This window comes from Vigna umbellata, chromosome 1 (assembly GCF_029865625.1).
Source record: "Vigna umbellata cultivar VRB3 chromosome 1, Vumbellata_1.0, whole genome shotgun sequence".
NCBI classification, from domain to species: Eukaryota; Viridiplantae; Streptophyta; class Magnoliopsida; order Fabales; family Fabaceae; genus Vigna; species Vigna umbellata.
This window is the reverse complement of record NC_142165.1, coordinates 87,559,361-87,663,916: the sequence shown is the minus strand read 5'-3', so window position 1 is coordinate 87,663,916 and position 104,556 is coordinate 87,559,361. Positions and strand designations below refer to the sequence as shown.

The 104,556-nt window shown below is 32.4% G+C and overlaps 8 protein-coding genes and 2 non-coding genes across 12 annotated transcripts; 7 read left to right on the top strand and 3 right to left on the bottom strand.

Moving 5' to 3' along the window:
• The first annotated feature begins 2,585 nt into the window (after window positions 1-2,585).
• TRNAM-CAU (transfer RNA methionine (anticodon CAU)) lies at window positions 2,586-2,657 on the top strand. Its single transcript has one exon. It is a non-coding gene; the product is annotated as a tRNA-Met (tRNA).
• A 5,527-nt stretch (window positions 2,658-8,184) lies between these two features.
• LOC124845783 (U-box domain-containing protein 5-like) lies at window positions 8,185-13,844 on the top strand. Of its 2 annotated transcripts, none has more exons than XM_047322945.2 (6): window positions 8,185-9,076; window positions 9,632-9,706; window positions 10,207-10,383; window positions 10,660-10,767; window positions 11,058-12,232; window positions 12,598-13,844. In XM_047322945.2, exons 2-6 carry the CDS (start codon window positions 9,650-9,652, stop codon window positions 13,358-13,360), a joined length of 2,280 nt encoding a protein of 759 aa, XP_047178901.1. In that variant the 5' UTR covers window positions 8,185-9,076; window positions 9,632-9,649; the 3' UTR covers window positions 13,361-13,844. The 2 variants fall into 2 exon arrangements, with proteins under 2 accessions (XP_047178901.1, XP_047178902.1); XM_047322946.2 differs by lacking the exon at window positions 8,185-9,076 and adding an exon at window positions 9,099-9,490.
• A 3,767-nt stretch (window positions 13,845-17,611) lies between these two features.
• Window positions 17,612-19,906, top strand: APC10 (anaphase promoting complex 10). The gene is made up of 6 exons (XM_047322960.2): window positions 17,612-17,891; window positions 17,968-18,028; window positions 18,114-18,206; window positions 18,293-18,363; window positions 19,229-19,333; window positions 19,420-19,906. The coding sequence occupies exons 1-6, from the start codon at window positions 17,713-17,715 to the stop codon at window positions 19,487-19,489; spliced, it is 579 nt and encodes a 192-aa protein (XP_047178916.1). The 5' UTR covers window positions 17,612-17,712; the 3' UTR covers window positions 19,490-19,906.
• Window positions 19,907-26,750: 6,844 nt separating this feature from the next.
• LOC124845784 (tubby-like F-box protein 2) lies at window positions 26,751-35,578 on the bottom strand. Of its 2 annotated transcripts, XM_047322956.2 has the most exons (6): window positions 35,428-35,552; window positions 31,273-31,375; window positions 28,602-28,977; window positions 28,437-28,524; window positions 27,818-27,947; window positions 26,751-27,722 (listed from the first exon to the last, which is right to left on the bottom strand). In XM_047322956.2, exons 3-6 carry the CDS (start codon window positions 28,953-28,955, stop codon window positions 27,050-27,052), a joined length of 1,245 nt encoding a protein of 414 aa, XP_047178912.1. In that variant the 5' UTR covers window positions 28,956-28,977; window positions 31,273-31,375; window positions 35,428-35,552; the 3' UTR covers window positions 26,751-27,049. The 2 variants fall into 2 exon arrangements, with proteins under 2 accessions (XP_047178912.1, XP_047178910.1); XM_047322954.2 differs by lacking the exon at window positions 31,273-31,375 and having other exon boundaries at window positions 35,428-35,578.
• A 4,097-nt stretch (window positions 35,579-39,675) lies between these two features.
• On the top strand, window positions 39,676-43,254 carry LOC124845788 (alpha/beta-Hydrolases superfamily protein). The gene is made up of 7 exons (XM_047322961.2): window positions 39,676-39,872; window positions 39,953-40,063; window positions 40,149-40,287; window positions 41,176-41,346; window positions 41,815-42,055; window positions 42,251-42,342; window positions 42,811-43,254. The coding sequence occupies exons 1-7, from the start codon at window positions 39,797-39,799 to the stop codon at window positions 43,082-43,084; spliced, it is 1,104 nt and encodes a 367-aa protein (XP_047178917.1). The 5' UTR covers window positions 39,676-39,796; the 3' UTR covers window positions 43,085-43,254.
• A 4,484-nt stretch (window positions 43,255-47,738) lies between these two features.
• On the bottom strand, window positions 47,739-47,810 carry TRNAE-UUC (transfer RNA glutamic acid (anticodon UUC)). The gene has a single exon. It is a non-coding gene; the product is annotated as a tRNA-Glu (tRNA).
• An 11,900-nt stretch (window positions 47,811-59,710) lies between these two features.
• On the top strand, window positions 59,711-60,325 carry LOC148206691 (uncharacterized). The gene has a single exon (XM_088108606.1). The coding sequence runs from the start codon at window positions 59,711-59,713 to the stop codon at window positions 60,323-60,325; it is 615 nt and encodes a 204-aa protein (XP_087964732.1).
• Window positions 60,326-67,349: 7,024 nt separating this feature from the next.
• On the top strand, window positions 67,350-73,854 carry LOC124845782 (uncharacterized). Its single transcript, XM_047322944.2, has 8 exons — window positions 67,350-67,961; window positions 68,521-72,028; window positions 72,110-72,185; window positions 72,291-72,385; window positions 72,470-72,535; window positions 72,626-72,715; window positions 72,922-73,098; window positions 73,515-73,854. Exons 1-8 carry the CDS (start codon window positions 67,552-67,554, stop codon window positions 73,548-73,550), a joined length of 4,458 nt encoding a protein of 1,485 aa, XP_047178900.1. The 5' UTR covers window positions 67,350-67,551; the 3' UTR covers window positions 73,551-73,854.
• Window positions 73,855-85,953: 12,099 nt separating this feature from the next.
• On the bottom strand, window positions 85,954-92,461 carry LOC148206690 (uncharacterized). The gene is made up of 2 exons (XM_088108575.1): window positions 91,376-92,461; window positions 85,954-87,216 (listed from the first exon to the last, which is right to left on the bottom strand). Exons 1-2 carry the CDS (start codon window positions 92,459-92,461, stop codon window positions 85,954-85,956), a joined length of 2,349 nt encoding a protein of 782 aa, XP_087964701.1.
• A 7,405-nt stretch (window positions 92,462-99,866) lies between these two features.
• Window positions 99,867-100,517, top strand: LOC124842752 (uncharacterized). Its single transcript, XM_047319310.2, has one exon. The coding sequence runs from the start codon at window positions 99,965-99,967 to the stop codon at window positions 100,325-100,327; it is 363 nt and encodes a 120-aa protein (XP_047175266.1). The 5' UTR covers window positions 99,867-99,964; the 3' UTR covers window positions 100,328-100,517.
• Window positions 100,518-104,556: the final 4,039 nt, after the last annotated feature.

Sequence of the window (104,556 nt, the reverse complement as noted above, 5' to 3'; positions counted from 1 at the left end):
ATACAGAAACTGAAAATACTTTTTTGTTTTATTTTTAATTAAAGATATTAGATCGATTGTTTCAAAATTAATATAACATATCTTTAATACATTAGAAACAATAGGAACCAATCTAATATACCTATTGTGTCCTATAAAACTCACAATATCATGCATGTTTTCTTACCTTGGCCACGTCTTTTGCTGAGACTCATTGACAATCAATTATTATGTCCAAACATGAAAGTAACGGACAGGCTATTATGAAAGTTTCAAGATTCTTCAAGTTATTTCAAACTTTCATATCTTCTCAATTTCAATCTATATCGCATAGTGAACTCAGCAACCAACAACGTCGTTTTCATTACGTAATCATTTTTCTTTTTTACATATTTTAATCAAATTAAAGATCCATGGAACACTCATACTAAAATAATGTACAAAAATTGAATGTTCTCCCAAAATGGAGACATTCACAAAACCAATACTAGTACGTTCAATTAACGCTACAAATAGTAGCTTCCCTTTTAACGAAATATATTACTTCAGTTTTTAAGAATATTAAATATTTAATATTATGGTTGTTTTAGTTTTATTCAAAATATTTATAAGATTTAGAGCAAACTATTATTATTAAGAAGAAAAAAAATTAGAATTAAAAATTAGAAATCACAAGAACTTATCCAAGTCGAATTGAACAAATTAGTTTATTAAGAAACTAAGAAATATGTAGGTGTAAATAATGTGTAAATAATTATCTTACTCCCATTAATTTTTAAGAAATAGTTTATTTTTATTTTTTCAACTATTTTTTCTTTTATATATATATATATATATATATATATATATATATAAAAGAAAAAATAAACATAAAAGATAAATGATGAAAAGTATTTAAGTCTTTATGAAAACAAGTACATTAAGAGTTAAAAGTAATAAATAATTAGATTGTGTATTTATTGTAGTTATAGATTTTTTTCAGTGTTTACTGTCACACCAATCTTTTAAACTTAGGTGAAACGGTCTTCTTAAGTTACTTAAAAAATTGAAAGGTAAATTAAATAATATTAAAAACAAAAACAAAGGCTACGTGCACAAGACTGTAGAAGAATGAAAATAAGAATTTATTGTCGTACATTTACGGTCAGATTTTTTTCAGTCTCTTGCACAACAAATACTTGGTTGTGAATACTTTAAAAAGCTATGATTAATATTGATTTATTTTCAGTTGGTTTATTTTGAGTTCCTAAAATGCAATTGATATTACCTAACAAGTTATAGAGTGTTTTGTCCTTATATGTTATGAGATATGAGTGATCTTAACAAAATATAAAATAGAAATAGTAACAGTTGATTAATATATTGTGTGAACTGGTTGTTTGGTTTGTACCTAACCTAGGCATTTCTAGGGTTCTTGTTTTTTAACCAGAAAAATTCTCAGAATCAAAGACTTTGAGTAGAAAGATCATTCTAGCAGCTAGCCGCGTACCCCACTTCTGTAGAAACAAACGAGAAAACGCGGAAACTTACAGAATGCTACATCAGAGAGGTTTCACTGATGGTGTCGTGTTCCGTAAAACAGTTTGAAATCGAAGATCATGAGATGAAAAATATACCATAAAAGTTATGCTACAAGACGTTTAAGGTTGAAAGGGTCGAATGATATTCATTCATGTTCTCAAGAAATGTGTGGTTATTATTTTTTAATTAACAATACTCATGGAAAATCACAAAGAAACATGACAGCAGATGATCTCTGTGGGACCATGTAATATACTGATACATGTGTGTGAAACCAAAATGCTTAATCTTCCTTCTATAATTACAAGTAAATTATGGAAAAAGACTTTTAAACTGAAATCTAATCAGGGACAGTAATATTTTAAATTTCTGTCTTCATGTTCTTATTATTTTTTTTATTTTAATCAGTTAAAATTTATATTTATATTTATATTAAGTTTAATATATATATATATATATATATATATATATATATATTATTTTTATTTGATGAATAATCTATAATTTGAAGAAACAATGTAACTTGCCTGAAAGAGGAAAAAATATATAATTGCATGTTAAAATAGTGATGTGTGAAGTTATTTTAAGGGAGTTAGTAATTTATATTCGTTATTTTTTACTTTATTTCATTTTTGTAGATGTAACAAAATAATACTTTTAAATTTAAAAGTATAATTAAAGATAAAAAAGTAATTGTATAGCATATTTTATAGATAATAAATTTATTAGCTTCTGCCTAACAACAAACTTAAATATACCTTAGACGTAATTAAGTTGTAAATCTCTAATAAATTTAGATATGTTTAAAGGGAATTACTGAAAAGGTTAGATACTGAGTTTGTTTTGCATTGAATCTGTCTTTCAATCAGTTAGTTTGGTTTGTCCTCACACCTGTTTAAAATCCAATAAATATATAAGCTTATATGAACCTTTTTAATATATATTCTTAGAAATTATAATCTTGCCGTTCATCCAATCTTTTCTTAATTTCTATACTTAACTTGTTCGATATACAATTTCCGTAAATTCTCTTCCCTCAAAATCTTTAGTATTATATATAAATAAAAATTAAATATAATTAATAAATCAGAGTGGCGCAGCGGAAGCGTGGTGGGCCCATAACCCACAGGTCCCAGGATCGAAACCTGGCTCTGATAGGAGTGGCTTCCGTATTGTTTTAACTTTTTTTTTATATATTATTCTACGAAATATATTTTTTGACAAAAACGGGTCCAACCTTAACCAACTTGAAATATGGCCGGAAACAAAAATGAGAAAAATAAAAGTAAATACTATGCCTGCCCACATAAGTATTTCAACAATAAATATTATATGTTCTTTCACTGTATTAGCCAATAATTAATTGTATGCCCACAGGCTTATGGTACTCAGCTATTTCTCTATGACATGTCCGAGAATGACACTTTACAACATCAAATTTATGACTGTCACTGGAGGCAAAATTGAAATATGAAAAGAAAAGAGTTTATAAAACAAGACATTGTTTTAATTAAATCAAAAACAATTAAAAATAGTATAACTTGATTATTATACACAACTTTCTTTTTTTTATCATTTTTCTTATTTTAATAAAAAAAATTATTATTACTATAAATTTTTATTATAATTATAATGTTGTTGATTAAGATATTAAATTCATTATTGTTTTCTTGAGTTAAATATGTTCTTAATCTTTGTTTTTAGTCGCTTTTTCAAATTTTGGTACATTTTGATCCTTTTCCTTAAGTAAATTATAATTTTTCGTTCTCTAAAACCAACGGCGTTGAAAATCAGCTGAGGTGGCTAACGGTGATGTGCCACGTAATTTTTTTTTCTGACACCGAATCAACTTTTCCCAGCTTTTCTCCCTCCTCTCCCTCAATCTTCTCCTTAAACTTCTTCTCAGAAATCGTCACATCCTTCAACCTCTTCACTGCCACCACCGGCCCTGCCTCAAGCACCGCCTTATATGTCGTCCTGAAAGTCCCTTTCCCCAAAACCTCCACCGAAGCCCTGAGCAAATCCTCTAAATCAAACGCCATAGGCGCATGTAAACTGTTTTTTTTTCTTCTGTTATACACGATGCAATTAAATATGTTAGAAAGTAGAAAAGATTGAAGAAGGCAAGCCAAAATTTACGAGAAATTCAGAGAAAAAAATGAAATAAAAAGAATAAAAAGATATAAGTGAATATTAAGGTTCTAGAGGAAGGAAGATTGAATTGATTTAGAAGATCTTCGTTCCGATTCCGATTCTGATTCTGCTTGACCAACTCGCCGCCAACCTTTCCGATTCTGACCTTTCCTTAACAACCTTCGAGATCTTCGTTGCAGCCTGCCGCACCTCCTTTAGCAAGCCGCTCAGTTCCATCCCTAATCACTCCTCTGCCAATTCACTCGGCCAGAACTCGCCAAACTCGCAAACATTCCAGCGATCCATCACTTCTACCGCCGCTAGCAAGGTTAAGAAGGCCTTTGGCTTGAAATCACCTGGTTCGGGCTCTAGAAAGAATCCTAGCTTTAGTTTGGGCCAGGGAAAGCCGAAGCGATCGTTAACAATCGGAGAACTCATGCGGAACCAGATGAGGGTTTCCAAAGCCATGGATTCGCGCGTGAGAAGCGTTCTTCTCAGGATTTCTGCTGGCTAAGTCATAACACTCTTCGCTTAATCCATTCTTGCAATGCATGTAACAAGTGATGGTTGATCTGGTTCAATTTTACTTGTTTATCGGTTATCATTGAGGTTTTAAATTGCAGCCACTATCGAGGTTTGAACGCAATCCTTGAGGTAGGGCCGGTGGTGGCGGTGAAGAGGTTGAAGGATGTGACGATTTCTAAGAAGGAGTTTAAGGAGAAGATTGAGGGAGAGGGAGGGAGAAAAGCTGGGGAAAATTGATTCGGTGTCAGAAAAAAAAATGACGTGGCACCATCTCAACTGATTTTTAACGCCGTTGGTTTTTGAGGACGAAAAATTATAGTTTCCTTAAGGAGAATGATCAAAATGTACCAAAGTTTGAAAGAGGGACTAAAAACAAATTCGCTTGATAGTTTAGAAACTAAAAACATATTCAACACTTGTTTTCATTGAAGTCGATAAGGTCTCTCTTTTTGTTATTTGGTATTGCTGGAATGTCTTACCGCTTCCATGCAGGGACTGAATTAGGGAATTAGGAGGGGATCTTGGAAGTTTAAGTTAATACAATCATTATAAGTAATAAATGTTTTTGAATGTGTGTTATACATATAAAATATCAATTTATTTTAAGGGTTTTATGTACTAGCAAGTTTCACATATTTTAATAACCTATTATCTCTTAATTAATTGAGTTATGTATGCAATCATATTTAAGTTTATTGTTGTACGTTCATTTATATATATATATATATATATATATATATATATATATATATATATATATATATATATATATATATATATATATAAAGTGATGTCGAAATGGGTTGTAACTCACGAATTAACCGGGCTCACAACGGGTTTGATTCGGGTTGGGTTTGAAAAAAATGTAATTTTTTTATGCGGGTTAGTTTTCAACCCGACTCACTTAGAATTCGACTCACCGAGTTGAACCCGTGGTGAGCCGGGTTGGCTCACCAATCCACCTAATTTAATTTAATTATTTATTAATTTGTGTTTCAATATTATTAGTTATTATTTTTTTATTATATTGTAGATGGTGATAAATAAGAAGATGTTTCAAGAGAGAAAAATATTATAGATTTATCTATTCAAGACTCTAATATTATAAATGGACAAGTGATACAAAAAGTATCAATATTAAAAACTTATTTGTTCGTCTTTTGTACATGTTTTTGAATTACGCTTGGATTGTATGATACTTTTTTTTAATTGTCTTTGTAGTTTAAAATCATTTTAGTGTGACGTTTATTTATATTTGAATTAAAAAAAATTGTAACTTTTATTTAAAAAAAAACTTATAATTAAATCAGCTAGTGAGTCAACCCGTTTAACCCACCAACTAGTGGTGGGTCAGGCCGAGTTCAAATTTTTTCAGTTGCTAATAAGTGAGCCGGGTTGGGTTGACTCATTAAGTGACTAACCCGTGATGAGCCGGGCCAAGTCGGGTTGAGCCGGGTTATATACATTTTTTTTTATTTCAAGACCAATCCCAAACTATAAATAAGTATATAACAACTCATCTAAGTGAGAAAATTTTTCCTACCTCTTAACCAAACCCATATTTGACATTTGCCCAACAAGACAAGTCTCGCCTAGCGCGACCTCCCTATGTCGGGCTCAATTTTAGCACTCATTTGATGAGAAGTTAACTCGTTAGTAAAATCTGAATAATATAATTTTTCCTTAAGTCTAATGAGTGTCTTTATCCTTTAACCAAATCAAAAGTATCATTTTACATAAAACGACTCATTAGAAGTCAAAGATATTACTCCACGGATCCAACCCAAACCACAACGCAGAATAAAATAACAATTTAAACATGAGCTTACTTATTTATTTATTTTTCCCTTAAATCAATCGATTTAACAAATGAAATATAATAATTCAACATTTCATTCACATATTACAATTTAGTCCAGTTATACAAATCAAGCAAATAAATAGTTTCACTCATACCTATTGTTTCAACCATTGTAGATATACCAATTTAACCATCAAATCACATATTACCACACATTCACTTTAGAAAAGACAATTTAAATGATACAAAACAATATTAGCTTTCCTTACCTTGATTAAACAACTTCATATCTTATAGTTACTTCCTAAAACTCTAATTCTCACAGGTTGCTCCACTTACATATAAAGAACTCTAATCAATGATCAAAACACATCTTTACAATCCTAATTGAATAAAGGTTCACCTTGAGCCCATCACATGCAAACCCCTATACCCCTACATGCAATAGATTTCTTAAAAGAATAAAAAGAAAGACAAAAGGTTAACTTACTTCGTTCAAGATTCTGATTAGGTAAGATTATAGACCTTAACGTAAGGAGTCGTATGGTGTACTTCGACCTTCAAATAAATGAATGATGGGGACAAAGATTTAAAGAAAAGGTAAAGAAAGAGTTTAAAAAAAAAGTTTTAGAATTATTGTGGTTTAAAATTAAATAGAAAATTCTATTTATAGATTGAATTTTTAAAACTAAAATAATTGAGTATAATCTTTTAAGATCACTGTTACTCTTTAGGTATTTTTTATGTCCAGAGTGATTTAAATATTTTCTTTGATTATTTATCCAATACTAAACCTATTATACATAAATTTTTACACAACTTATGCTTAATGACAATTGAAGGAAAGACAAGTTGATAATTTATATACTTAATTTTTGGAAAATATTAAAACCTTTATTTTCATGTGAGATAAGTTATTTTTGTCTAAAATAGTGATGCTTTGGGCTTTTATTCGTCTCACTCAACCTATAAATGGTTTTTCCACTTGGTTTAATGTTACATGAGAAAATGTGTCTTTTTTTTCGAAATTTTTTGCATGATACCGTCTCAACCAATATTAAGATGTTGCTTTGCAATATACCTTTATTTGATTGTATGTGGTGCCATTTCTTTCATTTACATTGGTGAGGTTACTTGATTGTAGGGGTTGAGAAAGGGTTTGCCACCATTGAATTTTTTTTGTAATCAATAGTAGCTTTGTCATCTGTCTCATAATATTCCTCCCATTCCTTAGTCTTAACTTAATGAATGAAGATGAGAGTAAGAAAAGAGTGTAAGAAAAGAAGAAAGAAGAGGAGAGAAAGGAAATAAAGAACCAACTCTAAGGTAGAGAGACAAATATAACTAAAATTTGATGAAAGATTCAATCATTTGCTATATATATATATATATATATATATATATATATATATATATATATATATATATATATATATATGAATTTGTCCAATCATCGTCTTTAATAACTTGAACATGCACATCAATATAGTAGAAGAGATCACATTAAATTCTTTTGAAAAAAGAAGGACCGTATTAATTAAGTAAAAAATACATGAAAAATTACATTGAAAATTTGTTATAAATATTGACACAAAAGTACTATAAATATTGTGAGTCTTTTTATTTATAATGTGATGGAATATGTATTTATTAAACAAATATAATATTTGTTTTTGAAGAAGAGATTAAATATTTAATAGTCTGAGTTATTCATATATTTTGTATATACAAGTCTAATTTCTATAAAATTAAATAAATTTTTCGTATTAAATTATTTCAAAAATTATATTTATTCTTAAACTAAATTATATAATATTTCATCGTCTACCATATGAAAGTGATGTAAAAGATTTATTAACCAATTGTAGATAACATACTTCAACTTTATTTTTATGATAAACACTGGACGTATCATTTATTAAAAGAAACATTTTACATACTTTTTATAAAGCATAAGATTTAAAAAATCAGACTTTTCAAATTAATTTAAAAAAGAAAAATATATTTTTGTAAAAAAAATGAAATGACTAAGACTTTATAGACCGCTTGTCGTTAATACTGCCAAGTGGTCATTTGAGATGGAGAATAGTAGGCGGGATAAAGTGCTCGTACTACCCTCGTCACAGCCACAGCCACAGCATGGGACCCAGAGAGACCATATATCAGTCCAGGTAGACGGAGCACATCCATCACAGCTCTCACAGGCAGGTGATCCAATAGCAGTCACTGTTTGTTGCTCTTTGTTGAGGGCACTGCAGTGTCTTCATCGCAGGTCAAACTGCCACTGCCACTCAGATTGCCACGTTGTTTCCTTCCTCTTTCCTCGACTTGGTCTCTCTCCACAGACATCCTTTAAGCACCAATTTCATTTCCTCACTCATAATATTTTAATTCTTAATTTTAATTATTTATTTATCTTCCCTCTCACTTTCTCTCCTCTTTCCTTCAAACTCAGAATCTTCAACCTGGTAAATATGGTTCTTCTTTCTATTTTCAGTCCCATGCTTCGCTTTCACTCAACATAGAATCTCTTCCTTTCTTGATATTTTTCCTTTCGTGGGTTGGTATCCTAATTGAATGCTTCCCCTGAGGCCTTAATCATCATCAATTCTGCGTTATTATCAGTTCTGCTTTATTAGTGGTTTTTTCTTTCTTTTTTTTTTTTCTTTTTGAAGTCTTCTGTCTCTCTCTCTCTCTCTGATCTTTTTGATGGGTGGGGCACTTATGAAGGACATCGTCAACTGAACAAAAGTGGGACTTTTTGTTTTTGGAGATAATAAGAAAAGATAATTATGAACTCCGACACGTGCTACACTTTACTTTTAATAAAGTTTCTTAGGAACCGTTGCGTTTTGATGTTCGTCGTGCTTCTTGTCAATGGTAGAACTGCACGAAAGCACTCTGAACTCTCTGAATTCTCCTTCACACGATCAACATAGTGGCGATTTCGCTGTTTTATCAAGTGCTCATTTGACGCCTCGTGGCTTTACTGTTTCAAAGATTATTTAATTATTGATGGTGGGTAGTGGCATGTTTGGAGTGTGTGATGATGATGGTTTGAAATTAATCAACTTGGCTCTGTTGGAAGGCTTCTTCTTATCGTCTTCGCTATAGAGGGTAATTCATTTCCCCCTCTTTCTTTGCCATTGTGTATTCCAAATTACTTTCAACCCTCACATTTTTTTTCATCTTATGCTCAAATTGTTTTCAGTATACTAAACTCATTTCATCTCATACAACGGATTATTTGTTTGCTCTCTTTGTCGTATTCCAAACTGGCTTCATTTCTTTTTTCAGCACTTTAATTTCAGTGTAAATTAGCTGAAAGATGAATCTTTTAGCTAATGATGATGCCATAAATTCACTTTATTGCCTGGGATATCCCAACTTGAATCCCGAAATCTTCTCTTTCTCTTCTTATGCTTACTTTCATATGGGTGTTTAACTGAGTTTTGAGATAATACTACCCGCTACACTCTTTTGTGGTTACTTCTTAGCTGTTGGCAAACAGTTTTGAATATTTCAGGAAAGGTATTACCCTAACTGCTGAAAACCATAAATTAATAGGTGTTAGTTAGGTATTTTGTACACGTTGTAGTTTCTCTTTAAAGCTCTGTGCATGATTTTGTATAAGAAGTGAACTAACTAGCTTAATGTTCTGTCCCTCTGTAGCTTAGGGTACTCTCCTGAATGGGAACTGATGGCAGTGAACTGGTAGAGACATTACCAAGTCCTTGCTCCTTTAAGGTACTGGAAAGAATTTAATTTAATTGTTATATTGAGGATGCTTTTACATTCAATTCTTATTAAATTGATACTGTTTGAATGGATTCAATTTTGATGAAGAGAAGAATATAAAGCCTTTTACTCGGTCAATCCCTAAGTTATACTTTTCAAAATAATTGCCGTTTTTTCCTTTTTTTCTTCTTGTATTTTGTTTGATCTAGAAGAAAAAGCGCTGACTTTATAGTTTATCTTTTACTTTGAAGATATGTGGGTGTTTTCTAAAAGAAGAATGTTTGGTGGACACCCCAATGGAAGTCTATGTCCAGTCAGAGATAGAAATAGTGAGGAGAGAAGTGATAAATGTCATAGGTGATACTATATATAAAAATAGACTGATAGAGAAAAAAAAAGAGGGTATTAATTGAGTATTTGCACTATCGGGGTGTTAAAAATAATACTTCTTTTCAACTATTTTGCATACTGAAACCATGAATTTTATTGATTGTAATTCGTGTTTGAAGGTGCATCGTGGAATGTGCACGGAACTCAGGAAATTAGTTGCTAGAATCCTGCGGATAATTCCACGTATAGAAGAAGCACGCCCTTGCGGAATGCAGGCTCTGTGTTTGCTCAACAGTGCAATTCATAAAGCCGCACAACTCCTGATATACTGCTCTGAATCTAGTCAACTCTACCTGGTGTGTAGTTCTTATTTTTCCAGCTACATAAAGCTATATAGTGTTCTGTAATATGCATAAACAACTTGGGAAGGGGGATACCATTTCTTCGCGGGAGTTCAAATTTTTCAAACAAATTATCCTTAGTTGTACTATCATATCAAATTGAGTAAACATATGGAGAAACAAGTTTATTATGATGCATAGAAAATTATTGAGCAACTGCAGTTAGATATTATATAATCATTGATTATGTTAGTGGCAAGCTAATTCAGTTGGTTCTAATATCACTTTCAGGCAATGACAGGGGATTCCATACTCTCAAAATTTCAAAAGGCAAGACAATCGATAGTGAAAAACTTAGTCCAGATTCTGAATATGGTTCCCGTGATGTTGGCTGCAGAGGTTGGTCCGTTTTTATTTGTCCTGAATTGCTAAATGCCTACATGTGAATCAGACACTTCTTCTCATAATTAGTAAAATCCATTCGGTGATTAAATTAAATATAACCACACAGTGCTGAAGAATTTGTTTTCTAGTTGAATATTGCAGATGGTCGCATTATTGTTGATCTGAAATATCTGATATTTTGTTTTGTTTTATTCACTACATTGGCATAGTCTGTTTGTTACATAGTATATTTATTTGGAACTTCATTTTAATCCTTTGGTTTGGCATTGCAATGTCTCTTGCAGATTTCTCGACTAATTGGTGATCTTGAGTGTGTTACATTTGTCCTCGACTCAGCTGAAGTGGCAGCTGGAAAGGTTTTGAAACAATTGCTCCAGCAAGCTTCTTCAACGTCAGATCAAGATTCAGTGGAAGAATCTGAAACAAAACATTTTCAATATGTAGCAGCAAGACTTAATATTACATCCTCATCGGCCATCTTAATAGAGAAACGATCTATTCAGAAGTTGCTAAAAAAGCTCAAACCAGATGGTCAGCCAAAAGAGATTGTCTTGAAAAATCTTTTGTATCTCCTGCTAAAGAACAAAAAATACATCACCGGGGAACAAATTGAGGTCTATTTGCAAAGTGAAGGACCAATCACAACTCAGAACTCAGTTCATGAGTCTCAAAGAATCCTTGATGTCAAGTCAGAACCATACTTGAACTATGATCAGCATAGAACTCAGGCCAATGAGTTGGACAGAGTTACACCTCCTGAGGAATATACATGCCCAATATCTTTAAGGTTGATGTATGACCCTGTTGTCATTGCTTCAGGAGAAACATATGAAAGAATGTGGATACAAAGGTGGTTTGATGAGGGTAATACTATATGCCCAAAAACCAAAAAGAAACTGGATCATATGGCATTGACTCCAAATGTTGTCTTCAAGGACCTAATATTAAAGTGGTGTGAAACTAATGGAGTCTCCATTCCTGACCCGAGTAGACAAGTGCCACATTTGCACCCATGGGATGCTTCCTCCAATTCCATTAAGAGTTTTGGAAGTTCTTTGTATGATTTAAACTTCCAAATGGATCTTAGTAACGTGTCACTTGGATCTTTAGACACCAGTTATAAATCAGATTCCTCTCATTCTAATGCCAATCATGGCTTAGATTTGATATTGAACACGAGCAGTGCCAATTCTCGGAGGCACCAATCTCGTGCACGGATTCATGACGTTGATCTGATGCCTTTGTCTAAACTCCATGAACGTCGATGGGAATCTCAATGCCAACTTATTGAAGATATGAGAATAGATTTCAAATGCAATAACCATATCTTTTGCTCTGTGCCATCTGAGAATTTCATTGACCCACTCACGAGATTTCTGAGCACTGCCTGTGAGAGGCATGATGTAAAAGCTCTGAGATCTGGAACTATATTGCTGTTGGAATTTCTGAAGTGCTGCCGGTACAATTTCTTTTTCCCTTGAAATTTGGTTCATAGTTCATTGTTGGCTATTTCGTTTAGCTTACATTTGTCTACTTTAATTTGTTACTTTGTGAGTTTTATAGAATTTTTAACAATTATCCGTTGAAAAGCAAGATTTACGTGGTGTAGAGTAATAAAGAAAGATACTGGAGTTTTTCTTCGAAGTTAAAACTCATTCCAAATCCATGGTCAATACCTTGAGATTATTGTTTCTTTCAATCTTGAATATTTATACTCGTATATTTGATGGATTTGCTTCCTAAAAGCAGGAAAAAAGCGTTTTCAATTTAAAATTGCCGTCCATGTTTTGTTATTGGAATGACTTCTTTGTGGTTTTCATGTAGCAATGGTATGACCAATTTAACTGAAGATACATGCATTATGTTGGCAAGTCTTCTTGACACAGAAGTGATTGGTGAAGCTCTTACCATAATGGAAGAGCTGAAAGGAAATTGGTATGAGAAAGCTAACATTGGAGCTTCCACTTTACTCACTTCTGTTTCAAAGATCCTTGATTTTGGTAGCAAGCAGTTCCAAGGAAAATCTATTAAAATAATGCTTAATTTTTCATGCAATAGTCAAATGTGTGCCTACATGATATCTCTCGGGTGCATCCCAAAATTACTGCAATTTTTTGGAGACAAAACCCTTTCGAGAGACTGTATACATATTTTGAAAAACCTTAGTGAGACTGAAGAGGGTAAGGTTACTGTGGTTGAAACAAAAGGATGCATATATTCTGTGGTTGAAATACTTGGGACTGGCAGTGACGAGGAAAAAGAACCGGCACTGCTTATTCTACTCTCTTTATGCTCTCAACGAGTGGAATACTGTCAGATGGTTATGGATGAGGGAATTATTCCTTCTCTTGTCGACATCTCCAATTCAGGAAGTGACATGGCAAAGGCTTATGCGCTTGAACTACTCCGTCTTTTAAAGGAAGACAGAGAGTTTGAGAATGAAGACTGTTATGAGCCAAAATTCAACGCCTCTCAAGAATCTACAAATCGCTATGAAGAAAAGAAATCATCAAAGAAACCTTCTATTTTGAAGAGATTGTCAATCTTCTCAAAATCAAGTTCAGTTGCACCAAATAACAAGAGATGAAAATGAGTTTCCATGCATTTTGACCTTTTCCTCCTGCATACCCTCCAGAACCTTTTTGTGGGTGGGGACTACAGATTATGTGTCTGATAGGAGACATTTTAAATTTCTAGATGGCAGATAGGATTTTTAGATAGGCTCCTTGAATATTTGTGGTGAGTATAGTTCAAGCCTTTTTGCACTCAATGCCAAATCTCGTCTTGAAGCATGTGTGGCCTGCTGCATAATTTTGTTCAGTAACTGCCAACTGTATAAAGTAGTGTTTTTTCTTCTAGTGTCTAGTTATTTTGGCATGTCAAGTCAGGGATAGAGGACATAAGTGAGTCGTTCTGCTTTTTCTCCTCTCCTTTGAAGATGTTTAAAGGGATGTTTTTGGCTTGTAACTTGGTGGTCTTGCATTGAGCTGCCTTTCCATTTTATATTGTATATCTTAAACAAAATATGTTTTGAGAACGAAATATAAAATAAGCAAAATATAATTTCATTATTTCACAACTTGATAATTTTATAATATTATAATTTTATAGTTTTATAGTTTCATAATTTTATAATATTTTTTTTAATTTTATAATTTTATAATTTCATAATTTTATAGTATTATAATTTTATATTCTATAAATTTATAATTTTAATTTTAAATATAAAACTGAGAAATCTATGTAATAATTGTAACATTCCATTTTTAATAGCAAAATACTACTAAAATGAGATATTACATGTATGAAAATTGACTTCTATAAGAAAACAAACCTACGAAGGATAAGATTTACGACTTCCCAACTGTTTCACTCTTACCTCTTACAAAAACAATTAAAAAGACAGCCTTCCTAAGCTCACAACATTAAAGTGATCATGGCAAAGAGAAAACAACATACAACAAACAACGCTAAAGAAAGGGTAAACTAGAATACAAATAATTAAAGATATATTAATACATATTAAACATTCACCTAAGATACACAGAACACATCAAACCAAACAAACACTTTATGTATGACCACATTTTGACTTGACCATCTGGATTAGTACGAATATTGAGCTATGACGGTTCATGCACTGGTTATGGTGAAACAGTTGGCCACCCGAAGCTACCACACAAGGTTAGTTTGTTATCACTCGCTTTAGTCCAATGTAAAGTCCCTAGACTAGAACCTCCTGCTATTCTCACGACATGTCTCACCCTTCTTTACTTGAGAATGAGTGACCATTAGAATGTCAAGATGAACTCTAAGACTAAGTTTCCCATATTCATACTTATAATACTTGAAACCACCGCTGAGAAGTTCCTCCTTGGAACTCTCTTCCATACCTTTGAAACCATTGAGATCACTTCACATTCACATAGTACACCAATACATGAGATTATTGATGATACATTAAAAAAATAACAACACTCGTACAAGTCATCAAAAATCACACAATAACACAATTTCTTTAAGGCATCTTATTACCGACATTTAAGTAAGGAAAACAACTTTGAAACCCTCACCAACAGCTTCAGAAGGGTCCAAAACCCCCCAAAACGACCTAAAGAACATCCCAAACGGACATCAAGAACCCTGAAAACTCTTCAAAACTGCTGCAGGGGTGCTCGGGGGGCGCCTGGACTCGAGCCGCACGGAAATGAGGGGCGCTTGGGCGCGCCCGAGCCCCATACCAGTTGATAGCAACTTCGAAATTGGATTTTGATGAACTTGGAACTTCTTCTAATGATCAAAGGGGTTTTCTAAACATTATAATTGATGGGAAAACACATTTATAAGTAGAAGAATAATCCATTTGATCATTAAACCCAAGACAAGGTGTATCAATCCATTTTTGACACTCCAAAAGCACTTAAACTCGGATTTTCACCTTCTACACCAAACTTTTGCAACCTAACAATTTGAACAAGTTCTAATTGACTCAATAACAAATTATAAATCATCACCTATAGCCCATAACTTCTAATTTAGAATCTCACTTATCAAAACCCCTAAAACTAGGCTAAATCAAGTCAAATTCAACCTATTAATTATCAAATGATCTTGTATCAAAATTTCTAGCATTCTCAAGGTGCAAACAAGTTTTAAATACCCCCAACAACAGATTCAAAGGTTTAGTTTAAATCCTACTCCCTTCCATTAGGTTTTAGTCATTCAAAACCTCTAAAATTGAATCTAATACCATGCGAAACTTAACATTTCAACTACTAATTCATTTTATCTCATATTTCCATTAACTAAGAACTTAGACAAGTTTCAAATTACCTCATGACAATAACAAAACAGTTCCCATAACATTTTCATACCTATTTCTAATTTTCACTAACCAAACCCCCTCCTTTTTAAGCTTGAAATCTAAGTAACTTGATCAATAATTTCAACAACTACTAGAATTCTGTTTCAACAATAAAATACCCTTATTACATACAATTACAACAATATCCAGCAGCAATCATTTTATCGTACCAATTACACTAACACCATATCATCAAAACACCAATTTAACATGCATCAAATTTACCCAATCACGCCAATTGTACTAAAACATCTATAAATTATAGAAACACTAAATTTAAACTACCATTACAACTACGAAAAGATTTAGCTTCCCTTACCACACAAGAAACAACTCCAACTCAAATAACGCTCCGTCGTTTACTTGAACCGCAAGGAATACCTAGATGAACCTACGAAACACCAAATTGAAAACGGATAGAGTCCTTAGAATTCTAGATGAACCAAGAATGAGTAGGAGAGACATGATTACACATGTAACAGTATCATATTCTTCTAAAACAGATTTGGAACGGAAGGAAAAAAAGAGTAAAAACTTACTTGCTCTATTACAAAAACTAATCGGATATGAAATTAGACCTTGTCGCCGTGATTAATTAGGCACTTTCTGGTCGTCAAATAGATGACTCAGGAGTTAAAAAAAACTCTAAAAAAATAATTTTTAAAGAGATGATAGATTTTAAAATAATAAAACTAATTTATAACAAAATTATTTATTATTAAATCAATATTAAAATAATTAATTCTCACTATTTTTAAACTATCATTTTTTAAATCTTATGTAACAAAATATTATATAACATAAAGAGTGTGACGACGGTATAATTACATCGTATAAATAATAACAAGTTTAACGACAAGAAGTTGGTTGAAAAGTTTTAAATTATTGAACATTTAATAAATAATAAAAAATTAATTGAAAGTTCTTAAATTTATTAAAAAATTAAATCATATCTAAATTTAAAAGCTATAAATATATCGAACTTATGAAAAATTTATGACAAAAAAAGTTAAATAACAATATAAATTTTATTAGTTAGACTAAAGTTGATTTCATATTCCTCTACAGATTATTAAACAACTTTTTCTATTTTAAAAGTAAGTTAAATATATTTTTAATTAATTAATTATAAGTGAATTTTTTTTTTAATTTTGATTTAATTTAATTTCTTAACTTTAAAATACGTAAATTTAGAAATGATAGTATTTGAATTATTTATTTTCTTAAAAAATACGGCTTGATTAAATCTACGTAATTCTAAATATAAAAAAGGTTTAATTGCTTCCTTTGTCCCCAGTTTGGTTGAATTGTGTCAAATTCATCCTCATTTTCAAAAAAGTTTCATTGTCGTCCTCACGTGGTGTAAAAGTTTCATTGTCGTCCTCACGTGGTGTAAAAGTGTCAATTGAATCCAAACATAGAAAAAATTTGTGTCAAAGTAGTCATTTTTCCTATATCTCTGTGTCTTCCTTTCATACAATCAAGTACAGATATTCATTTTACCTTATCCAATTTAAGGCTTTTCATAGCTCCAGAGAAGTGACATATGAAAGGAAGACACAGATATATAGGAAAAATGACTACTTTGACACAAATTTTTTCTATGTTTAGATTCAATTGACACTTTTATACCACGTGAGGACGACAATGAAACTTTTTTAAAAATGAGGATGAATTTGACACAATTCAACCAAACTGGGGACAAAGGAAGCAATTAAACCTATAAAAAACTAACCTAGTAAAAAAAATTAATTCTAATTTTTACTTAAATAACTAAAGACATATTTAAATTTTAAAAACTATTTTAATCATTTTGCTATCAAAATATTTTACTTTTATTTTTAGATCTAATTTTTTAAACAATTGAACTTTTTTTACCATACAGGACAGATACAATCCAAAATTAAATTTTCAAAACCACGTCCTAATTTCAGTTTTTAAAAATTTAAAAACTTAAACTAAAAGGTCGTCTTTTTCGTTGTGTTCTTGTTCAATTCATCACTTGCGTTCTCTTCCGGCTGAAGAAGCTTGAAAAATAAAAGAAGAGAGAGGTAGGGTTTTCTGAGGTTTCTGAAATGGCAGCAGAATCATCAGAGGGCGAAGAAGAAACGAAGTTGAGCGGAGGAAACCAATTGTTGACGGTAGACGATGATTTAACGGAGATGGGGAAAAAGGCCGCTTGGAGTGTCAGTTCTTGCAAACCCGGTAACGGTGTTTCCTCCCTCCGTGACGATAATCTCGAAACCTATTGGCAGTAACTCCTTCACTTGCTCACACTCTCTTTCTCTTATCTTCGCCCGCATTCTCAATCACGCTTTCCGTGTTTTCAGATCCGACGGAGCGCAACCCCATTTGGTTAACATTCAGTTTCAGAAGAAAGTGAGACTTCAAGTACGTACACGGCACACCCCTCTTGTAAACAAAATATAATTATACTTTCTAAGTGCTAAATTTTTAATCTTTTTTATTGTTGCAGCTAATTGTACTGTACGTGGATTTCAAGTTGGACGAGAGTTACACGCCGAGCAAAGTTTCCATCCGTGCCGGTGATGGGTTTCACAACTTGAAGGTAATTTTATTGGTTTGGGTTTGATTGGAAGGGTTGATTTGGTTGTAATAATTGTTGATGAATAATGGGTTTGGGAACATTTGTAGGAGATTAAGACCGTGGAACTTGTGAAGCCAACTGGGTGGGTCTATCTATCGTTGTCTGGAGTTGATCCTAGGTAAGTGTTCTTCTGTCATTTTGTGGAGTGTTTTTTTTTTTTCAAATGGGGGACATGATAGTATATAGTAGGGAATTTAAGGGAACCTCGTGAAAGTGAAGAAACTAATAAACCATATCTGTTATTTTGTGTCTATCTGAATAAATTTCTCTATAAAGAACTTAAAAAAAAAATGAAATATATTTTTACTAGAGGTAAAACTAGCTTAAGTAGGATACAGCTAAGGTGTCATGTGATCCATGTAATTTGACAAATCTTGTGTCGAGGGATTAATAGTCTCCTCTGTTAGTCAGACTTGGGGTGGCAATGATTTTCCACTTATAGAGTGAAGGTGTCATGTGATCCATGTAATTGACTTCATCTCGTAGGATACAGCTACTGTTGTATTGTTGGAGTGATAAGATCAACATGGACCGTGCATTTTTATTAAATTGCGTTTGAGGCAATACGCTGTGCCTACTTCCTAGTGGTCTTCTGAAGAAGTGACTGAATTCTTGGCTTTTGTTGCTGAAATCTTACTGATTTTTCTTTGAATTCTTACTCCTTATATATCTGGATTTATGTTCAAGGTTTGAGGATGTTTTATTCCGATTGTGAACTGAGAAATTAGATAGGATAGGAACGTTGTCATGCTACTTGAAGATGTTTTTGTTGGTACGTATGAAGGCAATAATCAGTTCTTGTTTCATTTCATCTGTTGAACCACTGGATTGTCTTTAATTGTTACTCTGAAATTGATAATGTGAATGAAGCCTCAATGGTTGTAATGTAACCAAAGTAATGTAATGTAACTTAAGGATTTCTTTTCCATGATATCAACATACTTTTTTAATAGAATCTTGTAATTGCCTTTCCCCAATCACAGGGATACCTTTGTGAACACTTTCATGTTGCAAATTGCTGTATTGTCAAACCATCTCAATGGAAGAGATACTCATGTGCGGCAAATCAAAGTTTATGGGCCTCGACCGTGAGTCTCCTTTTACTTTTGAAACAATTACTTGGATACAGTTATAAATTTATTAATCAACGTTTTTCTATGTAACCATGTTGCAGGAATCCTATTCCACACCAGCCATTTCAATTTACTTCAAGGGAGTTCATCACCTACTCTTCCATAAGATGAGAGTTTACGGAAAGAGTTAATGAAAACCTGGCTTTAAATCAAAGGGTGCTGCTCATTAAGTGATTATATTATTTGGAATGTCTGAAACCAAATCACTACTGACCGAAATTTCAAGTAGATTTCACTTCAATATTCTTAAAAATTGTCATCTGCATATGAGGCCATCGGTAATTCAGTACCCTGTGTCTGGCACATATTTATATTTCGTTTTACTTGTGCTAGTGCTCTATAGTAGAAGCTGCAGATTCAGCTATTACTAGATATTTTCCTTGTGGTTTGTATCAGTTAGTTGTATTAGTTTTTCCGTTTCATAGTTAGTTAGTTTGTATCAGTTTTCAGTTTTACAGAGAGTCTTATATAAACTCTATTCTGTGTACACTTTATTCAGTTTTTAATACAATGAGAAATTATACACCATCTAAAAACTAAGATAGTATTAGATGTTCCGCTTCCTCTTTCTCATTCTTGATTCTTTCTCTAGATGATATGGCTTCCGAAACCCATACCGATTTTCACATAAATCCTTCCAATGCTTTCTTCCTCCATTCAAATGAAAATCCAACCTTTGTTCTTGTTTCACCCCTGTTAGATGGCAAGAATTGACTCGAGCATGAAGCTTTCCCTAAAAGTCCAAGAACAATTTGAGATTCAACAACGACACTTTGCAAGAACCCTTGTCGAACAATCCTCTTCGTGAGCCTTGGGACCGCTGCAATACGATGGTTCTCTTATGGCTTCAACGATTGGTGCATGAATCGATTCTCAAATCCATTATCTGGATAGACATCGCCTTTGACATATGGCAAGACCTTTCTCACCGTTTTCATCAAGGATACATTTTTTGCGTTGTTGACTTAACAAGAATCGTATAAATTGAACCAAGGTAAAAATGCTTCTCAGTGGCTTCTAGATACATGTGTCACTGACCACGTTACTTTCAATTTGCAAAGTTTTGTTTCTCGCAAATCTATTTCTCCTATTTTCATTACTTTACCCAATGATATTCAAGTATCTACTTCCTTTTCTGGTACTGTTGTTTTATATGATTCTTTAATCCTTGTTCTTTTATGTATTAGAATGTCATGTCAACCTTATTTCCATACATAAGTTGATTCGCGCACCACACTGTAAATTGTCTTTTGACTTTGATTCTTGTGTCATTGTGTAGAATACTTCCAGGAAGTTGATTGGTTCAACTAGCTTGCACCATCACCGTTAAGTTCCCACTGTTTCTGAAATGTGTCTCTCGGCATCCTAGATTAGGTCATGTTGAAAAAACTTAAGTTATTAGGATATCTTTTGTAATTTCGCTTGACTCTGTTGCTCTGTCGTTTCATTAAATTTGTCACGGTCTGTTGAGTTCTTGTTTTTATACTCATAACAACTCGGGTAGGTTTTATTTTTGGAGTTAGTTTTTATTGTGCACTGTAGCACGGTTTTGTTTGGTGGTTTGTTTTTTCGTTTTTCGGTTGCACTGTAGCAACCCAGTCACGATGGTTTGGCTATTATTATTCGTTTGTTATTATTCAGTCCAATATTGTGTCTGTACACGGCTATTTAATAGCCTTTCTCGATCAATGAATTAGCACACAAATTCTTACAGTGCAATATCTCTAATGCGTGCGCAGTGTTATTTTTCAACACTCTATCCTGTGTACACTTTATTCAGTTTTTAATACAATGATAAATTATACACAATCTGAAAACTAAGATCAGCTTCAAGAGTTCTATATTTATTGACAAATTGATGTGCATTGTGTGAAAATTTTCCCACGCTTATCATCATTGTTTCTTACTTTTCATAGGGAAACTATGATGAAAATTGGCTCTAACGCCAAGATAGTATTAACTAGTATTGGTTCATGTTGTTTCACTGCTAGGGAATATAATCTACAGATTACTTCGGATGACTTGTAGTTGTGGGGTTTATAACTTCAGATGACTTTCTTTGCAGGTTACTTGAAGTATTGCTAGTTAACTGAGACGTGTGTTTTAAATCATAAAATAGGACAATCTTTTTCTTCTCTTTAGCTTTTTTTGTACCAAATGGACCACTTTGATGAGGTATAAGGGATCAAACTAAAATAGCTAAGACTTGTCAAACAATTATCTTTATGGCCAAATGCGTAAGATTCCAATGCAATATTCTATAATTTATATTGGACTTGAAAGACTTACGAAAACTTTTTCGTGAATATTTAGTAAACACGCTTAAAAGGAGGAAAGAAGAAAAAAGGTTGTCGGTAGCCTAATAAAGACATTTTAAGTTCGATGTTTAAACTAAAATTGGAGAAAATAAGAAATAATAACAAAAAGAAAATATTGAAGATTGGTCATTTTGGGCAGCCTAGTCAATAATATGTTCTCGAGCGTAAGGAAAAAGTAGAGAAAAATAAAATATGGAGAAAAGACTAGAGACGTGCAAAACTAAAAGTGTGGGGGAATTCTAGGTCGTTCAAAAACAATGTGATGTATAATTGATTGACTCGGTTTGAGTCATCGAGTTCAAAACCTATAAATACTCTTAAAATCTTAATTATAAATATTTAATATCATTATTATTCAAATTTTAATTATTAACATTTTACAATAAACTAAAAACATTTCAAAATTTTACCTCACCTCTGAATCAAAAAATCATGTATAGTAAAATATTAACATTTAAAATACTCATCTTTAAAGCCATATCTAATGATTTCAAAGTAATTAAGGGTGTACTATGATACTAATGTTCCAACCAAACGTTTATTATCATGTTAAAAGTTATACTTGATAGTTGGAGTATGATTTTTTCTAATTAAGAACATAATAATCTAAATATCACTTTTCGATTGTTGACTTAGTTTATTTAATCCCCGTTACTTGCTACATCAATTAATAATTCTTAGTGAAATGATAATTTGTTTTGCATGCAACTCTATTTCATGTTCTTAAATACTAGATCATAGAACATTTATCGAATGATAAATAAAGAAAATGCTATTTAATTTTTCAATAACTAGTTATATTTTTGTATATGCACTCTTTTGAATGTTTTGTATCTTAGACAACTTGCATTTAGAATTAAACAACTTTTTTTATCGTATTTAGAAGTGACGATTACAAGATAGTTGGAAAAACTAGAAATGACTTATAAAAGAAATAATTACATTCTATATTTCAAGGAAAAATAAAAGTTTTGACAGTATGGTCATACAATCACTTAGAGGAATCGACTCAATACCACTAAGGAGGAGCGACTGACTGAATAAGCTGAGTTCAACACCACCACGTGTCAAACAATCAAGATAAATAAATGTTATTAACCAACCGCACGGTCATGAAAGAATGAGAGACCAAACGGACGACCTCCAACAACAATTACCTCTAAACATCACTTCTAAACAAGGTTACTGGTAAGAAATATTTAATGGGTAATGGGCCGTGATTAGGATTTCACTAATCACAAGCCCACTTCGAAACCTATGAATAGAGGTCAAAGGTAAGAAGGTAGGTGATTACATTTATTGTGAATTTAAGATTTTACTGTGGCACCTGATCGAATTAATCACTGACTTGAGCATCGGAGTGCCTTTGATAGGTACACTGGACGGTTTGGAGCGAGAACAGAGAAGGATTTTGATTAAGAATGTTCAGAGCTACCTAAGCTTTTTTGAAGTAAAGTGTGAAGGAGTGTTGTCGAGATCTTTGACCTTAAGTGATTATGTACTTGTGGTAAATGAGAAGGAACCGTAATTTATTTTATTGATAGGACATTTAAAGATAGTAAAAAAAGACTAGATGTAGGCTAGTATTTGGATGGATAAAAAACATTTTTCGACCATAAAATTAAACCTATTTATTTTCAATATTTACTTTTTTTTCTTTAAGTTAATAAATAATAGAAAGGTTAATATAATCATCATGGCATGTGAATCATGGATCCTTTTGGGTTTACTTACAAGTAGGGTGTGTTCACTTTTGGGTGTGTTTACTTTTTGACGATGGACTTTAGAAAGAGTGAGTGAATAAATTTGAGACTAAAATATGTGTTGTTTTCTTAAGGGATTTGGAGGTGATAATGAATAAATTTGAAAGTAAAATTTGTGAAAGTTTGTGAGTGATTTGACTAATATGATAAAGTAAAAAAAAGTTAAAAGATAAAAAATAAAAATTACCAAATTATCTTTTATGTTAATAGTAATATAAAAATTAATTGAAATACTAAAATTAAAATATATATATATATATATATATATATATATATAAAATAAATAATACAATATATTTCGGTAACACACTAAAAATTATGTTTTGATAATAATTTTTTTTACTATATAATTTAGTCACACAAGGTATTTTTATTTTTTAGTAATTTTGAATACCATTTTTTTTATTAATATTATTCTAATTATGGAAGACTATGAATGTTTATTGGTTGGTTCATTGATATTAAATATTTACGATCACAAAATTAATAAAGTCAACTTAAAATATGTATAAGATAGGTCGATGAAAAGTTACAATATGATTTATGATAAATAAAAATAAATGTATTTCATTTATATAAGTTTCAACTTTATTGTGTTGTCATCTCCATTATACATCTTGTATGGGATGAGTGTGAAAAGAGAAAATTGAAGCATTGTTTCAATAAGTTGTTATTTTGAATGCTTATTGTTGTTAATAAGTGAGAAATTTGTTCTGTGATATATTATGATGAAGGAGTACCATCAATTAGGTTGTTTCTCTTAGTAAGAAGACATTTCGACGTTTAATAACTACAAGTTGTCGATCAACAACGGCAGATATTTGTCTTCTTTGAAAATTTGCTTCCTTTAATGCTCATCTTATTTGTAGAGTAGTAAGTTGAAGTGACAATAAAAAAGAGTTAAGAAGTAATATTTAATAAAATATAATTAAAATTGTTAGAATATAATGAAGCAAAGAAGATCATAATACAATTATACGAGTAGAGCCTTATTAATCCTTTAATTTTTAGAAAATTAAATTGACACTAAAATTCACTTCTATCATCTATTGGTTTATATCTAGAGTCAAGTTGGATAAATCCTTGTATATCTTTTATTCTTTGCATTCTGATTTGCAAGTCTTGCACCCTTTCCCACATTTGACTTAAGAATTCAGAATTTGACCACCAAATTGGTGCGTTCCTACAACAGATTCATCAAGCCCGAGACTTTGTTTTTCTAGTTGTCCTTCATCATCATTAATTGAACGATCGTGTTGTCATATACCTTGACATTAACAATATTGAACTTCTTCAAAGAATTTGTGGAAAAATATTGTCTCAACCCAATAATTGTGCTTTCGTCAGTTGAAATATCTACTCCATTATATTTCAACACCTATATCATAAAAATATCTTTTGCAGCCATTTTGTAAAATTACCACCACTTTGAATCAATATATGCACCACAACATAGTGAAGATTCTCATTTATGTTAAGACAACAACAGTCTTCACACATTGACCTTGCATGTTCGGTCTCACCATAGAAGCCAATGTCATGTCATGATCGAAGGGTAGATCTTCTGGTAAATCTGCAAAGAACATTTTTTTACCTTGATGCTTAAGATGGGTAATATTAAACCAATCATTTAGTTTTATTTTAATATTTTTTCCTATTAACCTCACTTAGTAGGTTTCCATTTGCAGAGATCCTTAAATTTGAATAGAACATTTTTACCAAATTTGTATATAATGAACAGTCTAACGCTACAAAGTCAACGAGCCCTTGAAATACTAGATGATGATGGAAATAAAAACCGAATGTAACAAAGGAATCATAATTCATAAATTTTTAGTGCCATAATTCTTCTTATATAAAATTCATTTCCATAGTGCTTTATCTAATGATAATTGCTAAAAAAACGTCGTCGATCTAAAACATCTTCGAGTAATGGCTTCTTAGGTGTAAGAAGGTTTGTGTTAGTGACCAAATGTTTTCCCTTTTGACTTTTACGAATTTTTTATGATGATGATGACAACATTAAAGATTAACTTTAAAAACAATGAAATGAGAATAACAATGATATAAGAAAAGAAACAATAATAAGTAAACACTCACTTGCTACATTTAAAATGCAAACATAAATAATATAGTCCAAAAGAACATTGTACATAATCATAATGTTTCATGACAGAATAAAACAAACATAAGTATTCGTTACATTCATGGACTCAACTACTACCCATCATCATGTTAAGTAACTTATTTCATTGATGATGGGTGGACATGTCTATTAATCTTTTGGTGTAGACGAGATTTGTACACAAAAAATTTATCATTGTTTATCTTCTTGTATATTCATGTCGCTAACATTTTCCATACGTCACTCTCGGTATATTGGAATGTTGCGTTACGACGCATCATCCTCACTTGCTTACTAAGAATATCATTGTGCTTATCAATGGCAACCATTTGTCGCTCTATTATAGATGATATTTTCTCAAAATGAGAGTTACTTGATCTTATCACATCGTTGAAGTCGTTTAGCTTTGTAGTAAGTTTTTCAAACTGAGTCTATAACATCCATCCTAGGGGCTTTGCATTTCGAAATACATAATGTTGCGTCCCCATGGATGAGATAGCTCGCACAAATTGAGTTAGCCCGGAATCTGTCTTGCTGAAAGCAATACTCCAACACCAACACTATAAACATGAAGAAAAGGTAAAGGGTAAAAAATATATTTTCAAACTTATCATCCTCAAATCAATTGATTTAATCAAGATTCAAAAATCACTCTATCCCACAATACCTCTCATTCTCTCGCTCTTAGATATGCGAATATTTTATCTTCACCCTCAAATCCTTCTTTGCAATTATTTGGGAACAATCTAACACCAAACTAATAGAGCACTAGTGTGGTAACAAGTTGACCCAAACCCGTATCTTGTACCATGAATCTGAACCACAATGCCAAGTGGAACACAAATAGAAATGAAGTCTACCAATGGTTCAATTGTTATTCACCTAAACAAGAGCACGGAGAGAAACATGTTTAGCCAGTTCTCGCTAAACGAAGATATGAAGTACAAGCAATTCACCTGTAAGAGCGTTAATGAGTAATGATATTCATCTCTTGCTAAAAGAGTTGTTCAACGTTATAAACATCTGCAAAGAATGTTAACTGAAAATTCAGTATTTACATAAGCAAAAAGTAGTACACTCAAAAAAAAAGATTTACATGGTTATCTAATCTTAAATCACTACAGGACAAATTTATTGATATTTTATAATAACTACCTCAAAATTCATTCTCGTGCAACTTGATTGATGGTGTTTTTATATTAATAAGGCATTGCCATTAAACTCTTTAAACAAATCAAAAACATTTGTAAGGGAGGAATACCCCGAACATATATTACACAAATCATTAAACTTCATACAATTTCATTTAAGGCGACCAGGAGATAACAAATAGAACAAATTCCAGAATCAACAACCGATTCAAGGGAAGGTTACCACTGGCTGAACAGCTAAATTTTCAGCTGCACGTCACCATGATTGACAATCAACAACTCAGCAGATGATGCTCAAGTTGTGGTCATGAATCTCATTCACAGGCAGGTTTTGTGTCAAAGCTACTCAAGCATATGGCAAAGGCTTGGAAGGTAGAGAGCGGATAACGGTAATCCATGGTGAATATGTCTTTTCCAATCTTTCCAAACTGCAGGATTACCTTGTCTTGCTCCTCAGCAGAAATGTTATGAGATGGATCAACAGCAGCTACAAGCTGAAAGTTCTTAACAGAAGCCACAGACACACGACCCTTGAAGTTTAGGCACCAGCACTGTAGCTGCTCATGCCATCGTGGAGCCTTGTTTTTCAGTTCTAATTGCTCAGTTGAAACTTGGCTCGATATTAGTGGCTCTGATAAGCTTGCAGAGTTTAAATCGGGGACTGGAACTTTTTCTTTCGGTGCTGGTGATGGAGAAAAAGATTCATCAAATATTTGAGGGAAAGAAGTTGGAGTTGGGGCGTTGCCCCCTTCCTGAATTGCTGAGACGGGTATAGAGTTCATGACACAATGCATTCTTCTTGGCCCTCTAGTGCAAAGGACGTTCAGCTCGTAGGAAACTGTGCTAACAAGGTAGCTACAAGCTGGAACTCTTGGTGAGACCTGCTTAGAATGAAATCTCCTACTAGATTGACAATTGGGTTGAATTGCAGCATCATGGGGAGGTTGACTGTCATGTATGGTGAACTTGGTACCCAAAAAATTAGACCTGCCAAAAGTACAACATCAAATATTAAAGATGACAAGAGGCAAGGAGAAAATTGAAAAGAAGGTAAGTAAGGCTTCTATCGACCAAAAGCTTGCCTCAGTTTACCAACATATTTATTGCTGGCTCGGGAAAAATCATCTGTGGCCAAGGATATGACAAAATCAGTGCCTGTTGCCCTTCTTATCCTTTTGGCCGCTAATAATAACTTGTTATTGTCATTCTCTGCTGTACAATTAAAGCCAAAACAAGCTTCTCAAATAGAATATCAAAACCTCGTTCTCTATCAAACTTCAGTGAGATGGATCAACAAATAGATCATGAAAGGAGGAAAACAAAGCAAAATTTTGGCTTTGAATGCATAAAGAGGTTTAAAGTTCATTTCTATCTTACTCAACCACCATTTAAGTTATATATGTAGATAAGATTTTATGTCCAAGCAACGTGCATTCTGCCACACACTATATTAATGTTAACAATTATGTTGATGCCAAGTTGCTAATTTCACAAAGGAAATATAAAGACAGCGAAATATAAAGACAAAATGATGCTGACACCGACAAAGTAAATGACAATAAAATATTTATAAAAAATCCATGAAGTTTAACATTCATAGTCACTAATGCCAATCTTTTAAAGAGCAATTTAAAGTTGAGAAATATCATATCCCTTCATTTTAAAAAAGGGATGGAAGGTTTCAGCAATGAAATAACTTACATGGTACCAGACCAAAGTACAACAGATATGTAGAACTTTCTTTGTTCCTCCTTATAAAGCACTGTATTGGAGAATCACGCGGACCAGGCTATCCATACACACAAAAGGAGAAAAACATAAGAAACGTAAAAGAGTACGGCAGAAAAGGGGTGAAGAATTTATTACCTGCTTCAATGAAATAGGAAATGTGATCCTTCCACATTGTTCCGGAGTCTTGACAATCTCTTTTGTAATCGACCTCCAAGATTTACATACAGAAGCACAGAAGACAACAACAGCTCGGTCAGGCCAAGATGTTTCACTCTCTTCAACCCTTTGGATTATGTCAAAAAGTAATTCTTGTGGAAGATTTGCCCATTGTCCCTGTTGAATAAATTCAAATGTAGTTGCAAGAACATCTGGAGCAATATGTGACTTTGTTCGACTGAGCCGTAGCTTGCTTTCTGCACCCCGCTTAGATGTGCTTCCTATTCCATCTCTCATCTCCTTGAGTTCACGGACTATGCTTCTCAACAACATGTTCTCACGGCTTACCAATCCTCTTCACAGTACAAAACCACAACAATCCAAACAAAATTAAAATGCTTCTACATTCCATTCTAACATGCTTTAATATATTCAACTGAAGTGTTCTCATACCAAGAAGAATTGGAAAGCCAAAGACTGATAAAGAAACTGATGTGAAACACGCCAGTTCTATGGGAATGCTCACAAATCAAGAAAGCCCAGATCGTAATAATGAACAAACCAAGAATTTCTAGGAACAAGAAAAGAACCAGGAAATAGAGCACACACAAGTTATAAATGGTTCAATTAAAGTGTTAACAAACTCCATTCTACATCCTCAAAAAAATCAAACTATCAACAAGAACAAGTTATGTCTCATAAGTTAAAGGGACTTCCCAATGACTTACAGAAAATATCAGGTATGTAATCTCACAAACACACTTGGATGCACTGCTATGTAACCATCGCAAGGATATAAGACTACATACAAGCCTTAACAACAAAACATACTAACTGATTTGTAAATGAAATCAGTTTCATAACAGCTGGAGAACAAACAGACACTGAGCAACTCAAACACCAAGTATAGATGATGATACTGAAACACAATATAGACTTAAGCTTTGGTCCTAAAGATAAACTCACCAGTTGATAGAATAGACAGGTGATATCACAATGCTAGAGATAGTCGATACATCTAGTTGACCGAGCCAAAAAACAATAAATCTCCACCTTAGTTCATGAACAAACTTCTCTAAAACTCGGTAGGGAACAGGTACAAGCCCAGAACAACACTTAATTCCCAATCAAACCCAAATAATGGTAGAACTTAAAAGTTTGGAAGCATTTTTGTAATCATATCAAAGGGACTATGATTTGTTGAAATATTCTTCACCTTCACAAATTCTTTGGCAATCTCCTCTCTTACAAAATGCAACTTAGTGCCAGTATGTTTGGTTCTCTCATGACAAACTCGGTTCTTTAATAAATGTTATCACAATGCACTATGACAATTTGATAGTGCATTCTCAGCTCTTCAACAAAACCCTTGAGCCACATGCTTCCTTCACAACTTTTGATATGGCCATATTCTCAACTTTCAGTGATAGACAAAACCACACTTTCTATAAACTTGGCTTCCAACTAATAGCCATAATTAATGAAAACATAACCTGCGAGAGATATCCTAGTATCTAGACATCCAACATAGTTTGAATCTAAAAATTGTACCAAAGCAATTGTTCTAACAGAAACTCTAGTTCCACCATAAACTGAACTCTGCCATGAGACCCCCTTTAAGTGCCTCGTAACATGATGTACTTAAGAGTCTGTCAGTTTTCCTACCCAAGATTTGACATAAATTTGCTCATAATACTCATGACACAAGTAGTATCAAGTCAAGTGCAATCATTGCATACACCATAGACCAACAATGATTGCATATGAAATTGTATCTATATAACCGCACTCTTCATCTGTCTTACGATATTGTTTACAACTTAGCTTCAAATGCTAAGCTAAAGGTGAATAAACAGTTTTCAAGTTTGTCATTCCGAACTTATCAAAGACTTTCTTAAGGTGGATCTCCAAGCCAGGTATAACAGCTTCTTTTCTTCTCCCATGATCTCAATCCCCAAGACCTTCTTTATTGTTTCCAAGTTCTTCTCATACACTATTCAACTCAGTCTTCACCTTCCCAACTTCAGACTTACTATTGCTTGATATATAAAAATATCATCAACATAGAGCAACAATATTACAGTGAGTGATTGTCAGGTAAGAGTTTGAAATAAACACACTTATCAAGCTTGTTTCACATGAAACCATTTGAGTCATAAACTGATCAAACTGTTTGTTCCTCTTTACCATTCACCTCAAACCCTTATGGTTGCTTCATAAAAATGGTTTCCTAGAGATTTCCATAGAAGAAGGCAGTCTTGACTCCCTTTTGCTCCAATTCAAGATCAAACTCAGAAAATAGGAGTATTTGCTCTGATCTATGCTTTACTACGAGGGAGAACACATCATTATAATGAATCCCCTTCCTTTGAGTAAAACCTCTAGCAATCAATCTTCCTTTAAACCTTCCCTGGTCAATCCCTAGAATTTCATCATTTTTTTAAAATCCATTTACACTGATCAATCTTTGCACCAAGTCTCCTTATCAACCTACACGTACGATTATCTGTCTTCATCTCTTCATTCATGTTGTTCAATCATTCTTTCTTCTCCTAGCTTGCTAAAGCAAATTTAAAACAATTGGGTTCATCTTACAAAATACCTCCCTGGCTACCACACGAGAAATACAATTAAATTTACATATTCATACCTTTCTGGTGGTTTGATGACTCTCCCGGTCCTTCCTTGTGCTACACTTTAACCATCATCAACTCGGTGCTCTTTAGTAAGATCTTCTCCCAACTCATCATGGTCTGTCAAAAGAAAATCAGAGAAAACTCTTGGCACTACCTCAATCAAAGTTAGATTTCTTTATCTTGGCATCTCGACTCTCAACAAACTCAAAAGCCTTTGATTTATAAGCCATCACAATCTCATTGAAAATAACATGATAGTTGATAATACACCTCTTGAATCTCAGTTCAAGACACCATGAGTTGTATGCCCTCACCCCTTCATGATATCCTAAAAACATGCATTTACCAGTTCCTATTATCAGCTTATATTGCCTAATATGAGCATAAGCAACATAACCAAAGATTCTCAAATTTTTAAGGTTAGAAGAATGACCTAACCAGATTTCACAGTAGTCTTTCTCTCCAGAGTAGCTGATGGACATCTATTGATCAAATAGGCAACAATGGAAATTGCTTCAACCCAAAAGATATTTGGAACTCTGCACTATGCAACATACATCTCACTCTTTAAAATGGTCCTATCCAATCTGTCTATTAGGGCATTTTGTTGAGCAGTTCCAACCATAGTTCTTTCATGTTATACCATTCTATTTACAGAAGTTATTGAATAACTCTAAACATAACTCAAGACTATTATTATTCGTTCTAAATCTCTTTACACTTCTCCCTGTCTCATTCTCCATTAGATGCACCCACATCTTGAAATTCTCAAAACCTTTATCCTTGGTCTTCTAAAAATAGATTCATAATTTCTTTGAGCAACCATTACTCTAAAGGAAATACCTTGTCCAAGACTGTGACAGAGTTCTTGATGGTACTAAGAGATCATCACGAACATAATCCAAAGTCTCTTTTGTTCTTTGTTGTGTTGTATTGAATTTGACCTTATAGGCTTTACCACAAACGTGGTAATGACAAAACTTCAATTTGTCAAGTGTTTTATCAGCAAATAACGCCTGTTTTTGTAATTCAACCAAACCTCTTTCACCATATGAACTAACCTTTTGTGTCATAACTCAATTCTCAACAATTATTTCTAAACAACAACAAGCACAGAACCAGTAACTATAGTACCCTCCAAGGAATACAAGTCACTTTTCCTCACACCCTTCATGACAATCACAAACTTTGCATCACCTCTATGTTGTAAATAATATATTATTAGGCTAAAAAATATTTTTAATATTTCCATAGTAATTAGGGAAAAATATCTTCATAATCTTTCTATTTATTATACATATTTGTATTACCTTTTGCAAACATTTTGGTGATTACAAATATAGATGATAAGAATGTTATTGGTGCGATTGATATCAATAAAATAATTCTTTATTTTCTTACCTTAGTTCAAGTTTGTATCAAAGCTCTTGTTTCTGTTACCTTATTAACCATCGTTGTTCACCATCATCATTGAGGTTAGTGGTTGGCCAAAAAGGTGTGCCCCACCCGGTGCCACGACATACAGGGTTGTTGGGACCTCTTGAGCACCAAGGGGTGACGTCTCATTTGACTCTGATGTGGTTTTGTTGTTAATAAAATCTTCTTTTATTATGAATCAAAGCAATAAATGTTGAACTTTTTATTATCTCTTTGTTTTTGTGTTTTTCAATATCCAATATGAAAGTTTTTAAAGAGAAACTTCATCATTTGGAAACAATAATTGAATCAATGACTATGTCCTCTAGATCATATACCGTACTAATGAAAGATAAAAAAGGTGAGAGTACATTCAATATTATTCATCGTTTATCTCAAGGTGTTGGATGTTTGATTCAAAAGCAATTACATGACTCATTTTCCTAAGCTCTTCAATTCATACGTCAAAATGACCAAAGAACAACTCGTTATAGTTGCAAATGGTGATAGAGTACCCATACGTAGATCCAAAAGTATAAGCAGTACTCATTTAGAATCATCTATTGCATTAAAGGATGTTTTATAGTTGCTAATGGTGATAGAGTACTCATTTAGAATCATCTATTGCATTATAGGATTTTTATATGTCCCAGAAAATAGCCTTATACCTATACAAAAGATTTTAATTGTTCGCTAACTTTTTTCTCTTCTTATTGTGTTGTGAAGAACCTTGCCATGAAGAAGACAATTTTAATTGCTAAAAAACAAAGTGAATTGTATTTATTCATCCAACTATTTATCAATGGGATGTTCACTATTCATCTTGAATGAACACAAAGCTTGTTTTAGATACAAATGACTAACCAAAGATTTCGCCATATACAAATCTTCAAGTTTAGTCAAATCTTCAAGTTTAGTCCAAATCCCTTTCACACCAGTCTACACACTTTGTCACCAAGACTCAAAACAATTGCACCTGAACATTCTCTAACAATGTTTTCTTGTCTCTCTCAATCATAGTTGCATTATTCTTAGATTCACCATCAAGCGTTTCTCATAAACCCTATTCAACAATAAGTGCTACTACCTTCAACGACCACAATTTGAAATCATTATTCCCGGTGAACTTCTCAACATCATATTTTGCAATACCCATAGAGGTTTTTCATTCCACTCTCACCCCACAAATTTGATGTGAAACAATTCAATAAAATGGTAAAGCTCACTAATCAAGAACTTCAAGAAACAAGAAAAGAACAAAGAAACAAAGCACACACATGATATAACATGGTTCAATAAGAGTGTTAACCAACACCAATCTACATCCACACAAAAGCCACACTATCAACGAGAACAAGTTCTCTCTCGGTGTTACGTGGAATTCTCTCAGAATACTCAATTTCTCTAAAAGCGTTACAAAATACTCTCTCTATGAGTTACAAAAAGCTTCAAATATGTAATCTCACAAATATACTCTCATAAACTGTTATACAAGGCTTAACAACATAAACTGATCTTAACAGAAATCAGTCATGAAACAGCTAGAGAACAAAATAGACAGTGAGTAGACTCAAACACCAAGTACAGATGATGATACTAAAACATGGTAAAGACGAAAGTTTGGTCATACAGATAAAATCTCCGAAAGATAGAACAAACAGACGATACAGCAATACTAGAGACAAAAGATACAATTTGTTGACTGGGCTGAAAAAAAAAACAATTGAAACAATGACACACCTGCACATACTAAAAATTCCAATATAGTTGTTACTAACAAGAATTAAAAAGCCAAAAACTGATAAAGAAACAACGACAATTTGTACATACATATGCTTTGGTGTAAGTAAATTTTAACTTCACAGAGTTTGCCAGAGAAACTTATCAAAGTCAAGATAAGTTTTTTATTTTAATTTACTACAGTCAATCTTACAGTATCAATAAGTACTAAATAAAGGTCCTGTTCAGATAAACTTCTTCATAAGCACGAAAAAAGAAATAAGAAAAGGTAAAACAAATTGAACTTTTTTTATAAGCTAAAATCAACTTATGCATTTAACTTTCTCCAAAACCTAAGGTACATTAGTTAATTTTAACTTGAAGAGAAACTAAATGCATTTTTAAGTTCATATTCCCTTATTCATACAAGTATTTATAAAAAGGTTATACAAATAAGGACTAAGTAGTTTACCTAAATAAATAATCATCTCACTCCTACATAACATACATACATCGCATGTAGACATGGCTCTATATTCAATGCTTGCAACTTCAAGACAACAACTAGAAACAAGTCATCCCCAAAATTAACTAATATTGGGTCATAATCAAAATAATATAATAATATCATAACGATTTGTGCTTTTACTACTGACAAGGTAATACGAACAAAACAAAAAAAAAAGTTGCACTAGGATGTCAAAAATAAAACTCATCAAATCTGCAATCCTTACAAAATGTAAACACGTTCTGTCGTTGAAATCAACTTAATAGACGAGAATCTATTTTTATACCAATAACGATAATAAAAACGAAGAGAGAGCATCGATCCAGGAAGAAAAGCATGAAAATTCATATCAATCGTAGAGAGAAATCAGAAGGTCGCGAGCAAAAGTGTGAGAGAAAAGAAGGAAGCTTCTAGAATACGGATCCAGAAACAGTAAAAACAGAGAAACACGATTAACCGATATGAAGAAGGAAAGAACAGTGTTCTCTGATGTTGTAGAGAAAGTAAAAGAAGAAAGGAGTAGTACCCATGTTATACTCCAACGCCACTATCAATCGCCGGCCACCGCTACCGCCACCGGGGGTCCAAAATAAGGTCGCAAAATCGTGTGGTTTGAAACGGATGCACATTATCTTTCCACCATTTTTTTAAAATTATTTTTAGTAGAAAAAGTGAGCATTATTTATTTATTGAATGAAATCTAGTGCAGGAATCTCCACTGTTCATAAATTGTGCCTTCCTACACGTGTCCATCTTTCTGATCATTACGAGAGAATAATGATAAGCTCCTCTGCTATACAAAGTAAATATTTATATAACTAAAATTTACAATAAATAACATGTATAAACTAATTGTAAGTTCTATAAAATGTAAGTTCTATAAAATGTATAAACTAAAATCACAGGAAAAAAGAAATTATCTACCAATCAATCTTGAAACTTATATTCCTTAACCAAATGATCTAAAGTTCGTGATAATATCCTTTTAAATATTTTAAATATAAAATAAATCATGTTGAGAATTTTATATGATTAATAAAAATTGTAAATTAGGAAAACTATAATTATAATTTGTAACATTCTAATAATAATAATAATAATAGTTTACATTATAATAGTAAGATATATGTCAATATATTATTATTTGTAAGACTTAATATATAGTATGTTTTTTCTCCTAAATTTATAACAATGATTGAATTTTTTTTATTTAATGTAATTTCTACAATTTTTAAAAAGGTTTAATGTCTATTTTTTCTTAGATCAATGTTAATTATGATTTGAGGATGTTAACGTTGATTTAAAGAAAGATATCATATTGGGGTTTTTTTTAAATATATAAATCACATTAAGTAAAAAATAAATAAAGAAAAATATATTGAATGATATTTACAAAGATAGAAAATGCTATTAAATTCATTTATAACTACTAAAAGTATTAGTATTGTAATTTAGTTTAATTTTTTATAAGTATTAATTGAGTTGGGTTTCATTTATGATTGAATTAAATTTATCTTATTATTGTATAGGTTGGGTGTGAGGCCCTAGATAATTAACACTGAAAATCTCTGTCACATCAAATTAATGCACCCACGTCACTGGTTCAGAGCCATTAAAAACCCACTAAGCACTGCATGCACGAGTGCCACTTGTCACGTTAGAAGTTTCCAAAGTCAGAAGTGGGTGTACAGGTGTCGGCAGAGGAGACGTTCGTCCAAACGGACATGGATTGAACAAAACTGGATTTTCGAAAAACTCTCCCACTCACCTGTACTCACTCTTCTTCTTCCTCAGAACTCAACTCTTCATTTCCTCTACCTTCTCTCTAGAAAGTCTTCAACTTCTCTCTACTGTTACTCATCCATTTCTTCTCCGTTCAACATTCAGAACAGTAGGAACATTCCCTACGCTGTGAGCTTCATTTTGGACCGAATCACTTTCGATTCTGTAACCGGTAAGTTTCTCAACTTAGACGCTCGTTTCTGGAATTCCTGCGAACCCAGATTCAGTTGCATGCAAGGTTATGGGCTAAATTCTCCTACGTTTCTTTTGGTTTGATTTAGTGAAGAACGTAAGAAAAACCGTTGAGTGTAGAAAAGCCATAGTTGGACAAGTCAAAGTCGGACTCTTAGGACGCTGTACTCACTGATCCGGGTAAGGGAAGCTTATTAATTTAATTTATACTTGTATGTTGTATAAAAGTATGATATGGATATATGTATATCTTCTGTTTGAATATGCCTGAACGAACACTGTAGTACTGGATGAATATGATCTCTGATTGGTTGAACTGTATGTTGATTTTGATACGTATGGATTGAAAGATGGGTGACTATTGTATAGTTTGATTTGTTAATATGATGAACTCTATAAAGTATGTGAATTAATGATGGATATGGATTTATAAAGTATGAATCGAATGAGAAATGTTGAGTTAAGATAGTTGAAAAATCTGAATATGATAATTCTCCTTATGATAAATTACGCTCGTCGTCGTACGGTCTTATACCGTTCGGTTTCCCTGAAAATGACTTAGAATGGAATCCTTTCATTCGGGAAGAATTCGGTTTGAGAACGAGCGTCCGCATTGGAATCACTGTGTTTGAGCGTTCGGCTCAGCATAGAGGTGTCGTATACCTTAAATTCAATAACATTAAATTACATCTTAAAATAAGTAACGCTCGGTCTTAAACCCAACGTTCGTCCTAAATGGCGCTCGGTCTTATACCAAGCGTTCGTCATCATTGGTGCTCGGTCATCTACCTAGCGTTCATCATAAGTGGTGCTCGGTCTTATACCAAACGCTCGTATTATTGAATAACCACTTGGATAAAATAGCGTTCGTTCAAGTCTTAAAATATTCACTTTTCCTTACGTTCGTTCAACTACTGGCATCCGTCTTCCGTATGCGAAGTACTACAAAAATAGTTCTAAATATTCTTGACCCTCCATCTTACATTGGATCTGGTCTAAGGTCTTCATAATGAAATTTTCTTTAAGTACCAGGGTACATCCAAACGAGTCAATTCGTTTAACTGGCCGAACAGATAGTAACGTTCGTTGTATACTTCCCCGTTTATCCAGTACCTTTCTTTGAACGTTCGTCCTAGTTCTTCAGTGGACTGAACGTTCATCATGTTATGCTCTTGAATCTAAAGATGTAAATGATGATGAATTATGAGAACTTAAAGTGTGAACACTATATGGAACGATTATATGATATTGGATTTTGGACGAGCGTTCCAGGGAGGAACGTCTCATATATGTTGATTATGGAATTTGGTAAAGTATGACTGTGGTTATGCTAATGCTGGCATGGTCCATCCTGATATTCCGTGATACTCATCTTCACGTAGAGGAGAGTAGTTCATGTGTGGGAATGGCAGGAGGTCCTTAGTCCATAAGTTAACATGGGCGATGTAAGAACGGACTAACCTCGAGTGGCAGCTGTTGAGTGTATCAGTTACTACACCACTTGGGTGCAAGGACGCCTGTAGCTACACAGATTCATACAGTCCGGACGGTCTGTCTAGTATATATATAGATTTATATATATTTGTCTATGATAAGCTGCTTGTTGTGTGTGAATTGAAATGTTAATGTATATGTTGATGTATGAATTAAATTATATAAGCTTACCCTTTCGTTTTCCTTGTGTTGTCCATTATATATGTACGTTCGTCCTGTCTTGCAATGATCATCCGTGTGGATGTGAGCAGAAGGCGAGGCCACCTTAGAGGATGTGATCGAGGAAGAAAACTTAGTGGAAGTTGAAGTGAAAGCGGAGCAGTAGACGTTCGTTTTTCTTTTAGTTTAGATGTTAGCTTTTGAAATTGAACGTTTGATTATTTATTTTGTAAAACCGTTCGTCATAAAACTGTATTATTTCCGTTTCCTGTATAGTGGTTCTGTACTTTAAGCCGTTCGGCTTTTGTTCTTCGTTTTATTAATATAAAGACTGCATGGATTTACTGTTAATTGTAATTAATTCTGAATTATAGTAATTACTGTATTTTGGGATGTTACATTGGGTGTAGAGTTTAGTATGAATGACTTGAGTTTAACTCTTATATTTCTATTAAAGACAAAATTTATGTTTTTATTTTTGTGTCTTAAATTAGTTTAAATATAATTATAATTCATTGGATTACTTGAAATATTGGATAAACTTTTTTTTAAAAGATTGTATTATATTTTAATTAAATTGATAATTATATAAATTTTACAAAAAAAATTAACCCAATTTATCCATATTAATTCAATCCACTCAAAAATGAATTATGTTAAGTTTAACATAAAGAATTTGCAAAAACCAACTAGATATTTCATAATGGGCTGGGTAATAGGTTTTTTCAAATCCTACCCAACCCAGTCTGCAAATATATTTTATTAAGAATATATCTAACTCAAACATAAAATTTACATGTGATTTTGTTTGGATTAGTATTACACTTTTATTATATATATTTTTCAGTGTAAGTATTTCATCTTATTACATAATATTATTATAATCAATAGTTTCGTTCTCATTCTTTAGTTCACTGTAATTAAACATGTGTTATCTTCAACCTTGAGTGTAGTATTTAATAATTTGTTTGCCTGTATTATTAACTTTCCTTCTTTATTGTTATTAGCTATAATAATTTATAATAAATATAAAGAACGCTCAACAAAGGAAAAACAAATAACATGATGATTACGTTGTATTTATAAATTGTGGCATAAATAATCCATATTCTCCATAGTGTTTCTAAAATATGATGGAGAGTGAGAGCGGTTTTCTGGTTTGGAGTCTGCCACCACGCTCAAACATCACTCACCACACAAAACTCCCAATTCCAAAACAAAACTCGAACAAGTAAAATCCAGTTCAAACTTCAGTTCAGTTCAATTCAATGGCTTCTTCCATATGTGCTCTCTCTCCTTCCGTCCCATCACACCTCACTAAAACCACTCTCCCTCTTTTTCAAGGTAACGCATCTATCTCTATCTCTGTTTCTTTTCCCTGACTTTCACAACATTTCGTTGCTGACTTTTGGTGTCGTTTCAAGGAAGCAAGTGCGAAATGAGCCGGAGGACTTTTGCGGTTAAGGGAATTGTGGCCTCCGGCGTTTCGGTCTCCTCTTCCACTCTCACCGCGGAAGCTCTGCCGTCTTCCAATGGTTAGTGCATTTAATGCTGACTAACATTCGAGTTTGTTTTGAATGTTGCTTATGTTGTGCTAACGGAGAAGGAATCTGGGTTCAGGTTTTGAAAGATTGCCGTACAAAGCAGAAGGGTACAATTATTGGACATGGAGGGGTCATAAAATACACTACGTTGTGCAAGGAGAAGGTTCCCCCATTGTTCTTATTCATGGTTTTGGGGCCTCTGCGTTCCACTGGAGGTTTTTTTCTTTTTTTCTCCTTTTATCTTTTGGCGCCAATAGTTTACCTTCGTTTTGCATTTCACCTGAGTCCAGATTGCTGTTTTTTTTTTTTTTGGAAAGTGTTTTTTCTTTTGGAAACTAGCAGGGATTGGGAAATAAGAAGTAAGACCCAGCGTAGTTTGGATTTTCAATTGTAAATTTCAGTGAATAAGAGCGTATGTTTGAAAGTTTGTATAAGTATTAGAGATTGTGCTACTAGCATTTCCTGGAAATCATAGTTTCTACCTGACACATTGCATATTATCTATTATGGGTTCAAGTTCACTAGAAATTACAGGGTCGTTCGTGTTGGATTAAGCGTATGTCAATAGAAGCTTGTTAGATAATGTGTTTGCTAACATTCATTCCTGTAGGTTTTGCGTCCTTGTTCGTATTTGGTTTAGGTTGCGGTCCATATACTATGGTTTCGTTTATATTTTGATCCGTGTAGTTTACCAGACATTAGTCGTGATGGTTGTGTCGTAAAGGGTATGTGTTGTAGCATATTGCTGCAGACGGGGATCGGAATCTACATGGAATGACCGAGTGAAAGTAGACGGAGAAAATGAACCCAACCTTTTACAGTATGCGAACCGAGTGTGCCCATTTTTACAAGGTGTTTTCATCGTATGTTTCTACTGTAACTTTATCAATACATAGCATATAATGTGCTAACAAATACTGCAACAAGATTCTGATATCACTATTGCTCCTTCTTGTAAGCTAAGAAGCTTGAGTGGTTCTGTTCTGTCTTTGTGGTGTGTGTAATTTTTACACCAATTTTTCTTTTGTTAGTGTCTTCAATTGTCTGTGCGATAAGATCACTTTTATGTGGAGATAATCATATATCTTTATTCATATCTCCAGGTACAACATTCCAGAATTGGCTAAGAAACATAGGGTATATGCCATAGACTTGCTTGGATTTGGGTGGAGTGACAAAGCACTTATCGATTATGATGCCATGGTGTGGAGGGATCAAGTGGTGGACTTCGTGACGGAAATAGTAAAAGAACCAGCAGTTTTAGTTGGAAATAGGTAAGAACTATATTAGCTGAATTTACATCTTGGTATAGTCTGAAATGCCAGAGCCTTCTTCCTTTCACAAGTTTTAATGATGTTATCCATGCATGGTTTCCCCCGAACATAATCGTCTTGTTGGACACTGTTTGATTGGCTCTCAAGACATGCGTACACTAGTAATTATGTTAGTTTACCTCATCAACAGAGATTTCATTAACTAGAAAACATGTTCAAAATTATCTTCAGCAAATTAATTCTCAAGTATTATGTTGTCAAATTTGGTTGTTGCAATGCAATGCTTATCTTTTTCTTACTCCTGAGTTGTCTAATAATTAATTGACAAGTTGACAGCCACAGGACCAAAATCTTATTTATACTAAATTTCGAGTAAAATTTTGTTTTATCTATAGAATTGACATTGCAACAATATGTGCTATATAAAGTATAAATTTGCTGTTTCCCTCCATCATGATAATTTTTCAGCCTCGGAGGATTTACTGCTTTGGTTGCAGCAATTGGGTTGCCTGAGCTTGTAAATGGAGTTGCTCTACTAAATTCTGCTGGACAATTTGGTGATGAGAAAAGGGAAAGTAAAACTTCTGAAGAAACAGCTCTACAAAAGTTTGTCCTAAAGCCTTTGAAGGAAGTTTTCCAGCGTGTAGTTCTTGGATTTTTGTTCTGGCAGGCAAAGCAACCAGCTCGCATTGTGTCAGTTCTAAAAAGTGTATGTTTCTTGCTATCATCTTAATAAAGCACATTTGTGTTACTAAAATGGTAGGTTTTTTAAGTGTGAGAATATCATTCCTGGAGGCTTTTGTCTTTGGTGGGATTGCGTATTCCCTTTCAACAACGTTCTACTATTTATTTCTTACTAGTCGCATTGTATATATATGTTTGAATGCATAGTTTTTCAACACAGGTGTATATAAATTCTTCCAATGTGGATGACTATCTCGTGGAATCTATAACAAGGCCAGCTCAAGATCCAAATGCTGGAGAAGTTTATTACAGGTACATGACGATGTCCATGTTAATGCTTTTGTGTTTGATGAAAAGGACATTGCGAAGTTTACACCGTAAAGCCTAGCTATTATTGTTAGAGTCCAAGGCCTTATAAAATTGACTTCAGAATCCCCTCGGATGTAATCCCATGCTTTGCACTAGTCCATTTCACTAGCTTGAGCAAATGTGTGCTGCACATTTGCAATCGAAATACCCGGTAGAAAAGCACCATAAAAAATAACAATTGTAGTTAGAAAAAGCTCAAGATTTATAAACCCCGCATCAGAATTCCATACTTTCAATGTGAGACCGAATTTCTATACCTTGTAATCAGATCCTAATACTGTGATGTAAATTTCTATTTTGGCTTTCCTGTTGTATATATGGGTAAGAATGACGCTTTCTCAGGCTTTAGCAATGTTCTCCTAATTATTCCTGTTTATTTGTTTTCACTACTTCACCCAATGTTGTCGGCAGGTTAATGACACGGTTCATGATGAATCAGAGCAAGTACACTCTAAATGCTGTCTTAAGTGAACTATCTTGCCCGTTATTGTTGCTCTGGGGCGACCTTGACCCTTGGGTTGGTCCAGGAAAGGCTAATCGAATCAAAGAGTTCTATCCAAAAACGACTCTTGTAAACTTGCAGGCTGGGCATTGTCCACATGATGAGATACCAGAGCTTGTGAACAAGGCTTTATTGGATTGGTTGACAACCCTCACACCTGAAGTGACTCTCCAAACTGTTTGAACATGTATTTATTTTATTAAACCAATCAGATACGAGTTGTTGATTCACTTTTTAGTTTCAAGTGGTTAATACTAGTTATCAGCATACTTTGTATACAAAGAACTGGGTAAAGACTACTCAGGATACAGAACATGATGGCAAGAATACATTACAAGTTAGTTATGTTTGCACTCTGACTTTTCTCCTTCAGACATTAGCAAATGAGAGTTAACTGGTTTTGTTTTCGATCACCTAACAGTAGTAAATAAAATAGCCAAAATAATAAATATTTTCAATATTATTATTATTTCTCCTACAATTCATCTCGTACATTATTATTTAAAATAGTTAAATATTTAATTTTTTTTCAAAATGTTTTATATGTTATTAATTCTACAATTCATCCCATATATTATTTTAAGCAATAAAATATTTTAAATATAATTATTATTAATCTTACAATTCACTTTACATATTACTTTAAATAAAAAAATATTTAAAATCATAAATAATTTAATTACTTTTAAAATGTAAAATAACATTTAAAATAATTTGAGATGAATTGTAGGATTAATAAAATTATATTTAAGGTACTTATTACTTTAAAATATTTCATTCATTAATGTTTATTTTATAATACCTCAATTTGTTTCTATAAAAAGCAACTCTTCACATCAATTTGTAAGTACATTTGGGGAGTTGTGGTTAAGCTCAATTCAAATCTTTTTAAATGGTTCTTATTTTTGAAGGATGTTGGTTTGAAGGTGGCAACACTTAGTTTATGGCCGTTCCTTCTTCAAAGTATAATTGTCGAGGTCATCATATAACCATCAAATGAACTTTTGAATTTATTTTTTTTCTTTTTTATGTGGAGAATACATACACCCGACAAATGAACTTTAGGATTTTTTTTTTCTTTGTGGAGAATAGGCTTCAAAATGCAAAGCTTATTTCTTTCACTTATTTAAGTAGAGGGAAATCAATCTAGGTGTTAGAGAAATTCATTATTAAAATTATGACGAGAAAAAGAGAAAAAATTATTATTTTGACAAACTAAAATGTATATTTTCAAATTGTAATTTGGAATTCATTTACTGACATGTAAAAATAATATTTGAACAAAAACTACTATGGATAATTCATCATTTCCAATTATTAGATAGTCAATTAAAAGTTTGAAGAGGAAGAAAGATCAACAAAATATCCACACTAGTAGTTTGTAAATTTAATACAAAATGAATATTCTTGATGGTAATAAAATTTATGATTCATAGTAAATAAATATTCTTAATATATATCTACGAGTAATTCATTAAATACTTGTTAATGAAACGGGTACAAGTATCTAGATATTTGAACTGCAAATATTACGTTAATAATTATTAATAGACTTTATTTGAATATATATTTTTTAAAAGGTTAAATATGTTTTTTATTCTTTAACTTTAAGTGAAAATTGAAATTAGCCTATCTTCATAATTTTAGACTAATTTAGTCTCTCATCTTTATAATTACTTAAATTTAGTCATTTTAATTAAATTTATTTGAGGTTTTAAACGCGTTTATCAACTAATACCGAAGAAAAAATATGTCAATGAGTATAAACAACTCAAATACTATTATGAAATATGTTTGAAACGCAATTTTCAATGAAAGTTAAAGGAAAAAAACGATCTTTTCTAAAACTAAAAAATCAAACACAGTTATAAGAGAAAAAATATTAATCACTGAAAAATAGTTTGGTACAATTGGTTTAAAAACATTATTTTTTTAAAATTTGTATTTTGGTACAATTGTTTTAAATTTGTCTTTTAGAACAAGCAAATTTATTTGTACTAATATTTTAATGAGTAATGGTGTATTTTACAAAGTATATTTAAGAAGATGGTGTATCAACAATACATATAATAGCAATAGTTTATCACATGATATTTTATTTATATTTATTATTTAATAGTTTTATCTATTTTGAACTTTGCTATCTATTTAAATAAATTTTGAGTGAGTGAAGAATAACATGCTAAATTAAAATTATTTTGTATTTGATGTATATATATATTAACAATATTTTTTAACAGTGTTATTGAATCAAATAAACTAAACTATATTAAATTCTAGAGCTGTCCAATGATGCTAGTTAGATATAACGACTTTGTTTCCTACCAAGGAGCGTAACTAACGTTACGGCATGATTAACATTATACAATTAATTATTTAAAAAGGTAATAATTAAGTATTAAAGTTATGGGATTGAATTAATACGGTAAAAAATATTAAAATGTTACAAAAATGTTTAGATTTATGAGGTATGCACACTTTATTTATTGAACTCTTATTACATTATTAATATATTTTGTTGATTTAAGCATAAATTAATTTAAAATTAGTTTATTTTTTAAAATTAAGAAAGTGTGAACAAGACACATTATGGTATATTTCAGGAATCAAGATCAAGTTAAAGAGATAGGACTTTTATAAAATCATTTCATTCTCTATAAAAAATATTTGACATCTATTACAAGGTCAGTTGAATTTTAAAAGTTTTATGGTAGGTATGAGAAACATGACAAATAATAAGTAACAATGAATACCGTAAATATAAGAGAATCACATGAGTGAGATGAAATTGTTTGTCGAACTCTATAAAGAGCTAACAAAACTTAAGAAGTGAATTGTTCCGCTTTGAGAGAAGTTGTATAAATGAGAAGGAAGTTGGAAGAAACCTTTAAAACCTCGCATGATGGCCACAAAAGGAGAGCATAAAAACACTAATTATTCACAATCGCCTTCTTTCGAGCTCTATATGTTCATCCTTGGAACAAAAGTTGAAAACATTCAAAAAATCATATCATAGATCCAAACTTCACCCCACATCTCACTAACCGTTGAATGATCACACTAACATACCTTTATTGACATAATCATGGATTTAGCCTTGCTACTAAAATGAAAGGCCTTGTCTGTTAATTGGCATGACATAAGCACAAGATAAGCACATAAATGTTTATGTTACTTAAGTCGCTCTAAACCAATGATGTTATTTTTTGTCATATCTTCTCAATGTCCCTTAAAGGAATCAAATTGAGTTGGTTCAACCAACCACCTACTTATCCATAGATTGTTTTGACACCTTGGTAGCAAGGTCCAATAATTGGTTCTTGACCATTCATCCATACTATTTGATGCCAATTGCTATGGTCAAAATTAGGTAAGATAAAAAAGAATTATTGCATTCATTTTGGCAAAGTGAATCTCAATATGTGAAATATGAATCCTGATGTAGTCTTACACCACATGATCACTACTCCAAGACTAGGTATCTCCATTGATAGTGAGTGCATGAAGCTCATATTTAACCTACATGAATTGGGACGTAAGGTGGCTAAATTTATGCAGTTGAAAGAACTTAAAGACTTTTGTGATGAGGTATGACCTAAGATTGTCCTATTAAAAAGAGGTTGTATGCAAAGGAATGTCCATGATGACAACACAATGTTTGAATCAAGGAACCAAAAGCATCCAATTGTGTTCATTACACTTCCTTGAATGCTAATAAGGTGCACATATTACAAAAGGCATTGAACATTAACCTCATACTAACATCAAGGAAGGTGTTGACACCTCAAACATTGATACCACATAACAAGGTCAATATCATGAAAAATATGAGCATTCAACAAAAGAATATTTTCCAATACAAGATAAGATAAAGGAAATAATACAAGTAATTCATCTTCAAAGGTTTGTTCAAAGAAACAAAGGTTGTCAACTGAAAGACTTTACATCAAGATAATAACACAATTGTGAACGGAACAGTAATATCAAAAAGACCATGCTCAATGGTGAGACACTATCCCAAAGGAAGAACATAAGCCCAATAGATTATATTATAAGGAGTGATAAGCATTATTGGTATTAAAAATTGTAATTGGTTAATAAAAATGGTATATTGACCTTAACAAGGATCAAACACCCATTTAACATATAATTAGTAATGCAATAACATTTACTTTGAAAAGGAAAATGTGTTTCATAATTGTTACATCATAATTTATAAGTCCATAAATCCACTGAAAAACAATTGTACAGTAATCATAACAAAAATAGAAAAGTTATTATAAAACCTGCAACTTTTCTTTTAAATATATTCTAACATAATATTTTTTATAAATATATTCTAACATAAGATTTTTTTTAAAAAAATTGAAATTATCTAAGAGAACCATGCAACTTTTTTCATTCAAAAAGTAAAATTAAAAAGAAAATAGATATTTTAATAAAAAAATAAAATAATAATGTGGTTTTATAATATATATATATATATATATATATATATATATATATATATATAATTAAGAAGCATTTGTAATTTAGGAACTTCAAGTAAAAAAGAAAAAACTTTAGGCAGTCCAAATTATATCTTTTATATCTTTTGTTTTGGGCCGTTGTATTCTCCTTTTTGCCTATTTCACAATAATATCCAACCCGCCATTCAACCATTGTTATTATTTTCCTAGTTATTCATCTAGGAATTTGGTGCCAAATAAATTGTGTAGGAATTACACCTCACTACTTTTCCTTTTTTTTTTTTGGAAGTAAAAAAAGGTAAAAGAACTCATTTGTCTTCTTGTGTACTCTATAACAAGTGAACTTTATTTCAACACTATAAACAAAATTCCATTGCCGGGAATCGAACCCGGGTCTCCTGGGTGAAAGCCAGATATCCTAACCGCTGGACGACAATGGAATATTTTATATGCTTTTACAGTAAAAATTGTATTTAAATTGTTTTATTATGAAAGGAAAAGTTGAAAAATAAATCCAAAGACGGTATCTTGAGTGAAAACCATATACCCTAAAAACTGGACAACAACGGAAATGTTGATACCAAATTAGCCTGTACATAATAGATATTAAATATAGTAATCACACTATAAACACAGCTCATTTTATAAAATGTGTTATTTGTTTGGAGAGTCAGAGAAAGTGCTACCCCACTTGAGCACCACCATAGTTGACCACGGGGTTTCATTATGCATGCTATAATATAGAATTTAATTTTAAATCATTTTATTTATAAATGCTATATTATTGGAAAGAAGCTATTCAAGTCATAATGGTATGTCTCTCTTACTGATGTCTTTAAAGTGTGGCAAACAGAGTTCTAGATGTTTCTGTTTTATCAAAATTAATAAATAAATATTTTTTACACATATATTACACCATTTGAAAGATGTGAAAAAAGCTCGTCCACGTAGTTCTCGTAGTAGCAAAAATTCTCAGATCAATTTAAAAAAATGGTTGTTATATTATATATACCTTTTACACCAGTTTATAGGTGAGAAAGAAAGAAGTTGAGTAGTGTGAAGTGAAAGCATGATGAGTGTAGGAATAGAAGGCTTGGTAGACATGAATGAATGTAAAGTAGAAGACACAATGACCCAACCACTAACCCTTCTTTTTTCTTTGGATTTGGCTAATTGGTATCATCCTTCAAGTGGTCCCTATTACGTTTTATCATTTCTTCAATTCAAATCTTCTTGAACAGTGATACTACTGTAAAAAGAGAATAATCATTTGACTTAAATGACGGAACAACCACAAGGACACAGACCTCGACAATGCAAAAGCAATCAAAAGGTTTCATTACATTTGAATCTCACTTTTCCTTTTCTAACACAAACTCAACATCTTTCAATCTCTTTACTTACTACAAACATCAACTATTTCAATCTTAAAGCGCAACGACTAAGAATAAGTGCATAAAGATGCTTATATAATATAAATATGCTTATCTAATATATTTGAGAAGATTAAAGAACTTTATAGTTATTATATTTGCTGTTAGTAGAAGTTTCCTAAGTACCATTTATTATGTTAAAAGAAAAACATGGACGGTTTTGAATGGAGCAATTTGTATAAGATTGTCTATGAATATTCGAAAGTGGGTGTTTTATTATATATATGGTGCTTGATTTGATGCCTTGACAGGTTATTAGGAGGCAAACGACAAAGTGACGTAAGATAAGGAAGAAAAAACCTCGATTAAAAAAAATAAAAGTATTAACTAAATTATACTCAGAATTTCAGATTCCAAAGACTGGGTTCGTTTCATTCTTTTTAGTGTACTTCTGCTCCATCGTTATCTGTTCCAAGCATATGTATACTCTAAATTTTAAAAACATAATGTTGTAACTGCTTGCACTTAATAATATGTTGAAAAAGTCTTGAACAACCGACAATGTTTGACTGTTCCATGATAAAAACTTAGTATGATTGGTAATGGAAATATAATATGTATAATGTTAGGCAGAAGGAAGGAAAACGGCATGATGGTTGGTCTCAGGAATTCATGATGATTATTAAATATTCTCCTGCCCAAGAAACCATGACACTGTAAACGGTTTGTTTCCAATTCATGCATTAAAGTAGTAGTGATGAAGGTTTTGTAAACTTAAAAAATTGAATTTTAAATCTAAATTCATTTTATAAAATATGTATATTTTGAATGTAAAATTAAATATTAATAAATGATTAATGAATAATATATTTAATAAACAATAAATATTTTGACAACAAATAATATAATATATTAAAAAAATTAAAATAAATTTTAAATTATAATTTTAATATCATATTAATAATAAATTTTAAATATAATTTAACCTTATAAAATAACAATTATTTATATATTTTAAATTAATTTTTATTTTTAATTAATATGATATATTTAGCTGGAAGCAAATTTAAAAGTAGGATAAGCAAGATGATGGGAAATTAAAGTGATTAATGGGAAGTGAAATTTTGGATATGTAACCTGTGTTACCTCATTCATTGGAAAGTCCACAGTTGAAATGAGCTATGAAAAGAAAGGTTATGGGGTCCCTGATTCTCACAGACATGGCAATGGCTGCAGTTTTGACCTGTAGTGAAGACAGTTAGCATTGATGTTTAATGGTGGAATCTGCCATCACTATCAGAAGTTTCTCAGGGCCATGTACCTAAATATAATATCAATAATGTATATATATATATATATATATATATATATATATATATATATATATATATATATATATATATATATATATAATATAGTTTGGTATTTACTAGAATATCACCAACTCTATCAAATTGATGTCAAAGTAGGTTAGAGTTTTTTTTATTAACATTATTAATTAATTAAAGTTTTATCAGCTAAATTATTTAATTATATATTATTTAATTATATATAGTTTTTAATTCATGGCAATAAAACTAGTTTTCCACTTAGATAAGTCATAAGTTTTTAGTCTTCAGAAGTTATTTTCTAATTAATATTATTAGAATCATGATCCATCAATGATAAAAAAATATTGATCAATCATTGTTTTTTGATATTTTCTCCATCAACTGTTCCTTAATTCATATCACTCAATTTTTTTTCAATTAAAATCTATAATCATTATCTTTCATCAACTAAAATATATATAACTATTTTTCATTAATGTGTATAGATCTTTTTTAATAAATATATAGTTATTTAGTGGTAACCGAAACATTATACTAAATAAAAAATATTAAAATTTTACAAATTTGAGTTATTTCACTTAAAGAGATTTAACGAATTCAAATAATTCAAAAATGAGAAGTTTTATTTTAAACATCAATTAAGAAGAAAAAATTCGTACAAATCCATATATATATATAAAACAGATAAGTTATTTTTGAATCATGTTGTATATTAGTTTCTGTTGAAAGTTTCACATCAACTAAAGATAAGATCATTTTATAATTTATAAATTGGTGCAAACTTCATCCTACAAACCGATTTTGTGAAATTGAATTAGGTTAAAGTTCACTTCTAACCTTCTCATATGCACTCAAACAATGTTTTAAAATCTGGCTCAGCTTAATCAATGAGACCAAAAACTATGTATATGATCAGTATGTGTAGTTTACCTATTAATAAATGCTAAAAGTATGGAGATATAAATATGTTTAGACAAAAACTAAAATGATGCAATTCTTTCTAGATTACTGAAATGGACAAGTTTAAAAAAAAGTTATGAGACGTGTTAATTTAATATAACTTTATTGTGAAAAAATTATGTTAAACTAACACAACTTTAACTCAATTTATATCATAATGCACTGAAATTACGTCAATGTGGCATAATTTTTCATAATGAAATTGTATTTAATTAACATGAATTATTAAATTTTGTAAATTTTTAGAAATGTGCCTCGTTGTGATAATTTAAAAAGAATAACACAATTTTAATATTTTTACCATATCTTTAAAGAAGTACTTGAGAACTAGTCATCAACACATTTACAAAACTCAAGTGACATTGGAATTAAAACAGTATTAGATAATGATAATCAATTTGATATCCTTTTGTGCTTAGCCTATTAAGTGAGTTTGTGTATGAGTAATATTGTGCATAGTTAGTTGAAAGGACAATAATACTTTGACAACATTTTTTTGACAATATTTTAACATTGTCTGTTATTTTGTGATTGGTCTAAAATTATTCCACAATCAATAATAATAATCATAAACACCAATATAAACCAATCGCAAAATGACACGTAAACAATATTAAAATGTTGTTAAAAAATATTGTTAAAGTATCATTATCCTAGTTGAAATTGAATTTGAGAGTAGCAAAGCAATCATTATCTTTATTAGAGGAAGTAATAAACAGAATCTTTGTTGTAGGATGATGGCGCATGAGGGTTGTGGATATTAGATGTGCATAGTACATTTTGCATAATTATTAAACTTGTTTCTCAAGTATTCATTGAATATACTTCTATTGTAGACTTTTTCTCGCTCACATTTTCATGTTTTATACTGTTGGGCGTGACTTGGGGACGATTATTAACTACAATATTTTAATTTTTAAAGTGCCATTTTGGATAATGATTGGCAGAAAATGAGGGTTTATGATTATATCTGTATTATTCTGTGGATGACAACGGTTTTAACAAGACTGTGAATTAAAAGCTTTATTAAATATGATTAGTGTCATTTCAGTAACTACATTTCCCCTTCTAGCTTTTCAAATATGTTGCCACAAACTTCCTCAAAACATTATTAGATCCATTTGATGTGCCTGATGTGATTGTCATTCTTTATTCTAAAGTGGCAGTAATTCTATACAACAATTACTCAATAACTGAAAGGATTAAAGGGGTGTATATATATATATTAAAATCATACAATAAAAAATAATAATCTTTTTAAAAATTATATTTTCAATAGACATCTAAATCATTTTATAATTTTATAATTTCTTTCAATGACAATTACAAGTCCTTAAAACTACTCTAATTCTTGTATAATTAAGAGAGTTATTATGGATACTTTTTTTAAATCAATTCTTTATCTTTGTAATATTTTTTCTTTCGGTGGTATGGTTAATAATTACTCATTCACACTTTTATGTTAGTCTTTTATGCTGTGTTCACTTGTAAGGAATGTCCGGTTTACGGTAATTGGCAAACAATGATTTGCGAGATTTATTGCGTTCACTTTGAATGATTTAAAAGCAAGTAATTGGAGGGATTTGGAGATTACAAATATTTTGAATCTCGCATATTAGCCAAGATTTGCAGTGATTGTTAATAAAATGACCAATTGCCCATTGTTAATAAAATGACCAATTGTCCCTCCTTATTCAACTTCAATAAAGTGTATTCGAATACATCATATATTATTTGGTTCCCCATGTGCTTAGCCCCTTCCATTAAAGTGTATTCAATTACATATTTTTTTATTCGATTCTCGTATTATCTTATCCGATTCTCATTTTATGTTATTTGATTCTCACGTGCTTAATAATAATAATAATAATAATAATAATTCTAATAATAATAACCATTGCTTGTTTGTACATGAATATCTTACCAAGTTTGATATCCCGACTATCTCTCCGAGTTCATTGAGATGTCCTTTCATTTGCTACTATTTTCCTAACATGAACTGACAGCGCAAGGATGACTCGCTGAGCTCTATTGTTATCATAGCGACAGTGTTGAGCTTTTCCTATACCTAGGTTTTGAAACATTGAGTTGCTCTTGTACTCTGGTATATTGGAATGTGCTTTTTGCTCCTGTATTTGAGTATTGGAATGTCAGAGTGTTCTTGTACTTAGTTGGAACACCAAGTTACTCCTGTATTCGAATATTGGAACGCTGATTTGTTTCTTCGTCGATGAGGATTGTGCACCCATCAATTGCTAATGATGACAATGATAATTCTTGGATCATGTTTCTCATGGTCATTAGAGTGTGAGATGTTGGTCATAATAACGAGATACCTAAGGTGTGGGGTTGTGCCCATGACGAATGTTTCATCTAGAGGGTGTTAATGTTCTTATCGAAAGCTGACCTTATCTACAAGACACATGGCAAGATTTAAGAGACTACTCTGTAGGCCTTGATGTCTTTGACTAGAAAAATTCACTTTCAAAAGACTATCTTAACGTTTAAATAAGTAAAAAAATTTAAGATCTATGAATGTATATATATAAAAGAGTGTGAGTAATACTTCTTAAAATACATCTTTTATAGAGTTGCTGACCTCATATAAAATACATCTTTTATATCATGTCCTTATGAAAATAATTATAATAAACATATCACAATATAATTACATAACATATAACTAAAAGCAACCTTTATTTGTCGAGCTCAATGACACATTTGAATCTCTTTATGTTATTACATTAAGAAAATTTATTTTAACCTAACTTGATAAATAAATTAAAATAACATTTTTAACATATAAAATTATTTGAAATCAAAGTTCGAATTAATAATGTATTTATTTAAAATTAAAACAAATTTTTTATATAATTAGGAATAAAAAAATTATTATATGTTTTAATAAATAAAATTTAAAGATCAATTCAAACAAAAAAAATATTTTTGAAATATCTATTTGTAATAAAAAGAGAAAGTAATGATGTTTAAATACTTTTTGGTTCAGTTGGTTAAATAAAGTGTATTCAAGTGATTAGAGATTTTGTAATATGAGTTCAATCCCAATGGATAGAAAAGTTTCTTTTTTAATTTTTTTTATACAATTAAATTTAATTCCTTTCACTAGGCATGAGAAACTGGGTTGAGGTGATAAATAATGTTTTGATATGCTCCTAGACATATTAAACTAGTGATCTAAATAGCGTGGACTGATTTATTTATGTATCCATTTTATAAATTAAAATTAAAATTTTATATTATATTTTAAAAATTGTAAATATATAATAATATTATAAATTAAATAATTATTTTTTATAAATTAGTTTTTAAATATTAATTATAATAAAATAATTTCATTAATAAAAATAATAATATTTTAATTTATCAAATCATAAATATTAATTAACAAATTAACATATAAGAAAGTGTTCATATAATTAGGAGTATTTTAATATGTGTGAGAAACAAGCGAAATTATAAAAGAAAATAATGAATTGGACTAATATTTTTTAGCCAATTAATCATATGACAACTTAGCTTACTCTCTCCTACCTTTTGGAAAGTCAATGACTGGTAGGTTAAAATAAGTGAATGTTTAAAACACACATGAATAGAAATATTAAGCATTGTTAGATAATTGAATCAGTTCTATATCAGATTTGTAGTTATATGTGATGCCCATGTAAAAAAGTGGTTGTAAAATCAATTAATTTTTTTTAACAAAAAACTAATCATCAATAAATTAGCAGATATTTTTTTACCAATAATATATTTATGAAAAAATATTCATGTAACATGAAATATTCGTCAACGTTGTATGTGAAAGTTCAATTATATCGAGTAAGACCAATTCAAACATGTTTTAACATTTCACGACCTCTTAACAAAATTAAAGACACAACAATACTTATATAATTAAATTAAAAGCAACGTAATATCATTATTACTAAACGAATAATATACAATTTAGGAGAAAAATTAATTCGACAAATCAATCCTCTAATTTTATTAAAATTGAAGAGATAGGTTAATTAATCTAAACTTACTTCCCCACTTAACTCTTATTTTAACTTCTGAGGTTTTGAAAAGACAAAAACAAAAACATGCTAACTTATCATTTTACAATCTATTTTTAATTCTTTTAGTCAATCCACCAATTCATCTTCGAATATAGAAGAGTTATTTATTTTCAATACATTTTTATTGGCGGAAGAAATGGCCCATACTATTTCTATAGTTTTATAGATTTTTATAGTTTTCAACACACAACAATACTTTTATAGTGTTTAAATTTTTATTTTCAATTTATACATAACCTTAATTTATAACGAAAATAATATTTTTTACATCTTTGCAAAATGTTCACTCAAACAAAAGAAGACATTAATATATATATATACTTGCTGTTGATTAAAAATATTTTTTATATAACGTTAATCCTCTGATTAGTTTTGTGAGTGATGCATGAACTTTTGATAGAGAAGGCGGAAAACCTCTTCTTATTGTCCCTTTATTTATTTTTTTCAGAGTCCATTTATTATTAATACCTCTTATCTAGAACAAGTTACCAAATATCATCTATATAAAAATCATTCGTCAATAAAATTAAAATTTAATTATACATATAGTGCTTTATCTTATTTATTAGTTTCAAGTTGTATATTTTTGTTAAAGAATGTGTATACTAGTTAAATAAGCAATATCAATATAATTCTTTAGATATCTATATATTATATTATGAGTGACAATATTTATGTATTTATATTTTTAAAATTTCTATAATATATTATATTGTGAGTTGATGATATTTATAATTTTATGATAATATTTAATTTATATAAAATTTAAGGAAGTGTAAGTAAATTTTTAAAATAATATAAATATAAAGAATTATATATAGGTATAGGTAAAGATGATAAATTCTTCTTCAAAACTCAATGACAATTAATAAGTGAAAAAGATATTAAATTAAAATATAATTTATAAATTATTTTTGTAATATTAACTATAAAAATAATTTTATGATGAAGAAAAAAAAAATAAAACTTGTGACGATTTTATTCTAAAAAATTCAAAATAACAGTTATTATTAAAAAATCCATCAATAATAGTTATATTATAAAGGATAAAATAAGAATATGAATCGTGTACTCGAGGAAGGAAGATCTTCTTTATAGATACAAATACAAAGAGTATATATTACATCAATTATATTAAAAGAAAAACTCAATTACAATGTTAAAAAGATTATCATCGCGTAACATTGAATTTTGTTAAAGTTGTATTATCTACGTAAATTCATATTTTTGTATCAATGTATATTAAAGAAACTGCAATTTATTGATGAAGAATAAGGAGTCCCTAAATCTGGACATATAGAAGTAAGTGTAATATTATCCTTTTTGTTACTTATTAAGGTTTGTACAATAAAAATAATTTTAGTATTAAACTATTAAGAATATAAAATTTGAGATAATAGTGTGTATGTTACAAAATTATTTAATGTTATTTTAAAATTGTTAATCAATAAGATAGCGGATGAAAAAGATGTATACAATGACATGGATAAACTTAAGATCAATTGGACACTTTTAAACAAATAATATAATAGATGAAAAAAAAATATTTCACATAAGAGAAAAATATTAATATTAAACTTCAAACGAATTTTTCTATATAATAAATAAAGTTGATGTTCACTATCAATTAAATTCTTCATCTATTAGGCCATTTGTTAAATCGAGTTTTTACGTAGTACATAATTAAGATTTTGAATTAAAAGTAATACTTTGATATCTTATGTATAATGCATATTATAACATCTAAAAATACAGTATAAATCATAAGAGAATAATCACATATTAATAATATGATAGATCAGTCTTACAAAAATTCGGAAGTACAGTTATGGTCGAACGACACTACAAAATATTACAGAATTTAAAACTTCACAAATTCTACCGCCTAAAACGAACGGTTTCCAAAAACACCAATAACAAACGGTTCTACAGAACATACGTAGCAATAATAACCGAACGTTTCTAAGGTTCGGCCTTCACTTCCACCTCTTCCCGTGCTTCTTCCAGCAACTATTCTCCTTCTGTTCACATCCACACGGATGATCATTGCAACAGGACAAACAACCAAACGTACAACACAGACAAGAGAATAAATAGGGTAAACTTATGTAATTTAATTAATTCAATAAAACATACAATTTTCATGATTAAATCAAAGAACAACCAAATCATAATTCATACATCATGACATGCAAAGACCGACCACTTGACTCTGATTGTCCGGACTGTATGAATCCTGTGTAGCTACAACGTTTGTGCACCTGGGTGATGTAGTAACTGGGATACCCTCAACAGCTGCCACCCGAGTTTAATCCGTTCTGTCCAAGTTAACCTTATGGACTAGGACCTCCTGCCATTCTCACACATGACTTACTCCTCTCTATGTGAGAATGAGTAATCACGGAATATCAGGATAAACGCCCGCTAAGCTTTGCCCACATTCATACTTTACCATTCAATAACCACTTTCTGAGATATTCCTCCCTGGAATACTTTTTCATAACCAAACTATTTCATTCACATCACATTTCAAATTCCCTTATACTTCATCATTAATATATTCAACTAAAATGAGATCACACTTTCTCATCATAGCACAAGTCTGAATGGAATAACACTTCTTAGAAACTAACATGACCGAGCGCTATTTACAAATTTATCCGCTTCAATGAACTGACCCTTAAGAGTTCAAATCGGACGCCACGAAGCCTAGGCCGAGTACTAAGACTCTAGGCCGAACACCATTTATAGACCAATACTGTTTGACACCAAATACTAATAACTAATGAGATACTATGAAGAAACGAACATTATTGAGTTTGGCCGAACGCTCTTATTTTAAAAACGGTAATAATATATTACTGAAACGAGACCAAACGCTTGGTTTAAGACCGAGCCCTGTAGAAACCGAATACTATTGAACGAGCGCTGGTCCAAGACCAAGCACTTATCAAAAACGAGCGCTACTGAGACCGAACGCTTGGTCTAAGACCGAGCACTACTAAACTTAAATAAAATGAATGAATATATATATGTATATATATATATATATATATATATATATATATATATATACACACACACACACACACACACACATAATTGCGCCACACTTATTTTTAATGAAAAATAACGATATCATCTACGACTTTACTTATTATAAAATACATTAACTAAACTGTTTAGGAAACATAAAGAAGAACTATACTTAGACCGAACGCTCATTTACATATATATAATAATATAAAACGATCATCATTAACTAAATTCTCTCCAGAAGAAGAATTTAGTTTAGACGGACGCTCAAAGGAAAACCGAATGGTCAATACTGACTCTCGGTTATAGTTTACATAATTTTGCAGAGTATTACAAAATGACTCTCAGACAATATCCCTAAAGCATGAGAATTCAGTTAAGACCATACACTTCCATGAAGAATCGAACAATCACGAATGACGCTCGACAACACTTACAGAATTTACTCAGAATACTACAGTTTGAAGATCAAACCCTATTTCAACTCAGTTCACACCATTTATCAATCATTCATCCCCACATCCAAGCATGCAGTAACACGAATATTTCATATTCATCAAATAATCAAACAATATATCATACAAACATACAACCATTCAAAACAAGAATCTTAATCAAATTATATAAGCTTCCCTTACCTCTAAACGTAACCGAACGCTCACAGATGCAGAATATAGCTCACCACTACCAGAGACCTTAGTGTTCGACAATCACACTTTAAGAAACTAAACCAAACAGAAGACCAGAAATACTCAGAATAAGATGGTCCACTCATGCAACCAGAAATCTAGGTTTGCATGTGAAATGAAACGAACGTGCTAAGGAGAAAGTAACTCACCAGCTTAGAACCACAACTCGATCGGTTTAAATGAAAGTCCTTGACGCCGGGAGAGTTCAAACGGTGCCTGAGGGGTGATCGGAAGAAGAAAAGATGGGATTTTCTTAGAGAGAAGGTGGAGATGGTAGAGAGAAGAAGGATATTCAGAAGGTTGAAGATGAATGGTGCATGCAGAGAAATGGCACGAAAATTTGAAAGTTTAAGTTTTACTCCTACCGTCAAAACCGTTCGTCCAATCTACATCACACACCTGTCTTCCACTTTCTGAATTTCAAACACCCCTTTCGCTTACACATGTACTCCATTAAGTTGGGGTTTTAAGGGTTCTGACACATATGGCTAACTAGTATTGGGTATATGCGATCTTTTTTCTCATAAAAAGTTATTAAAATATTTTTAAATTAATAAAATTATTCCAATCATGATCCCTATTGTGTATAATCCAAAAAACTCTGTTATGTTAGTTGTTTCTGTACAAGCCTTTATAAGGCAACACTGCTTCTAATGAGAATTGCTCAGTTCTCTTATTTTGCATTCTCACTGCTATTCTTAATGCTGCATATCTCATTCCTTTTCTGCCTCTCTAAAACTCACACATCATCATCCTGCTGTTTGCCTTCCTTTCTCACGCTATCAATGGTATCAGAGCAAGGTTCGATCACCTGGTGTAGCATAGAAAAATCAATAACTCATTAGCTGAAGAAGGGTTTATGTTGAGAAGTGATGGCGGGGATAATCCAGAGCAGCTTGCTGGTGTTCGATGGTAAGAACTATGATGATTGGTGTGTGAAGATGGATGCCATCTTGGGATTCCAAGAAGTTGACGAAGTTGTAAAGAAAGGTTTTAAAGAACTCGCAAAGGGGGACTCGGAAGAAGCGAAGAAAACCTATAAAGAAAATAAGAAACTGGATTGCAAGGCACACATGCTGCTACACCATTGTGTTTTTGCGACAATTTTTCAGATAGTGTCAAAAGCAGTAACATCCAAGGAAGCTTGGGACATATTACAAGATAGATATGGGAATTCAGGAAAGGTGAAGAAGGTTAGACTACAGTCACTGCAGAGGCAATACGAGCTCTTGAGTATGGGAGAGCAAGAAACCATTGAAGAATATGTTGGCAGAATTCAAGTCGTTGTTAACGCAATGCGATCGTGTGATAAGGTGGTAAAAGATAAGAAGATCGTTGAGAAAATCTTGAGAACGCTGACACCCAAGTACGATCACATTGTTGTGGCGATAAAAGAAAGCAAAGATTTGGAAATGATGAGAGTAGAAGAGTTACAGAACTCTCTTGAAGCACATGAACAGTGCCTGATCGAGAGAAGGACGACATAAAAGAGTGCAATACAAAGTACGAATCAAGCACTGCAAGCTAAGAGCAGTCAAAATTTCAAGAATCGTAGTACTGAGAGAGGTAGAGGAAGATCGTGTGGTGGTAGAACTGGAGGTAGAATGATTAATTTTACTGAGCAGCTCAAAGACGAAAGCGGCAACGAACAAAGAGAAGGAAATAGTAGAGGTGGAAGAAAGTCCAGAGGAAGAGGTAGAAAGAATTACGATAAGAGAAATATACAGTGTTTTACATGCAATAAATACGAACACTACTCATCTGAATGTTGGCACAATGAGACTGCCAAGAAAGGTAAGAATGATGAGGCAAATCTAGCAAAGGAAGATTGCGAATCGAATTCAGACCATGTCGTACTGATGAGCGGTGTAAGGCATGATAAAAACAGAGAAAGATGGAGACCCCCACAAGCGGTGTGTGTGTTCAAAAGACGAAGGAGGTGACAAACAGATGTCAAAGAAAGACAAGGCAAGCAGATTACGTGTCGCTTGCTGGAAAAACATGCCATGCAAATGATGAAATCTCGTGGTACCTAGACACGGGCTGCTCCAACCACATGACAGGCAAAAGGGATTGGTTACTTGACTTGGATACGAGCATAAAAATCACGGTATGTTTCGCGGATAACAGCATTATCACGGCTGAAGGTTCTGGCAAGGTGGTGATTACGCGTAAGGATGGAAGAGTTGCGTACATGCACAATGTGTTGTATGCCTCAAATATGAAAAGCAACCTCTTGAGTCTTGGACAGCTTCTGAAGAAGGGGTACACTATGACGATGCAACAAAAACACATTGAAATGTTTGATGAAAAACAGCGGCTGGTGCTCAAGGCCCCCCTTTCTCAAAACCGAACTTTCAAGATAAATTTAAATGCAACAGAGGTTTAGTGTTTGGCTGCAACAGGTGCTGGAGAAGAAGAGTGGCTATGGCATTATCGTTATGGGGATTTAAATTTCAGGAGTTTAAGTCAATTGAAGGATAAAGATTTGGTGAAAGGCGTTCCCACGATTGTTACACCGAACAAGATCTATGAAGGATGTGTTGTAGGGAAACAACCCAGAAAAGAATTCAGGAAAGCTGTGAATAAAAGGGCCAAGCAGCCTCTTGAAGTGGTCTGTTCTGATGTGTGTGGACTGATTGATGTGCAAACACTTGGAGGTAACAAATATTTCCTTCTCTTTGTCGATGAATACACTAGAAAAATGTGGATTTACTTGCTTAAAGAAAAGAAGGAAGTTTACTCATATTTCCTTAAATTTTGTGCCATGGTGGAGAGACAAATGACACTAAAGATCAAGACATTCAGAACAGACGGTGGTGGAGAATTCAACTCGAGGGAGATGCATGAATTCTGTCAGGACAAGGGAATTGTGCACGAAGTGATAGCTCCATATACACCTCAACACAATGGTCTCACTGAGAGGAGAAACAAAACTTGTTGGATATGACGAGATACATGATCAAAGGGAAGAATTTGCCACGTTTCCTATGGGGATAAGTTGTCTCCACTGTAACTTATTTACTCAACAGGATTCCAACAAGAGCTCTGGAAGGCACAACACCAGAAGAAGCTTGGACAGGATTCAAACCATCAGCAAGTCACCTAAGGGTCTTCGGATCAGTTTGTTACAAGCACATGCCAAATGAAAAAAAGGAAGAAATTGGACAATAAAAGTGAAGTTTTGATTCTGGTTGGCTACCATCCAACTGGTGGGTATAGATTGTATGATCCTGAGAAGAATCACATAATTATTAGTAGAGATGTGTTGGTTGATGAAACTGCCACGTTCGACTGGAATAAAACAGAAGTTGTGGTGAAGCCAAGTTTTGTGGTGTCTAGCTATGTGGATGAGAAGAAGTCTGATGAAGTCAAACAAGCTAATGCAAGTTTAGAGAACAACAACAGAAGATCACAACGAGTAAAGTTTCCCTCATCAAGGCTTGTAGATCATGAGATCTTCGCTGACAGTGAAGTTGCAGACTCAGGTGACCTTATTCACTTCGCCTATCTTGCTGATGCTGAGTCTCTCTCTTGGGAACAAGTTGTCAACGTTAAAGAGTGGAAGGAGACCATGATGGAGGAATTGAAAGCTATAGAAAAAAATCGAACTTGGGAAATGGTAGAACTACCACAGAATAAACGGGTCATTGAAGTCAAGTGGGTGTTCAAGACTAAGTATAAACCCGATGGAAGCATTGCAAAGTTGAAGGCTAGGTTGGTGGCAAAGGGTTTCTTGCAGAAATCGGGAATAGACTTTACTGATGTCTTTACACTGGTTGCTCGTCTGGAAACTGTAAGACTGGTTGTTGCAGTGGCAAACTTGAGAAGTTGGAAGATCCACTAAATGGATGTCAAGTCAGCTTTCTTGAATGGACCATTGGAGGAAGAAGTTTTTGTCAAACAACCACCTGGTTTTGTGAAGAAAGGTGAAGAACAGAAGGTGTATAGGTTATACAAGGCCTTGTATGGACTCAGGCAGGCACCCCGGGCATGGAACAATCACATAAATGCATTGCTTCTCAGAATGGGATTTCATGAAATGTCCAGTAGAATTTGGGGTATATGTAAAATCACCCAAACAGCAAGGGACCTTACTGATATGCTTATATGTTGACGACCTCCTTGTAACTGGAGAATTTGAGGAGGAAATCGCAGAATTCAAGAAACGAATGAAAGAGGAATACGATATGACAGATCTTGGCTATTTGACTTATTTCCTCGGTCTGGAATTTGTTCAGAATGAAGCCGAAATCCTGATTCATCAAAAGAGATATATTAATGAGATTTTGAAGAGATTTAACATGCTAAACTACAACGGAACCTCAGTTCCTATTATGGAAAACTTGAAGTTGTCCAAGTTGAAAGAAGAAGAAAAGGTAGATGCAACTCTATTCAAACAAATTGTGGGATCACTCAGATTCTTATGTAATAGCAGACCAGACATAAACTTTGCAGTTGGGTTGGTGAGTAGATTCATGAGTGATCCTAGACACACACCTCACCACTGCCAAGCACATCCTTCGATACTTGAAAACAACAGCAAATTTTGGATTATTTTTTCCTAAAGGATCCGATAGCTTGGAGAAAGTCTTGGAGGCCTGGAGTGACTCGAACTGGTGTGGTGATCAAGTGGAGAGAAAAAGCACACATGGCTATCTGTTTAAGTATGGAGGAGCATCAATATCCTGGTGTTCAAGAAAGCAGAGTGTTGTTGCCCTCTCCTCGTGTGAAGCGGAGTATATTTCCTCAGCTGAAACTGCGTGCCAGAGTGCTTGGCTAGAGGCTATCCTTGATGAGTTGTAGATTGAATACAAGAAACCAGTACAACTTCTTGTGGACAACAAGTCGGTTATCAATCTCTCAAAGAATCCAGTCTCTCACGGCAAAAGCAAGCACATAGAGACCAAATTTCATTACTTAAGAGATCGTGTTAGCAAAGGTAAATTGGAATTGAAGTATTGCCCCACTGAAGAGCAAATTGCATATATCTTCACCAAGGCTTTGAGACAAAGCAGATTCGAAAGTTTGAGAAGTCTTGTTGGTGTTAGAAGTTTGAAAAGTTTGGATTAAGGAGGAGTATTGTGTATAATCCAAAAAACTCTGTTATGTTAGTTGTTTCTGTTATATTTCTGTATTAAGGGAACACTGCTTCTAATGAGAATTGCTCAGTTCTCTTATTTTGCATTCTCATTGCTATTCTTAATTCTGCATATCCCATTCCTTTTCTGCCTCTCTAAAACTCACACATCACCATCCTACTGTTTGCCTTCCTTTCTCACGCTATCAATCCCATCTTTTAGTCCTATATAATTTGTGTCTTTCCGAGAACTATTGAATCACATAAGTTCCTTTATGTTTAAAAACAAGTAAATTATGGTTCCTATTTCAATTTTCCTTTCCATTTAAACTTTTAGCATTCTTTTATTCATCCACCTATTTGAATTTTAGCGAATTTAAGATAAGAAACAATTTTAAAAGTTAAAAAGTCACACATTGGTATATAAATTTGGAAAAAAGTGAACCATTTTATAACACTGTGAGATTATGATGTTTAATTTGATTGTGTGTGCATATTAACACACTTTTATAGAAATTTGTGATAACTAGATTATCTAGTAAAATCTCTATTCATTTAGAGAAAAAAAAGAAAAGAAAGTTAGGTATATCTACATATTCGGACATGGAGGTAGTTGTGACATAATACTCCTAGAATGGGAGTTGGGGTGTGACACGTGTGTGAGAGGGCATAGTTTATCATTAATTTATGATTTTGGTACTGCATTTTGGTGTATTAGTACTGTATATTAATGTATTTTGGTGTATATTAATTTGCATTTAGTGTGTATTGGTGCTGCACATGTTCTCAATTTGTTTCAGATTTGGGATCACTTTCATACTTGTTTCCGTGCTTTTTGTACCTATTAGAGTTACTCTTTAGGACTACATTTAGGTGCAACTGTTGTTGCTTTATATTTGGGTGCAATGTTCAAACTTCCGTTGTTGTTGGTGGTCCTATCCTATATAGATTTTTGTATTAATGTGATATATTTCGGAACTGTACTTTTGTACATATTTGAGGCAAATTATGTATGTATTATATTTTGGAAATTAATTAATTACAGTGTTGTACATGTAAAACATACATACCTATTTTGGATTGCATTACCACACTGTGTATTCAGGTGTTTATATCTTTTTTCTTTTTAATTTTAGATTATACTTAAGAAGTTGAGTTATCTTGTAAAGATTAATTCACCGAATTTTTTAATTTTTTTTAATTGTTTTCTATTTATTTTTTACTTATTCTTTTATAGTTAAATAAAAATATGTTTGTAAAAGATACTTTAACGTTCGAAGTTAATTAAATATGACAAATAATAATTAATATTATAAATATAAGTATAAATTATTTATCTTAATTATCCTATCTATATACAGACCCTAATAGATTTAGTAATCCATTTATTTCATAATCTAGTTTTTAATCTATAATATGTTAAATTAAATAACAATACATCATTAAATTATAATAAATTAGTTTATAATGGGTAGGAAAAGAACGACTTATACTTAAATAAAAACAAATTAGTTTGCAGTCAAATAGAGACAAAGAGACTTGTACCCGGATAATATAAGTTAGCTTGTGGTTGAATAAAAATATATCAACTTATAACTAAATATAATAAGTCGACTTATAATTAGATAAAATAAAACTGTAGTAAGATAAAATAAAACGATTTGTAGTAAGGTAAAACAAGTAGAAAGTACTTTTCTTTTCTTATTTGAATTTCATTACAAAATATAGGACTACTGAATTAAAGCCTCCGAAACATTTTGATTAACAGAAAAGTTGTTTTTTCTACCATTGACCAAACTTCCACAGTTTTGTAGTAATGGAAGTTATTTGAAAGTGTTTTTTTTTGGGAATGTATATCTCACATCAAAGAAAAATGGAATCTCAATTCATTTTTTTAGCTGTGAACATCACATCCTTAATTTCACCCTTGGTTTTGCTTTGGGGTTACCAAAATGTAATGAAGTTAAATTTACAATATACCTAAAGCTCTTGGGGTCAGAGAGCATTTTCTATATCATAACGTATTTATTTATTTTTTTTATCATTAGATACTTAATCTAATAAAAAATATTATTAGATATATAATATTCTAGTTAATACCAAGCTATTAGTCTTTTTACCATGTCAAACTATTTTTAATTATTGTTTGTACGTTTCGAATTCTTAATTATTGTTTAAAAATATATGGATTTTAATTTTAACACAAAATCATCATCTTATTGTTACTCAGAAAATTTTAGGACATTGAATTGGTACCCATTGATAATAACAATAATAAAAAAAATTGAATTCGTGCAGTGTACGAACTATGAAATCAGTTTAGTTTTAGAGATAACAAATCTCACTCCAACGTTGTATGAGTGCGTCACCTTTGTCTCTATGTATGTTTTAAAATAAATTGTACGGTGTGGGTTTTGTTTGGTAGCAAAGCCGAAAGGTCCCCTAGATTCCTACCAAAATATACACCATGCATCTATCAGATAATTTTAATAAAAATAAATAAAAATTAATATACAAGATAAAAGATTATCTAAAATTTTTATTCAAAATACTTTCTTAAATACTAGTTAATAACCACATGTGCAACTGAGTTTTATGAAGGTTTTCAATGATTTTTATTACATACTGGTATAGTACATCACTGTAAACAAAGTGAACGAAATAACGTGTACAAAGCAATCGAAAATAAAAAAAATAAGAAATAAAATTTAAAAAACTTTATTCTTTTTCAGAATTAAATAGAAAACAGTATATTTGTGTACGATGTTAGAAGATCTTTTACGCGTTAAAGTAGCAGGCATGTCTCCATCATGCTATCGTTAAGCTTAACAACTCTTCTTCTTTCCCGCGTGATTACTCGTAACCACTTTTATTTACCTATTTTAATTATTCGTTAATTAATTAATCAATCAATTACTCTGTTAATTTATTTTTTTTAAAGGAAAAAGAAAATATCCTGTAGATGCAACATCACATCACTCTTATTTTAATTCCATCCTATTTTCTGTCTTGGTCCCCTATATTTTTTTATCATTTAATTAATCTCAAGTATAATTTTAAATCATAATAATATTAGTAATATTATTAAAATAACATAGTTTATTATACACAATGATTTATAATCATGTAATTTAATAGTATAGACTATATGTCTGTTAGTTGGGAAGAAAAACGATAAATTTATTTATTTTTTCAACAATTTTATCGCGTGTGTCATTATTTAAAATATGTAATTATATAACTTTATCATTTAAAATATCTACGTAATTTTCTATTTAAAAGTAATAGTCACATATAAGTTTTCAAAATTATTTTAAACAATTATTGGTTATTATGAAATGGTATTACTTTAATGCAACCTAATAGATGTAATAGAAATCAGAGGCTAGACCAAAGTTGCAAAAAAAGGAAAGGGCTTTTTGGTCATTTGGCGTGACCACCTTTTCCCATTCGTTTTCCATTTCATCACTCGTTTTTTTTTCTGGTTCGTCGTCCTCCTCTGACTCCCAGCAGTGTCTGCACTCACTTGAGCAGAAGGAGCAAGAGAGAGAAAGTGAAAGCGAAGGAACAAAGTAGAAAAGAGCGAGCGTGTTGAGAGAAAAAACCGTAAGCAGAAACAACCCTAACGTTCTCATGGAAAGCTTGGCGCATTCTCGCCAACCAAACAAGTTTCCCATCACAATTTCCAATAAAATCACCGGCGCCGCAGGAGGCGCAGCTTTTCCGGTCGAAACTCTATACGACCACGTATACGGCGGCGCGACGAGGTTCGCCGGCGGCCACTCCCTCTCGCCACGCTTCGAGGACTACGGCGAGATTTTCTCCAGCTTCCACGCGCCGCGCGCCTCCGCCATTCCGGTGCTGGATCTTCCGTCGCTCGACGACGGCGAGGTCTTCTTCGACTTCCGAAACGTCGCGTGCGACTACGCCGAAATTTTCCGAGGCTTCGACGGCCTCGATATTTGGCTCTCGTACGAGGACTTGTTTCGCGACAGTGTCTCCGAAGAAGACGACGGTGATGATGCTCAAGAGGAAGAAGCCTGGTATGTATAAATCCCATCGCGCTTGTTGTGTTTATAGTTTGGTTTTGATTGTTCGCTGAAATGCATGATTGGATTTGGTTTTTTTTAATGCACAGTGGAAACTCAAGGCAATGAGTTCGTGGATTTTAATATCAGTATGTGATTTTAGTTTCGTCGTTGAGGATTTTGGGGTAATGGTAGTGAAAATGGGCTTTTATAGGAAGCAACGGGAACTATGTTTTTGCTTCTGGTTATTGCATAGGATAGGAAGACGCTGGGTTATGTTTTTTCGTAATCCTACTCTATCCCCGTTTTTCTAAAGCAAGGGTGGTAAGTACGGTTTTGTCGATTAAATGGTGAATTCTTTGGATTTACAGATATATTGTATATGCTCTTACTGTTCTCAAATGTTTTTTGTCGGCTTTTCAGTATTTTGTGTTTTTAGAAGTTTTTTGTTACATGATTTTTGTTTTCTTTATATCTATTATTTGTGCTTTGGCCTCTGTCTCAGTATATTTTAATTTACTGAGATTGGAATTTGATATTGCACGATATAACCATGTTCTTTCATCATCGGCAGGACGCCGGTGGAAACTGATTCATTTTCCGGAGACTTGGACCATTTTGGATTTAATGAAGGCATGCCAAATGATGATCATTTCCGGTCTTCTGATGGAATTACAGAGTTCAACGTTTTGTATCATAAGGTAAATGGTACAGGCAATGAAGATATATCAAAGAGGAAAAGTACTGTAAGTCAGATGCGTGCTGCTCCTGAATTCACTCAAGTATTTGATGAAACCACGCACTTTCATAGGACAGATCCTTCCTTGCAAGTTGTTGATGATGTTGACCTCGATATGGAATTTAATGCAAGCCAGGCAAGGAGAAACCATAGAAAAATGGTGTCACATCCGGTTAATTTTACATCTGGTGAACAGGTTTTTGGTAGTGATCTTGATCTGCATAATGGATGCTGCAGAAATGGTTCTCATTCCAGTGAAACATTCATAACTGTGTCTCACATTAGCCTCAGAACTCTACCCTCTCAAGTGCCGCCCCCTTCTCGGCCACCACCTGTATTGGATGCAAAACAGGAGTACGCTGGTGGTTTTCATTCAAACAAAGAGGGGATTGACATTGAAGAGACTCTTGGTGATACTTCGCCACCTTTCCTTGATGTGGAGGTTGATACAAATTCATCCGCTGTTGCTATCAAAGAAGTCATGCATAGACCTGAAGCAAAACTTAGGAGTAACAAGGAATTGAAAGAGAGAAAGAAGAGGTTTTCCGAGAGCAATGCAGATTCAAGTTATGATGTAAAGGTTAATGAAGCAAAGACAAGTGTGAATATAACTACATTTGATAGTTTGAATGATAAGGGTGTGCAGAGAATTGGCAAAAAGAAAATTTCTTTCACAGATGAAAGGCAGAAAACTGGGAAGGCTGCCCCAGAAACTCTGGAATTGTTAGAAGGGGAAAGACTTCTAAACATGTTTGATGAAACGCACATCAAGGAGTCCAGGTCACCTCAAGAATCAGATAGAAGTGCTGGAATTGGGATGTGGAAAGAAGCAACTGAATTTTTTGAATTGGTGGGAACAGAAGAGCCTGGGAAGGTAACTACGCCCACAAAACATTGCCATACTAAGAAACCGGTTCAAGATACCAGAGCGCATGAGTGTGGCAAGGAAGAATGGGAAGCGTTTAACATTAAAGCAGAATACAAAAAGGTTAGAGAAGTTGAAGGTCCTCAGCGAGAGGAATGCAAGGAGAAATACAAAGTAGGAAATGGGGCTCATGAACAGAGAAAAACCATTAAAAAATCTAAGTTATCTGATGAGGAGTTCAGGCAGAGAGAGCATGTGAAGAACGAGGAAATGGCCGAAATATTTGGGCTAGAAAAGAGTGAGAAGGCAAGCGTGGTCAGTCCACATGGAAAAACTGATAATAAATTACCTAAAGCTGATCAACCAGGAAGCTTAAAAGACATGTTCGAGACTCAACGCAAGGAGCACAAACAAGTTGAGATTGAGATATCAAAAGAGGTTGATAGAGAAATGTTCAGTGAAGTACAGTGGAAAATGAAGCGTATGGAAAGTGAGAAAAAACAAAAAGAGGATGAACAGCTACAACTGAGTATGAAAAGGCATAAACAGTCTCAGAGAATGAAAGAAAACGGAAAAATTCAAAGAGAAGCTTCTGCTCTTGGAGGTGTAGAGAGTGACCAACGGGTGAAAGATTCTGTGAAGCTAGAAAAGTTCGAAAGATCAAATGAAACCTGTAATCTGGATAGCCATAAGGAAAATATGATTTGCAAAACAGAAGATGAAATTATCCTTGAAGCTACACAGATTCACAACAAGAAGCAATTGAAGGAGACATGTCAAAATGAAGTTGGGAAAAGCCGCAAAGATTCTTTTACATTGGAAGAAAATGATGAATGCTTAAAGGATGATCTTGAGAAGGTAAAGAATGAAAAGGGGCTTAAACAGGACTTTGAACTGGAAATGAACAAGAAAAGATCTGGAGTGACTTTTGAGCTAGGGGAAAATGAGCCTTGCCAAAGAGATCATGGTAAAGAGAAACTTAATGAAATTTGTGATGGGTATAGAAAAGGAAATAGAATAAAAGATGTAGATGATAGCATATGGCTTCAGAAAGTTCTGAAACAAGCTCCGGAGCTACAAATGAATAGTGGAAATGAGACTCAGAGAAAGAAAGAAATCAACTGCCCATCAGACCTACCATGTGATAGCGAAGGAACTGTGGAAAAATCACGTGAGGATAGTCACTCCCAAAAGCATGAGAGGATGCTCAAAGATGGTAATAAAGATGGAAAAGATAAGGGATTGGACAAAGCTTTGGAACAAACAGAAGGTAATGGAAAAGGGATTCACTTGAATTTTGCAAAAGAAACCAATGAGGAGTGGAAAACAGAGAGTGATGACAATCTTTTAGCAGCTCACTCATTGTCCATTCATGAAGAAAATATTTGCATACAGGAGCTATGTCAAGACCCTATAGCTGACCAAGAAATTGGAAAGAGTGTCACTGCCTGCAAGGTTGGTGAAAAGAAATTGGAAGAGGTATGTTTGGAAAATCTGAAGGATACTGGTAAAAAGGGGGCTTTTGAAATGTCCCAAGGAGAACTAGAGCATTCAGGAAAGGTGACTTGCACTAGTACAAATGTCAATGTCAACGAGCATAGTTTTGACAGTGAACATGCATGCACAAAGGAAACTAAGACAGCCTCTCAAATGGAATTTGATGCACGGAATGAAGAGAGGACAATTGATGGATGGGGTGAGAGAGTAAAGACTAAACAACATGTGAATGTTTCACTAAACACTGAAGAGAGCCGGGACCGAATGTCATCAAGCCATGCTAACGTGTGTAGTGATTATGGAAGGAACACAGTAGCTGATAAAACTGCTACAGTACAGGAAGCGGTAAATATCCAGAAGCCTTCTGAAAGAGCTCATGTATCAAATTCCACCAAAAGCAAAGATAAAAGTCTTGATGAAACTTCTGCTTCAATAGAGAAATATGCTGATGAGAGGATAAGAAGAGAAAGAGAGTTGGAAGAAGATCGTTTGCGAAAGATAGAAGAAGAGATGGAGAGAGAAAGGGAAAGACAGAAAGACAGAATGGCTGTTGACAGAGCAGTGCTGGAGGCTGAAAGGGAAAGGGAAAGAGGAAAGGATCGGATGGCAGTGGATAAAGCAACTTTGGAGGCTCGTGATAGAACATATGCTGAAGCTCGGGAGAGAGCAGAAAGGGCTGCCTTTGAGAGAGCAACTGCGGAAGCTCGACAGAGAGTACTGGCTGAAGCCAGAGAGAGACTTGAAAAGGCTTGCGCTGAGGCCAGGGACAAAACATATGCGGAAAAGGCTGCTGCAGAAGCCAGATTGAAAGCACAGCGAACTGCCGTGGAAAGAGCAACTGCTGAGGCTCGAGAGCGTGCAATGGAAAAAGTAAAGGTTGAGAGAGCGGCATTTGAGTCCAGAGAACGATTAGGGAGGTCTGTCTCTGACAAGTTTAGTGTTTCTTCCAGAAACAGCGGAAGACAGGGCTCTTCGTCCTCAGTAAGTATTCACAGAACCACTTAAATATGCAAGTGATAAATTTCACTATTGTCTGCTGAATTTATAATATTTACGTGGCAGGATATGCTGGATCCATTTTGTCAGAACTCTAGTTCCTCCACTCATTCCAGATATCCGTACTCCTCAGTTTATGGTGGTATGTGATGCATGAAACCCATGACTAACTTTTGTATAAACTTTCAAACGACACTTTAGTGCTTCCACTAGATAATCCTGACCAGGTATTGTCCTTTGCTTGAAGCTTCCACTTTTACTGAAAGATCAGAACGAGAAGGTGAATCAGCTCAGAGGTGTAGGGCTAGACTGGAGAGGTATCGCCGAACAGCTGAACGTGCAGTAAGTTCTTTAACCTTGTTCATCATGCATTAATTGTACTTATAAAATAAATGAGATTGACGATGACTTTTGGGAAAATGTAAGGCAAAAGCTTTGGAAGAAAAGAACATGCGCGATCTTGTAGCTCAGAAGGAGCAAGCTGAGAGAAATGTGAGCTTATATCCAAACATTTGCTTTTTATAGGAACAGATTTGTTGTTACAACATTTTGTTGATTACTCTAGTCTGATACTCTTTGCAGAGATTAGCAGAAACCCTGGATATTGAAGTCAGGAGGTGGTCAAGTGGAAAAGAAGGAAATTTGCGTGCATTGCTTTCAACCTTGCAATATGTAGGTTTTTCATATTCTCAAATAGCCCTTTATCACTCCTTTCTCCTCTTATTCTGAACTACTTTTTACTCAAGACAGTAAGGAGGTGATTTGAAGGTCCACTAAACAAGTCTCAAACAAATGAGACTAAATTGGTTTCTTAATCTTTTCTGATTCATGATGGTTCGTTATAAGGTTGTTCTTATCTAGTTTTTTCACATTGTCAGATTCTTGGGCCTGATAGTGGGTGGCAACCAATCCCACTGACGGACGTTATAACTTCTGCTGCTGTCAAGAAAGCTTACAGGAAGGCCACCCTTTGTGTCCATCCCGACAAATTACAGCAGCGTGGAGCAAGTATTCAACACAAATACATATGTGAAAAAGTCTTTGATCTCCTAAAGGTATTTCATGTATGCCATGTTCCAGTTGATTTATTAATGTTTAGGTTCTGCCAGAGCGAACCATAATGCTGTTGCAGAACTTCTAATATATCAAGTGCACATGCAATGCACATCATATACACATTAGCATGTGAAAATATGCAAATACGCAAGCATGCCAATGATGCTAATGTGCTTGGTGAGGTTGGTATCTGACCTTTTAAACCTCCAACCCCAAGCTAGAATGTCATAAGTGTTAGCGTTCTGCTTTTTGTTTCTTACTCCATATACGTACCAAGTTGGTTCCAATACCCCTCATTCTGATGATAAAACATTAAGTTGGATAAAGCATCTTGAACTTCATTTATTAATTATCATCTTCGACCTCTGATTTTTACTTTCTTTCTTTTCCTTTTCTATCCTGTTTCAATATCCAGGAAGCTTGGAACAAATTCAACTCAGAAGAGCGATAGCACAGCACACCTTATGTTTTTTAACATGTCCCTTTACAAGAGAGCAGTTCCCTTCACAAGTAATGTGGGCTACTGGGGACGAATACCACGTTCTTTTATCATTTTCAACGTTCTGTAATATTTATTATTCCCTAAATATTTATATGTAACAAATACTCATCCTACCAAGGCAAAAGTTAAAGGGTAAATACATACAAAAAAACATATAGAGGCTTGTATTTATACCATCAGACAAACTTCGGAATCCCAGTTCTAAATCTTGAATTTATTTCAAGGATATAAAACATCATGAATCTACATGAAATAGATCGAATGTTTCTGTCTGTCAGTTTAATTAAGTAAAACAGTCAAAATTCTCGAGGGAATACTGAATGAGATAAATCTCCAGGTCATGCTAACAGAATAAAATAAGGAGGGAATTCAGATTCTAAAAGAAACATTAAAAGTAAGAGTGAGCAGCTTGATTTGCTTCTACAATTAAACCTGCTCATCTCCAAAACATAATTGGTGAATCTGAGAAGGCAGACAAGCACTATTGTGCAAAGGAGGACATTCTCCATTCAAGAACTTTGTAGCAGAATGGTAATCTAACTCAATTAGTGTATGTCTATAGCCACGTTTCCAAATCCTCTTCGCCCCGACTGAACAGAAATGTCCATGATGATCCCGCATTACTACGACTTTTTTCCACATAAGAATAGCTGTTGATCTTTACCCAGCTAAGAGGATAAAGCTTCCAAGCCTTATCTTGATAATGAAATTGAAGCCACTTGTAGTGTCTCGATGAGGCATTTATCTTCTGCAGCCATCATGACATAAGCAGAAAACTTCGAAAGAATAGTAGATAGATTCACTAAATAAGACACTAGACTCACTAAACTGCTGAGAGATTCTGTTCAAAAGAACATTCATTACGTTAGAGTTTGTTCCTTGTATTTTCATTAGCCAGAATGTTGTTAGGAAGTGAGTGTTTGCACGTGGAAAATAATTCATTTTCAGCTTATCATAATTGTGAACCCAAAAATAAGGTTCTATTTGTGATGCTCTAATATAAAATTAGTGATTTTGGAACCAAACTAATGTTTAAATTAAATGTAGTTTTAATGGGTAATTTTTGTACAAAGTTATGAGAGTCTATCTTCTATACTTATTTCATAATCAATGGTGAATATTGACCAATAATTTTGAAAAAATCAAAATAACACACTTAAAATTTATATATTTAATCATTGTTGTTAATAAAACAAAAAATAAATAATTAGATAATTATCATCACGTTTTAAAATAGATAAAGGAATTGAATTTGTGTTGATTTTATCTTCACATTCAACTTTCCTTTTGTTCCTTTTTTAAAAAATAAATATATTTTTCTATTTTTCATAAATATACCTATTTAAAAAAATCAAGATTAAAAAATAAATTATCAAAATCTAACTAAATATTGAGGGACATAATTATTGAAAGGAAAATATATGATAACCAAACCACAATTAAAACCAAGTTATGAAAAAACACATAATAGTTAGTTTTTGCTTTTTTGTTCATAAAAAAATTCTATATAAAAGACTCATATAATAAAGAAACTTATTAAGTGACGCAAGAGAGTTACGTTTTTTTCTTCAAAATGAAACAAGACCTATGATAAATAAAAGTAGAAATAACGAATTTGTATTTAACTTTAAAAAAAACATTAGAAAAAGTGAGAAATGAACAAAAAGAATAACTAAATCAAGAATAGAAAAATAAAAAAATATCTTAATAACTTTTTTAGTTATTATATTTAATTTTATGTTTTACTATTTCTTAATGTTAAATGAGATGTTTTATAGAGAGATTAAAAATATACCTAATTTAATTGTTATTATATATAAAAAAATTGAAAAAGTTGGGTAACTTTCAAGAAAATCCGTCGACTTTTTCGTTATGTGTACAATATCATTTTTGCTTTGTACATTAATAAATAATGTGAAACGGTTACATCCCACTTTAATCATCTATCATGGTTAGTGTCGTAAAAACGAGTTTGAATCCATCAGTCAACTTGACCTATTTAGATTGAAGTTAAAAAAAATTAAAATTTTGTAAAGGTTAATTTTGAGCCCGACTCACTAAAAGCTTAATTTTTTCAGGTTGAACTCCTGGTAAGCTGAGTTGGTTCACAAGCCCACTAGTCCCACGAAATTTCGGATTTCAGTGACCGAACGCGGACTCTCCCATTCCAAAATCGCTCGTACCTTGTCCGGATCCACTAAGATAACTCCTACAGAGACTACGTGCCCCAAGAATTGTACTTCATTCATCCAAAACTCACACTTGGATAACTTGGCGTACAACTCCTTTTCCCTTAATACACCAAGTACCATCCTCAAGTGTTCTTCATGTTCTTCACAACTCTTGGAGTAGATGAGGATATCATCAATGAAGACGACCACGAACTTGTCCAGGAACGGCCTAAAAATGAAATTCAGAAAGTGGAAGACAAGAGTGTGATGCAGATTGGATGAACGGTTTTGACGGTAGTAGTAAAACTGAAACTTTCAAATTTTCGTGTCACTTCTCTGCATGCACCATTCATCTTCAACCTTCTGAATCTCCTCCTTCTCTTTACCATCTCCACCTTCTCTTTAAGAAAATCTCATCTTTTCTTCTTCCGATCACCTCTCAGGCACCGTTTGAACTCTCCCGGCGTCAAGGGCTTTCGTTCAAACCGATCAAGTTGTGGTTCTAAGCCAGTGAGTTACTTTCTCCTTAGCACGTTCGTTTCTTTTAGCATGCAAACCCAAATTTCTGGTTGCCTGAGCGGATCATCTTATTCTGAGTATTTCTGGTCTTTTGTTTGGTTTAGTTTCTTAAAGCGTGACTGTCGAACATTAAGGTCTTTGGCAGTGGTGAGCTATATTATGCATTTGTGAGCATTCAGTTACGTTTAGAGGTAAAAGAAGCTTATATAATTTGATTAAGATTCTGTTTTGAATAGTCGTATGTTTGTATGATACTTTGTTTGATTATTTGATGAATATGAAGTATTCGTGTTACTGCATGTTTGGATGTGTGAATGGATGATTGATAAATGGTGTAAACTGAGTTGAAATAGGGTTTGATCTTCAAACTGTAGTATTCTGAGTAAATGCTGTAAGTGTGGTCAAGCGTCATTTGTGATCATTCGGTTCTTCATGGAAGTGTATGGTCTTAACTGATTTAAATTCACACTGAAATTATTTTAAACCATTGATATATTAAGTTAAAATTGAAATGATTTTAATATAACTTCTAAAAACATAATAAGACCAAATCAAACTTTTAAAGCTTAAGTGACCAAAATATAAAAATATAGAAGACCATAAGGTTAAATTTAGCATTATGTGTGCTTAAATAGTAGAATAAAATAAATTCAAAATTAAACTCATGTGTACTATAAATAAACACTTTTATAATTGTACAAAATATTAGTTTAAATATAAACTATCAATTAATACTTTACCGTTTGTACAAACATTTATACCAATAATTTTTTTTAAATAGTTTATGGAAATTTGTACGGACAGTACGTAATAAGGCAGTATATTAAAAGGGTGGTTTGCTAATGTAAAATAATTTTTTATATTATCTAATTGATAAAGGTTGTTTAACATTATTTGATAATTTTTATAACATTAGTTTATTTGTTATTGGATGAAAGTGTTATTTTAGGTCACTTTTTTTCATTTCCAAAGCTTTGTACGAGAAGGAAATCTCATCGCTATTATAATCATTTTTCTTGCTGTGAGCTGCAGTTACAGTTTTTCATGTGTCTACACCTTATAGCATTCAATAAAATGAAGACGTGAATGCATTCAACAACTTCTCTTATAGCATAGAATGATTAAAAGAAGTAGACATCAAAGTCTACAAGCAAATAATTGGTTCCCTGCATCTAGATTAGATATTTGTTTCAGTGTAGATCTAGGTGTTCACTTTCAAGATGATTCAAGGAAACTTCATTCAACAACAATTAAATGAATCTTTCATCATCTTATTACTATTACTAATCTTGCTCTATCCTTCAAAGGAAGATAAACTTTAAGGTTAATATGATTTTGGAACATAAATTATGTTGGAGATAAGATAGAAAGAAAAGCATTACTGGAGAGGAAACTTAGTTTTGTGGAATAGCAAACAACAAGGAATAATTGTTTTACCCACTGCATGAGTTGAGCATGTGTAAATCGTTAGTTGTTGTTCACAACTTATGTGGACAAAGAACCAACCAGAATATTACAGTGTTCACGAAGGTAACACTCTTATATGTGATAACAATGCAAACATTAGTCTATCTAATAATCTCATCCTATATTCTAGAGAAAAACCGCTTTATGAGGGTCATGTTCAAAAACAGATTATGGATTTACAGTTTGTACCCACAAAAGATCAACTAATTCATGTTTTTAGTGAAAGAAAGATTGATACTTTTACAATCATTATTGAGCACATAATTTGTTAAAGAATAATTAATGAAGATATTTCATTGTTATAAACTATTCATAGAATCTAAGATTATTTAACTATAATATAAAATCTGAGTCACTTAAGCACGTTGTATCATAATAGGCAAAAACAAGTTGGTTGTTTCATTTGTACCTTTAATCATTTCAATCTCTTCCTCCAAAATTTTTTAAATTTCAAAACTATTGTCTGTATCTCCAAATTTTTTCATCGAATTTTAGAATCAGATAAAGAATTTTTTATTTTCTTCATCAGATTCCAAAATTCGATAAAGTCTTTGAAAAATTCTTTATTGGATTTCGAAATTCTATGAAAAAAAAATCTTTTATTAGATTTCGAAATTTGTTGAAGAAAAATATAATTCTAAGACTACTTTTGAAAATTGGAGGTGCATAATAAAATGTTTGGAGGTGTAGGGTGAAACAACCAAACAAGTTAGCTTAGCCCGTTTTGGCCCAGCATGTCATTGGTCCATCAAATAAAAATGAGCCATCAGTAATAAACCATCGAGGGTTACTCCCTACACCACCACAAATTCCTTCCTGCACCACCACACTTTTTTTAAATTCCAAAATTATCATTTATATTTTAAAATAGGGTGTTGCTCCCTCCACCCCCACACATCTCTTCCTCCACCTCCCCTTTACTATTTTGCCCCTTCCTCCACCTTTCCTTTACTATTTTGCCCCTCAGTAAAATTTTATTTTTAAAATTGTTGTTTTTTAATTTTATTCATTTATAACATATTTCACTGATAACCTACGTAGTTTCTTGTATGAGTAAAATATTTTTCTACAAAGCTTGGTGATCGTGAAAAGAATTATCAAACAATCTTCTTCTTGTTCTCGGTGCAGTACGTGGTGCAGTGCGTTTATGGTGTAGTGTCCTTGTCGTGGTTCCTCTCCAGGTACGTAGTCATAATCCTTCCAATAATCCTAAACCCTAAACCCTAAACCCTAAACCCTAAACGTAAAAGGAACACTGCCTATGGACGGATGACATCCTTCAACGGATGTCAACATCCGTTTAAGGCAAAACGGATGTCATCCGTCCAGAGGCAGTGTTCCTTTTACGTTTCGTTTTTATTTTATTTGTTTATTTTATTTACAGTAATTTATATTTAAATTTATAATTTTAAATGTTATATATATATGGTTAGTTTTTAAACGTAATAATTTTGTTAAAATATGAATTTGTTAACGGAAGAGAGAAAGGTAAACGAAAATGGAAGAGAGGAAGAGGTGCAGAGGGAAGGAAGTAAATTAGAAGTTTTAAATAAATTAAAATATTAAAATAATAAAAATAAAAAATTTTAACTTTTGAGGATATAATTGTCATTTTAGAAGGATATAATTGGCATTTTAGAAAATTGGGGAGGTGGAGGAAGAGACGTGTGGGGGTGGAGGAAGTAACACCCTTTAAAATATCATACACCTCCTCTTTTTTCTTGAACGGATGTCGACATCCGTTGAAGAAAAAATTCTTCAACGGATGTGCCACATCCGTTAACGGATTCTCACATCCGTTAACGGATTCCCACATCCGTTAACGGATCCCCACATCCATTTAATTTTTTTTTAAGTTTTTAGTTTTTTTAAGTTTTTAAATTAATATATAAATATTATTTAACTTTTTTTAAAATTATTACTTAATTATTTATAAATTAATTTTATTTTATTTAATAAAATAATTATTATTAATTTAATTTACCTATTATTATTTTAAATAATAATTAAAATATTTTTGAAAAATTTATTAAAAAAGGATACGGATGTTGTAATCCGTGAGTTTTTTTCTTTTCAAAGTTTTTAGTTTTTTATTTTATTATATTTTAAATTAATATATAAATATTATTTAAATTTTTTAAATTATTATTTAATTAGTTATAAATTTATTTTATTTTATTTTATTTAATAAAATAATTATTATTAATTTAATTTATGTATTATTATTTAAATAATAAAATAGTTTTTAAAAATTTATTAAAACAGGATGTGGTAAATGAAGTTTTTTCTTTTTAAATTTTTAGTTTTTAATTTATTATATTTTAAATTAATATATAAATATTATTTAATTAATTTAAAATTATTACTTAATTATTTATGAATTAATTTTATTTTATTTAATAAAATAATTATTATTAATTTATTTTATATATTATTATTTAAATAATAATAAAAATAGTTTTAAAATTTTTATTTAAACGAATGTGGCAATCCGTTAACAGATGTCGCCACATCCGTTGAAGATTTTTTTTTTTTTAAAATAAAATAAATAAATTAAAATATAAAATATATAAACGGACGGATGTCAACATCCGTTGAAGGTGAAACGGATGTTGACATCCGTTTTAGAGAAGGGCAAAATTGGTATGGGGTGGTGCAGGGAGTATTCGGTGGTGGTGGAGGGAGCAACTGCCTAAACCATCTCGTACAAGACGGGTTAATGGATCGAGTCGGGTTGACCCGTCACTTTTTTTTTTAATTTTTTCTTTTAATTTGTTTTAATTTTTTTTAATTTTTTATATTTAAAATTTGTTTATATATACATATAAAGGAATATTAAAAGCATACATATTCATATAAAATATTTTAAAATTTTTTAATTTATTAGTTTGTGTTTTTTATTAGATAAATTAAAATAATTACTACATTTACATGTTAAATTACTCTATTATAACTATTATATATTTACACCTTTAAAAGTATAATATAGAAAAGTTAATATTTTAAAAAAAAATTATTTTAATTTTAAAAAATACAAGTAAGACCAAAACGAGTTGACAGGTTGAAATTGTCAGTCTAACCCGTTCCATTATAGACGGACTAATAGACCAACCCATTAGACCTAGTCCGTTTTTCCACTCCTAATCAGAAAGCAATAAGTTTATAAACCTTATTTATAATTTTTAATTTATTGGGCCTTATTGTCTTTTTTTAAATCAAATGTACAACTCAAAAGTTTTTCCTCCAACATATAAGAAAAATGTAATTTTCTAGAAATCAGTCATCATTACATTAAACTAAAATTGAAATTGTCCTTGGAAACTGTTTTTCAACCTCCCAAATAACTCATCTTTCTCTAATAAAAATCAACATTTCTGCATCCATGGTTGAAGACAAGATTATGATCAACATTTTGAAGTGTTCAAAGCAAGAAATAAAGTACTTTCTTGACGTCAACTAGTTTGACAAAAGGCGTCTAAGCATCACTAAGAATTACTTGTCAAGCTACTAATCTATCTACCTAGATCTAGTGTTCATGTTTTAATGTAAAAACATACTTTTAAGGAAGAGGGATATCCAATGTTGTGTTGTTAACCATGATCATGAGTGAGACTACCACTATTGACATCATCTAATTCTCAAAATAAGAGGAATTGGTATTATTACAAGGTGACAACATGTGTAATAATTATTATGAAAATGGTCTTGTATAGAAAAAACTTCAAAAATGGTGTGATTTTTCAAAAGAAGGTCGACCAAAACAAACAAGTGTGCCAAAATTAATATTTGATAATAGATTTGTAACAAGATATTCTCCATAGAGTTGATTAAATAATCATGTGAAAGAGTTGAGAAAAATCATCGTCTATCTCTAAGATTAAGTGTTGAATAAATCTGATGAGAACACAAAGTAAATTTTTTGATTTCTTGGGACGTGAATGATCAAGAATTTATTTATTGTGTTTTTTTGGAATTCGGTATTCATTAGTGTTTTAGAGATCATGCTAAGATCTCATATAAGCTTTATCAAGAATTTGTTACAAATCATACACCACTCCTAATGGATATAAAAATCATTAAAATAATAGAATTTCATTATTTTTAATTCACTACTTCTAAAATACTATTTTTTAGATCTTCACATTTAGTGTTTATTGATTAATCTTAAAGAGAAAATGAGAGTAATAATGTTAATGTTGATATAACAGAAAAATATATAAAAATTCTATTAAAAAAATATATAAAATCTAAAAATAAGTAGAAGAAACTTTAAATTATTGTTACTAGAGACTAAAAATATCATTAAAATGATTGTAAAATATAGAGGTATTGTATAATACCTTAATTAACTTAACTGGTTCCTGTAATGTTAAGTCGAATCCAGTGCGACGTGGAGGGAGAACATCTCCCTTTCCAACAAACCACACACCAGCGACAACTGAGATCTCCAAAAGCTTGCGATTATTTCAAATACACTAGTGCAGAACGGGCTATAGACGTCCGTTCTGTGGGTCTTTTGACGTCCGACCTCCAACGGACGTTTATGTGGGTGACGTCTATGTAGACGTCTGTTGTGTCAGGCCGGACGTCTATATAGACGTCCGCTGTGTCAAGCGGACGTCTATATAGACGTCCGCTGTGTCAGGCGGACGTCTATATAGACGTCCGCTGTGAACCTCTCGGACGTCTATACACTACTGCAGAAAGGGCTTTATTAGACGGGTTATTTAGGGTTATTTACGGGTTATTTAGGATTACAGGGTTTGGACGTTTGTTTGTGCACTGCAACACGTCTGAAGAGCAGATTCGAAATGAAAATGGAGGGAGATGGAGGAGTAAACGACCTAAAACGTAGGCCAAAAACGCCGCCCAAGAACACGCTACAAACTGCACAAAAATGCACAGAAAACGACTTTTAATCGGTTCAAATGAAAGATATTTCATCACTGAACAATTTAATCGGAATAAAAGTAAGATTAAATGGTCCAAAACAGATAAAAACCAACCTGGAAATGGAAGGCGCAGAGGGAACTCTCACGGGTTCGCATAACTCCTCGCGGGTTCGCGTTTTGGTTAGTAAGTCCTTATTTTAAACGTCTTTTGAACGTCCGTCCTGAAGGGGGACGGACGTTTAATATATATAGACGTCCGTCCCCCTCCAGGACGGACGTTCAAGAGGCTGACAGAGTAGTTGAACCAGTCAGCCCCTTGAACGTCCGTCCTGGAGGGGGACGGACGTCTATATATATTAAACGTCCGTCCCCCTCCAGGACGGACGTTCAAGGGGCTGACAGGTTCAACTACTCAGTCAGTCTCTTGAACGCCCGTCCTGGAGGGGGACGGACGTTTAATATATATAGACGTCCGTCCCCCTCCAGGACGGACGTTCAAGAGGCTGACAGAGTAGTTGAACCAGTCAGCCCCTTGAACGTCCGTCCTGGAGGGGGACGGACGTCTATATATATTAAACGTCCGTCCCCCTCCAGGACGGACGTTCAAGGGGCTGACAGGTTCAACTACTCAGTCAGTCTCTTGAACATCCGTCCTGGAGGGGGACAGACGTTTAATATATATAGACGTCCGTCCCCCTCCAGGACGGACGTTCAAGAGGCTGACAGAGTAGTTGAACCAGTCAGCGCCTTGAACGTCCGTCCTGGAGGGGGACGGACGTTTAATATATATAAACGTTCGTCCCCCTCCAGGACGGACGTTCAAGGGGCTGACTGGTTCAACTACTCTGTCAGCCTCTTGAACGTCCGTCCTGGAGGGGGACGGACGTCTATATATATTAAACGTCCGTCCCCCTCCAGGACGGACGTTCAAGAGACTGACTGAGTAGTTGAACCTGTCAGCCCCTTGAACGTCCGTCCTGGAGGGGGACGGACGTTTAATATATATAGACGTCCGTCCCCCTCCAGGACGGACGTTCAAGGGGCTGACTGGTTCAACTACTCTGTCAGCCTCTTGAACGTCCGTCCTGGAGGGGGACGGACGTCTATATATATTAAACGTCCGTCCCCCTCCAGGACGGACGTTCAAGAGGCTGACAGAGTAGTTGAACCTGTCAACCCCTTGAACGTCCGTTAGAGGGGTCGGACGTCTACTGTATTATAGACGTCCGGCCCCGTCTAGGACGGACGTCTCCACACTCAATTATTTACATTTATGCCACCGGTCAATTATTTACGTTGGGGTTTTGGTGGACGAACGTCTATGAGGTGACGTTAAAGATCAATTTTGCACTAGTGATACTTTCTTTTAGAAAAGTGCCAACAACACCCGTCTAATTATTTAAATTTATTAAAAAACCATATAATCACAAAAAAAAAATATAAGAGATTCTTTTAGTTTTTAATTAATTAAAAATAATAGTAGATTATGATAAAATATTCCTAACATTTTATCTTTACAAGCTTAGGAAATAAGATAGTTTGTCGACAAAAGAAATGACAAGGAAATGACGCAATTTTCCCTACAATTTGGTTATTGGTTATTAACATTAGACAAGTTAATGCGGTATTCTTAGTATTTAAACTTTTAAATTTCACATCAACAATTTTATTAATGTGGTTGCCATCTATAAAGTTCAAAATGCATTTTTTTTAATTACAGAAACTTTTTTTATTAATTGCATGATTAATTATTATTTTTAATTTGTGAAAAAAAAAACAAATTTGAATCACATATTTTAAGACTAAAAGCATAGTTAAATTTATTTTAATATAATATCAAATAAAGCATATTGTCTTTTGTTATAAAATATCAAAAGATAATGCTTAATAATAAAAACAAATACATATTGTGTCAGACCTCATTAAAACGCACCCAAAAACCCACTGCACGGACGCCAGGTGTCAAGCAACGAGGATCAGAAATTAGATAGTGGAAGGCAGGTGTCGGTAGTGTCGGAACAATCGGTACCGTTATAGAGTCGCGCAGCGGAATAAAATACTCGGAAAGCGTGTTACGGTCACAAATCAAGTTTTGATAGTCCGTTTTAGAAAAACAATTTTCTTAGAGAAAATTTATCAAACAGTTGATATGCGTAAAATGTAAAGAGTATAGAGAGCAAGAAAATTCAACACAGAATTTTTATCCTGGTTCGATTCAAAAGAATCTACGTCCAGTTGTTAATCACTATAAAAAGTGATTAACGTTTTCACTAAAAACAGTTTTACAAATTACAATAAGAGTGAATAAAAACAAATAAAAAACCTTCCTTCGACGAACGAACCGGAAGATGACCACCTTGCCAACTCGAAGAGAACCGCTCCGACTATCGACACACGAAACGCGAGCTTCTCCTATTCACGAGACCAGGCAAAGCACTTGAACTAGCTTTTTAGAACTTCCTCAGATAACACTGTATTCTCAAAAGCTCAGAGACCTTTCTAAGAGTTCTGGAACTCATCTATATAGCCCACTGGTCTAAAGTTTGCAAAGATGAATTATAACTGCCGCAGATAATCGATTATTGTTAGTGATAATCGATTATTCGAGTCCGTTACAGGGTTTTCAAAAAGTGATAATCGATTATCCTGAGGAATAATCGATTATTCCAGAGACTTTTGGCAGTTCTCATCAGAACTGTGATAATCGATTATTCGGAGTAATAATCGATTATTCCAGAGCAACGAGGTTTTTCAGAAGGGCTCAGGATAATCGATTATAGCTTCTAATAATCGATTAAATGCGTAGCAGTTCTAAAAATACGAATTTTTCTAAGTATTACATGTTGAAGACTTTTCCTAATACATTTATAATCTACAAATTGCTTTTAAAACAACAATAACAATGTATCATCTTTCAGCATCATCAAAATTGTTTATCTTCAAATTTACCAATGCTCTTCATTGGTAACAATCTCCCCCTTTTTGATGATGATCAAAAATCACTTTTTAAAAGCAATGTTGGGTTATCTGCAAAAGATACAAACTGAGAGACAACAGTAGGAGTTAGTAGTAACTGCACATATTTCTCCCCCTTTTTGATCATAAGCAAAAAGAGTGATAATGCTCCCCCTTAATATGAGCTCCCCTCAATTAAACAGTGTAAGTACTAAAACAGTAGATCATTTTATTCAGGAAAACATTAAAGAGTACAAGGGCACATAAAGCAAGACATGAAGATGATAAAACATTCTAGGAATTCAAAACAAACAAACATGAAAGCACACTAATCAGAAAATCCTAAATCTAAAATTCAGGACTTGGTGGTCTCTCTGGAGGTTGGAGATTAAAATGATTTTCAATGTTTCCAATGCGAGTGTCAAGGTCATTGAACTGGTCGATCACAAATTCTTCATGATTTTGTTGCCACTCATATATTTGGTCAAAGTGAGATTGTTGAAAGAGACGCATATCCTCCAGTTGTTTAGACAGGTTTGCAAAATGCTCCTCCATAGTCAGGGATGAATTTGAAGGCATGTGAGAAGGACCATCATCAGCAGAGGTAGCAGCTGGGACAGGATCAACCATATGGGCCTCCATATCGTCATTGACATTTTCGTGGTGATCATCATCCTTGTGAATGATCACACGGCCACGAGCAACAAAACCCATTTGGCGAAATGTTGTCTCACCAATTTCAGTGCCAATTGCTTGAATGGAGGTAGTGAGTTCGCCGTCCACACTTACACCTTTGTATTCTAAAATTCGAGAGATGAGAAGTGCATATGGAAAATGATAAGAAGAATATTTCTTGGCCTTTACCATGGTGTCGGAGATGAGGGCTGGCCAATCAATGTGGATGTGATTTAAAATCCCATATAGTAGTAGAAGATCTTGCTCCGAGCATTGAGCATGGTTAGTGGCACGAGGACATAGGATCCATACAATTAAGTAATGAATCATCCTTTCTTCAACCTTGAATCCACCCACAAGCAATTGTCGACGATTGATTTGGTGTTCAGGATGACGCAAAAAAGATTGAAAGGCGAGGAGACGATTGAAGTCCGGAACTCCAAGATGGACTTTGACAGCATCATCCCATAGTGTGAGTTGTGCAACATTTGTCCATATGTCATCATCCAGAATTATAGGGACACCTTTTACCTTTGTTGTGATGATGCCGTCACGATAACGCATATTGAAGTAGAAGACACGGATAAGATCAGGGTATATGCACCCCTTTTGCTCCACTAGATGAGTAAGTCCTTGAGCACGAAACAAATCTGGAAATTGAAAGCCATAATAACGATAAAAGTCGAGACGGATGAACTTTACCGCCATGATTCGGCGTTCTTGCCAGAAATGAACATAGTCACCATGTTGCTCCTCATCTGAAATCCAACCTTCGATGGAAGCAGGACGAACATTGCGGGAGCGAGAGGAAGAAGCACCAGCAGTCCTCCTTCGGGTTCTTCTTGATTCAGCCATGAGAGAAGTGGGCACAAAAGAAACGTTGGAAGGAAAGAATAAAGAGGAGAGATTTGGTTCAGATGTGGGTACAGCAGGTTTCTGGGTGCAAAGAAGTGAGTAATAATCGATTATAGGGGGCTATTTATAAGAAAAAATGGAGAATCTAGCCGTTTATGACCGTTTCCAGCCGTTAGGATTCACTGTAACGGCTATATTTTTGAAACAGATCGCGTAATAATCGATTATTCTAAGTGATAATCGATTATCTGCTCATAAGTCACTTTCCAGAAATTGTGTAATAATCGATTATGTATGAAGACAAGTCCAGTTTTGGTTTTGAATATGGATAATCGATTATTTGTAAGTGATAATCGATTATCTGCGAATAGGGGTTTTGGCCAAAGCTAAAAATAATCGATTATTATAAGTGATAATCGATTATCTGCGAATAGGGGTTTTTCCAAAGCTAAGAAATAATCGATTATTATCTTTTGATAATCGATTAAAAGCGCTGATCGTACCAGAATTGAGAAAATTTTATAAAGTTTGAATTTAGGACATATCTAACACTCCTAACTCTCTTCTAAGCTCATAGAATCTATCTTTAGGTAGTGCTTTAGTGAAGATATCAGCCAATTGATGTAAAGTGTCAATGTATTCAATTTGGCAATCTCCCTTTTGAATGTGGTCTCTCAAGAAATGATGTCTAATTTCAATGTGCTTAGTTCTGGAGTGCATTATGGGGTTCTTAGTGAGGTTGATAGCACTAGTATTATCACATTTCAGAGGAATGTGATCAAGGAAGATATCAAAATCCTCCAGTTGTTGTTTCATCCATAAAATTTGGGCACAACAATTTCCAGCAGCAATGTATTCAGCTTCAGTGGTAGACAAGGCTACACAAGCTTGTTTCTTTGAATGCCAAGACACTAAAGAACAGCCCAGAAAATGACATGTTCCACTAGTACTTTTCCTATCAATCTTACAGCCACCATAATCTGCATCAGAATAACCTATCAAACTAGGTAAAGCATCAGAAGGATACCAAAGTCCAAAAGATGGGGTGCCTTTAAGGTATTTCAAAATCCGTTTGACAGCAATGAGAAGAGATTCTTTAGGATTAGCTTGGTACCTAGCATACACACACACACTTTGCATAATGTCTGGTCTACTAGCAGTTAGATAAAGTAAGGATCCTATCATTCCTCTAAACATGGTTTCATTTACTCCTTCACCAGATTCATCCTTATCTAAATAGCAGGACGTTGCCATAGGTGTGTTGGCCTCTTTACAAGTATCCATACCAAACTTCTTAAGCACTTCTCTACAATATTTAGTTTGGGAGACAAAAGTTCCCCCATCTATTTGCTTTATTTGCAGTCCTAAGAAGAAGTTAAGCTCACCCATCATAGACATTTCAAATTCACCTTGCATGATTTGTGCAAATCCCTCACACAATGAATCATTTGTAGACCCAAAAATGATATCATCTACGTATACTTGAACAATCAAGATATGTTTTTCTACTTTTTTAATAAACAAGGTTGAATCAACCTTTCCTCTAGAGAAGTCATTTTCAATCAAGAAAGTACTAAGTCTTTCATACCAAGATCTAGGTGCCTGTTTTAGACCATACAAGGCCTTTTTCAACTTATAAACATGATTAGGATATTTAAAATCCTCAAAACCAGGAGGTTGACTAACGTATACCTCTTCTTTAATGAAACCATTTAAAAATGCACTTTTCACATCCATTTGATACAATTTAAACTTCATCAAGGATGCATACGCAAGTAACAATCTAATTGCTTCTAACCTGGCTACTGGGGCGTAAGTTTCATCATAGTCGATACCTTCCTCTTGGCAGTAGCCTTTTGCAACTAACCTGGCTTTGTTCTTGGTGATGTTGCCATCTTCATCAAGCTTGTTTCTAAACACCCACTTTGTTCCAATGATTTGATAATCATCTTGTCTAGGAATGAGTTCCCAAACATCATTCCTTTCAAATTGATTGAGTTCTTCTTGCATAGCAACACACCATTTATCATCTTGAAGAGCTTCCTTTATGTTCTTAGGTTCTACCTGAGACACAAAAGCTACTGTTAAGCAGAAATTATTAAGATTGTGTCTAGTAGTTACCCCTTTTAACATATCTCCGATGATGTTGTCCAAAGAAAGTCCTCTTGGTTGTTGATAGCTTTTAGGATCAACTACTTGATGTTCATTTTGAGTTTCTGGAGGATAGTTTTCATTTAGATACATCTCTTCAAGAGCTTCCCTCAAATAATCCTCATCACCTGCAATTGGTTTATTTGACTCAAGAGGGTTCACCTCAAGGTCCACAATTTCATCAAAGACAACATGCATTGATTCTTCAATTTTCAGGGTTCTTCTATTAAACACCCTATATGCTTTGCTAGTTAAAGAGTATCCTAAGAAGATTGCCTCATCAGATTTAGCATCAAATTTGCCTAGATTATCTTTACCATTATTCAAAACAAAACATTTGCATCCAAAGATTTTCAAATGAGATACATTTGGTTTTCTACCATTAAACAGTTCATAGGGAGTTAGCTTAAGAATAGGCCTAATTATCATTCTGTTCAACACGTAACAAGCAGTACTAACTGCATCAGCCCAAAAGTATTTTGGCACATTAGATTCATTTAAAAGAGTCCTAGCTAGTTCTTCTAATGACCTATTTTTCCTTTCAACAACACCATTTTGTTGGGGAGTTCTTGGAGCAGAAAAATTATGAGCAATTCCATGTTTTTCACAAAACTTTTCAAAAGATTCGTTTTCAAACTCACCACCGTGATCACTTCTCAAGGTTTTGATTTTCAAATCCTTTTCATTTTGAACACGTTTTGCAAATGATTTGAATGCTTTAAAAGCTTCACTTTTCAAGGTTAAGAACAATGTCCAAGTAAATCTAGTGTAGTCATCAACAATCACAAGAGCATAGTAGTTTCCACCAAAACTTTTAATTCTAGATGGACCAAACAAGTCCATATGCAAAAGTTCTAAAGGTTTTGATGTTGAAATCATGTTTTTAGACGAAAAAGAGGATTTGGTTTGCTTTCCCTTTTGACATGCAGAACATATTTTGTCTTTCTCAAATTTTAATTTAGGCAAACCAATCACAAGATCTTTTGAACTCAATTTATTTAAATGTTGCATATGAATATGCGCAGCTCTTTTATGCCATAACCAAGGATTTTCCTCTTTGGCAACTAAACATGTTATACTATGACTAGATGCATGTTCAATATCAATCAAGTAAATGTTATTATGCCTAACACCTTGCAAAGCAATTTCAGTAGAATTCTTAAAATATACGGTACATCTATCACTTTCAAAGGTTACCTTGAGACCCTTGTCACATAATTGACTTATGCTTAGGAGATTGTGTTTGAGACCTTCAACGCATAATACGTCCTTTATAGTCAATATGTTTCCTCCTCCAATGTCTCCAGTGCCAATGATTCTACCTTTGTTATTATCTCCATAGGTCACAAATCCTTGCTTCTTCTTCTCAAAAGAAATAAACCTTTTCTTGTCACCGGTCATGTGTCTTGAACAACCACTGTCAAGATACCACAGTGACTTCTTTGACTTAGTAAGTTCCTACAAAACAAATTTTAGCAAGACTTTAGGTCCCCAATCTTATTATGGGTCCTTTGGGTTAGTTTATGCATAATATACATCATTTTACAATTTTAACCCATGCATATTTACCATTTGGAACACCAAAATGTTTGATGTTGCATTTGTTTGAGGTGTGACCAAATTTCATGCAGTAAAAACAACAAGCCTCATTCACTTTATTTTTCACAAGAGTTCCTTTTTCTTCCCAAACTCTACGAGTTCTTATCACTTTATATTTTTTGTGTAGATGCATGTTTCCACTTCTAGCATTGCTTCTCTCAAAGATTGTTTTGGCATGTGACTTAGACTTATTTGCCTTTGCAAGTAAATTCTCAAGAATGTCAATATCAAACATATGACTTTTACATGATAGACATTCAGCAGGTTGTATAACAGTATCACATTCAGATAATTTAGTTTCCAAATTACTAACTTTGTTTCTCAAAACAACTTCATCATCTAGTGCTTTTTCATACCTCAAATTCAATTCATTATGCTCTTTCTTTAGCTTTTTATGAGCAACATCAAGTTTTTCAGATTCATTTAACAAATCAAGAAATGCCTTTTGTAAGTCAAACTCATCACTTGACTCTAAGCTAGAATTACTTACTTGGCTTCCTGCATCTTCTAAGTCTGCCATTAAGCACAAGTTTGCTTCTTCATTTGAATCGCTTGAACTTGAAGAACTAGAAGCATTGTCTTCCCAAGCTATGTAAGCTTTCTTCTTCTTTGGAAACTTTCTTTCTTTCTTTTCTTCACTTTTCCTATTCTTAGGACAGTCAGTCTTCACATGACCCCTTTCTCCACATCCATAACATTTAATGCTTGATGGAGATCCTCGATTTTCTTTCCTTTCTCCATGGTATTTGTCTTTTCCCTTTGCTTTCATAAATTTAGCAAACTTCTTAATCATAAGACTCATGTTTTCCTCATCGTTATCGGAATCATCATCCTCAATTCTCTTAGAACTTTTTCCTTTTGAGATTTCAGACTTGAGGGCAAGCGTCTTTCTTTTGCCTTGATCCTCTTCTGTAGTTAATCTTCTTAGCTCAAGCTCATGCTCACGAAGCTTTCCAAAGAGAATCGCCGTTGACATTTGAGTGAGGTTTTGAGACTCCGAAATGGCAGTCACCTTTGGTTGCCAAGACCTGTCTAATGATTTCAATATTTTCACATTCAATTCATCAGTGTCAAAAGTCTTACCCAAACCTGTCAGGTGGTTCACAATGTGAGTGAAACGCTTCTGGACATCAGATATTGTTTCTCCAGGCTGCATTCTGAACATCTCATACTCCTGAATGAGCGTGTTCTTCCTTGCACGTTTCACGTCGTCTGTACCCTCATGTGTGACTCTGAGGACCTCCCACATCTCCTGTGCTGTCTTACACACTGAAATTCTATAAAATTCATCAAGTACTACAGCAGATGAAATAATATTACGAGCCTTAATATCAAATTGGGCTCTTCTACTTTCCTCAGGAGTCCAATTAAAGTATGGTTTTTCTACTTCTACACCATCAACAGTTCTTTTAGGAATATAGGGACCATTTAGCACAGCTTCCCAGATGCCTCTGTCAACAGACCCCATAAAAATTTCCATTCTGACTTTCCAGAATGCATAGTTATCACCCGTAAAAAGAGGTGGTCTGTTGATGGATGCACCCTCAGCATATACTTGATTTTGATGACCGGCCATTTTTGCAAAAGTTTGAAAGAATATCAAAGCAAGCTCTGATACCAATTGTCGGAACAATCGGTACCGTTATAGAGTCGCGCAGCGGAATAAAATACTCGGAAAGCGTGTTACGGTCACAAATCAAGTTTTGATAGTCCGTTTTAGAAAAACAATTTTCTTAGAGAAAATTTATCAAACAGTTGATATGCGTAAAATGTAAAGAGTATAGAGAGCAAGAAAATTCAACACAGAATTTTTATCCTGGTTCGATTCAAAAGAATCTACGTCCAGTTGTTAATCACTATAAAAAGTGATTAACGTTTTCACTAAAAACAGTTTTACAAATTACAATAAGAGTGAATAAAAACAAATAAAAAACCTTCCTTCGACGAACGAACCGGAAGATGACCACCTTGCCAACTCGAAGAGAACCGCTCCGACTATCGACACACGAAACGCGAGCTTCTCCTATTCACGAGACCAGGCAAAGCACTTGAACTAGCTTTTTAGAACTTCCTCAGATAACACTGTATTCTCAAAAGCTTAGAGACCTTTCTAAGAGTTCTGGAACTCATCTATATAGCCCACTGGTCTAAAGTTTGCAAAGATGAATTATAACTGCCGCAGATAATCGATTATTGTTAGTGATAATCGATTATTCGAGTCCGTTACAGGGTTTTCAAAAAGTGATAATCGATTATCCTGAGGAATAATCGATTATTCCAGAGACTTTTGGCAGTTCTCATCAGAACTGTGATAATCGATTATTCGGAGTAATAATCGATTATTCCAGAGCAACGAGGTTTTTCAGAAGGGCTCAGGATAATCGATTATAGCTTCTAATAATCGATTAAATGCGTAGCAGTTCTAAAAATACGAATTTTTCTAAGTATTACATGTTGAAGACTTTTCCTAATACATTTATAATCTACAAATTGCTTTTAAAACAACAATAACAATGTATCATCTTTCAGCATCATCAAAATTGTTTATCTTCAAATTTACCAATGCTCTTCATTGGTAACAGGTAGAAGAGCGGACGCTCGTTTTGACGTAGGAAGAAAACTGATTTTTTCTGAAACTTTCGTCCCACTCTCTTCTACATGCACCCTTCTTCCCAAACTCTGAAATTCTCATTTTCTCCTCCTTCTCTCTAGAAGCTCTCCCTTCTCTCTACCAAAACTCACCCTTTCTCTTCTCCGATCATCATTCAGACACCGTAGAAGTGCTTCCGGCGTCAAGAGCTTCCAGTTAAACCGTTCGGTTTGTGAAGCTGAGCTGGTAAGTCCTTCTCTTCACTCTAACGTTCATTTTCCTAGGCATGCAAATTCAGTTCTGTTCTTCTGTGTTGATCGCCATTCTTCAAAAGAGTAGTTCTGAGAATGTTTTGATTTTCTTGGTTTAGTTGAAAATTGTCGAGCATCGAGAGTAGGATAACCGGTAGTGGGAACTGTATTTCTGCCTCTAGGACGATCGTTCACACTAGAAGTAAGGGAAGCTTATTTAATTTAATTTGTATGTTTACTGTGTTGCATGAACGTTCGTTCGAGTTGCTAAATTAAAGTGAAGTATGATTATTGTGATATTTGACTATATGATATATGATGGTTGCTATGTTCTAATGTATGAAATATATGAAACTTATATGATATGGATCTTATTAAGTATGAAAATTGATTATGGTATGAAGGTATAAAGGTGTGAAACTATATGTTGAGAACTGAATTTGAATAATAATGATTCTGGTAAGAAATTCCACTAAGAAAGTGTACGTACGTTACTGAACGGTCCTTGACCGTTCGGTTTTCTAGTGAATTTGGATTTGTAGTGGGTTCTTTCATTTGGGAAGAATTCGAGTTGATGACGAGTGTCTACCCTTCGAAATATTGTGCTTGAGCGTTCGGCCAAGTATAGTTCTGTCTTGATATCCTGATATAAATTTAAGTGTATATATATATATATATATATATATATATATATATATATATATATATATATGAAATTTTATATTTTAGTTATTCTTAAATTCAACTCCAATAGTATCTTAGTATAATTATCAAACCTCTTTTCTATAAGTGTAGTAGCATCTGGTCTTATACCAGGTGTTCGTCCTAAGCAAGTGTCTGGTCTTACACCAAGCACTCGTTCTATCTCCTTAAACTAAATTTTCTAATACGAGCGTTCGTTCAAACCACTAGGGTTCGCTCACTATAGTGTTCAGTCTTTAACTGAAATTCGTATTTCTTGATACTAAATCTAAATAATCTAAGTTCTCATAAACGCTCAGTTTATTCATGGGGATTCCTCTACGTATTATTCTTTGAATCTCTTGGAGTGTCTGTGTCTATTTGCTTCGGCCTGGAGCTTTAGTGCTGAGTATGGTCTTTTAGATGTTCGGTTAAAGCTCTTAAGAGTCAGTTCATCTAATTGACTCATTTTGTAAGTTACGTTCGTTCTATTCATTGGTAGTGATATTAGATTGTACTTGGTTTCTTTCTCAAACCGATAGTAAACCTCTTGGTCTAAATTCATTCTGGAATTGGAGACCTCTCGGTCACGCTCCAATTGTTCAGTCTCGTTCTGAGTCAGGGTTGAACGCTCGGTAAATTGTATCCGAACAGATCTTTGTGTGAAATGGTTAAGTGAGATGATTATTAAAGAAAGATGAAGAAAATGAGATATGGAAAGGTTGTGGTTTTTGGATGAGCGTTCCGGGGAGGAATGACTCATGCTTGAATATTGAAATTGGTAAAGTATGACTGTGGGTATGCTAAGCTGGTTGTTCATCATGATATTCCGTGGGTACTCGTCTTCATGTAGAGGAGGGTAGGTCATGTGTGGGAACGGCAGGAGGTCCTAGTCCTTAGGGGTACTTTGGACAGATAGGGCTAACCTCGGGTGGCAGCTGTTGAGGGCATCCCAGTTACTACATCACCCGGGTGCACGAACGCCTGTAGCTACACAGATTTCATACAGTCCGGACAGTCAGTCTAGTAATAGGCTTTGTATGATACGTATGATGAATTATCTTGTTTGATTGATTGGATGAAATATATGTTTGTGCATGAATTAGATTACGTAAGCTTACCCTGTGTTTTTCCTGTATTGTCTGGTTTTGTACGTCCGTCCTTGTCGTTGCAATGATCATCCGTGTGGATGTGAGCAGTAGGAGATGAGCTATTGGAAGATACGCTGAGAGAAGAAAATTTGGTAGAAGTTGAAGTTAAGACCGAACCTTAGGACGTTCGGTCAGTAGAGTAGTTTTTGTAATGAGGCGGTCTTTCACCATTTTCCCTTTTGTTTTATTTGACCGTTCGGTAGTTTCTTTTGTAAATCGATCGGTCAGGTTTGATTATCCTGTACAGTTTAAGTTTGTAACTTTTCTGTAAGACCGTTTAGCCATAACCGTACGCTCTTTTTAATTTAAGGCTGATCTGAATTATTATTAAATGTAATTATTCTATTATATAGTTTATATTGTATTTTTGGGATGTTAGATATTGCATCAACTATAAAAATAAACATGTATACAAAATTCAATTAAAATTAATTTACATGCAATATAACCTCCATTAACTACACAATTAATAACAATTATTTATATATATATATATATATATATATATATGTGTATATATATATATATATATATATATATATATATATATATATATATATATATATATATATATATATATATATATATATATATATATATATATATATATATATATATGAATTGAGTGCACGTAAAATTTTTTTTACTCTAATTGGTGCATTACTCAAAGAAAAACCCCTTTATATAATTAGGTTTATCATTTATATAATTGTTTCAATAAAAAAAATACTTAAATTTGGCCAACGTGCAAGCCAGTGCAAGCAATAACAAAGTCTATTTTGCTCGAGGCAATAAAAAAGTCTGTTGACAATCATAGCAAGTCAAAATAAATTAGATATGAAATTTCATACTTTGCTGATTATTATCATTATTATAAAAGTTTCTCAAACTAAGTTTACATTTGTGATTGTTTCTATTTGACAGTCTCTTTTGTTTATATATATATATATATATATATATATATATATATATATATATATATATATATATATATATATATATATATATATATATATATATAGGGGTTTGCTAACGCGCGTACGCCTGTTTTTCAGTTGGTACATTTTAGCAATGTGTACCGGGTTTTAGTAGACAAAAATATCCTTATATACCATGGATTCTAAGTTCTAAGGTTAAGGGTATTTTAATAATTTTCATTCTCAAAACTAAAAAAAAAAAAAAGAACCTCCCAAACCCTTACTCACCTCTTTCATTCCTCTCAACCCTTTCTCTTTCCTCTTTCTCACTCCAATCTTTTCTCTGTCATCCTACTGTAGTCCCAATTGAAAAAAATCAGAGAAACACTTGCTGTTAAACAATCTTACAAAAAAATGATTTTATAATGAGTTTTCATCTTATAATTTTTGTCTTATCTAATTTTATCCAATTTTCACAAGCATAAAGGAATTGGTAATTGACCTGGAAAAAATCAGAAATACTCGCTGTTAAACAATTTCTTACAAAAAATGATTTTATAATGAGTTTTTATTTTATAATTTTTGTCTTATCTAATTTTATATAATTTTCACAAGCATAATGGCATCAAAGGAATTGGTAATTGGCCTGGAAAAAAAATCAGAAACACTCAATTATTAAACAATTTCTTACAAAAAATGACTTTATAATGAGATTTCATTTTATAATTTTTGTCGTATATAATTTTATCTAATTTTCACAAGCATAATGACATCCGAAAGAATTGGTAATTGGCCTAGAGGGTTTTTTTTAAAGATGATGATTCAACAAATACAGATGATGAAATTAGAGAGGTTAGTGAAGACGGTGAAATTGAAGAGATCTTGAATGAACATTTGCCTTGAAGGTGAATATGTCAATGACTACAGTAGGGATGACAGAGAAAAAGTTGGAGTGAGAGAGATGAAAGAGAAAGGATTGAGAGGAATGAGAGAGGTGAGTAAGGGTTTGGGGTTTTTTTTTTTTTTTAAGTTTTGAGAATGAAAATTATTAAAATACCCTTAACCTTAAAACTTGGAATCGATAATATATAAGGGTATTTTTGTCTACTAAAATCCGGTACACATTGCTAAAATGTACCAACTGAAAAACAGGCGTACGCGCGTTAGCAAACCCCATATATATATATATATATATATATATATATATATATATATATATATATATATATATATATATATATATATATATATATATTCACATATTATGGTTCTAACTTTTAAGATTAAAAATATTTAAATAATTATTAAATTTTATTTTATTTTTTTATTTTAAATTAAAAATAAAAATTATTAAAATAGTATATTTCTTTTATAAATAAAAATATTTTTGTCAACTAAATTTCGTACCTTTAAGAGGTTATCTAAATTAAAAGCTATATATATATATATATATATATATATATATATATATATATATATATATTATATTTATTCATTTATTTATTGTGAAGGACGAGTTTTTATGTGATATTTTTTTAAAATTGAAAAAACTGAATGAACCACTTAAAATCTTTTCAATACTATATTAATTTAAGATTTGATTTCTAATTAAGAAATTCATTAAGAGACCAACATGGTAAATGTTACACTTTAATTTTCATTTTGACCCACCATTCTTTTTTTTAGAAAAAAAGATGATAACTTTTTTGGGGTTTGTGAAATTTCAAAACAAAAACCTTTGCTGCATCTATTATCAAGTGTGATATTCTATGAAAAAAAAAAGACAAAAATATAGTGATGTAGAGAGTTAACTACTCTCAAGATAGCAGCATATTTGAGAAACAATTTGATGGAAAAATTTGATGAAAAAAATTGATGGTGATGGTGATGGTGAGAATCAGTGGGTCGTTTAAAGCAGAAGAATGTAGATCAGAAATTTTAATGTAAAGGAGATTTTTAAAATAAAAAATATAGATGAAAATAACTTGTTTGAGGAAGAAGACAAGATAGATGGATTTTTTTTAATTAATATTTTATCTTTAGAGTGGTCAAAGTTTTTGAAAATTAAGAATGAGTTACAGTAAAAGTTCTTTTCAATTTAAATTACTATCTTGATTTTGGGGAAAAGATAAAACTTAATGAACTTTACAATCTTCCAAAATTTTGAAGCAAACAAGCAAATTTTACAATTTTGAAAAAGAATTTAAAATCCTATGTGTTCTCATTGTAATAAGATAATTAATTTTTCCTATATATTATCATTCATTACATTTATGAAGATTTGAGAAAACCTTATATAATATTTTGATATATTATAATTCATATTAATTGAAATATAAAATTAACTAATAATTATTCTAATTTAATTAAAATATTATAATAATTCAACCAATATCTAAAATATAAAATAAATGCAGCACATGAAGTGTCATTTTTATCATTTTTCTCACTAGTATACCTTTTTTTTTTTGAAGATATAAGAGTCGTGTCGTTAAGAAAGTGTTGAAATGATAGCTGGGGTCTGTAAAATGTTCAGTTTTGTGGAACTGGAGTACCACATTACTTCCACAGAAAAACTATAAACTAATAAAATAAAGTTGATTTACTTTTTATGGTTTGATATGTAAACGTTCACCATAAGAGAAACATAGTAACGGAATTAAACATTTTTCAACACTAAATTCGAGAGTAAAATTTTTATCTACAAAAGAGTGAAAATAAGTTTTAGTGAATTTTTTAAATAAAATATATGTATTTATAGGGTTGGAAAATCCTATATTACTTGTGTAGTTTGAATAAATGGAAACAAAATGTTAAAGACATTTAATGATAAAGAACAATAAAAAAAATCCTTCATGCCGTATTCCCTGACATATTTGTGGAGTATGTATACTTGAACAAGTGTTAGTTGTTTAGAAGTTACAAACAAAGCTGATGTTTGAAGTAAGACCAATTCCTTAAAATTTTTTATATACTGTTTGCCTCGTTCAAACACATACCTTTTCTAAGTATTTGTTTTTTCAATGTATCATTTTGCAGGCACCACAAGGTGGATACTACTAAGAGCCAAGAGGCTATTTGACTGAGAAAATCAAGATTCGGATACAAATAAAAAATAAACAGATATGCACTTTCGTGGAAGTGGATATATATATATATACTTCACAACTTGATAGAATTTGACAACAGTGCCAACGGCGAAGCAGAAACAGTCAACATAAGTTGCAGAAACTGAAGTTTTCTAATCAAAGGAATGAGTAATAACCATTCAAAACATGATATATTCTATCAATGAATAAAAAAAAACATGAAAGCTAACCAACCTTGACCTCAAATATGCATATATAAAGCCTCCCACTATGTTGTGCTACACCAAGTTTTCCCATTCATCTGCAATTTCCACCAACCCTTTTGCTTTTGCTCTCAATTTCTACTGAGACTACACCAATACTATTCAAAATCTTGTCTTTCAGAAAACAAGATCCAACCATGTTTAGATCCATGAGTACTCGGAGAGGTCCTGGAAGGTATGAGAGATTAGGTAAAGAATCAGTTACCACTGCACTTTTGAACGAGGGATTCAAGAGGAGCACCAGTTTGCCTTCTTGGGGACCCAACCCTTCACGAAAAATGGCTTTAGGTTCAACCTTTGGGGCCTTCAATCTTCAGAGAAACCCCACAAAGAAGGGAAGTAGCAGTGAAAAGAAGAGTCACCCTCTTCTGAGCTTCTTGGCTCTTCGTAAGAAAAAGAAAACAACAGCAAGGCCTGAATTTGCAAGGTATCTTGAATATCTCAAGGAAGGAGGCATGTGGGATTTGAACTCAAATAAACCTGTCATGCATTACATCTGATTAAGGTTTCAATGCAGAATATCAGTATATTTCGTGTAAGAATTTGTAGAGTCTGGTTACTTTTTGTGTTAGTCATTCATTTGAATCGATTGGGAACATGCAAAGTTCATCGGCCTGTTTTCAATAGGTTCTTGTAATATAAAGATGTTCTTTTTTCTCAGTGATGGATTGGAGATTACATTTATTTTTACTGACTCGGTGTTGATAATGCTTTTGTTTTTAAATGCATTTCTTTTTATTCTATTTGGGTAAACTACCAAATTGCTGATGTCGTAAGGGGCAACTAACCAGTGATTATTTATTTGGGAATAGTGTGAAAATTTATACGACTGGCCATAGTTAATTAAACTATATTAAATTATAATTAACTATATTTTTAATAAACTAAAAAAATTAAACTACTTAATTCAATATCTAACTTATTATTTAAGGGTTTATTTTTAAAAAACTAAACTAATATCAATTAAGTAATAATTGGATTTTGTATTCAAAAGTTAAACCTATTTTAGCTGCAGAAAACAGTAATAAAATATATAATTATAAATCCTTAAACTGTGAAATCGAAAAAAATTGAAAAATGACTGTGTCCCGATCCATATTAAAATATTATGTCTCGTTAATCCTTATTCAGGTATAAAAAAATTAATATATACAATTTATTAAGAAGTAATGTTTATTTAAAACAATAGTATAAAAACTTTAAAATAAAATATAAAGCCAAAGAGTTTACAGTTATTTTACCTGTATTAGTTGACAAAAATACATGAATTAATTAAATTATACATCAAAACATAATTAAATAATTCAACTTTTATTTTAATTATATTAATTGATACTTTTTATTTTAATGTTAAAATAAAAATAACTAAGGATCATACCTAAAAACATATAAAAGTTAAATATTTAAAAATATTAATTTTTATACTGAATCAATATTTTTTAGTCAAAGTGTATTTATGTTTTAGTTAAGTTAAATTAGTTAAGAATGAAATAAAACCACACTGGTGCAGTATTTCCAAAAAGCAGCATTATGTTGCTTTACGTGAACATGAATTTAAATAAATAAAAATAAATATTTATAAGATTGATACTACACTTAATCAGGTTAGGTTTTTTGTATAGTTATCCACCTAACTTACATTATAAGACAAAATGAAAATGGAGGAAAATCGTAGAAGTAAAAATCCAATTTTCAACTAATTGTACTAAAAATATAATAAGTTTAGTTTTTTTAAATTGAACTAAATAATAGTATAATTAATTTTTATTAAAATAGATTGTTTTTTAATATAAAATAGTACAATTAACTATAGTTTAGTATAATTAAGTTATTTTTTCAATCCTAAAAATTTCCATGCATTTGAAATGTTATATATGAGTGTTTGATTATATTTATTTTATGTAAATTTTGGTTTTATGATATTGTTAAGTTGAACTACTCAACTAATGACCAAAAGGAGCAAAACCCATGAATGAAGATGAAGACCCAAGGAGGAGAAGGGAGAGCTTTTTACCATCTAAAGTAGTCTTCAAGAGCTTCTCTCCAGGATCCTAGATGATTTATATTTCTGAAAATTGAAAAAGATCCTGAAATTCTTGTGAAAACATGTTTAGATAGCCAATTTCATGTACTAGGTCCGACATTCTTGCCCAACGCCTCATTCTCGCTCAACGAGACCTAAAAATTGAGGCTTTGACTTGTAACTTGATGGGCGAATTGTCATAGCTCGCTGAGCGAATTGGGATATCTCCTTAGACGACTTAGTTTTGCTTATTGGTAGAGGTGGACAAAACTAACTGAATTGCACCGAATTATCAATTAACTATATTATATTATACCAAAAATAATGAACCGTTTAGATTAAAAATTAAATTGTACCATTTTATAGTTTAGTTTTAAAAAATTAAACCTCTAAAGTTGAAGTTCAGTTAACTACTCATTAACTTAAAACTACTTCGTTTTATACATTTTACTTGTTTGAGAGTCTCTAAAGTTGCAATTCAGTTTGACTACTGTCGACTCGACAAACTTTGACTAGGGTTGACTTAGTCAAATTTGGTCAATTTTTTACTAGAGCAAACTCGACCGAATTTGAATGATTTTCAATAGGAGCAGATTGAGCCATATTTCGGTTAGAAAAAACATGATCGAGTTTTGGTTGTGGTTGACTTGATCGAATTCGAAAAATTTTAGGTCAGGACCCACTCAATTGAATTCAACCGAATATTGGTCAAGTTTGACTTGATCTAGTTTCGACAGTGGCTGTCCTAGCCGAATTCGGTCGATTTTTTTACTAAGGTTGACATGACCAAATTTTGGTCGAGACTGACTCTAGCGACTTTTGGTTGTGGTCATCCTAACCAAATTTGCCTGATTTTTGGTCGGGGTGGACTCGGCCGAATTTCAGTCCTTACTGATTTTTGGTGAGGTCGTTCTCGCTAAATTGAACAAATTTTCAATCAAGGCTGACTCGTCTAAATTCATGCGAATTTTGATAAGGATTGACTCAATCGAGGTTTGACTGTGGACATCTCGACCGAATTTGATCAAATATTGGCTTAGACCCATCTCAACATTTTGGCACATTTGGTCCGTCTCAACATTTGGCCTGAATGGGATCATCTCAATCGTTGGCTCAACATGACTCATCTCAACCTTTAGCCCGACCAGGCCTGTCTAGAACTTTGGCCCATGTCGGTCGTTCTTGATCTTCGATCATTCTTTATTTGTCTCGACCTTGGGTTTAGCTTGATCCTTCTCAATATTTTGTTCGAGCAGGCTCTTCTTAACTTTTGGCATGTCTTGTCTCAAATTTGGGTAACTTGACCTTCGGTCCGACCCAATTCGTCTCGACCTTTGGCTTATTCTAGCCTTTCTCAAAGTTGTGTTGTGTGTCAAAGTATAAAATAACTTTTAGTGCAGTGTAGTTTGGTAGAACAAAACAATTGTTTAGTTCAATTCGTTCAAACTAATTTTTAGTTTAGTTCACGCAAATTAGTTTTTTATTTAGTGCAGTTTTTAGTTTTGTATTTCACTACAGTTCATTTTGCCCATCTTACTTATTAGTTGACTTGGAACAATCTTAGACAACATACTTGATTGAATTATAATTGAGTGATAATTTTTGATGTATATTTTAATCTTATGAAATTTTCTGCTTATCTACAAAATAATCCACTAATAAAAACAAAATACTTTTTTTTCAAAATTATTTAATAAAATTTTAATTATTTAAAAAATAATAACAAAAATACCAATAAAAAATAAAAATAAGTATAATAAAAACACTCATAATGACAATCATAAGAGATTTTAAATATATTGTATTAATTCAACTTACTAATTCTTTTTAGGAAATTAAGAAAGTTTTCAAAATTAGATATCATTATGAAAAATAATGTAAATCAATTGGCTATTATTATTGAAGTATTATATAAGAAAAAGATAAGGACACATTTTTAATAAATTAACTTATTTCAATCATCGTGGAAGAAAAATTATATATATATATATATATATATATATATATATATATATATATATATATATATATATATTAGTGATAAAATATAATGATAATTTGACACTAAATTTTTTTTTCTAAATAATGATTAATTTTTATAAAAAAAAATAATTAATTACTATAATAATACATTTAGATATTAATTTATAAATTAAAAATTATTGATAATTAAAATAATTTTTATTATAAATAAAAATTATAATGATATGTGAATTTGGTATTTAAATTAATCATTAATATTAATATCAAAATTTTAAGTAAAAAAAGAATTGATTTCTAAATTAATATTTAATTAATTAATCAGAGATTGAGTCTTGAAAAATTCATAAAAAAGAATTTAAAATAATAAGGAACTTGGGAAGGGTAATTTTTATTAATCCATTTATAGGCAGAAATACCTGTCGAGAATCATATATCCCCTTTCAAATGCATAGCACATATTAAAATGATAAATAAACTAATAAGAAGAAAAAAAATACAAGAATAAAGTTCATAAAATATTTAAAAATATATAATACTGCCTTATCATTAAAGACAATTTTAGAAGTAAATATAAATTATAACAAATTTAATGCTAATAATGAAGTTAACTAGGATCTACACTTGCTGTGAAGTACAAATTTTGATACATTTAAGAGTATAACATCCACGAAACTACAGGGTATAAGTTGATATTAGGAGTCAAATTATAATATGTACTTTCGT

Excerpts from the sequence above, each read along its gene's own strand:
- LOC124845788 (XM_047322961.2), top strand. The coding sequence starts at position 39,797 with ATGGCTTCTTCCATATGTGCTCTCTCTCCTTCCGTCCCATCACACCTC. Across the intron at positions 40,064-40,148 it reads AGCTCTGCCGTCTTCCAATG|GTTTTGAAAGATTGCCGTAC; the intron begins GTTAGTGCATTT and ends ATCTGGGTTCAG. Across the intron at positions 42,343-42,810 it reads GCTGGAGAAGTTTATTACAG|GTTAATGACACGGTTCATGA; the intron begins GTACATGACGAT and ends TGTTGTCGGCAG.
- LOC148206691 (XM_088108606.1), top strand. The coding sequence starts at position 59,711 with ATGGCGGGGATAATCCAGAGCAGCTTGCTGGTGTTCGATGGTAAGAAC.
- LOC124845784 (XM_047322954.2), bottom strand. The coding sequence starts at position 28,955 with ATGTTGTTGAGAAGCATAGTCCGTGAACTCAAGGAGATGAGAGATGGA. Across the intron at positions 28,525-28,601 it reads TTCCTATTTCATTGAAGCAG|CCTGGTCCGCGTGATTCTCC; the intron begins GTAATAAATTCT and ends GTGTATGGATAG. Across the intron at positions 27,723-27,817 it reads AAATATGTTGGTAAACTGAG|GTCTAATTTTTTGGGTACCA; the intron begins GCAAGCTTTTGG and ends TACTTTTGGCAG.
- APC10 (XM_047322960.2), top strand. The coding sequence starts at position 17,713 with ATGGCAGCAGAATCATCAGAGGGCGAAGAAGAAACGAAGTTGAGCGGA. Across the intron at positions 18,207-18,292 it reads ATGGGTTTCACAACTTGAAG|GAGATTAAGACCGTGGAACT; the intron begins GTAATTTTATTG and ends GAACATTTGTAG. Across the intron at positions 18,364-19,228 it reads TTGTCTGGAGTTGATCCTAG|GGATACCTTTGTGAACACTT; the intron begins GTAAGTGTTCTT and ends CCCCAATCACAG.
- LOC124842752 (XM_047319310.2), top strand. The coding sequence starts at position 99,965 with ATGTTTAGATCCATGAGTACTCGGAGAGGTCCTGGAAGGTATGAGAGA.
- LOC124845782 (XM_047322944.2), top strand. The coding sequence starts at position 67,552 with ATGGAAAGCTTGGCGCATTCTCGCCAACCAAACAAGTTTCCCATCACA. Across the intron at positions 72,029-72,109 it reads GACAGGGCTCTTCGTCCTCA|GATATGCTGGATCCATTTTG; the intron begins GTAAGTATTCAC and ends TTTACGTGGCAG. Across the intron at positions 72,716-72,921 it reads TGCTTTCAACCTTGCAATAT|ATTCTTGGGCCTGATAGTGG; the intron begins GTAGGTTTTTCA and ends TCACATTGTCAG.
- LOC148206690 (XM_088108575.1), bottom strand. The coding sequence starts at position 92,461 with ATGGCCGGTCATCAAAATCAAGTATATGCTGAGGGTGCATCCATCAAC. Across the intron at positions 87,217-91,375 it reads TAGAAGATGCAGGAAGCCAA|AAACCTGCTGTACCCACATC; the intron begins GTAAGTAATTCT and ends CTTTGCACCCAG.
- LOC124845783 (XM_047322945.2), top strand. The coding sequence starts at position 9,650 with ATGGGAACTGATGGCAGTGAACTGGTAGAGACATTACCAAGTCCTTGC. Across the intron at positions 10,384-10,659 it reads AATCTAGTCAACTCTACCTG|GCAATGACAGGGGATTCCAT; the intron begins GTGTGTAGTTCT and ends TATCACTTTCAG. Across the intron at positions 12,233-12,597 it reads GAATTTCTGAAGTGCTGCCG|CAATGGTATGACCAATTTAA; the intron begins GTACAATTTCTT and ends GTTTTCATGTAG.